Raw genomic sequence first — 127,509 nt, forward strand, 5'->3', positions numbered from 1 at the left:
CCAGACACTCACCGAACACATTGAGCCTCGCGGTGGCCTCGGCAGTGCCCGCTGCCCCCGCCCTCACCAAGCACACGTAGTCCCGCTCGTCGCCCACCTGGGCCTCGGCCAGCACCAGACGCCCCCGGGAGTCCAGCTGGTATGGTGGGCTGCGGCCCCGGGAGTCCTGCACCTTGTCCTGGAGCTCAGTGCCGTGCAGCTCGGCTGAGGCCAGGCGGTGGCGGACCCCAGAGCGGTCGGCCTGTGGGCAGAGGAGCGCCTCAGCTGGGAGCTGCCTGGCCAGCCTGGCCCTCCCTCCTCGATGTCCCTTTCTTTCTGCTGCTCCGTGGATCTCTTTGCCTCACGTTCTCTCTCTCTGGTCCCTCTGTCCCTCTCTCCACCCCTCCCACCCCTGCTCCCTGTCTGTTGTCACATTTTCCTCTCTCTGGCTCCCTCTTTCTCCATCTCACTCTGTTCCCACCTGTCTCCCTCTCCCTCCCTGTCTCTCCCCCTTCTTTCCTTTTTCTCTTTAGTCCCACCCCCCAGCCTCTTGCTTTCTGGGTGTCTGCCTCTAAATGTCCTCTCTCAAGAGCCAGCGCTCTGAGGGGCACTTCTTCATTCTAGCCTCGGCTGTGCCCGGACACCAGGGGACCCTGGAGAGGGCTTCCCCCTTGCTGCGCCTCCATTTCCCCATCTGTAAAATGGAAAAGCAGCTTGGTGGAGCTTCTAGGGGCCTTTGGGCCGATGAGGGAATGAACGTCTGCAGCCCCACTGCGCCCCGACTCTCAGGCACCCCTCTGGCATCCCCTGGCCCCCAGCCAGCAGCACTCACCAGGAACCATTCCAGCACGAAATGGTCATGGGCCCCCAAAGGGGTGCAGTCCAGAGTGACAGGCTCCCCCCTCATCACCTCCACCAGAGGGGGCACAGACAGGCGCACCTCAGCCTTGGCACCTGCGGGAGGGCGACTGAGCTCTCTCCCACCACCACCAGTAGGTAGTCTTCCAGACACAGCCCCTCCTCCCCCAGGACCCAGGAGTCCAGGCCCCCAGCACCTCCTCCCTCAGACCCAGGATCCAGGCCCCCGGCCCCTCCTCCCCCAGACCTAGGATCCAGGCCCCCAACCCCTCCTCCCCCAGACCCAGGATCCAGACCCCCAGCCCCTCCTCCTTCAGACCCAGGATCCAGGCCCCTGGCCCCTCCTCCCCCAGGACCCAGGAGTCCAGGCCCCCGGCCCCTCCCCCAGGACCCAGCTCCTCTCTCCCTTCATCTGTCATCGCTGTGCCTCTGAGCTTCAGATTCCATCAGCATTTCTCTCCATCTCGCCCTTCACCTGCAGAACTAAGCGCTCCTCCCCTGGGCCACCCAGGGCCCCGGTGGCCTCCATTCAATCCTCTTGGGCTCAAATCATGTCTGTCCTTGCTTTCCTCACTGACCAAAGGCCCCTCAAGCGCAGGGCTGGGTGGGCTCATCCCTTTGCCTCCAGCACTTTGCATAGGGCCTGGCACAGCGCTGTGGGATAACCGTCTCTCTCTCATCTTAGTCGCTCCCCCTGGGTCTCCATCTCTTAGTTTCCCGGTGTCTGCGTCTCTCTCAGTCTCCATGCGGCCCGGCCCTGTCCCTGGCCCTTTCCCTCAGGAGTGGGAGGCTGGGGCTGGGGCTGGGCCGGAGCTGAGGCAGGGTGGGTGTGTGGGTGCGGTGAGGGGGACAGGGCTGGGCAGGTTTCAGGAATGTGGGAGGGACAGGCTGGCTCAGACCTGCCTGAGCCCCCTGCCCGCTCCTTGGCCCCTCTGACTCTTTGATTGAGCGGTGTGTCACCTCAGAACAGTATAGGGTTGAGGCCCCGGACCCTGGGTCCCAAGGGAGAAGGGAGCTGAGGGCCAGCACTCCTGTCCCAGGATCCTGGCAGATAGAGCTGCTTGCATCGGGAAAGCAGGCTCTTTCACTCTCTGGGCTGGCATCCTGGCCTGAGCTCTCAATTCTTAGAACCTCCGGTCCCTTCCCCGCCCAGCCTGGCCCAGCTCTGCCCCTGGGGACCCACTACTTGCCGTGCTTGTGCCAGGGGCCTGGATTCCCAGGCACCCACCTGTGGCTCAGGCCTGCCCCCTGGGAGGGAGGTGGGACCAAGCTGGTACCCTGGGCTGGGTCTGAGCCGCAGACAGCAAGGGCAGACGAAGAGATCTCTCCCTTCCCCAGTTCTCTCATCTCTCTGTCCCTCTGCTGCCAGTGCCTCAGGGCCTCCTCCCCTCCTCCCACCACCATGCAGGTGTGTGGATTTATTATCTGGGGCCTCCGGGAAGGGGGCACCGTCACTTGGAAACACTTGGTTCCGCTGTCAGGGCTGGTGCCCCAGCCCTTTCCCGTGGAGGTGGAGGTGGGGCAGGCGGGTCCTTTCGAGTCTGGGCTCTGAAGCTACATGGGGGAGAACCCTCAAATGCACGTAACTTGTTGGTTTCTAGACACAGCGTCCCTGACCCTCTTAAAACTTGACAACTTTTGAGCGGGGAGATCTGTTTTGGTCTCTTCTGTGCCGGGGAAAGCTCCAGCCACTGAAAGCCTGGACCTCTGGGGGCAGATCCCAGGGTCTGAGTAGGGGTGGGAGAGGAGAGCCCGCGCTCTTGGGTCCCGCGACTTCTCAGGTCGCCTCTAATCCACTGTAGTAGATCCCCAGCCCCTCTGCCTGGCTGTCCCCATGTCTCTCACTGGGAGGGGCACCCCATGCTCCCATATCCCTCCTCCCTGGGGTCCCCAGGTTAGGCTTCCTGGGTTGAAAGGCCCTCCCCTCTTCCCTTCCCGGGGTCCCCCAGGGGCCGCCCCTGAGTCGCGCCCTGCTCTCAGCCCGAGCCATACCTCGGTGCGCCCCCAGCAGAAGCGCGAACACCAGCAGCCGCGGGACCCTGCGCGCCCCGGCCCGGGCGTCCGGGGGCTCCATGTTCAAGGTGGCGGGCGGCGGCGGCGGGTGCAGCGGCAGCGGAGGAAACAACTGAACCCGGGCTGGGGCTCGGCGGCCGCAGGGCTGGAGAGAGGAGGCCCCGCCCCAGGTAGCCCCGCCCCGCCCCGCCCGGCGCCCCTCGTCCCTCCCAAACCCGGGCGCGGGGCCAGGACCTCCCACTGCCCGGAGACGACCTCCCAGCGCTCAGCCGGGAGCGGGGCTCCCTCCGCCCCCAGCCCGCGGGGTGTCAGGCTCAGGCTGCCCAGCGCCCGCGGCGGGTGGCCTGACCGACCAGTCCAGCCGGTGTCCCGAGCGGGGACCTCAATGGACAACCGCGGACCCTCTCTCTTCCCCTCAGTCTGACCGGGGGACTCGTTGTCACCATGGCCGGTGGCCTGGGCTCGCCTCATCGTTTTAAAACAGCTGGTCCCGGTCCAACGAGTGGCCTGCACTGGCCTCCCCAGTCCAACCAGCAATCCCCGGCCTGACGAGAGGCCTAGAACGGCTTCTCCCAGTATGCCCTGTGAAGCCTCCCCAGTGGCCAGTGCGCAGGCTGCTTTCCTGTCTGACCAGTGGCCTGGAACCCACCAGTTCAATCTCTTGTATCGCATGGTCTTCAAATCCCAGGCCTGCCCAGGCCTCTGGGATAGATACTGGGGCCGTGGGGTGCGCTTTCCTCCGCTCTCCTCCGTAGGGCCTCCCTCTCTTCCCCCCATCCAGGGAATCCCAGGAATGCCACCCCCCCCTTCCTCTCTCTTCCCTTCACTCCCTCCCAACTTTGGGGGGAGGGGAAGAGAATCCGGCTGGCAGGAGCAGGTGAGTGGGGGAGGGGAGGAGGCCAGGGTACCTGAGGGAAGGGAGGAGCCCCTGCCATGGGTCAGAAGGAAGGGTCACAGGTCAGACTTGGGATCACAGATCAGACTGTGCACAGCTCCTCACAAACCAGGCCTGACTGGGACAAAATCCCTAGACGCTGGCTGGGGATGGGGGTGAGATTTCACTGGTTACCTGGGAGAAGCTAGCCCTCAACACTGGTCAGAATAGGGGGCAGCTGGTCATGCTGGGAGAGGTTCCCCGGGCCTCTGATCAGCTGGGGGTGGGGTGGTCACCGGTCAGACAACAGGGAAGTCTTAGATTACAGGTCAGCCTCTGAGTTATTGGTTAGGCTGGTCAAGGCTACCTTGTCCATACAGGAGAGCAATTGTTATATTGGGAGAGGTGACCTTTTAGTATTAGCCGCACCAGCCCCTCCTCCAGGAAGCCCTCTCTGCTCCCCTAGGCTGAGTCAGGCGCCTCCTCTGGGCTCCCCCACCCCAGCCCTGCACATTCTGGGTCATCTCTGTCTGGGGACAAGTCTGTCTCCCCCACTGGACCGGGAGCCGGTTAGGGGAGGGCCAGGGCTGTTTCGGTCACTGTTGTGTCCCCAACACTGCCCTGCAAAGGCCAGACTCGGAGCAGGCACTCAGGGAAGGTTTGCAAGGCTCAAACGCAGAAGCACACAGGCTCACGTGCAAACCCCACCTGCACTAGATCATCGCAGGACGCACGTGGAAACTCGCGCGTAGACAAAAGTGCTCCCTGGGACAAGCTTACACACAGTGACCCCAGGCACCCACTCCCCTGTTGCTCTGGCCCTGGCTCATGTACCTACTGCTTGGGATGCCAGGCGCCCTCGCATCAGCACCCTGCCTTCCACCTTCCTCAAGAGTCCAAGCAACTGAGATTCTAGGTGAGGATTCTATGGAGTGTGGATGAAGGAGGGAAGTCATAAATACCAGCACGGTTCCTCGCAGACTTGCAGAAACTAGTACTGAAATATCATCTGCCTTTGTCCCCTACAATTTATTTCCACAAAACAGCCGGAGGGATCCCATTAAAATGCGAGTGAGCTGCTGTCACTCTTCTGCTCAGCACCCTTCCACGGCTCCTGTCACTCTGAGTAAAAGCTGAAGTCCTCTCCGTGGCGCACAGGGTCCTAGATCTGGTCCTCTACTTCCGTGACCCCATCTGCCCCTCTCTTCCCCCTCGCTAGCTCTGTTCCTGCCACAGTGGTCTCTTTGCTTCCATGCTGTTCTCCCAACGCCAGGAGTGTTCCGGCCTCAGGGCCTTTGCACTTGCTCTTTCCTCTCCTGGGACATTCTTTCCTGCCATAGCTCCCTCCCTGACTTGCTTCAAATCTCTACTCTATCACCTTATCACAGAACTTCCCTCGACCATCCTATCTCATTTAGCAACTCCTGCTATCCCAGCCCTTTATCTCACTACATTTTTCCTTTGTGGCACTTATCACCACTACATATTTATTTTTTGCTGTCTTGCACAGAAGCTCCAAGAGAACAGGAACTTTTTTTGGTTCACCACTATATCTCCAGTGCCTAGAACAGTGCTTGGCATGAGAAGAAGCTGAGAAAGTATTTGTGGAATCAATGAATTTTCCAATTCCATCCATGCTGTCCCACGTGTAGATACTTGTACATTTTAATTTGGAGGGGCAATGTCTATTTCCCAATGATTCCAGACTTGCACTGGAAAATGTAACTACTGAAAGTTTGTGTTGATAAAAATATACATATCTTGTTCCCGGGAAGGTTCAGGGTCCCAGAAAGTTTCCGGGTTTGTCAAAGCATCAAAAATATGAAATGAGGGAATTCTCTGGTGGTCCAGTGGTTAGGACTCCGAGGTTTCACTCCTGAGGGCCCAGGTTCAATCCTTGGTTGGGGAACTAAGATCCCACAAGCCATGCAGCATTGTCAAAAGAAAGAAAGAAAGAAAGAAAGAAAGAAATGATAGTGATGATTCACGGGTTCGAGCCCTGGTCCAGGAAGATCCCACATGCTGCAGAGCAACTAAGCCCGTGCGCCACAACTACTGAAGCCCGCGAGCCTAGAGCCCGCGCTCCGCAACAAAGAGAAGCCACCACAGTGAGAAGCCCACGCACTGCGACGGAGAGTAGCCCCCGCTCACCGCAACTAGAGAAAGCCCGCGTGCAGAACAAAGAGCCAACGCAGCCAAAAATTTAAAAAAATTAAAAAAAAAGAGAACTTTTGGGGGAAGAGAATGTAAGTGTAGAGCAAAGGATACATACTGATGTTGAGTGCTCAAAGGGGTGGATGGTCATGGGCTTTTTGGAGGGAGGGTTGACTAGCATGTGCATCCCCTTCCCACATTCAAAAGAATCCCTGCCATCCGAAAGCCTGTTACCCTCTGTTGAAACCAGTAAGGACAAATGTTTCTTTCCTCCGTTTGCCTCCGTTGTAGCTCAGGTGACCTAAGTTTGGCGAATCCCGCTATACTTTGGAATCATGTGCTACAATGCCAAATAAACAAAGCCTGGCTAATCTATTACTGCTGTGGCAGCTGGGGCAGACTCTACTTTCCAAAGATGGCCGTGACAATAGCTCTCATCCCACACACTCTTTTTTTTTTTTTTTAAATTAATTAATTATTTTTAGTTTTGGCTGCGTTGGGTCTTTGTTGCTGCGTGCGGGCTTTTCTCTAGCTGCGGGGAGCGGGCTTCTCACTGCTGTGGCTTCTCTTTGTCGCGGAGCACGGGCTCTAGGCGCGCGGGCTTCAGTAGTTGTGGCACGCAGACTCAGTAGTTGTGGCTCGCGGGCTCTAGAGCTCAGGCTCAGTAGTTGTGGCGCACGGGCTTTGTTGCTCCGCAGCATGTGGGATCTTCCCGGACCAGGGCTTGAACCTGTGTCCCCTGCAATGGCAGGCGGATTCCCAACCGTTGCGCCACCAGGGACGCCCCCCACACACTTGTGTACAACCTGATCTTGACACTCTTTCCACTGAGAGATGGGGGTCTACGTCCCCTCCTCTTAAATCTGTGCAGTTTTGTGACTTGCATGTAACCATTAGAATGCGGCACGAAGTGACGCTCCATGACTCCCGAGGTTGGGTAGAAAAAGCCATGTGGCTTCTGCCTGCATCACTGGAATACTTTCTGTGAAGGCTTCCGCCACCATATAAGCAGTCTGACTACCCTGAGGCAGCCATGCTGTGGGGAAGCGCAAACTAGCAAGCGTGGAGACCACGTGGAGAGAGGTCTGAGACTGCTGAGGGATGCCTGTCCAGCCCCCAGCTGCCCTGCTGCAAGCGCCACTTGATTGCACCCTGAGCCAGAACCCCCCCAAATCCTGAGCCCTTCCCCCAATCAGTGCAACCATGATTACTGTTCACCAGTAAGTTTCAGTGTGATTTGTTCCACGTAACAGCTAGCAGACACAGTCTGTTTCTGGGGCAGCAGAGGCAGAGAGATGACCAAGGTCCAGTGGTCACTGGGGCACCAGTGTATCCTCATCAGACGGGTTCTGTGGTGTGATCGTGGCTGGGCTCTGGTTGGAGGCCAGCTGCTCGTCGTGTTCTTGATCACTTTCCAATCCTGGCTCTCTAATCACTCCTGGGAATCTGAGTGATCCCGAGTCCTCTCAAATCAATTCCCTCCCTGCCCCAGAGGTTTCTGTTGCTTGGAACTAAATCCATGACGCATGCGTCCATGCTCTGTTGACACTGAAATACCTTTTTCTCATCTTTTTCAGACTCAGCTTAGACATTCCCTCTTCCCGGAAGCCCTCCCTGACCTCCCAGGCTGGGTCAGCTGTCTGCTCCAGGCTCCTGCAGCCCCCGGGGCTGCCCTCGTCCCAGCTTTGCCCACTCTGTGTCACCACGGTCTGGGGACAGTTCTGTCTCCCCCACCAGACTGTGAGCCCCAGGAGGGCTGTGATTACTGCCACATGCCCAGCATTGCCCGGCCTGGGACTGGGCACAGGGCAGGGGCTCAGGGGATGCCAGATGGTTCAAACTTAGGCAGAGGGATGCTTGGGTCCCTTCAGGAGACACTTCCACTGCTCCTCCGGAAGAAGTTTCCCAAGTGGTATGGAGGAAAGAGAGAGGGATGAGAATGAATTGTGGGAAGACCGGGTGTATAAATAACTCTCAAGGAAATGTGGGGTCTTTTTGCCTTGGATAACTGGGTTTGGGTCCGGGAATTTGTTTTTTTCCATGCTGGGGAAAGGGAGTTGAATGCCTGATTCTCTGAGAACTTGGGACTCTGGACTCCTAAGTCCTGAGGGCAGGACTCCTGGGTCTGAGAGGGGAGGGGTCTGGGAGTCTAGACTCCTGGATCCGGAGGAGCTGGGTTTCCCACTCTCAGCTCTGGGAACCCCAGACACTAGGGTTAAGCAGGTGGGGCTCAGACCCCAGGGACTGCCGTTCCCGACACCAAGCCGCCCCCTGGTGGCCCCTACGCTCCTTCTCCACAAACCAGAGGACAGACCCGGCTTGGCAGTTTATTTCCACTTCCCAAACCCCTTCCAGCCCCTGGGACTCCCTTTCGCAGCACATCTTGGTGCCCTGTGAGGTGGAAAGAGCGGTGGGTTAGGTAGTATCACATCCAGGTTGGGTGGGGCAGGCAGGGTCAGGCTGAGGGAGGGAACCTGGACGATGCGGGGCCCTCACCTGGCATCCAGGCCTTCGTGGGTCCCTCAGGGGCAGATGGAGGGGAGACTTTCCCTTTAGGAGTTTCTGCAATAGGGAGAATTTAAGGGGGGAATGTCAATTTCCTAGGACCAGTGTTTCCCTTCCTCCCCCACCTTCTCCTCCCTCAGACCCAGGAGTCCTGGACCCCAGCTGCCCTCTCCACTTACCCTCTGGTGCCCTCCCTGGCCTGGGGGCTGGAGGTGATTTCCAATGAGGCTGAGGCCTCAGTCCAAAATCTTGGCAAGGTTAGAGGGGCTCGAAGTCTGGGGAGCGCCAGAGGTGCCTGGAGGGGAGGAGATTAAGAAATTTTGTGGATGAGCTGCAGCTGTCAGGCCCGGACAGGGATAACCCAGTGATGGCGGGGATGGGGGGTGGGAGGGGGGGCGGGCAGTATGGCAGGGTCTTGCCCTAGTCCATGCTGTTTTTTCCCCCCCAACACCTCTGGCTTGCTTAGAACAAACTTTTGTTTGTCTATCCATCCATTCATCCACCCATTTGTCCACCCATCTGACCAACCATTCGACCATCCATCCATCCATGTACCCATCCATCCACCCATTCATTCCCTCTTCTATCCCCCCCCATCCATCCATCTGTCCGTCTGTCCATCCATCCATCCACCCATTCATTCATTCATTCATTCATTCCTCCCACAAATTTCCCGAGCAGCTACAGTGTGTCCGGCACTGTTCTGGGCTCTGAAGAGCCAGCCAGGAACCAGACAGACTAAAGTCTCTGTCCTCATGGAGCCAACAGTCTACTAAGCAAGAGGCTTAACGTGAGTCATCGGTGCATGAACAAGGAAGCATCCCCGAGTGTTAGGTGTCCTTCAGAGAACTGAAATAGCGGAGGGGGAGAGTGCGGGCTGATCAGACATGAGGGTGGCTGGGGAAGGCCTCCTGGAGGAGGGGAAAATTGAACAGAAGCCTCAGTGCAAGAAAGATGTGGGCAGAAGCGCTGCAGTGGGTGGTGGGCTTGCTGGCTCCTTAGAAGAACAGCAGGGGGTCCATTGTTGCTGGAAAGGAGTTAAAGGGGCGGTAGGAGGTCAGATCCCCGGGCCTTATGGGCTGATGGAGAGGATGTTGGCTTTAATTCTTGGAGTCCTGGGGTCTTGGGGGCTTCCAAGAGGTGAGGGAGGGGATCTGATTCAGGTTACAAATGCCCAATCTTGCCGATTTCATCACAACTCCCGGGGCCCATGCCACGCTTGTCCTTATTCTCCACATGGAGACACTGAGGATGGGAGAGGTCCCCCGTGGCCACAGCGAGGTGCCTGGGTCCCCTTGAATGACGGTGTCAACCCCTAGAGGGGGATTTCTCTGCTGGAGAACAGCACCGTGAGGGAGCATGTCTAGCTGGGGTATTCATCCGGTGATGAATGGATGAATCCCCTCATGGCAGGGACTGGCATCACGCTCATTTCACAGACAAGGAAATTAAGGATGAATTCTGGAGTCTGGAGCCAGGGGCCTGGGTTCCAGTCCTGCCTGACTCTCGCCTTTGAGCTGGGTGACCTTCAGCTCTTGGAGCCTCAGTGTACCCCTCTGTATAATAGGGATCATGATAGCATCTACCTTGCCAGGTTGTCATGGCAACAAAATATAGCAGGAGTTACACACGCGTGTTAGCTCTTCTCATTATGACAGTCACCTTGCTGGGAAGTAGCACACCCGAGGCTCTCTTCCGCCTCGTTTTGAAAAATGACGGAATTGGAGTTGACTGGAATTTGAATCAGGCCGGGTTTGGGAAAGAGGAAAAGGTCTGCCAGGCGGAGGGCACAGCCTCGGCATAGGTGTGACCCTCTGGCCAGAGGTGCCTGTCATCCTCCGTCCCCCTTCATTGTCCTCAGAGGCCGAGTGCCTCTGAATGTTTCCATTTGTTTCTGGCTGCAGGTTGGGATCTGTTTTTAGCTTCCCTGGCTGGTGTCACCGCCCCTGCCCGCCCTCCCAGCTGGCTCTCTTGTTTGCTGTGGTCGAATAATGTTCCCAGACTTCCTGAGCTGTTTGTTTGAAGACTGCCCAGTATCGATTGGATCTGGTGTGTACTCAGCCTGAGATGTTAACAGAGACCTCCCCGCCCCCTGCACCGCAGGAAGCCAGGGGCTCGGAAGCCAGGGGGATGGGGGGAAGAAAAAAAGCAAGGCCAGGGCTCACTTAGAAAATAAGCAGATGATTTTGGGGGTTTTTAAGGTTTCTCCTCTTTCAGGCTGTGTGTTTGGGCAGGTGCAGTCACCTCTCTGAGCTTTTTTCTTCTGGAAAATGAGGAGAGGAACATTTTTGACTTCAAAGGGTTGTTGGGAAGACTCATTCCATTGATTCATTCAACACCTATTTATTGAGCACCTACTATGTGTCAGGCACGATTCACATAACAGAGAATAAGGCAAAGTCCTAACCTTCAGGAAGGTGACAACCTGCTAACGGTGACAGAAAACAATAGACCATACACTCTGCCAGCCAGTGCAAAGGACTGAGAGAATGCAGCTGGGCAGGGGCTTGGAGGGACAGGGGCGCTGTTTTCAATAGGGTGGTCAGTGAAGGCCTCCCTGAGAGGATGAGATGAGAAAGTGAGCCTGCGGAAAAGAGATACAGGCAGAGAGAACAGCTCGTGCAAAGACCCTGGGGTAGGGCACACCTGGGATGCTGGAAGGAGAGCCAGAAAGCCAACGAGGGGGGATGAATAAGGGAGAGAAGAGAAGAAGCCATAGAGGTGTGGATGCCAGATGGCACCTCGTAAATGGGTGCAGAGAACAAGTGCCTGGCCCGTACCCCTGAGCACCTGGTCAGACTGGGGACCCCAGCGATGAATGGGACCCAAGTTGCCCACCTCAGACCAGTGCCTGACTCACCACCTTCAGCTGGTATTTGCTTCTCGGACTCTCGGGGGGCAGATCCAGGCGAGGGGGCAGGGGAAGAGTTGAGGGGGTCACCTAAGGGAGACAGAGGGTGGGGAGGGGGTTATGAGCTACCATTTTCTTCTCACCTACATGTCCCCCTGCCTGGAGGCCCACCACTCGGGCACTTTCTAGGCTTTGGAGGTAGAATGGAGAATGAGACAAAAGTTCTACCCTCAAGAGGGTTATACTAGAGAAAGCCATAGTCCCAGACCCTAAGGGATGCAAAAGTCCATGCCCCTGGGACCCCCGAATCCTGTCACCAGCCCCCTCCTCCCTCAGACCCTAGGGATTCCAGCTCCAGCTCCCGCCTGGCCCTACCTACCTGCTGCAGCCCCCCTTCGTTGCCATTGCTGTCCTCTGAGTCCTCAGCAGCGGCGCTGGCTTTGAGCTCATGGATAATCACAGCCTCTTGGCCCTTGATCTTGCAGCGGCAGAAGGGGCAGGTCTGGCTGTCTGAGCGCTGGGGGAGTGGGGAGGGAAAGGATCAGGGTCTCCCTGTTCCCCACCAGGTCCCCTGGGACTACTGGGGCCTTTATCCCCAACAGAGTGATGTGGGGAGGACAGACAGAGGGAGGGAGATGGAGACAGAGAGGAGAAATTATGAAGAGAGAAAAATGGAGAGACATGCAGGGCAGAAAGGAGGGGCTGGACCAGAGCCCGAGAGAGCCGCGGTGCTGTGTAGGTCTCAGCTGTACAATAGTGATGCTATGGGCTAGGAATGCCCGAGACACTCAGCTGGGCCATATGTATTCACTGTGGGAGTCCCACAGACACCCCCCCGTCACCACCACTGGGGCCAGTGTTATGGCTGGGCCAGCCCTTTGGTTCTTTTTTTTTGCGGTACTCGGGCCTCTCACTGTTGTGGCCTCTCCCGTTGCGGAGCACAGGCTCCGGACGCGCAGGCTCAGCGGCCGTGGCTCATGGGGCCCAGCCGCTCCACGGCGTGTGGGATCCTCCCGGACCGGGGCACGAACCCGCGTCCCCTGCATCGGCAGGCGGACTCTCAACCACTGCGCCACCAGGGAAGCCCGCCCTTCAGTTCTTATTATGACTGCAGGGCGCATCTCAGCATCAACCATCAGGGGACTTTGAAGAACAAGATTTATTACTCACAGGTCCTGGAGGGTACGGGAGGTTGCAGGTAGAGGGAAGGGAGAGAGGCAGGGAGGGAGGCGGACCTGGAGCTCTGCTTTTATTAGGGGCCAAATGGGGTGCCTAGGGTTTCTGGGGTTCATTATTTGTTGGCAAATTTAAAGCAGAAGAGCGAGAATCAGGGTATGGGAAGAGAGAAGCAGGACCACTCCAGTGCTCAGTTACTTAGGGCTTTCTTTCTAAAGGGAAACTTCAAGGGTCGGGGTGGCTAGTTCCTTATCTAGTTGTTTTGTTAGTCCCTGTGTCAGGGAGATGGATGTCTTTGTTATGATAAGCTCCGCAATCAAAAGCTTAAGGTCTAACACTTACATCACAATGGAAAACTTAGTATCAGGCACCCATACTCCACAGGGGTTCCCTTTACCCAGGGGCCTGGATCCTCCCTTGGGAGGTCACTACCACCAGCCCCATTCCCCTGAGAAGGCAGCTAAGGCTCAGAGAGGTAAAGCCACTGACCCCAGATCACCCAGAGAGGGAATGCTACGGGCTAGGAATGCCTTGGCCATATTTATTGTGGTCAGTCCCACAGACACGTCCCTCCCACATCAGGGCCAGTGTAGCATCTTCCACTAATAATGTAACTGGAGAAGGAGAAGCAGAGGTGACAGATGCAGTAAGTGAGACAGAGGCATAAATGGAGCAAGTTTCTCCTCTCCCTGGGCCTCAGTTTCCCCATGTGATCGACGAGGCATGTGGGCGATCCTCTAGGGTCTTTTACTATAGGGAGGCGGGGACCGGGCGGGAAGGCAGGGCAGGGTCGGACCCACCTGCCAGGCAGCCAGGCAGCGGCTACAGAGCAGGTGCCCGCACGGCTCCACCTTCACGTCCTTGTTGCTCTCGGCACAGATTTTGCAGAGCTCAAACGTGGAGTCCATGGCCCAGTACAGCTGCAGCTGCTCCTGGCGGGCAAGATGGGGATGACGACGACGAGTGGTGATATCAGCCATGGAGATGCAAGTCAGACACCAGGAAATAAGTCCCAAACCTCTGCACCAGCCCTGAAGCCTCCCCTAAGTTCAAGGCCGCGTGTCCCAGTGCCTCCTACATGTGCTTTTGTTATGGGACTTGTTCTCTGGGGGTGGTCTACGCTCAGGGCTGCCAGATTCAGCCAATAAACATACAGGATGCCCCGTTAAACTTGATTTTCAGATAAACAATGAATACATTTTGAGGTCTAAGTGCGTCCCGAATATTGCACGGGATACGCTTATACTCAAACTTTTGTTTGTCATGTCTCCCCTCACCCATGGGATGGCTGGAAGACTAAAATCTGACACAGGGGCTGCCTCTAGTGAGTGCGCAAAGTGCGTTAGCTGCTCTGATGATCTCAGCGGTATCATTTCCTGGTTTTATTCCCATGAAAAGCCCCGGGGAAGAGGCAGGGGGAGCTGCGTTTTCCAGAGGAGGAACAGACAGGCTCAGAGAGGCCAAGTGATGTACCCCAGCTCACGCGGCCTCCAAGCCAGTGCAAAACCCCAAGCCCTCTGCGAGTCCAGGGCCTGACTCATGGGAGGGGATCCCTGAGCCATGGCGCAGTGGATGGAGGCGATGGGCGGTGAGCCGGGGAGGGAGGCCGGGCTTGAGCCTCACCTCCGACACGTGGACATGCTGATGGGGTTTCATCTGGCAGAGTTCGGTCAGGTCCGGGTTGTGGTTCTTCCCATCTGGGTAGAGGTAGCTGGGGGAAGGGAAGAGGGGGTACCGAGGGGCCCTCCAGCACCCCTCACCCCGCCCTGGAACATCTGCCCCAAATACATAGCTGGCCTGGGGATATTTTCCCTCCCTTCTCCTGAAATTGGGATTTTGTAGGGCAAGCTGTGCCCTCTCAGGCCCCCAGGGTAGGGCTGTGTCCCCTCAGACCCCCATAGAAGGACAGACTAAGTGACTCCAGCTCTGGAAACTCCAGATGCATGAGAACTAGGAAACATCAAACCTCAGGCCCAGACCTCCCAGAACTTTACCCGTCCTACAGTCTTCAGGTCCCAGCATAATAGCATCTTAGTCACAGATTGCGGGAGTGACCAGATCCTAGAGTCTTCGGCCCACAGGGCTGGGAGGACCCCCCCTAGTCCGTCTACACTATTCTCACTTCACAGAGGGTGACCGGGGCTCAGCGTGGGACAGGCAATGCCCGAGGCCACAGGGTGAGGCCTGGAGGGATGCAGAACCAGGGTTGTGGGCCAGGTCTGAGAGCCTGGCTCCAGGTCAGCCCACAAGAAGGCTCTGCACACCATGGGTCTCCCGTCCAGGTCATAACTGCAGCCCCAGATCAACTCGGGGCCACAGGTTCCCCAAGGCCGGTGGCTCTGCCTGGCCAGCCAGGTAGAGCAGTGCAGGCACCCCGGCCTGGGCCCTGGTGCGGCTTCCCACAAACACACTGCGTGACCTGAGCTGGGCAACTCTACCTCTCTGGCCTCAGTTTTCTCTTCTGTGAAATGGACATAATTGTGCCTAAGGCAAAGATGGGTGGCAAGGATTAAGTAAGACAGTGCTCAGAAAACAAGCAGGACTTGCCCCCACACATAAGTACCCAGTGAGAGGGGAAGTGCTAGGATCAATGTGAGACCCAGAAAACTGTCTTGCTGTGTGGTAGAAAGAGCTTGGGGTCGCCTGCCCCCTCTCTCTTGATTTTCCCGTCTCTAAAATTGTGTGTGTGTGTGTGTGTGTGTGTGCGCGTGTGTGTGTGTGTGTGTACATAGGGTAGGGGGGTTAAACCAGACGGTATTCACACTTGTTTTAACTCTGGGAATCCTCCACTGAAATCTGACCTGGAACTTAGTACTTTCTTTATTCGTCAGGTATGAGCTCTGAGCCTGGCTGCCTGGCTTCAAATCCCAGTTCATTAGCTCAGAAGCTAATGTGTGACCTGGACAAGTGTCTCTGTCTCTCTGTGCCACAGTGTCCTCAGTTATCAGATAGAGATATGATAGTATATGTCTGGGTATATGTACACATATATATACGTACACACACACACACACACACACAATGGATTTTCATTACTCGCAGACTCTGTAATTTGCAGACTTGCCTACTTGCTAAAATGTATATGGAACCTCAAAATCAATACTCCCTGCGGCACTTTCACAGTCATTCATGACCAGGCCCGCTCCCAGCTGAGGATGAACAAAGCAGCATTTGGCCTTTTCCTTTCATTTCTCATACTGTAAACGTGTCCTTTTTACAGTCTATTTGGTGCCCCATTTTCCGCATTTTAATGCTTTTTCTCCGTGACTTGGCTGGCTTAAATGCCCCCCAAGCAGAGTGCTGAAGTGCTGTCTCATGTCCTAAGCACAGGAAGGCCGTGATGTACATTAGGGAGAAAATACGTGTGGGAGATGAGCTTTGTTCAGGTGAGTTACTGTGCTGCGGGCCGTGAGTTCAATGTGAACGTATCGATGATATATCAATGTATTAAATTAGGTGTCCTTAAACAGAAATACACATAAAGGTTATTATGTAGTGACTGGTTGACAAAAATGTGACCAGAATCTTGCAGGAACCTACAGCTGTATTTCCCCTAGGAGCAACGGCTCAGGAGTCACTAATTCAGTGTTGGCTGCGATTTTGTAGAACAGAACTACCACAAATAATGAGAAATAATGAGAATCAACTGCATATCTGTCTGTCTGTCTGTCCGTCCGTCCGTCCATCCATCCATCTACCTAGCTACCTAACTACCTACCTATCTAATGTATGTATCCATCCATTCTTTCTTTCTCTCTCTCTCTCTCTATCTACCTACCTATCTATCTATCTGTCTATCATCATCCATGTATCTATCCATCATCTATCTCATAGTGTAACATATAGATATGACCGCTAGCTAAGGAGGCTCTGGTTAAATGTCCAGGGTGAGACTTGGGAACCTCACCTACCAATTTTTCCCCTCCCGTCCTACCCAAGGCAGATTCCGAAAGAGGGGCCCTGGGGCAGCCAAGATTACAGATTGAAAACCCCAGTCTAGCTTTTTGCCCAGTTCTCCTTCTGCTCTAACAGTCTAAATTCTAGAATAGGATACGGATATCTAGAAGCAAAAGCCCTTGAGTGCAAGTCCAAGGAAGGGGACCACTGGGATTGTGCCCAACTCCCACACACTCCTCGGAGAGCTGCTACTAGCCCAACAGGGCAGCTTTGTGGGAACTAGAAAAGGTGCCCTTTCCTCTGGACCCTTGTCTGCCACCTGCTGGCACACTGTAGTACTGCAAATTTATGTTGTCTACTCTGTGAACCCTGTGCCCTCAGGCGTGGTGATCTTGGGCAGTGCTCTACATGCATGACCTTTCGAAGCGCATTCTGTTGACACCCTCCGCCTGCTAGGATGGTGACTCACAAGCCTTCCTTTTGTCCTTCCAGGAGTGCCTGGAACAGAGGTTTGTTGAGAGGGATGGTCTGCAGGATGTTGCCATCTGAGCTCACGAATCCGATGGCCCACTGCCCCGGGCGAGTGCAGCTGGGCCGGAAGACGTAGCTGGAGGAAGAGGTAGGAAGGGATGGGGTGAGGGAGCGGTCACTGCTGTCCTTTCTAGAACTCGCCGGCCCTTCACCCTATCGGGGATCCAGGTCTCTAAGTCCTTGCTCCCTTATAAACTTCTAGGCAGTGAGGTGCTAGACCCTTGGCTGCCACTATAGGGAATGTCTGCTGTGTTCACCTGCTTGGCTCCTCCTCCACCTTCACTGGGGTTTAGACAAAGCTGATTCTGGCTTGGCCAACCAGTCCTTTTCAGGACCCTGGCCAGAGTGATGGGAGTCAGCCTTGGGACTTTTGCTGGAAGTATTAGGAGTAAGGCACTCCATTTCTATAGGGTTGATAAGCTGGTAGGGTGTAAAGCTGGGGCTTCTACAAACCATTTGCCACCATGAGGAAAGACTGTGGTTGAGAATGAGGCTAACAAAGAGGAAAGCAGGGGGAGAACAGGAACTGATTTCTGACAATAGCACTTGAGCACCTGGATCCAGCTGTGCCTGAAACCCAAACCTGGTCTTTTCAGTTATGGGCATTAATCCATTTCTTTTTCTTTCCCTTTACACCAGTTTGAAGTACAACTGGAAGAGTGCTAATACATACCATCTTGGGGGTCCTGCACCTCAGCCCTGCAAAGACGTAAGGATCTGACACCCGATTCCCTTAACTTCCAGGGAGCTCAGTCCCTCAATTTTTAGCCCTCTAGAGGGATCCAACAGCTCAGAACTCCTGGCCTGAAATACTTTAAGGACTCAGGTGTCTGGTTTCCCAGAAGGTGGGAGGTCATATTTAAAATATTTAACAGATGGTACTGCATAGGCTCTAACCTATCAGAAACAAATCTTATCCTGGGGCAGGGTCTTCAGGCCCCCTTGCCAGACCAGGTATTGTCCCTTTAGCTGCTGGATCTTGGGCAGGTCTAGGTGGTCCCGGGAGAACCTAGGTCGTAGGGGGCACTCAGCATCCTATCTCTGAGTTCTCGACTCTCTGGGGTCCCATGTACTGCGGCCCTTCGGTTCTTACTTTCTGCAGGATGTCTAGGCCATCCAGACACCCCAGCCTAGGACCCAGACCCCTGCACCCTTGGCAGCCTTCTCCTCGAGTCCTGGCCCTTTTACCTGCCTGGCTTGTCTCTGTAGGTCTGCAGACGTGCTCGGACCTCATCGTAAGTGAGGAAGGCCATGTAGCCTGGGTGGTTGACGGCCAGGAGCTGCCAGTTCTTGAGGAGCGTTGGCCATGGCTAAGGTGGGGCAGTGCTTGGGTCAGGGAGTGTCCGCTGAGGAAGCAGCCCACACCCCTAGTGTCTCCCAGAGTCCAAGAACCCAGACGCCTCCCTCACTCCCGAAGATACTCCCTCAGGAATATATTTGACACAGAAGATTCCAGACCCTTCCTTCTCCAGAACCCAGGAATCCGGCCCCCATCCGCCTCCTCCCTCAGACCCACAAGCCCAAGTCCCCAGCCCCTCCTCCCCCAGGACCCAAGCGTCTGGGCTTCAGGCACTGGCCTTGCCTGACCTGGAAGAGCCTGGTGAAGATGTCAAACTCGAACATGGACACGTGGCCGCTGCAGGTGAGGTCGATAGTGGAGCGCAAGGCCAGGGTGGTGCAGCCAGGCTCCACGGGGTGGCAGAGGCACAGAAGCGGCTCAAACTCAGCCCAGGGCAGCACACACCTAGGTGCAAGGGCGTGGGGGGAGGGGACTGTAGGCGGAGCCTCTGGGAAGCTAGAATGGGAGCACTTCTGGGAAGGAGGCAACAAGGGGCCTGGGTCCTGGGTCTGAGGGGGGAGGGGCCGGGGGCCTGGATCCTGGGTCTGAGGGGGTTGGGGCTGGGGGCCTGGATCCTGGGTCTGAGGGAGGAGGGACGGGGGCCTGGATCCTGGGTCTGAGGGAGGAGGGACCGGGGGCCTGGATCCTGGGTCTGAGGGGGGAGGGACCGGGGGCCTGGATCCTGGGTCTGAGGGGGGAGGGACCGGGGGCCTGGATCCTGGGTCTGAGGGGAGAGGGGGGTCTGGATCCTGGGTCTGAGGGGAGAGGTGGGCCTGGATCCTGGGTCTGAGGGAGGAGGGACCGGGGGCCTGGATCCTGGGTCTGAGGGGAGAGGGGGGTCTGGATCCTGGGTCTGAGGGGAGAGGTGGGCCTGGATCCTGGGTCTGAGGGGGGAGGGGGGCCTGGACTCTTGGGTCTGAGGGGGGAGGGGCCGGGGGCCTGGACTCCTGGGTCTGAGGGGGGAGGGGCCGGGGGCCTGGACACCTGGGTCCGTGGGCGGGGGCAGGATGGGGTCCCAGGGGCGGGTGCTCACTCACCGGGCTCCGCAATGGTCTCTCCAGAAAGTGTGGGCCGGGACCTCGGTGAGCTGGTACGTGTGTCCACAGTATTTGCCCTCAGGGAAGAGTGCGCCCAGCTCCGCGCACATGTGGCTGAAGATGAGGGTCAGCTTGGCCAGCTGTCGCCTGCGAGGTTGGGCTCTGAGGACCTGGACTTGACCTTGGGGCCCCCACGGACACCTCCACCCTCTGGCCAGAACACGCACAGGGGTGAGGCCCCCAGAATCTGTCTAAGGTGTCAGTGCAGGATAAAAGTAGATTCCAAGACCGGCTGTTGCAGTGCTGATGCCTCCCCACTCAGAACCTCAGTGTCCCTGTCTGTGAAGGAAAGGGAGGTACCACCTAATATCCAAGGCATCCTCCGGCAAATAAATCCCAGCCTCTGCCTGAAGCCTTGCCTAGCTGGACGTGGGGACCACTAGGGCTGGGGCCATTTAGGGCGGCCTGAGTTCGGAGACTCCCTGTTGTTTTTAGCAGCACTGGGTGGTGGACCCCTGTGCTTCCTCCTGCTGGCTGCCTCCCTGAGGGGCCGTTCAGGACGTGGCGAGCAGTAGAGGGTAGCTCCGACACGTAGTTGTGTGATTTTTGGCAAGTTCCTTTTTCCCTCCCCTGCTAAGCCTCAGTTTCCTCAACTGTGAAATGGGCATAAATACTGGGTAAGTACAGCCTCTGCTTCACAGGGGGAGCTATGAGGATTCTTACCCATCTTACGAGCACCTAAAATGTCAAGCACAGCCTAGTATACAGTCGGCACTCAGGGCATGTTAATTACTATTACTGTTCTTATTATTTTATATAAATAACCTCCAGGTCTGTAGGATTCCTGATGCCTTATTTTTTTGGCTGCATCGGGTCTTGGTTGTGGCACACGGGATCTTCATCGCAGCGCGCAGACTTCTCTCTAGCTGTGGCGCGCGAGCTCCAGAGCACGTGGGCTTAGTTGCAACATGGCATGTGGGATTCCTAGTCCCCTGACCAGGGATCAAACCCGTGTCCCCTGCATTGGAAGGTGGATTCTTAACCACTGTACCGCCAGGGAAGTACCCCTGATGCCTTTTATAGGGCCACCCTTGACAGTTTCTAAGCACCCTCCCTTCCCAGAGTCTGTAATATAGTCACTATTCACATGTGACTGGTCCAAGTTGAGATGTACTCTAAATGTGAAATACACACTACATTTCAGAAACTTAGCGCAAAAGGAAAAAAATAAAAAAGAATGTGAACGATCTCATTAATCATCACCTTATATTGATCATAAGTTGAGATATATTGGATATAGTGAGTTAAAGAAAATGTTACTAAAATTTATTTCACCTGTCTAAAAAAACTTTTTGTAATATGTCTACTAGAAAATGAAAAATTACATATGTGGCTTGTATTAGATTTTAGTGGAAAGTCCTGGTCTAGAATCTCCGTCAAAGAGTTGCTAGGACCCTCAACTCTAGAAAATCCACTGAGATACTCACTGAGCCAAGCTTCCCAGTTTCCAGAACCTACTGCATCTAGAACAGTGGTTCTCAGTGGAGTTATACCACCATTCTAAGGAGCTTCTAGACATTTACTTGAGGCTGGATTGTGGGGACAATCCCCTCCAGTTAGATTTACCCACACCCCACTCAATTTTCCAATGTCCCATCAGACATCTGTGAAGGTGGAAAATCCGTTTATAATGATCTGACCTTAGAACCCAGTTCAGTTTCACATAAGCATTTTTTATGGCCACGCCCCGCAGCTTGTGGGATCTTAGTTCTCAGACCAGGGATTGAACCTGCCCTCCTTGCAGTGAAAGCTTGGAGTCCTAACCACTGGACCGCCAGGGTATTCCCTACATAAGCATTTTTTGCACTTTGAAAATTGATTTTGAATTTTACAGAAATTCTCTATCCTATGTATCCAGGGAAGTCTGTTTGATTCAGCAACAGTGATTCTTCCCTCCAAGTGCAAGTGTCTGACTCGTCAATTCTACCTTCCAGAATAATTGTAACTATGCCTTGGCATTTTCATTTGAAATATAGATAATTTCATTATGAAGAACATTCCTTTTATCTCCTCCTTATAATACATTTTGGGCATTATAGTGGGTTATTTTAAAGAATTATGAATAGGTAGGTTATTTACCCTATGTATTTCATTTCAGGATGGATTTAAAGAAACACTACAAAATATATGCTCTAAAAAAGGGGCGTGGGGGCCTGTTGGGACTGAGAACCGCTGTTCCAAACCTTGTTCTGGGCTCTAGGCCTCAAACCTCTGCCCCTGTCACTCAGCAGTCCTTTCCCCAGAATTCAGAACTGGAGCCGCCAACCTGCAGACAAGCAGGTCCTGAGCTAGCTCTTCCTCAGGAACTAAAGAGGCTCTGGGAGTCCCCCAGGCGGGGGCGGTGATGGGCGCTTAAAGAGTACTTTGTCTAGCGATCCGCATGCAGGAAGCTCCCTGGGGTCTCCACATTCCAGGATGTGTGTCTAAATCCTCTGGGAGAGCAGCCCGCTTCTTAGCCAAGAAAGAGGGGGAAATGCGGAGCTCAGTGCCCAGGTGCCCAAGGAAGGAAAAGCCTGGGTGGCCCAGTTTTCCATGTTCCTTCAGGGAGAAGGGCTTGGGACCGGGACCCCTGGGTCCGAGGGAGGAGGGAACTGGGAGCATGACCTGGGACCCACTCGCGAGCTCACCTTTGTCCTGGCGCAAGGGCTCACCTGAGTCTGGAGCCCTCCCGGAAGAGCTCGTCGTTGGCAGTCTTCCGGCCCCGGGGTGGCAGCAGTGCCGCCACCTGCCTGCTCTTGGCCTCCAGGTTAGCGAGATAGACCACGAGAAAGTCCATCGCACCACCGGGACCCTCGGGGCCGCCTCCGCCGCCCGCCTGCCGGGCGTGCGCCACCTCGCGCAGCAGCTGCGCGGTGCGGGGCAGCAGGTCCCGCAGCGAGGGGGGACTCGAGGCGAGCCGGGGGTCCCCGCATTGCTCTTCCAGGCGCTGCAGCAGCCTCACCGCCCGACCGAACGCTCTAGATTCTCTCCACTGCCGTCCCCGCAGGGCCGCCGCAGCCATGAGTTCCTCCGATGCCGGAGGAGGTGAGCGAGTGGCTGGGAGAGGCGCGGCCCCGCCCAGCCCGAGGTGGGGGCGGGACGGGGCGGGCCAGGAGAACCCGGGAGGGGACTGCAGGTACCTGTGTGTCCAAAGGGGGCGGGGGCTGGGGACTCTGGCAACTGGGTTCCTTAGAGATGGGGTTCAAACGTCTGATCCCCAAAGAAAAGCCGGATGGGGTGGCTTTGGTGGGTGGCGATAGGACTTCCTGAATGGGTGGGAATCGCAGGTAAGATGCCTGGGCCCCTTCTGGGAAGGGCTGAGGACTGGGTCCCAAGACAGCAGTGGAGGAGGGGTTGGGGGAAACCTAGGACTTTTGTTGGGGGCGAGAGTGGGGCTGGGAGTTTAGCTACCCAGACCCTGAAGGGGATGGGGTTGGAACGTGGCTTTCCTGGGTCGTGGCTCAAAGTTTGGGTCATGGGTCGTGGCATGGGATTAAAGGTCAGAGAGCTGAACTTTCTAGGAGGAAATGTTAGGGAAATATTGTGATCCTTCTGTCCCTGAAAAGGAACACAGCGTGCCCAGACCCGTGGGTCCCCTAAGAGCAGGAGTTGGGAGAAGGATGTCTGAGGGAGCAGGAATTTGGTGACATAATTCCTGGGTCCCCACAGCAGGGGCCTGCGAAAAATCGGGCTGGAGTTGAGACACCCAGATTTCCAAAGGAGGTGGGGGCTTCTGGGTCCTCAGGGGATGAGGCGGGAAAATGGGGTTCATGAATGCTGAGGCCCAGGCGCGGCTGCTCAGCGCAGGGCTGGAGAGACGTGGTTCTCTCCCCAACCTGCGCCACCTGTAGCATCTCCCCAGCCAGGGCTGTGCGTTGGGCGGCCACGGCGCGGGGGCGTTGTGGGCCGGACCGTCCCTCCGCCCCCAAGGCATCCAGGCCACGCCCCTGGGCGTCCTGGCCACGCCCCGGCCAGGAGACTGGCCAAGTTCTGATTACAAATATGCACATACCTAGAGAATTTCCAATCAGAGAATAATAGTAATAGCTAACTTTTATTAAACATTCACTCTCTGTCGGTCCTTGTGCGTCAGGCTTTACATTTTCTCACTGAATTCTCAAAAACTCTTTGAGGTAGGAGGGGGAGAGGGATGAGGATGAGAGATGAGGCTCCCATTGCACCCCACCCTCCTCCTCAGCCCCCATCCCCCATCTCTCAGAACCCGAGAATCCTTAACTTGTGGAATCTTCAAATTTACGTCTCAGACGAAGCGAAGACCCGGGCTTTGCCGTCAGGATGGAGGGGTCTGCCTCCCAGCTCCTTGCCTTCCTGCATCCTCTGAGCCTCAGTTTCCACCTCCGCGAAACAGGATGAAAACCCACTGGCCTGGCAAAAATTCAAAGTTTTGATTATACCAAGTGTTGACCAGGAGCTGATGGAAGTGTAAACGGACAAATTAGGTCGGAGAATAATAACTTGACTGGATCCATCAAAGCCTTGGCAGGGCAAGGCCATTGCCAGCTACCTCCTTCAGAGCCGTGGCTTGTAAACACTTTTGCTCACACTGGGACGTTATACACCTGAAACAAACAAGTTTCACAGGGCAATCCTTACCCCGACTATGTGCATGCGCTCTCGTATCTTCTATTCAATTTAATTTAATTTCATCAAAGGGAAAATTGTGTTTGCAACCCACGAAATTGATTTCACAACCCACTAATGGATCTTGTTGGGCAGGTTGTAAAATACTGCCCTAAGAAACTCCAAGAGACGTGTTCAGGGATGTTAATTGCAGCCTTGTCGGAAATGGAGAAAACTGGAAACAGGGCAAGTGTCCATCATCAGAAGCAATGAATACATTGTGGTATCCGTTCACAAAGGACTCCCACAGAGCAGTTCAAGTGAATGAACTGGACACACATTCTAACAACCTGACTCGTAAAAACGTAATGATGAGTGTACTGTGTTGAACCGTACCCCTCCCCCACTTGTGTCCACTGGAACCTATGAATGTGACCTTACTTGGAAATAGTTTTTTTTTAATTTTTTAAAAAATTAATTTATTTTTGGCTGTGTTGGGTCTCCGTTGCTGTGAGCAGGCTTTCTCTAGGTGTGGCAAGCGAAGCTACTCTTCCTTGAAGTGCGTAGGCTTTTCACTGCTGTGGCTTCTCTTGTTGCAGAGCACCGGCTTCTCATTGTGGTGGCTTTTGTTTGTTGCGGAGCACCGGCTCTAGGCGCGCGGGCTTCAGTAGTTTTGGCACGCGGGCTCAGCAGTTGTGGCTCGGGGGCTCTAGAGCGCAGGCTCAGTAGTTGTGGCGTACGGGATTTGTTGCCCCGCAGCATGTGGGATCTTCCCCGACCAGGGCTCGAACCCGTGTCCCCTACATTGGCAGGAGGATTCTTAACCACTGCGCCACCAGGGAAGCCCAGAAATAGCGTTTTTGTAGGTGTAACCGAGTTAAGATGAGGTCATACTGAATTAGGGTGGTCCCTAAATCCAATATGACTGGAAATTTGGACACAGACACAAGTACACCCACAGGGAGAAAGCCATGTGACGACAGAGGCAGAGATTGGAGTGATGCATTTATAAGCCAAGGATTGCTGGGAAACACCAGAAGCTAGGAAGCGGCGAGGAAGTACCCTCCCCTGGAGCCTTCAGAGAGAGCATAGCCCAGCCAGCACATTGGTTTGGGGCTCCTAGTCCCCAGAATTTTGAAAGAATAAATTTGTTGTTGTTGTTTTTTTGGCGGTACGCGGGCCTTTCACTGCTGTGGTCTCTCCTGTTGCAGAGCACAGGCTCCGGACGCGCAGGCTCAGCGGCCATGGCTCACAGGCCCAGCTGCTCCGCGGCATGTGGGATCTTCCCGGACCGGGGCACGAACCCGTGTCCCCTGCATCGGCAGGCGGACTCCCAACCACTGCGCCACCAGGGAAGCCCAAATTTGTTGTTTTAAGCCGCTGAGTTTGTGGTCCTTTGTTACAGCAGCAACAGGAAATTAATACAATAAGTTAAAAAAAAAAAAAAAAAAAGCAAGTGCAGAAGGATTAGTACAACACAATGTTGTTTATACCAGGTAAGGAAACCTGCAAAGGGAATTCCCTAGCGGTCCAGTGGTTAGGACTCCGTGTGCTCACTGCCGAGGACCCGGGTTCAATCCCTGGTCAGGGAACTAAGCTCCCACAAGCTGCACGGCGTGGCCAAAAAATAAAGCAAAGAAAAGAAAACCTGCAAAACCAATGCTCTATATTATTGGGGGGTGCATCGTATGTGATAATAGTATGAAACCATGAGTGGTAATGTTGAGCATTAAATGCAGGACATGTCGAAGGAAAAAGATGGACTCTGAGGATACAATGGGACTACGATATCGTTAACGCTTTAATTAAAAAAAACTGTGCCAAATATGGCAAACTGGTTAAGAGTTCATATAGTTGCAAAGTGGATACAAAAGCAGTGGATGAAGGCTTCCCTGGAGGCGCAGTGGTTAAGAATCCGCCTGCCAGTGCAGGGGACACGGGTTCGAGCCCTGGTCCGGGAAGATCCCACATGCCGCGGAGCAGCTAAGCCCGTGCGCCACAACTACTGAGCCTGCGCTCCAGAACCCACGCTCTGCAAGAAGAGAAGCCACCGCAATGAGAAGCCCGCGCACCGCAAAGAAGAGTAGCCCGCGCTCGCTGCAACTAGAGAAAGCCCGCCCGCAGCAAAGAAGACCCAACACAGCCAAAAATAAGTAAATAAAATAAATAAATTTATTTTAAAAAATCAGTGGATGATAAGAAAAGATACTGAAAAATCACTATCAGTTAGGGAAATGAAAATCCAAACCACAAGGACATCCCACTTCACACCTGCCAGGAAGGCTATAATCAAAGACAGACAATAATAAGTACTGGAGAGGCTGTGGAGAAACTGGAACTCTCAGACAGTGCTGGTGGGGATGTAAAATGGTGCAGCTGCTTTGGAAAACGGTTTGGTAGTTCCTCAAAATGTTAAACATAGAGTCATTGTATGATCCTGGAATTCCATGCCTATGTATATATATCACAGAGAACTAAAAACATATATCCACACAAAGATTTGTGGAAACCACTTAAATGCCCGTCAAATGACAATGGATAAATGGGTAAATTAAACGCAGTATTCCCATATAATGGAATATTATTTGGCCATTAAAAGGAGTGAAATATTGATACAGGCTACAACGTGGATGAACCTCAAAAGCTTTATGCTAAAGTAAAAGAAGCCAGTCACGAAAGACCACATATTGTACGACTCAATTTATATAAAATGTCCAGAAGAGGCAAACCTATAGAGACAGGAAGAATATTAGGGATTGCCTAGAGCTGAAGGAAGGGGGTTAGGGGGAAATAGGGAGTGACTACTAACGGGCAGGGGGTTTCTTTTGGGGATGAAGAAATGTTTTAAAATTGATTGTGGTGACGATTTCACAACTCTCTGAATTCACCAAAACCACTGAATTGTACACTTTAAATAGTTGAATTGTAGGCTATATACATTATGTTTAGTAAAACTGTTTCTAAAAAGTGGAGGCCGGACCCCAGGGTAGCCACAAGAGGGCGCACTAAGCACAGATTTACCTCCTCCCTTGGGAACTGAGTTTCTCAGGCCCTGCCCACACCTTTGAGAATCTGGCCACGCCCCAAGGTTCTGACCACACCCCAGGATATGGCCTGTCATTCATCCAGGCCACGCCTCTGAAACTTTGCCCACACCCCCAAGACCCTGGCCACACCCCAAAGCCCATGTCATACCCCAAAGCAGAGTCTGAAGCAGCGAATTCACACTCCCAACTCCCCAAGCTCTGACCACAGATGCATGCACAGACTTAAATCCTCTTAGAAACACAGAGCCTTAAAACAATGACTTTCAATTTGCAAGCGTTCTTTTCTTTCTTGAAATCATTTTAAACTTACAGAAAAGTTGCAAGAATAGGACAAAGGTTTCTTGTATACCCTTTGCCCAGACTCATCAATTGTTAACAATTTGTCAATTTGCTTTATTATTTGCTCTCCCCCTCCCTCGAACCATTTGAGTTAAGTTTCAGGCATTCTACCTCTTTGCTCCTAAACACTCCGATGTGTATCTCCACGTACAAGAACATTCTCTTACACAGTTACAGTACGGTTATCAAAAGCAGGACAGTTAACAGTGATACAATACTAGCATGTAACACTGCAGCCTATATTCAAATCGCCACTTGTCCCCAAATTATCCTCATAGCAAACCATTTTTTCCAGTCCAGGATCCAATCTGAGATCATGTGTTGCATTTGGGTTGTTTTTTTTTTTTTTTAATTTCGTTTATTTATTTTTGGCTACGTTGGGTCTTCGTTGCTGAGCGCGGGCTTCTCTTTGTGGTAGCTTCTCTTGTTTCAGAGCACGGGCTCTAGGCGCGTGGGCTTCAGCAGTTGTGGCTCTCGGGCTCTAGAGCGCAGGCTCAGTAGTTGTGGCGCACGGGCTTAGTTGCTCCGTGGCATGTGGGATCTTCCCGGACCAGGGCTCAAACCCGTGTTCCCTGCACTGGCAGGCAGATTCTTAGGCACTGAGCCACCAGGGAAGTCCTGCATTTAGTTTTGATGTCTTTATACTGTCCTTCAGTCTGGTACAACCGCTCAGCCTATCTTTGTGTTTGACGTTTTCGATAAATCACAGGCCACTTCTTAGCTCTTTGGTAAGGTGTCTAGATTTGGGTTTGTCTGACATTTCCTTGTGATCAGATTCTGGTGGCAGGAATATTATAAAAGTGATGCTGTGTCCTTCTCAGTGCATGGTATCAGAAGGTACACGATGTTTGTCATCCCATTCTTGGTGATGAATTCCTTCGCTTGGTGAAGGTGAATTGTGGAATCCCGGACTCACCGACCCACCAGGTCAGTGTCTCCCCTTTCTGGGCCTCAGTTTCCCTTTCTGTAAAATGGAGGTGTGGCTGACTTGAGGGTCTGCTCACACACCGAACCAGCAGATGTGTTCTGTTTAGTTCGTATGCTTTTAAAAGCATTTTGGGGGGACAGCACCCACATTTAAGATTTGGCAGATTTCATGCAAGCGCTTGAAAGAGATATTCTCTGACTGAGCATCTGGGTTTACTCAGGGTGGTGATAACAAGTGAAACTTTGCAACAGAGGCTGGGCCTCTGGAGCAATGCATTGAAAGCATGACTTCTGGCTCTAGAATGCAAGGACTTTCACAGATGAGAACAGTTCTTGGTGGTGGTGGTTAAGGGGGGTGTTTAATTCTGGGAGGGCTGGGGGGGTACTGGAGACCCTCTATATAGCCCTTCTCCCCTCTCCTTCGAGTCTTTCTTCAGGGGAAGGGGGCCGGGTGTGGAAGGACACGTGCCCAGTCCCAAGGTCAGGAAGCTGAGAGGGGGTTTCCATGTGTGGAGAGGCCAGATCCTTTGTTTTAGAGAAGTAAGTTACCAAGGTCAGGGCCGGGTTCAGCTTTTGAACCGGGGGATAGTTTCTCACACACAAAGAGGCACATCACCTACAGCTTGGACCCACAGATACAAGGAGATCTTGACACACACTCCAGGCTGGTGATGGGGCTGGCACCTACACTCTCATCAAATCCTCATCACCCCATCAGCCCTCAGACGTGGGCATTATTCCCATTTTACAGATGCGGAAACGGAGGCTCGGGGCCTGAAGTCGCCGGATCAAGGTCACACGGCTAGGGAATGGAAGGGCTGGACTCGAACTCAGTTCTAACTCCGGGGCCTGTGCTCTCAACGACACATCACCTGTTATCTTGCAGCCTTTCCACACACACATGCGTGTGCACACACAGAATAATAGGCACAACCACATACAACCTTCCTGTGAGTCAAGAGGGCCCAGCGACTATGAGCGTGGGTCTAGGAGGCAGGAGACCTGGCCTTGGATGGGCAACTTGCTCTCTCTGAGTCTCAGTTTTCTCATCTGGAATATGGGTGCCATCATGGTCAATACATGGCTGCTAATATTTGCTCCCAAACTGGTCACACAGTGTGACAGGGGACCAGACACAGCCACAAAGAATCGCAGACACCATAATGCAATGGGGAGTGGGTGAGGCTCACTCATTCTACCGTCACTTCTCAGGGGTCTGCTCCGTGCCAGGCAGTGTGCTGGCTGCTGTGGGTAGGGCAGCAGGAGGAAACTGTCCTCCCAGGGCTCACGGTCTGCTGGAGAGACAGTCATTGCACATGACCTTGCTCATGTGGTGGGATTATCATGTGGGAAGTTCTCACACACAGCTGCTTGCAGGGCCCAACAGTCACCCTCTGTAGTGGGTTGAGCGGTGGCCTCCCACAAAGATATGTCCCCATCCTTACCCCCCAAAACCTTTAAATGTGACCTTATTTGGAAAAAGGGTCTTTGCAGATGCACTTAAGGTTAGGATCTCAAGATGAGATCATCCTGGATTACCTGGGTGGGTTTAGGGCTAAACCCAGTGACAATTGTCCTTATAAGAGCCAGAAGAGAAGACACAGACACACAGCAGAGGAAGCCATGTGAAGATGGAGGCAGAGATTGGAGAGATGCAGCCACAAGCCAAGGAATGCCAGCAGCCACCTAGGATCCTCCCCTAGAGCCTTTGGAGGGAGTGTGGCCCTGCTGACACCTTCATTTTGAACTTCTGGCTTCCAGAACTGTGAGAGAATAGATTCATTTTGAGCCATCTAGTTTGTGGCCATTTGTTACAGCAGCCCTAGGAAACCAACATGTCTTCCAAATCAGGCAGCTCTAGGGACACCATAGCCCAGAGGCAGCATCAAAAGCACTGGTACATGGCTTCCCTGGTGGCTCAGTGGTTGAGAGTCTGCCTGCTGATGCAGGGGACGCGGGTTCGTGCCCCAGTCCGGGAAGATCCCACATGCCGCGGAGCGGCTGGGCCTGTGAGCCATGGCCGCTGAGCCTGCGCGTCCGGAGCCTGTGCTCCGCAACGGGAGAGGCCACAGCGGTGAGAGGCCCGCGTACAGAAGAAAAAAAAAAAAAAATTGGGCTACCCAGTCAGAGCTGCCCCAGAAGTGCGTGTACATGGATGTGTGTGCGTGTGTGTACACACACACACCCCTAGCCTAGACGCAACAGTGTCTCCTAGGAAGACGTTAAGGCGGTGGGCCCCACAGATACAGCATGTTGTGGAGTCACCGCAGCAGAAATGTTCACAATCACCAAGACATACAAAGACCCAGAGGCCCAAGGAGGGCCCGCCAGACTGAAAAACCCACACTCAGCATCACTCGGAGACACAAACACATGGTCACTGAAGAAGACCAATAGAATGGGACCAAGGTTGCCAGCTTCTCCCAAAGGACACCACTTTCTCCAAGGCTGGAGGCACTGGGGGCTGACATGGGGTCCAGCCCTTTCTTGGGGGTTCCAGCTTGTCCTTGCCCCCCCCCATTGTACATCCATCTTCCCTTCCCAACGGGCAAATCTCTGTAACAAATCACTTATCCATATACCCACCGCTTAGTGATGTCGCTTCTCTGATCGAATAGAGACTCCGATGATATTTACATCCTAACCCCTGGAACTCTGTGAATGTTACTTCATATGGCAAAAGGGATTTGGCAGATGTGAGGAAGTTAAGGGTCTTGAGATGGGGGAGATTATCCTGGATTGTCTGTGGGCACCTGGGGGAATCACAGGGTCCTCCTAAGAGGGAAACGGGAGATCAGATCAGAGTAGATGTACAGATAGAAGCAAGAAGGTGCTGTGATACAAGGAAGGGGCCATGAGCTAAGGAATGCAGGCGGCCTCTGGGAGCTGGATAGTGCAAGGGACCAGATTCTCCTCTAGAGCTTCCAGGAGGAACCAGCTCTGCTGACACTTTGACTTTGGTCCAGTCAAGTTGATTTTGGACTTCTGACCTCCAGAACTATAAGAGGATGAATCTGTGCTGTTTTAAGCTGCTGAATCTGTGGTGCTTTGTTACTGTGGTAACGGGAAATGAATGCAAACCCTGACTGATACGTAAGAGACGCGTCCAGACGGTCAAAAATATATATGTACATCAGGGGGGCCCTGGAGCCACTGAATCAAAATGTGACACAGCAAGCGAGGCAGTCACATAGAAACAATCACATGATGACCGCAGGTCTCAATGTTAGGAACACTCACAAATGCTACACGCACGGAGACCCAGAGGCAACTGGCATCAACAGTTTACCACAGGTACACAATTGGGGGGAACCAGCTGTGGTACACAGGGACCCACAAACCGCAGAATCCTTCAGAAGCACACATACACACACATGTACTATGGAATCCAACGGGGTCCTCTGGAAAGATGTCACACTTCACGTCGTCCCCAGAAACAATGGCACAGTGACACAATGACGGAACATTTACAACACACCGTAAGTCCTAGAGTCGCCCACACATGTCACTGTCAGTCTGAGACTCACACAGAGTCAGCTGGATACAGCACCCAGGTGGGCACACACACAAACACACTCTCTCCAGACCTCCTCATGAAAGAGGCCTAGCAAAGCCAGGGATATGGTACAAAAATAGTTTATTACAAAAGAAATTCAACCAAAAAGCCTAATAATTTACATTGATATCAGTGCCTGGCTACAGCCCATCTCTCCCTCCTTACTGAACTGGGTAAAGGCCAGAGGGGAGGGCTGTTCCTTGGTTCCACCAGCTCTGGGAGAGGAGAAGGAAATGAATGATTGGGTGAAGTTCCAGATGGGAGACCGGTGCCTGAGAATAATAGGGTAAGAGTCCCGGGCTGGGGGTGGGGACGAGATGGGGGAATATCCATGCTGAGAAGAGGGGGGCGGTTATGGGTAAATATATGTGCCTCTGTGCAAATCCTGGTCCAGAAGATTGGGGGGGGGGCAGAGTGAGATCTTCACAGTTTCCAGGAGGGCTGACCCCATAGGGCAGCGAGGTCCCTCCTCATGAGTCCGAGATCTGCCCCCCCATCCCTCTCAGCTACCTCCTGGAGCTGGGGAGGGGGGCACCGGCCGGCCAGGGGCTCGGAGGACCCCGGCATAGGGCAGGAAGGTCGGTGGAGATGAGGCAGGAAGGAAAAAATTGGGGGGAACCATGGGGAATCCAGGGGGGTCCTTGGGGGGAGACTGGGAGGGCGAGGAGGGTGGTGATGCTGACAGAAGACCTGTGGGAAGAGAAGAGAGAGGAGGGGTGAGGGCAGCGAAAGGCTGGATCCAGGGAGAAGGGGGCTGGGGACCCCCCCTCCTGGGTTCTGAGGGAGGGCGGAGCTGGGCTGCTGCAAGTTGGGAGCCGGTTTCTCACCATTGGAGCTGAGGCGGCTGCTGCTCTCAGGGGAGGTGGTGGCACTCCGGTCAGGGGAGGGCTCTGGCTGGCATGCAGGAGCAGCCCGTGTGGCCTTCCCTCTCAGGATGTCGATGACCTGTGGGGCGATGCGGGGGTGGTGTCATCACCAGGCCACCCCTGCCCACACAGCCCTGCTTCTCTCCATCTCTCCTAGCTCACGGGGTCTCCTAGCTCAGGGAGCACCGCCTCTTTCTCAGTACGTGCAGGGGGGCAAGTCACTTCCTTTCTTTGTGCCTCAGTCACTCCTTTGTCTAGAACTCACACCCACGCCCTCAGGCTCACCGGCTCGCCTCCACGCCCTGGCACAGACGCGCACACGCCCACCGCCGCATCCCCTGCACGCACGTGCCCACTCACCTGTCACATCCGCGAGGACCGGCGCTCGGGCACAGACACCCCTGAAACCCCTGTAACCCCCGCCGCCACCAGCGCGCACACTCACTCACCCGGCGGCTGCGCGCCACCATGAGCGGCGTGTCGTTGTGGCAGTTCTTGAGGCCGCTGTCTGCGCCGCTGCGGACCAGCGTGCGCACGAGCGGGAGGAGCCCGCGGCCTGACGCCGAGTGCAGCGCCGAGCTGCCCGAGTACATTTGCGCGTTCACGTTGGCGCCGTGCTGCGGGCGGGTGGGCGCGGGTCAGGACCACCGCCAGGTCCCGGTGGAGGGCGTGGGGGGCGGAACCCAGGGGGCGGGGCTACAGTGAGGGGCGGGGCCGGGCGTGAGGGTGGGAATCACAACCTGGGGCGGGGCCAGATCGGGGTTGGGTGATAGAAGGGTAGAAGTTGGAAACAAAGGCGGGACAGAGCGGGATTGGAGGGGCGGCGCCGAATCAACCGGAGCTGGACTCGGCAGCCCCGGCCAAAGCAGGGGCGGAGTCAGAGAAGGGAAGGGTCCAGAGTCTGGGCCTGATCCTGGACGGAGTCGGGGAGGAAGGACAGCGCGGGGACAGGGCCACAGCCGGAAGGCAGGGTCAGCAAGACTCTAGGTGGTTGGGGCCTGGGACGTTTTGGGGCCGGAGGAGGGATGGGAGAAGACCCGGGACTAGTTCGTAGCCTGGAGGGGTGAAGTCCTAGGGTTGACAGAACGAGGCCTAGAAAGAAAGGTCGGGGCTGGAAGCGCAGCAAGAGCAAGAGCCAGAACTGGAAGGCGGCGTCGGTGGCAGGGATGGGGCGACAGCCGGGTGGTGTCAGAGGAAAGGGTGGGCGAGAGGCCACGGGCAGGGGCCTCACCCACCTGTAGCAGCAGCTGCACCATGCTAAGGCTGTTGTTTTCCACGGCGTGGATGAGTGGGGAGCGGCCGCTCTTAATGTCCTGCGGCAGGGCGGGAAGGTTTTAAGCGTCTCCTAGCACTGCCCAAACAGCCGGCGGCCCGCATCCTAACCGCTGGGTCCAGCATCTCAATCCCCTTAGATTCTTCAAGCCCCACCCCACCCATTCGGGCTCTCTCCCACCCAAGCCCCGCCCCGTTGGCCCCGCCCCCCTGCTCCTCTTGGCCCCTCCCCCGGCCCAATCGCGCTCACCACCGCGTCGATGTCCGCGCCGTGCTCCAGCAAGAGCAGCACCGCTTCTTGGCACTCGGTGTTCACGGCCACGTGCAGGGCGGTGAGCCCTGAAGGAGGGGGAGGCTCAGTTAAACCTGGACCTGGGGCTTTGCAGCCTCAGGACTCCAGGTCCTGCCGGACAACCCCACCCCGCGCCCGGGTAGATGCTCACCGTCGTAATTGCGGGCCTCCAGGTCCATGGTGCCCCCGGCCGCGCTGTCCAGCAGGGCCCGCAGGCAGGCCGGGCTGCGGTGCTCGCAAGCTAGGTGCGCTGCCGTCTGGCCGTGGCGGTCCAGTGCCATGGGGCTGGCACCGGCCATCACCAGGAGCCGGACCACAGACGGCAAAGTGGTGATCACAGCCAGGTGTAGCGGTGTCTGGGGAACAGAGACTGTGAGGGACCCGTTCCCTGCCCTGCGTCCCAGTCCTGCCTTCCTCAGAATTCCTGAGTCCTGACCCCCAGCTGTAAGTCTTAGGCAGCAACCAGAGATCTGGAGCACCTCGTCCCTCAGATTCAAGAGTCAGGGCCCCCAGCTCTTCTTCCCGTAGGAAACAGAAGTCCGGGTTCCCAGACCCCTTTCCCATTAGATCCAGGCCCCCAGGCCCCCAGCCTCACCTGCCGGAGGTTGTTGTAGATATCCAGCTCCCGGCCGCCATGCTGGAAGAGGTTGACTAGCCGATGCACAGCTGGTAGATTGCCCTGCACCACCGCAATGTGGAGTGGCCTGGGGGTGGAGGATCACAGGCGTTAGAGGCTGGTCACCTCTCACCCCCATACTCTCAGCAGTGCTAATTCCAAAATGCGCAGGATACTTTAGAAGCGTCTCTAGAATCCAACCACTGCTCCCCACCCCCACTCCCTCCATCCTGTCAGGCACCACCATCTCCCCTCCTGGACTGTCCCCTCCTCGCTGGCCTCCCTGCTTCCATCCTGCTCTACTGTCTGTCCCTCACATAGCAGCTAGAGGGACCCTTTTAGACCCTAAGTCAGGTCATGCCCCTTTTCTGCACAGAATCCTCAGAGTAAAGTCCTCAGCGTGGCCCACAGGCCCTGTGTGATCTTGTTTCCTGCTCTTCAATTCCTTTTGATATCATCTCCGTCCACTCTCCTCAGCCCACTCTGGCCACTAGCCTCCTTGGTGTTCCTCAAACATACCAAGCATGCTTGCCTCCTAGGCCTTTGCACTGGCTGTTCCCTCTGCTGGGAAGAGTCTTCCCCCCATACCTGCAGGACTAGCTCCCCTCATTTGGGCCTCTGCTAAAATGGTACAGCAGTGGCTCCCTCCCCCACCCCCGGCTTTATTTTCCTCCAGTTCATCACCTGATGTGGTACACTTTACTCGTTTCCTGTCTGAATCTCCCCCCATAGAATGTCAACTCCACCAGGGTAGAGCGTTTGGTGTGCTTCCATCACTGCCCAGTGCCTAGGACAGCGGCTGGTGCTGAGCAGCTGCTCCACAAACACGCTCTGAATAGGTGAGTCCCGCTCAATGATCCCCGGCCATCCTTGAAGCTGATAACCACATTCCCACCCCGCTCAAGGCCACAGTTTTCTCTTGTGGAATGGGTGGGGATGAACTCGATACCACCAGCAAGGTCTCCATCAGCGGTGACTGGAGATCACGGTCAGCCTCCATCCCAAGAGTATGTATGTGGAGGAAGTTTTGCCCAGAAGGGAGGTGGGACAAACTAGTCACTGTTTGGGAAGCTGGACTGCGCAACCCAGGTCCGCCCCGCCCCCCACTTCTGGACTGAAGGACTCATTCCCTCAGCTTCTGGGAAAGTTGTCAGCTCTCGGCTCTCTCTGGGAATTACCCTCCGCTGAAAAGAGCTGCTTGCCCAGGTCATGGGGGTGAGGTGGGTAGATGCCACCCAATGACATCCAGTGACTGGTCCGTGTGGGTGTCGAAGGCCTGGGCTTCTGGCCCCAACTCTGAAGGCCACTCCAGCTGCAACATTCCCTGTGCGATAACTGAGGCCCTGATGAAACTACGTAGCAGCTCAAATTCTCCCTGTGCGCAGTCCTGCTTCCTCCATCTCTGTAGGCACTGATCTGGATAACACTTTTCAATAAACTTCCTGCCCCTTCCCAGGGCCCCGAACCTGGAAGAGCCATTTAGAGCTGAGAGCAACCTGGGACGACTGTATGGGGTGGGGGACATTAGCGCTGAGGGCACAAGGCTGACTGGAGGTACACAGTCCCTACAACCTTTCTTTAAAGGCCATTTTCTAGAGCAACTTCTTTCTCACCCACCACTGCTTGCTGACAAACCAGAGCGTGGCTAAGAGAGGTGAACAGCGGGTCTCCCAATTGTGGAACCTGCATCCAGAATCCAGCTCCCTAGGTACTGGAGGCAGAGAAATCCTGCAGCCCTGGGGGCTTTGCCGGGGCTGAGTGGGCCGGGGCTGCAAATTGCGTTACAAGTCTCTCTAGCTGTGCGGCTAGGTGGCCCTTTACAGCCTCGGGTTTCTCCTCTGTAAAGTATAGCCTACAAGAACGCCCATCTCCCAGTAGGAGATTGTGCAGGTGTAACGCTGAACCTGGATCCTGAACCGAGAAAGCCAAATTTAAAAAGAAATCTTGGGGGAGGGGTCGGAGCTGGGCCAGGGCCCCCTTGGGAAGGGCTCCCTCCCCTCCCTGCATCTCCCAGGACGCCCGGCCTGGGTCCCCTTCGGGGCGGGAGGGGTTAAGTGAGGGCAGAGGGAGAAAATTATTTCAGAGAAACCGTCCAGGCCTGAGTTCCCATAAACGCGCGGGCCGCAGCGGGTGGGGCGGGGCTGGAGGAAGTGGGGACGGGAGGGGCGGCCCAGCCCTCGGACTTCCAGTAACAGGTCTGCTGGGCGGGGCTCCGCTTCCTGCTCCCGGGGGAGGGAAACCTGTCCCGTCGGGGATCTACCCCGGCCACCCGGCCACCCCAACTTCCATCCTCGAATAGGGCGGAGAGGGGAGCCTAATCCAAAGCGATCTAGTTACGCTGGGGGTAAGGGCCCCAACTTCTCCAGCCAGAGGACCCCTCTGGAACTCCACCCTCCAGGGCTCCGACTCCAGCTGGCTCCCTAACCCCCACATCTTGGCATCCATCCCCAAGATCTCTTGGGACCCGGGAATACGGTGCCCTAACTCATTGCGGATACGAACTTTCCCCTTCCCTCCGAGTTCTAGATCCCCAAGCTGCCCTGCCCTCTGCTCCTTACCCGCTCAGGGGTCACGGAAGGCAGTCCCCCAACCTCTGCTCTCTGGGACTCAGGACGCGTTCCCCCCTCTCTTGGAGACCCAGACTTCCATCTTCCCAGTGCCTCCTGACTTCTTGGTGGCGGGGGGTGGGGGTGGGGGGTGGGGAGGTTGTCCGAATGCCCTGAGATCTTACTCCCTTGAATCCCTAGAAGTTCAGCCTCCCAACCATAGCTTTGCCATTCTGGGGACCCAGACCTAGCGTGTCCCTCCTACCCCGCCCCCGCCTGGCCTGTGCCTGCTGCCCATTCCGGTAAAGTCTCGGCCCCAGCGGAAGGGGTTAAGGTTAGAGGGAGCGCCAGGAGGGGGAGGCTGTGAGTGAGTGACGGGTGCTGACGTGGGGGAGGCAGAGCAGCTGGGCTGCGGTCAGGTTCCGCGGGAAGGGATTTCCCCCAACAGGCAGCTGAGGCAGAAGTGTTTGCTTTGGGGGAGAGCGGGGAGGGCGGGGAAGGCGGCTGGGGTGTGGGGCTGGAGACTGGTGTGCCAGGTCGCCTCTGCACCCTGCTTTCACAGGTTGCAAACAAATCACCCCTGGGGACAGATACAAATTAAATCTATTTCACTGATGACCCCAGACGTACCCAGAGTGGGCGGGAACTAGCTTTACCGAGCCCTGTATATGTATATCTCAGGTACTGTCTCCTGCTTGGGTTCACAAGGATAAGTCCACGACAACCCTGGGAGCTCTGTTCAACCAACCAAAAGCCACTCCCATGTACTGAGCACCTACTGTGTGCACCCCCCTCCGTTCTATGCACTGTTTGTATGTACATCACTGCACTGAATCCTAATTGTGATTATGAGCCCGGATTTCCAAATAGGGAAACTGAGGCTCGGGGATGTGAAGTCACCCAGGAGCCAGTGGTGGAGGCGCCCCCCTTTCCTTGTAGAAATAGGCTTGTCCATCCCATCTCCACCTGTGGTTTCCAGTCCCCAAACCCCAGTCCCAGACAATCGCTTTATAGAAATCATTTCATTTCTGCCTCACAGAGACCCTCATCTTATGCTTCCTGTCTTTACAGGGGGAAACTGAGGTAGAGAGGGGTGAGAAAGTGGCCGGCTGAGATTCAAACCGAGGTCGATAGGATAACAATAACCATGGCGGTCAAGTTTATCGAGTGCTTACTATGTGCTAGGCCCTCCCATGCAGGATTTTTCAGCAGCTTTGTGCTGCTCAGAAGCATGGACCCTCAAACGGCAGATGATAAAACCATGAGATTTGGGAAGTCAACTTAAGGGGTCGTCAAGTTAATTTAGTGGGCTATGGCCAGGAAACAATGACATAAGACGAGAATAGAAAATCCCAAAGTAGATCCCAAGTCGGAAGGGTGAGTGTTGTTTTGTTCTGTGCAATTTTTATTTCAAGTTTATATGTGCGTGTATGTGCTGGGTTTAGTAAAAAGCAATAACGATAATAATACCAGTAATTAATACATATTGAACAGGCAATCTGCGAGGCTCAGTGCTAGGAGTTTAACATGTATAGTTCGTATAATACATTGGTCAGTGAGATGTCTTCCTCATTTTGGGATTTTGATAAAACATTTGAAGCCCACTGCTCCAAAAACATTCCTGGGAGGTAAGTGCTCTCAGGGTGCCCAATTTTTCAGAAGAGGAAACTGAGGTCCAGAGAGGGAAAGGGGCTTGCTCAGAGTCACACAGCGGTGGAGACAGGGTTCTAACTCTGGTGCAGGTAACTTGAAAGCCCACGCTGAGTGCCCCTGTGCTGTGGTGGGTGGGTGAGGTGGGTGGAAGGTTGGTCTCCCCACTCCCTACTGCCCTCCATGAATGGGGGACTGTCACTCACGTGTCTCCGTCCTCGTCCGCATGGGTGGCCATGGCGATGTCAGCTGACAGGGGGTGTTCCATGGAGCACATCATGGGGTACAGGGGTGTAGGCAGGTTCAGCAGAGGAAAGGGGGAGCCCATTGTTGGGGTGGGGTACAGGGACAGTAAAGGTCCTGGGCAGAGAAAGGACATGTGTGAGACCAAGCCCACAGATCCTCAACCCATCCTCCACCTCCCGGCCTTCGCTACTGCGTGTCACCTGCCCTTTTTCCCAGGTCCCTTTTGCATCTCCTACTGAGTCCTCAAGGTGCAAGACAAACTCCTCTACCGCATCCCTCCTCTGGGCTCCCATAGCTTCCGCCAGCCCACCCCCCGCCCCAGCCCAGGACACTCTCACTGTCACATCTTTACTTGTGTCTGATGCCCCATCTCCCACTAGGCAGAGAGTCCCTTAAGGACTGAACCCCCATCATCACTCAGCAGGGGGACCTCAGGGCCTGTTTGCTGAGTGAATTTGTGGCTGAGGGAGGTAAGGATGGATGAAGCACTGGATGTAGGGTGTGGGGTGAATGTGTACAGAGTTTGGGGAGAGGGAATGGTGCCAGAAACATGTTCAGATCAAAGTGTTGGAAGGGACCATGGTAGCAGGCAAATCCATATCCACCCATCACACAGATGGGGAAAACTGAGGCCCAGGTTCTCATCGGGGGAATAGGAAAAAAGGAGAAGGCTGTGACCGGCCTCCTGATGCACAGCTTGAAGCTGTACTCTGACGGGGTGGAAGGTGCAGAAACTGGGCAAAGGTCTGGAGGCACTAGGCATGTGGTCTCTGCAGCTCTGAGGGTCACTCCGAGATCGTGAGGTGGGCACAGCTGTGGGAGGGGCCACCCCCTCCTGGAGGTCAGGGATGAAGACAGGATCCAGAAAATGGATTTTGGCCTTCTCTGTCTTCTCCTGGTCCTTGGGGGTTTCCATTCCTGAACCCCCAAGTTTCCTGGTCCTTGCATGTCCAATACCAGGTCTTGACACCCCGAGGCCTTCTGCCCAGAGACCCCTGAATCCTTCTTCCTGGCTCTAAATCCTTGAGTCCCAGAACTCCCCAGTCCTGCCCCCAATTCTTAGACTGAGCCCAAGCCCCCTAAGGCCACCTGAACTTGTGACCCCAGCGAACACACTGGTCACTTGCAAGCACACAGAACTGGGTGCTCAGAACCCCAGATCTCTGGCCTGCTGGCTCCTTAAGGACCCTTGGTATCTGGATCGGTTTCCTTGGGTCCTTGTGATCCCAGATATTGGGGTGCTCAGAACTCCAACGTCGTTCTCCTAATTCCCATCGTCTCCCGACATCTTGGTTCCCGAGATTTTGACATCCGGGGATCCTTAATATCTGTCTCCTTAGAACCCCACTCTCTGTTCCTCTGACTTCCTTTGACCCCACATATAGTTCGGGATGCCAGGACCCCAGTTTCTTGGGTCCAAGTGCTGATTCCTTATAACCCTAGATATCTGGGTTCTGAAGAGTTCCCGGGGCTTGATTCCCTGAGAACCCAATTCTGTACTGCTGGGCACTGTCTCCTAGCTCCCTATATGTGGCACTCGGACCCTGGGCTCTATCCCTCAGGGCCCCCTGACACCCAGCCTTCCTACAACCCCGATACCTGTGTTCCAAGGCACTGCTCCCTGAAGCTCCCATATCTGCACCCCTGGGACCTCAGGCTGTGCGCCCAGCTCCCCAGGAACCCCATATCTGTGCCCTTGGGACCTTGGCTTCTGTCCCTCAGCTGCCCGAGGCCCCGTATATTACGTCGGAGCTCTGCCCCTGGCTCCGGTAGTGACCCTCTGCACTGCCTGGCCCCCACCCGGCCATGACCCGCGGAAGCCACTCACCCTGGTAGTAAATTGCTTCTGGCCGGGCCAGGCCGTGGGGGGGCGCAGGCACCGCTGGCGTGTCTAAGCCACCGCGGAGGGGATCCGGGGGGACGATGGGGCCCGCAGCGCCGCGGGGGGCGGCGGGCTCCGGGGAGGGCGCACGCAGAGGGCGCTTGCGGAGCGGCAGCGCGGCGCCTGGGGGTCCGGAGGCCTTGGGCCGGGTACGCAGGTCCACAGGCCCCTCGTCCATGGTCCCCGCGGGGCATCGGGGCATGGGGCCGCCGGGGACGGCGGCCGAGCGGGCGGCCGGAGTGCGGCTGGGTTGGCGGCACGGGAGGGTGGCTGCGCCGAGCGCCGGGACTTCCCCTGCTGCCGGCTGAACTGAAGGGACTTTTGTCGGCCCGGGCGGTGCCGACAGCCTGCCTCCCCGCCCCCGGCCCCCCCGGGGCCACCCGTCCGCCCCAGGGGTTTCCTGGACCCGCCGCCGCTCCCGCCGTCCCGCGGTGCAGCCTGCAGAGCGCCCCGCCCGCGCCGCGCCCCGCGCCCGCCCCCTCCCAGCCCCGCGGCGCCCGGAGCGGCCGGGTCTTGGCGTGGGGCGGGGGGTGGGTGGGAAGAAGGCGGGGTCGCGGGTTGCGGGGTCCCCACCCCTGCGGCTGCGGGCGTCAGGCTCTGTCTGCGCTTTTTTGTCTTTCTGGCTATAGGCCTCTGTATCTCTCAGTCTGGCTTTCGGGTCTGGATAGATGTCTCTCTATCTCTGTGTCTCTGTTCTCAGTGTCTCTGTCTCTATCGTCTCTTTGCTTCCCTCACCATCTCTCTGTCACTCGAGTGCTGTCTGCTCTCAGCCTCTCCTCCAGGGAGGCAATTCCCTGAGGCCCTGGGGTCGCTAAGACGCGGGTTCGATTCCCTACTCCTACTTCCTCGCTGGGTGACCTTGACCAGGCACTTCCCTTCTGTGAGCCGTTTCCTCCTTTGTGGGAGCGAAAAGACGCACCCGGGGCAGGCGCCCAGGCACTATCCCTCAGCCTGCCCTGCCCCCATCTCTGCCTCCTCCTGTGCCTCCTCAGCTTTGGGTCTGAACTTCGTTGGGGGTGGTGTTCGGTGGGTAGTGCGCAGGGAAACAGTGAACGTGTTTCTTCCCGGCGGGGTCCCTGCACCCAGCCGGAGCCGCTGGGCACAGGGTGGGTGCTCCGGGAATCCTCGATGCACAGGGAAAGAAAGAGACGTGGCGAAAGGGGCATGGAGGTCGTGAGAGACTAAGGAGGAGGGAGACGGGGACATAGCAAGAGCCGCAGGGCCGCAAGACCAGAGTCACAGCGACCAAAGCCCGGGCCCAGGAGGCGGGGGCCGTCTGGCTCCCCTTCTGCCCCGCGTCCCGCTCCCATCCCGGGCGGGGTTGGTGGGTGGGGAACAGGCCCGGCTGGTTGGGGGCATGACTCAGAGGCAGGCAGGAGCTGCGGGCTGCTGGGCGGGGTGGTGTAAGCGGGGGGAGGGAAGGGCAGAGGCGGGCTTCTCCCGTGTCCCCTCCCCGGCCTCCCTTCTCCCCGCCCCGGGGAGGGGCCCCAGTCGCGCGGGGCTTTCCCGGATTTCCCTGGAGGCGGGGCCGTCGCTGGGGTTGAGTGCCGGTCACGGAGTTACCGGAGGCGGAGCGGAAGGCTTTGGGGACCTAAGGGGGCGAGGGAATGGGTGCTGCACCTCGGGTCTGTCCAGGCGGCTCGCAGGGTCTCCCTGGTTCTGTGTGTCTCCCCATGTCTTTGCATCTCCATCCCTGGCCTCCCTCTGTCTCCAGCCCCGTCCCACATTTTTGTCTCCCGATCTCTGGCTGCGCCTCGTCTCCCCTTCCTGGGACCCTGAAAATGGGTGTGGGCCCCCGGTTCTCAGAAAGGGACTTTGCCCAAGACTGGGGCCCCACCCCAGTGGATCGTTAACCGGGCTGACAGAAGCCTCACCCTTTTCCCCCTTCTCTCCTTTCTGCCTCTCTGGATCTCCCCCTCGGCCGCCTGTAATGGGAGAGCATCTGGGGGCAAGACCTGGGTTCAAGTCCCACTTCCACCCCTTGTTGACAGTGGACCCTAGACAGGTCATTTCTCTTGAGACTCAGTTTGTTCTTCTGGAAAATGGGGCTGATGTCACCCCCCGCCCGCAGAGTTGTGGCTACAAGGGAAAAGGCGAGGGAATTAGGGTGGAAAGTCTGGGGTCCCCGCCTACCCAGCCCTCACCTCCCGGGACTCTCAAACACAGGGGAGGGCTGGGATGTAGAGCACTACCCTGCTGTACAGAGGGCAGCTGAGGCTCGGAGCAGCGGGGCTTGTCAAGGTGATGGCCCTAGGAAGTAGTGCTGGACGGCTGCCCAAGGGCCTCCCACTCCCGGGCTCCCTTGCGGCCGGTGGAGAAATGGCTGTGGGCCCAGATAGGGGGAAGGGGGTGTCTGCGCTCGGCCCACAGGGGCTTGGAGGGGCTGAGAAAGAGGGCGCTGGGGGTTCTGAGTCTGAGGATGGAGGAGGGATAAAAGAGTCTGAGGGAGGAGGTGAGGGTCTGAGGGAGAAGGAGAAGGTCTGAGAAGGACCAAGTGAGGACGGTGGCTCTGAGGGAAGAGGAGAGAGTGGGGGCGGCGGTTGGAGGATGAAAGATCTGAGGGAAGAGGAGGTTTGAAGAGGGTCTGAGGGTGGCGGGGGGAGGAGAAGGGAGGCCTGGAGTCAGCACCGCCCCGCAGCTGTCTCTGATTTCCCAGAATCTTTTGCTGCTCAGGAAAGTCCCAGCTCCCACAGCTGCCTCCCTCCAGTGTCGGGAACGGAGGATGAGGAACCAGGATGGCTCCCCCCTCCTTTCTCCCCTTGCCCCCTGTGCCCTCGGTGGGAAGGACCAGGGTCTCCCCTCTCTGGGCCTTGAGCTCTGGAGGTCCCCCACCGGTAGGGGCGGCCCCTGGATGAGTCCCAGAAACTTCCCAGAGGAGGCCCGGAAGTCCTGCCTGGTGTCTAACCCCTTTCCCTCACACAGGCCACCCTTTGTACCTGTTCAGATCTCCTGCCTCCTACTGCTTCTTCTCCCCTTGTCCTTCCCCAAACGTCCCTGGGGGAGGAAGGGCCACGATTATACCTGTTCAAGGTCCCAAGAGGGAAATGAAGTCCTAGCTAGAAGGCTGTGATCCTGGAACAGCTTTCTTGCTCTTGGTGGGGTTGGGGGGAGAGCTCAGTTTCTCCTGAGAGGAGAAGATTGGGCTGGTCAGACCCTAAGTTCCTGTTGGCTTCATTCCTGGGCCTTCTCTTTGCTTCTGACTGAGGCCTGGGTATAAGTCCTGTCTCGGGCTTTCATTAGCTTTGTCACTTGCAGCAGTTATCTAACCTTACGGAGTCCCAGCTTCCTCATTTATAAAACAGACCAAACCAAGAAGATACGCTTCCATTCTGTACGTCCTGAATTATAAAGTACTCAATACAACGTAGCGGCGATTGTCATTCTTCCTGTGATAACCATTCTTCCTGTTATAACTTGGCATAGGAATAAAAACAATGATTATTATTATTATCGATTAACCCAAATTTTCAACGGCAGGACCCATTTCATTGAGGAAATTAGGATTCAACATGCTGGGCTTAGAGACATGGGTTGGAGCCCTGGCTCTGCCATGTGCTGGCTGTGTGACCTTGGGTAGGTAGCTTTCCCTCTCTGTGCCTTTGTCGTGACTTTATGGTTGGGGGTGATAACAGCTTCTGCCTCTCAGGACTGCTGAGCAGATTGAGACCAGGTGTGCAGAATGAATGGCTGAATGAATGAATGATATCTGTTCTCGTCTCCACGTTGCCTGCCTTCACCCACCAGGCCAGGTCTTTCTTGTCACCATTTTCCACCCAGAGATGACACAAGATGGACATATTCAGTCTAGCTGAGCTCCCACTAGGAATTGACCCACTTCATTCTCTTGACACCTTGTGAGGAAAAGTCAACAAAAATCCCTATTTTACAGAGAAAGAAACAGGCACAAAGGAGCGAAGTCACTGCCTAGGGAAATGTGAGAGACAGGGGGAGTCATGTCTTTAAACCAGGTCTCTGTGACCCCAGCATCCTGGTTGCTGCACCACTTACCTGGGAGGGGTGGTCATTAGCCTTCCCTCTCGGCTCTAATGCTAGACACTTCCTGGGAAGAAATGGTTTAGATGGGGAAACTCAGGCACAGGGGAGGCAAGGTCACGTGCCCTAGGGTCTACACTCTCCCTACAGTGCTCTTCTGCAGGCCAGGGAGGGTTGAGCCAATGGAGAGAAGGTCACATCGCAGCAGGAGGGAATCAAGTTAGCTTTAAGAGAGGCTTGGGGAGAGCAAATGAATTTTGCAGACAGAGGAAAACAGAGACGGTGATCAGGATGGGAAGGGACTTGCCCAAGGTCACACAGCCTCCCGTCTGGGCTCTGGGCTGCAAGTCCACCCTGGGTTGGCAGGCAGCTCTGTTCTCCGAGGCTCCACCCCACCCCCAGGGGTGAGTGCAGGCCAGCTTCCTGGAGCATGCCCTGCACCTCCTGGTTCCTCCCCACCCTGGGGCCTTGGAGGCTACTGGAATCCCTGGCACTAGGCAGGATCAGCCCATCTGGGGCTTGGGCCAAGACTTAATCTTCCCTTTTCTCCCTCTTGCTGGGTCTGCACGCACTTTGCTGAGTCAGAGGATTGCAACATCCTCTCCAGGCGGGCTTTGAGACTGGACACCCTCCCTGGCATTCACTGCCTTGATCAGACAGGGGCGATGCGGCGGGAGAGGTTTGCGGATATCAGCATCTGCCCTGGGCGGGGGTAGGGGGAGTGGTGTTCTGGGAAGGTCAGGTGTAGGGCAGAGGGGTCCCAGTGAGCTGAATGAGGACAGTGTCCTCATCTGTAAATGAGGCTCACTCTTTAATTGTGTGGGTTCAAACCCCAGCTCTGCCACTTAGCAGCTCTGTGACCCTCGGCAAGTGACTTACCTTCTCTGAGCCTCAGTTTCCTCATCTATAAAATGGGGTAAAACCAGCACACGTCTCAAAGGATTGTTGTGAGGGTCAAATGAATTAACACACGTTGGCACAGGCTGGCGTGGAGTAAGTTGTCAGTAAATGGAAGCTGTTATTTTCAAATAATTGCTGTTATTAATATAGGGTATGGGAGGGCTGCCACAGAGGCATGCTGCTTGGATCCTCTTTTAAGAAAGGACTTGTGGCCCAGCTGCCAGGTGTGCAGATGGCTAACAGTTGGCTCCCTCAACTTGGTCTGCCTCAGCTTGCCACCTGGGGACATGGTCTCCCGGGCAACCTCTGGCCATTAACAGAGCCGGGCAGGGTCGGAGGGTCTGACCATTTCCACCCACTGTGGGATTCCTCTCATGGGCAGTCTTTGCTTCAGGGGCTCCCCCTGGGGCTGGCATCACGGCCTGATGGTCCCCCTCCCCAATTCTTCTTCCCCTACCCCCTTTTCTCATAAACATTTTGCCTTCCTAATTGTGTCTGCTTTCTGGGGGACCCCATCCACGACAATCGGTTTTGGAGTCAGACAACCTGAGTGTGAGTATCAGCTCTGCCTGAGTGGCTTTGGAGTGGCGTCTGATCTCTCTTGGCCTCAGTTTCGCCCTCTGAGTCATGGGGATGATAACATGATGGCTGAGAGGATCCAGTGAGTTAGCAATAGCCCCTTCAGCGCTGTTGTCTCCGTCATCCTCATCTGTAAGGAGTGAGACGAATCGAATCTGGGTCTACCTTCCACTCTGCCAGTTTCCAGCCCTGTGGCCCTTGCCAAGTGCTTTGCCCTCTGAGCCTGGTCTGGCCCTCTGGGTCCTGCCTCTTCCATCAGACTAGCTCACTGAGTGGTGTAGCTTGAATCGGCCATCTTACTAGGAGCACTTAATGAGATTAAGTCTCGTCCCCAGTATTAAAGGGCAAGCTATGAATTACCCAGGAGGAAGCTGGTGTCTGCGTCACCCATCAGCCTAGCCACTCCCTGAGATGGATGACCCTCCCTGGATGAACCCCCTCCTTCCCAAGCCCACCTTCCCAGGGCAGAGCACAGAGCCCATCTCTGAGGAAGGGACAGCACCTTCCCTGAAAAGCTGGCCTTTTCCCTGGAAGTCGGTGCCTCCCCAGCCCGAGGCCACAACCTCCCCTGCAGCCACCACAGCTTAAAAACACAGATGCGAAAGTTCCCCAGGCTCCTGGAAAAGCAGGTCACGCCAGGCCCTTCCTCATTTGAGCAGGGGCCCTGGTGGACTCACCTTCCCTGGCCCCAACCGCTGTCCCAGTCTGGGCCACCCCTGCCCTGTAGCACTTTCCCACAAGAGTGAGGATGGGGCAGGCGTGTCTCCACTACCCCTCCTGCCCCGTGGAATCAGGTTGCAGGCTGGGAGCGAGCAAATCACTGCACTGAAGCCTCCCAGCTGCTCAACCCTGGGTAGGCTCGGTTTCTACATCTGAAAGACTGGGGCTGGTCACCTGGAGCCCTGGGTCTGGGCTGGCTGGTGACAGCTGGGGTACACGAGACCTCTGACTGTCAGGCTTACTGTGGGAGGTGGGAGTGAGGGTTGGCTTGTGGCATCTCCTTTGGACATTACCCACCTCTGAACTTGTCACTTTGGCCTCCTGTGATCACACGGTCACAGGACATTCGCTTGCTTCTGGGAAAATTGTATCGTGTGTTTCAGATCCCAAATTCTCTTCTGTGGCTTCTCACCGCACCCTCCTGCCCCAGCCTCAGGAATTTTGCCCCCTGGAGAACCAAGTCATCTGAGGAACGGAGAGGTGTGGAATCGTGGGATGAAAAAGAATATATATTTTAAAATTATGGACCATAATGTGGAGAATTGCATGACATAGAATGTTCCATTTTGTGAACAGTTAGGCTCAGAAATGGTTCTGCCATTTCCTCAGAAGCCTCTTCAGGCCTCTTCCAAATCAGAACTCACTTGCCTCTCCCTCCTCTCAAGGTAACTCATTCTTTTTTTTTTTTTTAGATTTTTAAAATTTTACTTATTTATTTTTGGCTGCGTTGGGTCTTTGTCGAGGCTCTCAGGTTCCCTCTAGTTGTGGCGAGCAGGGGCTACTCTTCACTGCAGTGCGTGGGCTTCCCACTGTGGTGGCTTCCCTTGTTGCGGAGCATGGGCTCTAGGTGCACGGACTTCAGTAGTTGTGGCTTGCGGGCTCAGTAGTTGTGGCACATGTGCTTTGTTGCTCTGCCGCACGTGGGATCTTCCCGGACCAGGGCTCGAACCTGTATCCCCTGTATTGGCAGGCGGATTCTTAACCACTGCGCCCCGGGGAAGCCCAAGGTAACTCATTCTTTTATGCTTCTATTGCTTTCCTTTTACTACCTGTGAATACACACTTGACCACTACAGTTTTGAATTCATTTATTTATTTATTTTGCAGGACTGAAACTGTCTTTATTCACATAAGACATGGTTGTGTACATAGAAAATCCCATATCTATGAAAAGCCACCATAATAATTCAGCAAGTCTTAGAATATTAGGTCAATTTACAAACGTCAACTGTATTTCTTTTCTTTAATTTATTTTTTTATTATTTAAATTTTTTTTAATTAAAAAAAATTTTTATTTTATATTGGAGTAGAGTTGATTTACAATGTTGTGTTAGTTTCAGGTGTACAGCAAAGTGATTCAGATAGATATATATATATATTCTTTTTCAGATTCTTTTCCCTTATTGGTTATTACAAAATATTGAGTATAGTTCCCTGTGCTATACAGTAGGTCCTTGTTGGTTATCTATTTTATATATAGTAGTGTGTATACGTTAATCCCCAACTCCTGATTTATCCCACCCCTACCCCCATCCCCACAGTTTTGAACCTTAGGTCTGGCTTCCTGTACTCAATCTTATTATGTCTGTGACGTTCACTCATATTCTTACGTCTGTTGGATTGCCTTCATTTCCATGACAGTGTATCTCTCTCTTGCATGGAAAACCACAGTTTGTGTATCCATTCTCCTGTTGATGGGTATATGAGTGGTCTCCAGATTCTGCCTCTTTTGACAATGCTGTGTGCGTCTCCTGGCACCCATGAGTACACGCATTTTCCCCCAGAATCCAAGAGTGGAATTGTTGGGGCATAGGGTGTGCAGATGTCCAGCTGTGGAAGATACAGTCAGACAGTTTTGCACCAAGTTTCACTCCCATCTCCAATGTCTGCTGTGAGTTCTCCTTGCCCCACATCCTTGTCAGCACTGGATCTGGCCAGACTTTGAAAATACGAGTCATCCCGTTATTCGTGCCTGTGTGCGAATCTCGTAGTGGTTATAATTTGCAATTCCTCACCCCTTAATGAGGTTGAGTCCACTGTCCACTTGAATCCAAGCACACAGAATCTTTAGGACAAAAAAACTCTAGCTCCTTAGATAAACCATAATGGAAAAGAATCTGGAAAAGAATATATATATGTATGTATAACCGAATCACTTTGCTGTACGGAAGAAATTAACACAACATTGGAAATCAACTATACTTCAATTAAAAAAAAAACAACAACAGCTCTGGGGCCTTAGAATCTCAGGGGCAAAGAATTCTAGAGTCCCAGACTTTTAGGAACAAGGCATTCCAGAATCCTCCTTTGAGTAATGGGGATTGGTCATGTCTTTAACTCATAAGGTTGGGGACAGGATGAAAGTGCATAGTGAACGCTCAGGAAGTGTGGTTTCCCCAAGGCAGGAATTTCATCCATTTTATTCTTTTCTGTGTTTGTCACCTCACACAGGATAGAGGCTCAATAAATATTTACTGAATGGATGAATCTGAGACTCCAAGGATCCAAGATACTTGCCATGGTGGAACTTTAGGAGCAAAGACGAACAGAATTTAAATAATAAAGAATGATCAGGTCAGAGAGTCTTAGGAACTAAAGAATGATCAAAAAGCATCTTTGACAAACCTAAGACTCACTGCTTTAATGCTTTAGAAACGAGGAAGCTCCATTGGCAGAGGCCTCCTAGCTCTTGGAAGGGTCTCAGGTGGGACCTAAAAGACAAGGCCTCTGCCTTCTCATCCTACTTGTACCTGCTTCTCCATGTGGCTCTGACAGCCACCCGATTCCCAGCGCTTCCACTCACCCTTCCGGCCTCTTCCCGCCTCGTCCTCCCTGCACACATGGATGGATTTTGAGAGAGCTATTCCTGCCTGGGGCGTGAGTGGGAGAAAGTCCAGGCTCCTGCCCCAGAGGCCCTGAACCAGGCACCACCTCCCTCCTGCCTTATCTCCCACTGCTCTGCCCTCACCCACACCCCAGCTTTCAGCAGCGGCCTTTCCCCCCACCCTCCTGCCCACACACGCCCCTTTCACTTCAGCCTCAAAAATCCATCTCTCGCACAGAGATCCAAACCAGGGCACACAGCAGATGTTCAATCAACATATCAGGGCTCAGCTCTGGCAGCCTGTCCTCCAGGAAGCCCTCCCTGATTTCTCTCCATAGGTTGGGTCGTGCCCCCCTCTGGATTCCACAGCCGAAGTCCCAGCCATTCCGGGATGTCACTGTCTCGGGGCAGATCAATCTCCCCTACGTGTGAGACTGTGAGGGCAGGCAAGGGGCTGTACATACCCAAACTCTTTCCCGAACAGCTGAGACTGAAGGGAACTGATCTGTCAGCTCCATCTGACTATTGAAAAAGACTTTCTTACAATGCTCTGAATTGTGCACCCCTGATGCCATCCCTCTGGGACCCAGGGATGGCTATCCTCGCTTTTCTAGGTCAACAAGGAGTGCCCAGTGGTTCAAAGGGACTCAGGTAAGGCCTGACAGTGCTCAGCCCAGGACCTGCCCTCCTGAGACACAGGAGCCATTGTCAGCGGCTCAGCTGTCTGCCCCCAGTTTCACCCTAAAGCCTTATAAAGCCCTTCTGTTTTGTTTGTAAACATTTCTTGCGTGTGCTTGTGTACCTGTGTACCCACGGTGAGACCGGAGACCTCAGCACCCACCTCCTCCCCGAATCCCTCTTCCTTCACCGGAGGCACAGAGAGGTTAGGGGCTTTGCCTAAGGTCCCACAGCCAGGGAAGGGCAGTGGGAGATAGGATTTTTAAAACCTTATCGAGGGGACTTCCCTGGTGGCGCAGTGGTTAAAAATCTGCCTGCCAGTGCAGGGGACACGGGTTCGAGCCCTGGTCCGGGAAGATCCCACATGCCATGGAGCAACTAAGCCCGTGCGCCACAACTACTGAGCCCACGTGCCACAACTACTGAAGCCCGCATGCCTAGGGCCCGTGCTCCACAACAAGAGAAGCCACTGCAATGAGAAGCCAGCGCACCACAACAAAGAGTAGCCCCCGCTCACCGCAACTAGAGAAAGCCCGTGCACAGCAACGAAGACCCAATGCAGCCAAAAATAAGTAAATAAACAAAAACCCCAAACTTTATTGAGGTGTAATTTACAATACAATAGATACAATAGAATGCACTCATTTTAAGTGTGTACCAAGGACGGGTTCTGATAAAAGTTTATAGTCGTATTATCGCATCACAAGCAAGATATAGGAGAATTCCATCGCCCCAAAACTACCCCTATTCCCCTTTGCAGTCAAACCCTCCTTTCATCCCCAAACCCTGGCAGCCACCAGTCTGTTTTTTTTTATTCCTATAGTTTTGCTTTTCTAGAATGTCATATAAATGGGATCATACATTATGTACCCTTTTAGAAAAACTCGTGAAAGAATTTGCATACAGTAAAATTCACTCTTTTCTCTCTACTGTTCTATAAGCTTTGTGACACGCATGCAGTAGTCACCGCCAGAATCAAAATGCAGATGGTTTCCATTACCCCCAAAATCCCCTTCTGCTGGCCCTCTGTGGTCACACCCTTCCCCCACCCCACCCTCACAACCGTAGATCTGCTTTCTGTCACTATTCAGAATGTCTTGTAAATGAAATGATAGAGACTTCTGCGTCTCCCTTCTCTGGCTCAGTTTAATGCATCTGCGATTCACTCAGGTTGGCATATCAGAAGCGTGTTGGATTTTATTGCCACGTGTGGATAGATCACAGTTTGCTTCTCCATCTACCAGCTGAAGAACCTCTAGGCTGTTTCCAGCTGTTGGCTGATTCTGAAGAGAGCTGCTAGAAACATGCGCGTATAGGTTTTTTGTGTGTGTGTCCAGAGGTTTTTATTTCTCTTGGGTAAGTACCCAGGAATGAAATTGCTGGGTCACATGAGAAGTGTATACTTAACCTCTGGGGAGATTGGCAAACTGTCTTCCAAAGTGGCTACTCCGGTTTGCATGCCCAACAGCAGGGCGTGAGAGATCTGATTGCAGAACCACGATGTGAGTCCGGCTCTGAGACGGATCTGAGGGCTTGGCCACCAAGCCACACCGCTCCTGGAAAACAATGATTGCAACAAAAGCTCTTTCCCCCTTGGTCACCATGCATGCAGTTGCTTAAAAAGAAAAAGAATGAGGAAGCGATTCTGGACTGATGTGGTGTGCTCCCCTTGATGTGTTGCTAGGAGGAAAGTGCAGAACAGGATAAGAGTGTGTGCCGTTTGTGGAAAGAGGGGAGGGGGAGGACATATATCTACATATTTTCTTGTCCGTGCGTAGACTATCTCTGGGATAAAACACAAGAAACTGGGAGATGGGAACAACACTGGGGAGGGGAGGGGCAGGGGTCACTACCATTTTGTGCTTTTTGGATTTTGAAACTTGTGAATGTCTTACAGGTTCAAAATAGATGCATGCAATCCATTTATTCCACCAACAGGTATTTCAGGCCTTGCCCTGGTGGTGAACAAATAAGGTCTGGTGCTTGGGGAGTCAGAGTCTAGTTCTCAAGACAGATTGTCAGTATGACAAGGAAAATATAAACAATGTCAAGTATTTGCTGTGGAGAAAAAAAGCTGTCAAGGGACTGGGTTGGTGGGGGAGAGATGGGCAGTGGTTTGAAGTGTTTTTTAAATCCAGAGGCCCATATAAGGAGTGACATTTGGGAGGGGAGAGAAGGAGCCATATGGGCATCTGGGGGAAGAATGTGCCAGGCTGAGGGAACAGAAAGTGCAAAGGCCCTGAGGTGGATTGTGCTGACTGAGGCCAGTGTGGCTGCAGTTCAGTGAGCAGAGGGGAGAGTGGAAGTGAGACTGGGGAGATGAGGGCAGGAGGAGGGTTGAACAGATCATTTGGGTCTTGTGATTCACTACAGGGACTTTGGCTTTTATTCAGAGGGACCTGGGAGCCATGGGAGGGTCCCGAGCAGGGGATGGACGTGATCCGACTGAGGATTTAACAGGGTCCCTCTGGCTGCATGAGGGCGGGGGGCAAGGACAGAGGCAGGGAGCCCAGTGAGGAGAAGACTGCAATGGTCCAGGCCATAGGCGATGTGATGGTGGCTGGGCCAGGATGCAGGCAGTGGTGATGGGGAGAAGTGAATTAATTCAGAGGCTACTTTGAAGGTGGACACCCCAATACATCTTATTTCTACCTGTGATAGGGGCTGTGTGGAGAGGTACAGGGAACCAGGAGAGGGAGGAATGAGAGGACCAGGCCTGGTTTGTGGAGATCGGGGAAGACATCCTTGGGGCCTTGATGTTTCAGCTGAGACCTAAAGCAGCTGGGGAAGCGCTTGAAAGAGGAGAACACCAGGATCTTTCAGAAAAATAGAAAGGAGGGTAGAGACAAGCAGTGGTCAGGCCACACAGTGCCCAGGAGGCCTGGAGCTGAGGTGCAGCCCATGGGCTTTCTCTCGAGAGTACTGGGGAGCCATAGCAGGTTCTAAGCAGGGGTCAGGGTTGAATTTTGTTTGGTTGTATGTTTTTTTTTTTTGCCAAACTTCGAGTGGCTTGTGGGATCTCAGTTCCCTGACCCGGGATTGAATCTGTGCCCCCTGCAGCGGAAGCGTGGAGCGCTAACCACTGGACCAAAGGGAATTCCCAAGGACTGAGTTTTGGAAAGACCCCTCTGGCCGTGCAGGGGGACTGGCTGTACCTCAAGACAGCGGGTGGCTTGGGTTGGGAGGGTATGTGAAGGAGGAGTGAAGAGGATCAATTCCAGAGATTTAGGAGGCAACCTCCTGGGGAAGGCAGATGGTGGGGTCCAGGCTGACTTCCGGGGTCACCATGCCACTGTCCCAAGGGTTTCTCACGTACGAACTCAGAGAGTCTTCACAACACCCACAGAAGCATCCCCTTTTCACAGCTGGGGAAACAGGCTTGGAGAGGCTGCAAAGTTCCCAGTCCAAGGCCACACAGTTGGGAAAGGGTGGGGAGAATTGAACCCTTTCCCTCCACGAGGCCAGGATGAGGCCCTGCCCATCCCCCACCCACCCTGCTGCCCTCCAGGGGCGTCCTCTGGCGGGGTTAAGCCACCACCTCTCACTCCCTCCGTAGCCAGAGCCCCAAGCCCAGCTCTGGACTTTATCCCCAGCCGCCTGCCCGCGCCAATAAAAGGCGGGCAAGCGGAGCCAGGGCCTGTGGGCAAAATTCCCCTACTCCCAGTGCCAGGGGAGTTACCCAGGGCGCGGAGGGAGGGCAAAGGGTAGGTGCGAAGAAGGGAGCAAAGGGGGAAGGCGAGCGTCTGCAGCTCGACCAGGCTGTGCTGCCTTGCTGCTCGGTACCTCAGTTTACCTCTTGGTAAAATGGGCATGGCTCCTTCGATGGACGGAAGAAGGACTTGCAACAACAGAGGAATCTTCCCTTCTGGTCTAACTGGGAGCCAAAGTTTCCCAAGTCTGACGGCGACGACAAGGAGCTCCAGCCTGCTGGGGACGATAAAGCACCCCCATCAAGTCTGATGAGAGAGACAGGATCTCCCAAATAAGATAGAGAAGATAAGCCCCATTTCCCTGGATGGAGAACAGGTGTCTAGTCTGGTTTTCCCGTCTGTTGGGGGAAGGTAAGGAGGACCCATTCTGATGTGTGAGATGATGAGTTTCTAATCTGAGGGAGGAGACAGGTAGCCCCAGTCTGATGGGGGAGGTAAGAATCCCCCCACCCCTCCATGACCCCGAAGTGGGAAACAAGAGGCTCCAGTCTGAGCTTCCAACGTGAGGAGAGATAAAGGATGCCTGCTGCGGCTCAGCCAGCTCTTTCCTGAGTCCCTGGGTTCCAAGCAGCACCTGAATGCTTGAAATGCCACCATTAGCAAGCCCCAGCTCTGGAGGGGGCAGGACCAAGGGACACAGAGGCAAAGGGCACGTGGGATTTGCTTCTTGGACCCAGAGGCTGTTCTGCTGGGCTCTGGGCCTGACCCCACTATGTGAGCTCAGACTTGGCTGGTGGGATCCTGGCGCCACCTAGTGGTTGCTTCAGACCAGGCCTCGCATTCAGAGCTGGAGGAGAGCCCCCAGGTGGTCAGGATCCCCTCCTTCAGACCTCCTCCACACCCCCGGAAAAAAGAAACCCGTCTGTGATTTTGAGGCTTCATCGTGTTCATCCTCCAGGTGGCTGGGGGGCAGTGTCTTTCTGACATAAGTTTATTCCTGTCTCTCTTCTGCTCACAAATTTTCCGTGGCTCCCCAGTGCCTTGGAGGGAAGCCCACACAAGTGCTGCGAGGCTGGCCTCTCTAGCCTCTCCCAAAGCATTCTGTGCTTCAGCAGAACGTGAGTAGTTTTGGGAGCATGTCCTACTCAGAACTCCCCTTCAGGCCTTCACACAGGCTGTTCCCTCTGCCTGGAACACCCTTCCCTGCCTCTTAGCATCTCTTATTCTCCTCCTTCAGGTCTTGGAGGAGAGGCCTCCTCCTCCAGGAGCCCCTCCCTGACACCCCGAGTCAGGGTCACAGTCCCATGGGGAGGGCTATGTCCCCAAAGGGCTTGACACTAGCTACAAACTCCAGGAAATGTTTGTTTGAATGAGTGAGTGAGTGAATGAATGAATGAATGCCAGGCTAAAGAGTTTGCCAGAGCAGCCATAGGAGAGTTTAATCAGAGGGGGACAAGGTCAGACTTAGAAGTCCCCGGGTTCCCTCTTTCTTTTTTAAAATTTATTTTATTTTTATATTTATTTATTTTTGGCTGTGTTGGGTCTTCGTTGCTGTGCATAGGCTTTCTCTAGTTGTGGCGAGCGGGGGCTACTCTTCATTGTGGTGCATGGGCTTCTCATTGCAGTGGCTTCTCTTGTTGCGGAGCACGGGCTCTAGGCACGCGGGCTTCAGTAGTTGTGGCACATGGGCTCAGTAGTTGTGGCACGCGGGCTCTAGAGCACAGGCTCAGTAGTTGTGGTGCACGGGCTTAGTTGCTCCGTGGCATGTAGGATCTTCCTGGACCAGGGCTCGAACCCATGTCCCCTGCATTGGCAGGCGGATTCTTAACCACTGTGCCACCAGGGAAGCCCCCCAGGTTCCCTCTTAATCCTGGGCCTTTGCGTATGCTGTTCCGTCTGTCTGGAACATTTGCATTTATCACCTCCCTTTCATCCTCTAGGTCTCAGTGAGCCATCCCCTCCTCCAGGAGGTCCTCCCTGACCCCCCGGCTGGGTCAGGCATCCCCCAACCCAGACTCCTGGGCTCCCTCATCTCAGCCCTGACAAATGCTGGGTTGTCACTGTCTGTGACAGGTCTGTCTCCCCTACCGGGTCCTGGGAGGACGGGACTGGGTTCTTTTCACCCATTGCCCTCTCCTCGGAACTTACAACAGAGGCATCCTTCGGTCAGGACCTGGGTTTCAATCCCGACTTCCCCATTCGTGGAGAGTCTCGGGTGAGCGTGGGCCTCTCCTGGAGCCCCAGTTTTCTCGTGAGAAATGTGAAAAGAATGGTCGGTTCCTCCCCCAGCCTTCCAGGGCTGTGGTGGGACATGGAGAAGACGAGACCCTGGGTCCTGAGCTGACCGCGTGCCGGGTGACTGTGGGTGACCCACTTCCCCTTTTGGGGCCCATCTGGCTGGATGAATGGGTGGCAGGGGCCCCATCCTGTCGGGACAGTTTAGGAGGCCAGCGCGGGGCTTCCCAAGGCAGGAGGGTTAGGGACAGGCAGAGGGAAGAGGTGTCTGCTGGGTTAGGGGAAAACCAGCCTTCCCCATCATAGAACGGATGATGGGAGGGAAACTAACAAAGCCGGCTCCACCCGGGTGTGAAGGGAAGTTGGGGGAGAGGATAAGGGGCCCCGGGAGGTGGGTGAAAACCACAGTCCACAACTTGTGCCAACTTCCCTCCCGGAGCCTGTATGCCTTGGGTTCCAGGCCGTCTGCCTGATCACTGGCCTCTGAAATGTCACACGTCTTCATTCCAACCTCAGATCCCACTCTGCCTGCAGCCTTCCAGTCTCATGCATGGCAGCCCCATCCTGTGTCTGCTCAGGGAAAATCTTAGAGATCCCTTCAACTCCTCTTTTCCCTCCCACCAAGTGCAGCCCATCGGCGAATGCAGCTGGCTCCACCTGCAAAATCTATCCCCACCCCCACAGCCACCACCCTGGTCCAGCTGCCATCACCTACTGTCACCACTGCTGTTGCCTCCTCAGTGGGTTCCCTGCCCTTGTCTGCTTGCAACAGTCTCTTCCAAGAGGCGGCCAGAGGGATCCTATTAGGACCTGAGTCAGAGCCCATCCAGCCTCTGCTCGGAGCCCTCCTGGGGCTCCCACCTCACTCGAGGTGACGGCCAAGGCCCTCACCGCAGGCTGCAAGGCCCTGCACAATCCCTGTTCCCCTCTGCCCTCACCTCCTCCACTTTTCCCACATTTACTCCACTCCTGCCACACTGGCTTGACTCTGCTTTCCTGCCTCCTGGCCTTTGCCCATCCTGTGCCCTTCGTTTGAAATGCTTTCCCTGCCAACTTTCCACCCAGCTCCTCTGACCTTTCAGGTCTCACCTTGTGATAGGTTGAGTAATGCCCCCCAAAGAGATCCAGGTCTGAATCCCTGGAACCTGGAAATGTTACCTGCAAATAGATGACCAAAGGGACTGGGTAGATGGAGAGATTATCCTGCATTAGCTGGGTGGGCCCTCAATGTAATCACAAGTGTCTTTTAAGAAGGAGGGAGAGAGAGACTTGACTGCAGAAGAGATGGTGATATGACAAGAAGAGCAGAGGTGGGAGGGATGCAGCCACAGCTGAGGAATGCTGGCAGCCACTAGAAGCTGGAAGAGGCAAGGAACGGATTTTTTCCTGGAGGCTCCAGAAGGATCCAGCCCTGTGGACACCTTGATGTGAGCCCTGTAAGACTGACTCCTTTCGGACTTCAGACCTCGAGAACTGTAAGAGGATACATTTCTGCTGTTTTAAGTCACCAAGTCTGCAACAATTTGTTACAGCAGCCGCAGGAAACTGATACACACTTTATATATCATCCCAGGGAGGCTGCTTTGGAGCCTCCACCTAAATTACAGGGTCCGGTGTTTCTCTCTCAGAATCCACCCTTTTCCATCAGAGCCTCCTGACCCTTTGTAATGACCTTTTAACACCTGTCCCCCGCTCTGGGTTATGAACTCTGTGTGAGGCCAGGATCCCACCTGTCTTGGTCAGTATGAGCTCCCGTGACCTTGCACGGGACCTGCTGAGGGTACGCACTCAACAGATATTGGTCAGATTCATCCATCTATTATACTTATCAAGTATTTATTGAGTACCAAGTGTTTGCCTGGCACTGTTCTTGGAAGTGGGGGGTGCAGACAGTGATTCTGCCCTTGTGTCACTCCTTATTATGAACTGAATGTTTGTGTCCTCTCCCAAATTCATATGTGGAAGCCCTAACCCCCAATGTGCGTGTATTTGGGAGTGGAGCCTATAAGGAAGTAATTAAGGATGGGGTCCTGAGCTGATAGGATTAGTGTCCTTATAAGAGGAGACCCCAGAGAGCTTGCCCTCTCTCTGTTCCCATGAGAGCACATGGTGAGATGGACCCACCTGCAAGACGCAAGAAGAGGACTCACACTAAAACCTACCTTGCTGGCACCTTGATCTTGGACTTCCCAGCCTCTTGAACTGTGAGAAATAAATGTTTGTTATTTAAGCCACCCTGTCTGTGGTAGTTTGTTACTGCAGCCTGAGCTGACTCAGATACCCTTCAGCACGTATTGTCTCTCCATTGTTCTTTTTCCTCATTCCACACTGCTTTACGTATTACGACTATGGTGGTTTAAAAATACTCCATCGAAAGGTGGAGACTAATACCCCTCCTCTTGAATGTGGCTGGATGTAGTGACTTGCTTCTAGTTGGTAGAATATGGCGGAGGTGATGGTGTGTGGCTTCTGAGACCAAGTCATGAAGGCACTGTGGCTTCCTCCTTGTTCGCCCATGGGACAACTCACTCTGGGAGAATTCAGCTGCCTTGTCATGAGACTTCTACGGAGAGGTCTATGTGGCAAGGAACTGAGGCCTCCTGCCAACAGCCATGTGAACGAGCCAGGAGGCAGATCCTCCAGTCCCAGCCAAGCCTTCAGATGACTGTAACCCTGCCAACCTCTTTTTTTTTTTTTTTTTTTCCAACCTCTTAACTGTACCCTCACCAGAGACCTTGAGTAAGAACTATCCAGCCAAGGGACTTCCCTGGCAGACCAGTGGTTAAGACTCTGTGCTACAGGGGGCATGAGTTTTTGATCCCTCGTTGGGGAACTAAGATCCCACATGCCACAAGGCATGGCCAAAAACAAAAACAAACTATCCAGCCAAGCCACTCTCGGATTCTTGACTCACAGAAACCTTGAGATAATAAGGTGCTGAGTGTTGGGGTAATTTGTTATGCAGTAGTAGATAGCTGATACAATAATAGCTCTACAGTGTGTTTGTTATCTGGTAGGGCAAGTCTCCTTATCATTATTACTGCTATTTATTGAACACATATTGTGTGCCAAGCACTGATTTAAGGTGATAGACAAAAGAAGGAAAATTCCTGCCTCATGGAGCTCATAGTCTGGTGGAAAAGACAGATAATGAACAAGTGAAGAAGAAATATACAATATGCCGTTCCCTGATGGTCTAGTGGTTAGGATTCGGCACTTTCACTGTAGAGGCCTGGGTCAATCCCTGGTCAGGGAACTGAGATCCCACAAGCCATGCGCCTGGCCAAAAACAAAAAAAAAAAAGAAAAGAAAAGAAATATATAATATGAAGTGGAACATGTGTGTGTCATAAATGATCTGAAGAACAGAGCTAGACAACGTTGGGTGTTGGGGGGTTTGAGCATAGACCTTAATGGAGTGATTCAGGCATCCACAGTGAGAACATTCCTGGCAGAGGGAAAGGCCAGTGCAAAGGCCCTGAGGCAGGAGTTGTGTGGTTTCTTCAAACAATAGCCAGGAGGCCAGTGTGGCCAGAGTGGAGTGAGAGGAAAGGAGAGGAGGAGGGGAAGGACTGTGATCCATAGGGGAGGTGATTCCAGAAAGGTGACCTTACCTCTGGGGGCACCTGACACCTGCTTCTGAAGGCCACTGTGGGAACTCAGGGAGCTTCTGCCTGTGGTTAGTGGAACGGGTGAGGCTCTTTGGCTGCCCTGGTCCTGTGCAACCTCGAGGGGCTGGGATGACCTCTCTGGACTCTGCAGTGTGTGTCAGGCTGGACTGGAGTTGACCAGACTCCCTGCTTGGTTCCCAAAGTCCAGCCTTGGCACCCTGGTGCCAGGCACCCCCTCTTCCCTCCTCCTCTTCCTTCTTCTCACCATCCTCCTCCTCCCTCACCTCCTCCTTCCTATTCTATCCTCATCCCTCCTTCCTCTTTCTCACCTCCTCCCTCTCTCTCTCCATCCTGAATCAACATTCCAGCCCAGGGGAGAAAAACAGGGCAGGCTTCCTTCCTCTTCCTGGCGGGGCTCCAGAGACTGACTGGGCCATTGTGTGTTTTGGCCTCAAGGTCAACCCTAAACCCCACCCCTGCCCTCCCCATTGCAGAAAGGTTACTTGAGAAAAGGCACCTTGGGTGAGGGGGAGGGATGGGGGAGAGAGAGGCACAGACGGCTCTGGAAGTCTGGCCTGGCTCCCACCTGTGGCTAGTGGAATCTGAGGGCCCCAAGAGGACCCCAAGCACCCTCTGGGCTTTGTGGGGGAGGGAGATGGGGAGCCGCTATGAGCCCCTTGGGGCAGAAGAGAGTCCCAGTCTTCAGCTTCAGTCTGAAACCTGTGAGTGATCCTGGGCCAAACCCTGGCCCTGCCCCTTCCTGGCTGAGTGACTTTGGGTAAGTTACCTCCCTCTCTTTGTGCCTTACTTTCCTTTTTTTTGTCCAACCGTCCCCCGCATCTGGTTCCCCCGACTTGCCAGCTGACAAAAATCACCCAGGCTATTTATTTTAAGAAATCCAGTTTCCAGGTCCCTTCCCTGGAGACACAGATTTCCTGGGCCCAGGCAGAGACCCTGGGAGGTGTATTTTTAATAAACAGCTAGGAGACTGGGAAAGGGGGCCCCAGTTCAAAGGGAGGCTGTGAGAAGCAAGTCAGGGAATCTGTGTGCTGAGGCCACGTTTCCTCGGGATTCTCTTTTTTGGCTGCACCATGAGGCTTTCAGGATCTTAATTCCTGATCAGGGATGGAACCCCACCCCAGGCAGTGAAGCGCCAAGTCCTAACCACTGGACCTCCAGAAATTCCTCATTATTTTTTATTTTTAAATCAAAAAAACGTTCAGCATCAGGATTCTGAAAGCTTATACACGGGTATTACTTTTCTTGTAAGCCATTTTCAGGTGATTACAATTGCCCATAAATTGTATTTCCATCCTGTATTCCATAAAATGAGGGAAACCTGTACCGCAGGGTAATTAAGTCCCCCAGGAAGAAGGTATTATAGAAAAAGGGTTATATTTGGCTTTTCCATCAGCCTGTTGCCCAAACCTAACACCCGAGTGAGTTAAAAAGCATTTATCAAGCATTTATGTAACTAGATTCTTTCCTCGTATTGACTCATTTAATTTTTTCAAACAGTCCTAGGAGGTGGGTACTATTACTATCTCTGTTTTACAGCGAGGAAAAGCCACATTGCCTGGAGTCCCTCAGCTCAGGTGGCCACCTCAGCTCCATCTGGGCTCTGAGCCTGCACCCCTGCCTGGCCGGCCCTGCTGAGGAGTGATGGGGACTCCTCAGCTATAGCCTTCCTCCCAGCAGCTGTGGGAATTATGGAACATGAGTGGGGTTTGGCTCTCTGGGCCTCAGTTTCCTCACCTGTTAAAATGGAGGAACTGCCAGTGATACTCATGAGGGTTCTTGCAGGAATTCACTGAGATAGAGATACAAAGGAACCAAATCAAAGAGGGGGATTGGACTGCCTGGAGGATTCAGTTCAGAAGCCCAGAGAGGCCTAGTGGGACAGGAGACTTGGTCCTGGGGACATCTGAGCCTCCACACCCTGAGGAAATGGGATCTGGCTTGACCTAGAAAACTGAAGCTGCTACCCCTCTCCCCTCCTTTGGCCCCTCCCGCTGGCCTCATTCTGCCTTGCACAAAGCAAGCCCCCGCTGGAACACAACCCCAGTCTTTCCCCAAATCCTGGTTACTGTGTCTGGGGCTATTTCGCTTTGGGCTTAGGTGAGAAAGGCGATTTTGTTCAGCTTGGAAGGTAGGAGTTCCAAGGTGTGTCATGGCAGAGCCTACCAGCTGCCCACTGGGATCCACCCTTCCTGTCTTCCTTGAGAGCAGGACCTTGAAGTTCTTTGGAGCAGCAATATACCCAGGGAAAGGACTACATGTCCCAGCCTCCCTTGCAGCTAGGGTGGCCACATGACTAAGAGCTGGTCAATCAGATGTAAGTGGAAGTTGTAGGGTGGGGAAAGTTCCTTAAAAGGGGCACAGTCCATAATGGGGCATGGGGCTTCTTTACCCTTTGTCCCCCTCTTTCTGCTTCCTGCATGGAACATGGATGAGGCAGCTGTGACTCCAGCAGCCATCTTGGACCATGAGGTGATCAAGAGAATAGAAGCCCCAAGCTAAGAATGATAGAGCAAAAAGACAGAACGAGCTGTGTCCCTAATTGACACTGTGGACAATCTGCTTGATTACCCTTTTATGTGAGAGAGAAATAATCTTCTATCCATGTAAGCTACTCTTACATGTACCAGTTTCTCTTTTATCTTATATATTAATGTCCTCTCTCTTTGTTATTTGTGTTATTTCCAGTCTCTCTTACTAGCCACTGAAGAAAAATTCTAACTGATATATATGTTACTGACTCTCTTGTGAATATGGAGGGGTGGGGAGAATATGGACACTATTTCCCATTTTGGGGCTGTTCCTGTTGTTGGAGTTGAGTATGGGCTTAAATCTATCCTCACTTCCTAGCTGTGCCATTGCCTGGAAACCTCATATTGGAGAACACTGATTTAGCTAATAACTTTCAAACTCCATGGAGCTCCCTTAGTGCCCACTCAGGTGGGGCAGAGTCAGTGGACAGAACTTTTAGCTCTCTCCTTCCTTCGTTGGCCAGAATTGGTCACAGGGCGACCAATAGCTGCAAAGCAGTTGGGGAAAGTGAGTACCTGACATTTTCAGCTTCTTTTATGGGAGGCAGTGCCTGCCATCATGAAAGAGGAGAGGCGAGTGGCTGTTGGGGAACTATTCTCTTCCCTCAATATATATATTTATTGAGCATCTAACCTGCTCTACTTCAATCAGAACAGTTTCTCTTTTATTTTATATATTAGTCTCCTCTGTCTCTTGTCATACTTGCAAAAAGTTTGTCTATTTCATTGGTATTTTCAAAGAACCAGCTTTAGGCTTTATTGACTAACTCTATGTTTTATTTTAGACTTCATCCATTTCTGCTTTTACTTTTCTTAATTCCTTACCTTTTAACTTTGGTTTATTTCATGGACTTTTTCTAGTTTCTTGAGTGGCAACCTTATTTTGCTCAATTTCAAAATCTTTTCTTTTTAGTACTCTCAATGCCTTTAAGCATTTAAGGTTATCATTCCCCCTCCAAGTGCAGCTTTGGCCATATCCCACAGTTTTTCTCTCTCTCTCTCTCTCTCTCTCTCTCTCTCTCTCTCTCTCTCTATATATATATATATATATATATATATAATGTTTTCACTGGCAATTGATTCTGGTTGGTATTTTGCATTTTAATTGCTTCTAATCTAAGTATTATTTAAATTTAAGGATATTTTTCAAAAATGTGTAGAAATTAGGTGAGAGAGAGGACTATAGCTTTTGAATTGATATCTACTTTTATTGCATTGCTATTTTAAATAATATATTGACCTACCACGTAAGTTCACATTTGAAGAAAGGGCTCTGAGGGTAATAAAATGGTTTGGAAAACTCTAGTCTATCCTAAGTCCACACATTTTTGCTGATGGACAAATTGAGAGTCTAGTGAATCCATAGCAAATGCAGGATTCTAACCCAGATTTTTTTTTTTTTTTTTTTTTTTTGCGGTATGCCGGCCTCTCACTGTTGTGGCCTCTCCCGTTGCGGAGCACAGGCTCCAGACGCGCAGGCTCAGCGGCCATGGCTCACGGGCCCAGCCGCTCCGCGGCATGTGGGATCCTCCCAGACCGGGGCACGAACCTGTGTCCCCTGCATCAGCAGGCGGACTCTCAACCACTGCGCCACCAGGGAAGCCCTAACCCAGATTTTATAACCCTCATTCTGGGAGCCTTTCACCACTCACCATCTCAGCTCAACGTGGCCATCCCCAGAAAGGATCTGTCTTGAAAGTTTCTGGGAAATCTCTCTACTAGGCCTTTCCATCCTTGCCCAAATCTCTCTTTCTACCCCAAGCCTGGAGTCTGCTGTTACCACTTCTGACTAACACCAAGAGTCTCCCCATAGTAGGTCATCCTGGCTGGGTTAGGCTTGCGGCTCATACCCTACTAGTGAGAGGAGTTAGAAGACACACTCCTTCTGGTTCCCGCTCCCTTGCTCTCCACCCCTCAACCCCACCCCTTCCCCATTTGCATTCATTTATTCATAGGGGCTTTTTTGTGTGTTTAGAGGAGGAGGGAGATATTTTTAGGACTGTGCAAGTGATGTTTGAGATACATGGCGTGGGGGGTGGGGGAATCCCAGGACAATGGGGGACACAAAAGGGCATCTTTGGTTAAATGGATGAGGGCCAGAAGATGCTGGAACGCTTCTTGAGAAATTTGGTCATTCTTTGTCCTGTGCACAAATCAGTCCCTGGGTTATGGTGTGAGGCGCAGTGTAGGGGAGGGCCGTGTTCAAACAGGGCAGCTGTTTTGTACCACAGGAGAGGCACTCTTTGGGTCACTGGGAAGCAGGACCCTCAGATATAACCTGGGAGATGTGGGAAGGGCCTAAGGTCCTGACATCAAGCAGTGGGGGCTGGGAGCCCTGTGCTTTGGGCACCCCTTTGCATGCATGCAACCAGACTGAGAAGAATCCTGGGTGGGAAAAGAAGCGAGTGTGATGACCGGGAATGGCAGGGCTGGGAGTGGTGGAAGGAGAGGCTGACACAGGCGTGTGTTAACCAGGATGTTTATAGCCTCTGTGGCTCTCCGACAGCTCAGTGAAGGAGTAGGGCCCTGTTGGCTCTAACTCTAGGGTGGAAGCAGGAGAACCGTGAACCATGGTCCTGCATCCTTGCTGGAAGCAAGTGGTCCTCCACTCAGGGGGAGGAAACAAGGAGGGTGGCACGAAGAGCTGGTCTCTCTGGAGGTCTCCAGGGCCATGGTGCTACTCCAGGGCTGTGGGGGAGGATGGGGCACAGGGGTGGAGGAGGCCGTCAGGGAGGTAGGGGACCAGGTCCCCAGTGCCCCCATTCCTTCTGCTCCCCTGCCCAACCCTGGCCTCCCAGCGGCCCCACCCGCCCCATGCTCAGCCTGTGCCAGGTTCAGGTTCAGGAAGGTGGCGTTGGTCCTTGTGCGAGGAAGGGAGGTTGACTGTGAGAAGAGAGACAGAGTGAAAAGGAATTCCGAGGCTTCATCGGGGGTGGCCTGCTGTCATTGACCAGCCTTCTCCCCCCAACGCTGACCCAGGAAACTAGGGTTTGATGAGTGAATGGGGAGGGTGCTAGGGTGTCTGTCAGTGATTGGGTCCCTGATCCTGGAAGCTTCAAGTCTGAGGGAGGGGGGTCACTGTCTTTAACTCAGGGACATGGCTTCTGAGACTTCCTGGTCTGATGGGAGAGGCAAGGCTCCAGGGACATGACATCTCAGACCTCTGGGGATGCTCAGTCTGGTGGGAAGACACGGTTCCCAACATCTGGGATCTCCCAGTCTGATGGAGGAGACACGGTCCCCAACATCTGGGAGCTCCCAGTCTGATGGGGGAGACATTGTTCCTGACTTTTGGGAGCTCCCAGTCTGATGGGGAGACACGGTCCCCAGCATCTGGGAGCTCCCAGTCTGATGGAGGAGACATTGTTCCTGACTTTTGGGAGCTCCCAGTCTGATGGAGGAGACACGGTCCCCAACATCTGGGAGCTCCCAGTCTGATGGGGGAGACATTGTCCCTGACTTTTGGGAGCTCCCAGTCTGATGGGGAGACACGGTCCCCAGCATCTGGGAGCTCCCATTCTGATGGAGGAGACATTGTTCCTGACTTTTGGGAGCTCCCAGTCTGATGGGGAGACACGGTCCCCAGCATCTGGGAGCTCCCAGTCTGATGGGGGAGACATTGTTCCTGACTTTTGGGAGCTCCCAGTCTGATGGAGGAGACATTGTTCCTGCACACAGGGAATTTCCAGTCTGAAGAGGGAACACAATTCCCACCACCTAGAAATCTCCATCCTGATGGAGGAGATCGTCCCTATTTCAGTTTGAGAGATTCATTTACCTTCTGAGGGTAGGAATTCTGTTCTCACTCTTATTGTAACGCAAAGCATGAAACATGATCCCCGTTGTCTAGGATGAGAGTTTGAAGAGGGAGGCATGCTCCACCCTCTATACCTCTAGTCTGATGGGAGAGGTAAACGACCATCATTAGCTTATTCCTCCAGTATGGTGGTAGAGGCAATATCTCCTGTGTTTTATGGTCCAGGAAAAAGGATGCCTTACCCTCAGACTACACACTGTATTTTAAAACCTTTGGTCTGGTGTGCCTCTTACAGAAGAGAGAAGGCATGGAAGCCCCGTTTAGTGTCCCCAGTCTGATGGAGGAAGCCTATCAACTCCTGGTCCAGGTCATCAGTTTGACAGAAGAGGCAAGAGCTCCATTTGGGAAGTCCCAAGTCAGATGGAGAAAGCGGAGCCCCTCTTCTGGGAGCCCTTGTCTGAAAAGAGGCCCCCCTCTCCCCGTCCCCTCCCACACACTCACGGGCCACCTGCAGCTCCACTTCCAGCATCTCAGTCTTGCCCTGCAGCGTGACGGTCTTGAGTGTGTAGCGGCCGGCGTCGGTGAGGTTCAGCTTCTGCACCAGCAGTGAGCAGTTGGCGAAGCCCACCTCCCGGCCTGTGTGCGCGGGGCCTGCGATCCAGTTCCCCGACGGCAGCTGGCTGAGCAGCCGATTGGGCTCAGAGGCAGGCCCACGGTACCAGGCATAGACCAGCAGATCCTTGGGGTAGCCGTGTACGGTCAGTGTCACGTCCTGGCCCTCCATCGGCCTGGTCGGCACCGGCACGATTGTCATGGCGACCACGGCCGCTGGGGAGAGAGCGAGGGGGGCTGGGTCACCTGGGCCTTGGTGGGGCAGAGCATCCGCCGCCCACCCCCCCAACCAGCTCACCTATGCATCCCCCGGCTGGCACTCCCCATGCGGGTTGGCGGGAGGGAGACAGAGGAAGGAGGTGACTTGTGTGGTATGGAGGTGGATTTTGTGTCTCAGCGATGCCTGCCTGCCAGGGAGCTGTCTTCACCCGTCAGATTGAGAAACCCCAATGGGGGCTGTCTCTTCCCCCATTAGACTAGGAATTTCCAGCCTTTGGGGGAATATCTCTCCCATTAAACTGGAAGACCCTAGAGGGTTGAGTCATGTCTCCTCCATCAGATTGGAAATTCTCAGAATATGGGGGCCGTGTCTCCCCCATCAGATAGCTGGGAGCTGTGTACTCCAGGTGTTGTCTCTTCTGTCAGCTCAAGAGACCTCAGAATATGGGGGCTATAGTTCCCCATCAGATTGAAAGATTCCAGAGGGTGGGAGGCCATGTCTCCTCCATCAGATTGGAAATTCCAGATTATTGTCAGGCTGGGGACCCCAGAACTTGAATGGGGGCATGTCTATCCCATCAGACTGGAAATTCCTAGAAAGTGGGGGGCTCGTACTCCCCCATCAGATTGGGAGTATCCCAAAGGTGGGAACTGTGTCTCCCCCATCAGACTAGGAATTCTCAAAAAAAAAAAAAAAAAAAAGCCATGTCTCCTCAAGACCATGTCTCCCCCATCAGATTACAAAATCTCCTCAAGTGTCTCCTGTGTCTCCTCCATCTGATTGGAAGCTCACTGAGGGTGGCTGTTATGTCTCCTTCATCACTGCTAGAATGGAGTATGAGGCGTTGCCTCTTCTCCCTAACTGGCAGCTCTTGAATAGGGAGGCTATGCTTCCCTGTTTCAAGGCCATCTCTGCAAGGGCAGAGACCATGTCTCCTCCATCAGATCAGTCTCCCCCAGGTGGAAGAAGGGTGGCGTCTCCCTTTCCTCTGTCTCTCCCCTGGCACCTGCCGCAGGGGTGCTGACAGTTTAGGAGGCCGTTGGGGACACTCTACCCACTCCCTGCACATACCTGCACACCTTGGACACCCCCCATCTTGACCTGCACAGACAGGGCTCTGGACAGCGCCTGAGGTCATCTGGTCCACCCCCCTGTCTCCTGCCAAGACCAGCTGCTAAAGCCCCAGTAGGGTGGGGCAGGAGGTACACTTACCTCTGGGAATGCCATTTCTGCTTTGGGTGAAAGAGTATTATCCACCCTTTGGATGAGGCCCAGCCTGTTAGTAAGAGGGAGGGAGGAGGGAGGGAAGGACCGTTCCCACTGTCCCTGGGAGATGGCGGCCACTTGGGAAGGAACCAAGGCAGAATGAATGAGGCCCTAACGTTCAAAGCCACCATCCCCAGGGGATAAGAAAACGTCCCCTGAGGATCCTGATATCTCTGAGAAAACCAGCTGTGTCTGCACTACCCCCACCGCCAGGTTGTTTAAGGACAGAGGCAAGACAGCGCCTCTCTCGCTGTGTTTTTCCATTTGCCAGCGACTGGCTGTGATTTTCCAGGAGTGCATGCGCACACCGGCATCTGGGCCAGATAACTGGGTTATCGAGTTGGATGTGCTGAGGTTCAGCTGTCTGTTTGGCAGGGAGTGGGTCCAGCCTGCAGCAGCTGTGACAGACTGAATTTAGAACATGGGCACCCGTAGGAAGGGACATCCGAATGTTTTCCCACTCTTCAGCTGCGCGGTTTGGGACATACGGCCCATTTCTCACTTTGCCAACCCTCAAGGAAGAGAGCCTGATTCGTCAGTTGTTTTCTGGGCGACAAGGCACAGACTTCCTCTTTTTGTCACCTGGATGAAGAGGGTCCACCTGATATGCCACTTTGTCACTGGGCCAACGCATGGGTTGAGAATCTCTCACTCTCCAATCATCTCTTGGGCAAATGGTGGCCTAATGGCGGGTAGAGCAGCCAAAGCTTGAGTCCAACTGGGCCTCCATGGAGGGGGGGGGGGGTTGGTCAGGCTGGGGACGACTCACCAGACAGTTTGACCACCACTGAGGCAGATCCAGAAAGCAGGGTCTTGGGGTTCTTAGCAATACACGTGTACGTGCCCTCCTGGGCTGCCGTCATGCTACTGATGTTGAGGTGGTCTTGGCCATTCTTTAAGGCCCGCCCGTTGAAGGCCCACATGTACTCAGGCTCCGGGCAGGACTGGGACACGCACCACAGCGTGAAGGATGTGTTGAAGTCGACTTTGATGGTGCAGCCCGTGCGGGCGGTGGAATCCTGGAGGATGGCCACGCGTTCTGGGCCAACTGTGCGGGGGGGGAGGGAGAGAAATGGGGCAGTGGAGGGAGAGGGTGGTCGAGGTGGGCACCCCCCTGGCTTTCTTTCCACCAGGATGGGCCCCTGGGAATATCTGGAGGGAAAAAGAGCTCTGGCCTTTTCGAATCCCACATGGATCTCTAACTCGCTCTGAGATCTTGACAATCACCTTCCCTCTCAGGGGAATCTCAGTTTTCTCTTCTGTAAAAAGAGGGTGTTGGGCCAGACAACATTTCAAGATATTTTTGAAATCTATGGTTCCATTAAAAAAAAAAAAAGTCTAAATGGTTTCTGATAAGCCATTCTAAGAGTCTAGAATTCTAGGGTTCCAAGAGCAGATATTTCTATGTTCTAGGATTCTAAGATTCTAGAAATCTATGTTTCTAAGATTCTAGGGTTGGGTGGCTCTAAGGTTTTAGAATTAGATTCTAAGATTCTAAGAACCTCTGCTTCTAGAGTTTCTAGGATTCTCAGAGTCTAGAATCCAGCGCTTCTTAGATCCAGAATGCCCTGGTTGTAGGATTCTAGGTTCTAAGTTTCTCTACATTGCCGGCCCTCGTGTACCTGAGTGACTTCCTTTCTCTGGATGGCACACTGCATATCTGCTGCCCCTGGGAATGACTCCATGCTTTGGTTATGTTTTTAATTTTATTTCCCCTCCCATTCTACCACTCACGCCGTCCCCCCTCCCTTTCAAAACCAGCCAGTCCTGGAGGTATTGATTCAAAGGGAAGGATTATTCAATTTCAAAGGTGGTCTTTCATCCTTAGGAGATGGGTCAAGTGCATTTTATGGGGAATCCCTGGTTTCTAACCCCAGCTGGCCTACTGACTCACTGCATGCCCTTGGGCACTCTCTCCTGGCCTCAGTTTCCCCATCTATGGGGTTGGGGCACTGGGTATCTCTGCAGGGGCTGGGCCAGGAGGACTCACAGTACACGGTCAGGTTGATGGGCTCGCTGCGGCTGACACTGACCGGGTTCCAGACCTCACACTGGTAGGCTCCGGCCTCCTCCCTGCGGATGCCGTGCCGGGTCAGCACCCGGCCATCAGGGGACAGGCCGAGGCGGACGGCGATGGGCAGGGTGTCGCCGTTGAAGAACCAGCGGACCTCGGCGGGGCTGGGGCTGCTGCATATCAGGCGCAGGGTGTCCCGGCGCTCCACCAACGCCGTGCTGTTGGTCATGACCACAGGCTGGGCCAGGATCTCTGTGGGGCAACAGACAGAGGGGGAGGGGGCCGGGCACTGCCTGCTTCCAGGGCCTCCCCCTCCCCAGGCAGGGGGCATGGCTGGATCCCGGTGGTGCCCCTGAACCCCCAGCCAGAGGGGCAAAGAACAGGATGAGAGGCAGGTTTAATCCCAGAAGCCATCTGGGAGGAGGTGAGCATTTTCATGTTATTTTAGGTCAGTTTTTTTTTTTTTTTGATGGTTTTAATATTTTTTAGAGTTTCTTTTTTGTTGTTGTTGTTTTTTTTAAAAGAAGGAGTGGGAAGGAGATGGGAAAGCCGAGCTGGGGAAAAGGGGGCTCTGGGGGGTGTCTCACCATAGACCTGCAAGTGTCCGTAGCCCACCTCCGTCTGAAATTGCCTGTTGAGAGTCTGCAGGATGTAGGTGCCCGAGTGCCCGGGCAGGGCGCCCTGGATGTTCAGGCTGCCGTCGGGGCGCACAGCCTCCCGCCCCGTGTGGGCCGGGCCAGGGGTCTCATCGCCTGTGCTTACGATGTAGCTGGCCACCAGGTAAGACAGACTGAGCGTGGGCCCCGCATACCAGTTGTAGGCAAGCAGCTCCCCTGAAAGCCCTTGGACAGCCAGTGTGACGTTGTCGCCCTCGGCTGGCTGGGCAGGCTCGGAGGTGATAGTGATCTCGGCCCCCGCGCTCAGGAAAGCGGCTGAGGAAAAGGAGCCAGAGGGGTGGGATGAGGTGGACTTGACCGCTCCCCACGTTTGATGGAGGAGGAGACGTGGCTCCTGGCACATGTGTTCCTACCACAAGTAAGTGCTCAGTAACTGTCAGCCAGGTGTGGAGTCTCAGTCCTGGGGAGGGGGCTGTGATCTGAGGATTGGATTTGATGGGCTGTGCTAAGGATCTAGCCTAAGGCTTTGCTCATAGCAAGCTCATAGCACACTCTCAGCCTGCAGGACCTTGGATACCACCCAGAGGGTTCCCCCCACCCCACCCCACCGCTGTGAGAGTCACTAGTCCTCCACTTACGAGATCAGGCTGCCTCGTGTAGCCCCTGGGCCCCGACTCCCGGTCCAGCGCCCTTCCTCTGCCTCTCCAGAGGCAGAAAGTAGGGCCGTGATTAATACACTCCACCCCTTCTGTTCTCAACCCGACAGATAAGCCCCAAACCTGACTAGCTGGTTGGGGCTGCCTGGGTTTGAATTGTGTGTGGTTGCCTGGATTGAGAAGCCGCGGCGGTTCTCACGTAAGAAGTGCTTACATGCTTGGCTTGGTTTCTGGTACTTTCCGTGTCAATAAAGGCTGACTATGAGTGAGGCCTCTGCGTCTAGCACTCAGCCCTGCCGCTTTCCGGCTGTGTGACCCCGACCGGTGCCTTGAGCTCTCTGAGCCTCAGGCTTCTGGTCTATGGAGTAGGGGGTCATGGGTGGGCCTTCTTCATAGGGTGGTTACGAATACGTGGAAAGCATTTAGAACAGCACCCAGCAAGCACTAGTAAACGCTGCTTGGAATGACCTTCAAACGACCCCAGGAGTTAGGCCCATTTCATAGATGAGGAAACTGAGGCTGAGAGGAGGAAGGCAATTTCCCAAACCACAGCCTGAGGGAGGGGCAGAGTGGCTGGTTACAACTTGCTGTAGTTAAGGCTTCCAGAGCTCAGTAAGAGTTTGCCACGTGAATGAAGGCATAGCAGTGGCTCCCTTGCCCTAGCGTACACCCCGCTCTTAGAAATCTCCAAAGTCCACCCTGAAAACCTCTCTGGATGACGGTCCCCGGCCTGCCCCACACTGGTGACTCTTAGTGGAGCAAATTGTGCCTGTGTGAAGCAGAGCTGTCCTCCCGACGTGCTGGATTTCTGGCTGACACCTTCCCTCCCCAGGCCGGGGATCCCCTCCCTTCCCCGAGGCCGTGGGGGCTGAGGTTCTGGGGGCGCCATTCTCGCTCACCACTGAGGAGGAGCCAGCCGCATCTGGTCAGCACCATCTTTCACCCCAAACCCAGCTCTTGGAGACAGCGGCGTTGGCGGCCCGATGCTCCGAGACCCTTCCTGGTTGGGGTTTGGCTCCGTCTGGCGCCGGACGTGGGAGGGTTCGGTGATTTGGAGCCGGGGGAGATCACCTGAATTTGGAGGGATCGAGTCACCGAGGATCTGGGGCCCCGTTTGGGTACCAGAGCAGGTGTGGCAGGCACGGGCCAGGGGCCACGACCTGGCCAGGCCTCCTGGGGCGCTGCCTAAACTTCTTTGTGCCGAGGGCCCAGGTTTGGTACCAGGAGAAGAACCAGGTCATCGGGGAGGAGGAAGGAGGGGCAGGGGAAGATTTTAAGGCAGTTCTTACCCACGGCCCAGTCCCTGGTCTCCCTGGTGAACTTGGGGGTCACCAAGGGATAAAACCCATCTGTTGTGACTGCCGTTTTCCCAGCCCCAAAGCTGTGGGTGACCTTTAGGTGTCATCTCGGTGGTTGCCCTGTGACGTGAGCACTGTCAGAAGCCCCACTGGCAGATGGGGAAACTGAGGCACCAGGTAAGGGCTCTGACTTACCCAAGTTCTTACAGGCGGGGAGGCCTGTGTGGCTCTATTTCCAAAGCCACACAGAAGGGAAGGCTGATGGCTGCACACTTCCTTTGGGGCTCTGCTTCTTGGCCTCCTGCGTGGGGCTGAGAAATCCACATCCTCTCTCTTCTCCTCCTGAGGCCTTGTCCTTTCTATATGTCAAATGGGTGTATGTGGAGACTTTGGGGCTAGAGAGAGTCCAGTTTTGACCTTGGCTCTGCGCTTACTGGAAGTGGGGCTGGGAGCAGCCCTTTCCTGAGTCTCCATTGACTGCTCTGAAAAAGAGGGATGGTGTGGCCCCTACTCAGGGTTGTTGAGAGCAGATGCTACATGTCAGGAAGTTAGCCAGCACCAGGCAGAGTCGGGTCCCAAACATGAGGTGTGGTTGACGTTACTGGACCTCGCTCCACTGTTCCTAGCTTCCATGACCCAGGGCAAGTTATGGAGCCCACTGGGCCTCAGTTTCCTCATCTGTAAAATGGGAGTCGTGATAGTACACTCCTCGTGAACTGTTGTGAAGAATGAAGTGTGAAATACTTACCACGATGCCTGGCCCTGAGCAAGCCTCAAGAAATCACTCATTCATTTATCCTACAAATATTTAGTGAGCTTAGGTTGTCTGCCAGGCACTGTCCTAGAGGCTGGTAGGTAAAATCCCTGCCCTCACGGGGCTGACATTTGCAGGGTAAACAAATAAACAAAGTCTATTTCACATTGGATGGAGGTAAGTGCTTCTGGGGGGGGGGAAAATAAAGCCAGGAAGGGACTTTCCTGGTGGTCCAGTGATTAAGACTCCGTGCCCCCAATGCAGGGGCCTGGGTTCAATCCCTGGTGGGGGAACTAAGATCCCGCATGCCACTCAGTAGGGCCAAAAAAGAAAAAGAAAGAAAGAAAAAAAGCCAGGAAGGGGGCTGGGGATTTTGGAGTGGGGGGCAGAGTGGGGTCGGTCAGGGAGGATGTCTCTGGGAAGATGATGCTGGGCAGAGGCCATGGAGGAATCTGGGGGAAGAGCATTCTTGACAAACGTGCTATTATCGGTACCTTAATAGCTTCTGGGTCCTGGTTTCTCCAAGGCCCGAGCATCCTGCCTCTGGGCAGTGGGCCATACCTGTGGCTCACCTGTCCTGGTTTGCTCCTCCAGCACCTCGTCCTGAGCTGCCCTGGCAGGGAGGGGCTCTGACGCGGGGGTAGTGTGAGGTGAGAGGGGTGGGTGCGGCCAGGTGACTTGTGGGTGACCTGGCGCCTCCTACTGCCTCCACCCCTCCTGTGACCTCAACTCACCCTTCTCTGTCCTGGCCCAGCCCTCTCCCCTGAGCCCGGGACCTCGTCCTAAGTGTCATTCAGGATGCCTCCCCCCCTCCCTCGATGTCCCTGGGCACCTCTCCCTCACCCTGTCCCAAACTGACCTCGACAACATCTTCCCCCAGACCCGGTCCCCCTCCCGTCCTCTTATCAGGGATTGGCGCCACCATCCACCGTCACTGGGACCGAGAGACTGGGCCTTGTCCCTGAAGTCCAATCCCCCTCTGCCCACCGCATACCATGCCCTATCACGCCTGCCTCTTAAATGCCCTGTGTGCCTTTGTCTTCCTCCCCATGGCCCCTGCCCTGGTCCAGGTCTCCCACCCACCTTGTCTGGCTTCCCCTCCCCAACTCCTCCCTGGTCTCTGGCCCTGGTTTGGCCCCCTCGTGGTGCCCAGAACCTGCTATGGCTCCCCAGTACCCTCAGGAGAAAGCCCAGCTCCTCACCGTGGCCCTGCATGGCCTGGCCCCTGCCTGCCTGACCAGCCTCACGGAACGTCCCTTCCTTCTGGGAACTCTCTGCTCCAGTTATTCTGCCTCACTGGCGCTTTCTCTACCCAGCACACCCCTGCTTCCCTCTGCTCTATTCCATTGCCTATTCAAACTCCTCCTCTTCCAGGAAGCCCTCCTTGACTCTCAGACTGGGTTAGGTGCACCCCTCAACCCCAGTCCCAGCCCTGACCACCCTGGGTCCTTACTGTCAGGGGGTTGGTCTGTTTCTTCAAATGGACTGTGAATCGTGGGAGGGCAAGACCAGGGCTGTTGTGGTCACCACCGTGTCCCCAGCACTGCCCAGCACAGGATCGGATACAGAGCAGAGGCTGAGAGAGTGTTTGTGGAACTGGACACCAGGGGTAGGTGGCACAGAGAGAGGAGTCTCCAGGGAGGTCCAGATTTCTGGTGATTTGCCATCTGGCTGAGGAGCGAGAAGAGTTGTGGCTATTAGAGACTTGGGGGCAGATCCCGGCTTTTGTCCAGACTCCACCATGGCTCTGTACCACCCACAGCATCACACTGACCCTTCTCTGCTGTCCTTGCCCTTCCCGATCTGCTCCCAGCCTTCACCTCCCCAGCCCTTCCTCAGGTGCTCCCGGACACGAGCCCAGATATTTGATCCAATTGAGCCCTGCAGTTTCTTGAACACCTACTATGTGCCAGGCCCAGCGGGCAGAAAGTAAACCTGGCTACCCTGGGCAGGGGTCATTGCCTGTCTGGGAGGTGGGTGGTGGGTGATCATGACACTGACCTCCCTGGGATTCCTCTGAGAGTGAGGGACAGCAGGCGTGTGGAAGGCTCAATGCTGTGCCTGCCCCAAAGTGGGCACCGGGTACGTGGGGGCCATTGTTCACTCATCTTTTAACAAACGTTTACTGAGCATCTACCAGGTGCCGGGCACTGTGCTAGGCACTGGGTTATAGCCACGAATAGGACAGACAAAAATCCCTGCCCCATAGCACTGACCTTTTGTTTGGGGAGATACTCAACTGACAAACATAAACAGGTATAATATATCAGGTGGAGATAATGCTATGGAGAAGAAGAAAGCAGGGGAGGGGATGGAGGTGTCTAGGACACTGTTTCATGTAGGGCCGAGAGAAGATGTTTTAGGAGGCGACACTGGAGTAGAGACTCCATGGGGGAGCTGTGCTGAATCTGGGGGAAAGAATTCCAGGCGAAGGGAAGAGCAAGTGCAAAGGCCCTGAGGCAGGAGTGTTTTGGTGAGTGTGAGGCTGGTGTGGCTGGAGCAGAGTGAGTGAGGGCAGAGAGGGAACAGGGGCGGATCCTGCAGGGCTCTGTGGGCTGCAGGAGGACTTCGGCTTTTACTCTGAGATGGGAGCCCTGGGAGGGATGTGAGCAGCAGAAGGATAGGAGCTGACTTAGGTGTCAATAGGATCTTCTGGTTGAGTGTGGGGAACAGACTGTGGGAGGTGAGGGCAGATGCTGGGAGGCAGTGGGGTGACTGCAATAGTCTAGCCGTGCTGTCCAGTATGGTAGCCACTACCATTAGCTTATCCGAGTTTAGATGAGCTGTGAGTGAAAAGTACATACCAAAGTGGTGAATATTTTGTAATGTATAGGCGTATTGAATCACTTTGCTGTGTACCTGAAACTAACATGGTGGTGCAGGTCAATTTCACTTCGACTGAAAGAAGAGAAAGGACACGTAATCACAGTTTCCTAATAGGTTCTGCAACGAACAACATTTACATTGTTATACCGGTGATATAATTAAAAGTATGATAAAATTTTGGGGAGAGGATGAGAGGAGAGGTGGAGGTATTAAAACTTCATCTCATAACATCTACAGATTAAAATTTTTTTCTCTTCTTCTTATTGTATCTATAGGAGATGATAGATTTAACTAAGCCTATCGTGATAATCATTTCATAATATATGTAAATCAAATCATCATGCTGTACGCTTTAAACTTATACAGCGATATATGTCCATTTTTTCTTTCTTTTTTCCTTTTGGCCGTGCTGTGTGGCTTCTGGGATCTTAGTTCCCCGACCAGGGATTGAAACCAGGCCCTCCGCAGTGAGAGCAAGGAGTCCTAACCACTGGACTGCCAGGGAACTCCCTAGGTCAACTTTTCTTAATAAAACTGGAGAAAAAAGATTCTGAAGGTGAAAAAAAAAAAGACAACCCACCGAATATTGAAGACTTGTTGCAGACACACACACACAAAGAATGCAAAATAGATTGTTCACTTTTTATATTGAGTCCATGTTGAAATGATAACATTTTGCCTAGGTTGGGTAAAATAAATTCATTTCACCTGTTTCTTTTTACTTTTCTCCACGTGATACTAGGACATCTTAAAGTGTATATGTGGCTCACATCGTATCTACTGCGTGGCCCGGGACCAAACAAGAGGTGGTGGACCAGAGAGAAGAGAAGTGGCCAGATTGTTGGTATATCTTACTAATGATACATTATCCACGTTGACATTGCTGGCTTTCCCTGTTAGCCAGCATCACCCTCCCTCCCTGAGAACCCATTTTGCAGACAAGGAAACTGAGGCTCAGGCCTTAGCTTCAGGAGGTTAGAGTGGGTAAGTCGTTATCTTCTCCGCAGCCGGGGACAAGTTTCTCTGACCTTGTTTTGTCAGCTCTGTCCCCCAACCCCGGCTCTCTTTTCTCACCAGCCACATCATTAATGCCCTAGGGAGTGGGAGGTGACCTGGGACGCCTCATTCTGTCTCCCTGCTGAGACCCCGCCCACTACTGACTTAATATTTGTAAGATGGCCTGGGCTCCCGTGGCAGGACCTTTGTCCTGTCCTCCTGGGCGAAGCTGAAGCGGGTTTCTGGACCCCCCTTTTCTGTTCCCCTTATCTCTTCAGAGGGAGGCTGAGGGAGATGCAATATTTACTCATGGATCTGACTTCAGGGTGTGGCTTCCTGTGCCGGCCTGGCAAGGTCTGGCCTTGGTCCTGGGGAGGCTGTTATGTCCCCTTAATTCCTCACCCTCGAAAGAACACCCAGGCTACTGTACCAGAGGGAACAGTGGATTGGAGGGGCAAGCCTCAGACCTTCCGCACGGGCTGTTCCTTTTGGCTGGATACCCGGCCCTTCCCCCACTCCTTGTCCCCATTCTCACCTCATTCACCTGGGTTTTTCCAAGTCATTCAATCATTTAACAAATATTTATTGAACACTGACTATCTGCCACGCTGTGCTGGGCAGACAGGCAACAACCCTTTCCTTGTGGGGCTAAATCCTATTGGAGGGAGACGGGCCATAATCAAGAAACTGATAGAGTGTATCATGTCAGGTGGAGATAAGTGCTATAAAAATATGAAATAGGGCAAGAGGATTGGGAGTGGCAGGGATTGCTCTTTTCGTAGGGAGGGGTCAGGGAGGGCCTTTCTGAGGAGGTGATGTTTGAGCTGAGACCTGAAGGAGGTGACCGAGGGGGAATGTGACGATCTGGGGGAAGAGCGTTTTGGCAGAAGTCTCGGCAAGTGCAAAGGCCCTGAGGCAGGAAGGTCTTGGACGAGTGTGAGGATGGCAAGAGGCCGGTGTGGCTGGAGCTGAGTGAGGGAGGGGGATAGTGGGAGGAGCTGGTTATAGAAGGAGCAGGAAACCCAGAACAGGGCGCTTTGGACGCCACGAGGTGGCCCATTATAGATGAGTCAGGTGATGGTAAGGTCCAGCTTGTGGTATGAGAGCCAATGAGGGACAGAAGGGAAGGGTCTAAGTGTGGGGTGAGGGGCTGCAGGGGGAGAGGTTGGTACATGTGAGGGCCTGGGCTTTTCAGGAAGGTGGTCGAGGGCAGGAAGTGAAGGGCAGAATTAGGGAGGTGGAGGGGAGCAGAGAGAGTGCCACGGTTCTCTGGGGACCCCCAAAGGGCCAGAAGGACCTGGGAGGGGTGACCTGGCTAGGTATCCTTCCTCTCTGGGCCTCATTTTTCCCATCAAGAGTATGGGATGGGTTGGACTTGGGTTTAGAGTTATGGTTAAAAGCAATTTAAAAGCCATATTTTATTCTGGAAAACTTCCAAAGTTTACACACTCATCAAGGGCAGAGCAATGGCCTTCCCCCCACATCCATCACCCAGCTTGAGCCCATCTTATTTCCTCTCCCCTACCCATGATCCTTTCTCATTTATTTGAAAGCAAATTCCAGCCATGGTATCCTTTTATTCAGAGATACTTCAGCCTGTATCTCTAAAAGATAAGGACTCACAAAAAACAAAACAAAACAAAAACCAACCCTCACAATGTCATTATTTTGCCTAAAATGTGAAAACAAAATCAACAATGAACAATTCCTTAGTATCTTCAATACCCAGTCAGTGACCAAATTTCCAGTCATCTCCTAAATGTCATAATCGCTTTACCAGCTTCACTGAGGCATACTTTTCATCCCATAATATTCACCTTGCACAGCCATTCCCCAAATCTAGTTTTAGAACCCTTTCATCACCCCCAAGGGTTTCCTGGTGCCGAGATCCAAAAATGGTGCAATATTTTGAAATGTTTGCTTCATCCGTGCAACGCTTTCCTCAAGCGAAATCCTCCATGGAGCCCCAGTGTGTCCAGCAGATAAAAATACCTCGGTCTCAACACAGCCCACTCCCCCAGATACAGAGACAAGCCTGCACTCTCATTAAAGGTGTGAAGGGTGGTGAGGGGGCGTTTGCACCTCTGAAGCCAAGCTACCCACACCATGTGACCCCGGCAGACTCTTTCAGAGTGCAATGTCCTTTTGCACACAAAGGGGTTGAATTTGGGAGAGAAGGGTTTTCCCCATGAATCATAATCACCCTTGGTCATGGCCCAGTCCACTTCCTTCCCCACGCAGTCACTTCCTCGTTTGTAAAACAAGGAGCCACAGCCCTGAGAATCTAGACATGCCGATGGACTCACGGGAAGTAGGTAGTGGTGGGCAGTGACCCCTGGTGGGTAGAGATGGGGTGGAGAGAGTCAAGGAGCCTGGGAGCTCCCAGTCCCAGCCAAGGACATTGGTCTCTTCCTAATTGGGCCAAACACTGAACCCACCATCAGCGATACCTCCTTTGGGTTAAGCATTGCCCTGTCCTTGGTGCCCTTTGCTTGGCCACACAGATCCCAACTAAATTTTAGTGGGTGTGGGTTACATCTTGGTCCCTCTTCCTTTCAGACTGGAAACGTGCACAGGATAAAGCTTGGATGCTAGCAAGATTTTGGTTCCATTCCCAGTTTGTCCCTTGACAGCCTGTGTGACCTGACTTCTTTTTTTTTTTTTTTTTTCTCCCTGGCTGTGTGTGGCATGTGGGACCTTAATTCCTGGACCAGGGATCGAACCCGTGCCCCCCGTGGTGGAAGCACAGAGTCCTTAGCACTGGACCGCCAGGGAAGTCCCTTATCTGACCTTTCTTAGCCTCAGTTTCTGCATCTGTAAAATAGGGATAATCATGGTACTTGCCTTATGAAACTGTTTTGCGGATAAAATAAATAAGTAAAGCACTTAACACAGTGCATGACGTTTGGTAAATGCTCAAGAAACGCTTATTATTAATTATTATTACATTGGCTTCCATATTGCCTCCCCCACTAGACTCTGAGCTCCCTGAGAGTGGGGGCTGGTCTGGTGCCCAGTTGAGTTCATTTGATAGAGCTTGGTGTATAGTAGTTGCTCAATAAACATTTGCCAATGAATGAATGGAGATGCTGGGCACAGGAAGGGAAGGATATAGGTAATGAGAATCCACACATGTTCACTTATTCCACACGCATTCCTGGAGCCCCTGCCCTGTGCTGAGTGGTGCTGGGACCCATTGGGTGACTGAGGCAGCCCCCTCTGGGGGCTCACAGTCCAGTGGGGAGATAAGCCCATCTCCAGACAGTGACGACCCAGAGTGGGCAGGGCTGGGGTGGATATAAACTCAGAGGTGGGGATCTGACCCAGCTTGGAGTGAGGGAGGACTTCCTGGAGGAAGAGGCATCTGAGCTGAGACTGGAGGATGAATACGGACCTGGGGCAGGTAGAGTGAAGTGATGTGGCTCCGGGCATGGAAGGGAATATGCGAGATTCTCGAAGAAGTTCAGTCCCTCAGATCACAGTCCACAGGGTGGAGGTGAGGGACAGGGGTCTGAGAGGTAAGGCTGAGAGGCCCCCCAGGAGCCAGACCTGGCAATCAGTTGAAGACTGTGGTGAGGAGCCTGGACTTTAAGGGCACTGGGGAGCCACGGACGGTTCTGAGCAGAGAGGGGCAGCGTCGGGTTTGGGCTTTAGAAAGATCCCTTGGGCTGTCTTGTGTTGGGAGGATTGGAGAGGGCAGGAGACCAGGTAGGAGGCTGGGGAGGCAAAGGGAGAAAAAACGGCAGCCTGGCCCAGGGCTGGGCTGTAGAGAGGAGGGGGGAAGGTCCAGCTCAGGCGACTAGTGGGCAGGGTCCAGTGCCTGCCCCAGTGAGACCGAGGGAGGGATGCGCCCATGTTTCGGGGCCTGGGCAGCTGTATGGACTCTCTGGGAGCCCCGAAGGGTAAAGAAAGGGGCAGAGGCTGGAGGCAGGTGAATGCGGGACACCACGCGGCCAGGCCCTGGTCCGTGGGTCTGCGTGGCTCTCTGCTGCCCCCTGCTGGCTCCGCCTTGAGTTGTGTCTTGCCTGCAAGTCTGGCAACCAGGACGGATCCAGCAAAGCCCAAACCCAACCAGTGACAAAAGAAGACATTTCCTGGGCGACCATACTGCAGGATGCACTCACGTTCACTGTCCCCAGTCCTACATCCCGGGTCTCCAGCTGCCTTCCCCTGCTGACACACTGAACTGAATTCAAGACTGTCCTCCCAAACCCTTCCCTTTTCTTTCTTTCTTTTCTTTTTTTTAAACAGTGTTATTGAGATGTAATTCACATACCATACAATTCACCCATTTCAGGTGCACAGCTGAATGTTTTTAGTATGTTCCTAGGGTTGTGCAACCATCACCACAATCTTAGAACGTTTCCATCACCCCCAAAAGAAACCTTGTCCCTGTTAGCAGTCACTCCCCATGCCCCCTCCCTCCCAGGCCCTGGCAAACATTAACTGGCTTTCTGCTTCAATGGATTTGCCTATTTTGGACATTTCATATGAGTGGAATCATACACTACGTGTTTTTTTGCGTCTGGCTTCTTTCACTTAGCATAATATTCTCGAGGTTCATCCACGTTGTAGCACGGATCAGTGTTTCATTCCTTTTTATGGCTGAGTAATATTTCACAGTATGGATAGACCACTTTTGCTTATCCATTCATCTGCTGATGGACAGTTGGGTTGTTTTCAATTTTCAGCTATTATGAATAAGGCTTCTATGAACATCTGTGGACAAGTTTTCGTGTGGACGTATGTCTTCATTTCTTGCAAACCTGGTCCTCTTGCAGTTTGAACGCCACCACTGTCTCCTACCCCTCACTGGCAAACCAGGCACCTGGGGGTTCCTCTGCTCTAGTACCCCAGCTTCCTCAGCACCTGTGGCATTCTTCCTCATAGCATCATTCCCCACTGGACGTTACATTCGATGCTGTTTGTTGTCAAATATCTGGGGGTAGGGATCTCTGTGTGTGTTGTTCATGGCTATCTCCTCAGAGCCTAAAACAGCTGCACACAGCAGGTGGTCAATAAATATTGAATTGATGAAGGAACACATTATTTTATTTTATTATTATTATTATTATTTGCGGTACGCGGGCCTCTCACTGCCGTGGCCTCTCCCATTGCGGAGCACAGGCTCCGGACGCGCAGGCTCAGCGGCCATGGCTCACGGGCCCAGGCGCTCCGCGGCATGTGGGACCCTCCCAGACCGGGGCACAAACCCGTGTCCCCTGCATCGGCAGACGGACTCTCAACCACTGCGCCACCAGGGAAGCCCCAGGAACACATTATTGACAACACCCTTCTCCCTCATCCCGCACATCTAATCCAGGACAAAATTCTATCAGTGTTTCATTCTAAATATCTTTCAGCTCTGTGCACTTCTTCCCCAGCCAACCTCACCACTCTGGTCCAGCACTTGCTGAATGAATGAATGAGCCATTGAAGGAATAGATGGGGGAGGGCAGGCCTGCCTGGAAATTTCTCTCAGGAAAGCATAGTGGTTGAGTGTGGGCTCCGGTGTGAATCCTGATGGTGTATTGACTGGGCTGTTCATACAAATTTTGGTTCTCCCTATTCTGGGAACGTGGTTGAATTGTACCTGCCCAGCCCTCTTGACATTAGATTGTGCCATGTGACTTTCTTTGGCCAATGAAATGCGAGTAGGAGTGTCACTTCTGGGTGGAAGCCTTTAAAAACCAGTGCATGCTTTGCCAGGTTCCCTCCCGTTCCCTGCATAGTAGGGACAGTCCCTCTGTCAGCCTGGTTCCTGAATGAGGAGATGTGACACAGAGCTCTCCTGACCCTTGTCACGCCTGCCTACCTGACATGAACACGTGGAATGAGCCTTTTGATGTTCTAAGCCATGGAGAGTGTGGGGCTGCTTGTTACTGCAGCATAACCCAGCTCATCCTGACTGCAACGCTGGCATTTCCTATACTTGGTGTGTGATCTTGAGGCAGTCACTTCACCTCTCTGAGTCTCGATTTCTCCATCTGCAAAATGGGAAGATAATAGTCCCGCCTCCCAAGGCTATTCGGAGAACTTAAGAAATTCAGACATGGACAGGTATAAAGGCCAGGCCCTCTTCACTGTAGCTGTTATCATTATATTTAAATCTGGTTTTGTCGTGGTGAAGGAAGAAGGAATGGTAGCCATTTCCTAGGCTGTAGTAAGATCCTATATTAGTCTGCTAGAGTGGCCTTGACAAAATACCACAGACTTGATGGCTTAAACAACAGTTATTTTCTCACGGTTCTGGAGACTGAAAGTGCAAACTCAAGGTGTTAGCAGGCTTGGTTTCTCCTGAGGTCTCTCTCCTCAGCTTGCAAAGGACTGCCTCCTTGTTATGACTTCACCTGTTTTTTTCTCCACACATATGCATCCCTAGTGTCTCTTCGTCCTCTTCTTTAATGGTATTTTTAATTTTTATATTATTTATTTTTTGGCTGCACCACGTGGCTTGTGGGATTATAGTTCCCTGACCAGAGATCGAACCCGGGCCCCCTGTAGTGATAGCACTGAGTCCAAACCACTGGACCACCAGGGAGTTCCCTCCTTCTCTTCTTATAAGGCCACTAGTCATACTGGATTAGGTTCCCACCCTATGACCTCATTTAAATTTAATTACCTCTTTAAAGGCCCTACCTCCAAATAGAGTCACATTGGGGGTTAGGGCTTCAACATGAATTTGGGGGGACACAATTTATTGTATAACAAAGCTGGTACCAAGTGAGCTAGAAGCGATGCAGTCAGAGCTCAAAGAGCTTACTCTTGAAAGTATTGCCATCTTGGAAGTGAGGGTTGACTGATTTTAACAGGATCTCTCTGGCTGCTGAATGGGAAACAGACCATGGGGGCAGGAGTGGAAGCAGAGAGACCAGGCGGAAGCTGTTACATTGTGAATGAAAACAAAACTGTACAGGGCTTCCCTGGTGGCGCAGTGGTTGAGACGTCTGCCTGCCGATGCAGGGCACACGGGTTCGTGTCCTGGTCCGAGAAAGATCCCACATGCCGCGGAGCGGCTGGGCCCGTGAGCCATGGCCGCTGAGCCTGCGCATCCGGAGCCTGTGCTCCGCAATGGGAGAGGCCGCAGCAGTGAGAGGCCTGCATACTGCAAAAAACAAAACAAAAAAACTGTACAGCCCAAGGTAAGTTGAAAGTGGGAAAATAAAGTGAAACAGTGGTTTAGACTTGTAGCTCTATATGGTCGCTGGATTTTCTCTTTGTAAAAGTTAGCAAGTATTAGAAAGGCATTAAAGGCCGACTAGAATCTGATCGAGACTTTCATTTGCCACTATCAGAATCATGCCAAAAGAGTAGAAAAAGGAATTCTTTTCACCATGTGATTCAAAGCCTTTAAAAATATCATAACTTTAGGGACTTCCCTGGTGATCCAGTGGTTAAGACTTCACCTTCCAATGCAGGGAATGAGGGTTCGATCCCTGGTCAGGGAGCTAAGATCCCACATGCCTTGTGCCCCAAAAGACCAAAAAACATAAAACAAAAGCAATATTGTAACAAATTCAATAAAAGACTTTTAAAATGGTCCACAACAATGAAAAAAATCTTTAGGGCTTCCCTGGTGGTGCAGTGGTTAAGAACCCACCTGCCAATGCAGGGGACACAGGTTCGAGCCCTGGTCCGGGAAGATCCCACATGCCGTGGAGCAGCTAAGCCCATGCACCACAACTACTTGAGCCTGTGCTCTAGAGCCCGTGCTCTAGAGCCTGCGCGAGCCACAACTACTGAGCCCACATGCTACAACTACTGAAGCCCTCGTGCCTAGAGCCCGTGCTCCACAACAAGAGAAGACACACAATGAGAAGCCCACACACCGGCAACGAAGAGTAGCCCCCACTCAACGCAACTAAAGAAAGCCCGTGTGCAGCAACGAAGACCCAGCACAGCCAAAAATAAATAAATAAAAAAGAAAAATCTCTAAAAATATTATACTTTAAAAAAACATCAAAATTAACAATTTTTTAATTTGGAAATATTTCAGACTTATAGAGAATCATTGGCTTTATTGGAAAGAAAAGCTGGTCAGAGGCTCAGGATACGTGGTTGTCTAGTTTTTGTTCTGGAGATTACAAGATATTCAGGTAGGCTTCCTATCGTGGGAACTTTTCACCATTCACGGCCCAGTTCTATGCCATTTTTGCAGTCTCTAAGGCTTAGTTTGCTCTAGAGACTATGGCAAACTGTGGCCTGTGGGCCAACTCTGTCCCATCACCTCTTTTTGAATCACCTGAGCTAAGAAAGATGTCTAGCAGGGATGGCTTATGTGCCTCCACTACCTTTGATATGACTGTGGCAGACATTGTTAATCAATCACAGTATCCTTTCCCACTGAACTTAGATGTGACCCCCACCTCCTCTCCCACCAAGTTCTCTAGTGCCTAGAGCAGTGCCTGGCCCATAGCGGGCCCTCAACATATATGTGTCGATTTACTGATCGGAACTGGGCTGGGAGGTGAAAGCTGTCTGTCTCTCCCCACCCACCCAAATTAGATTGTATTCGGAGAAAGACAAATAGAATCGTGAAGGTCAAGAAACTAACACACAAGGAAGAGTTGAGGGAGGAGACAAGATTGCTGCTTTCATTTTCTGGGGATTACCGAGTGGCAGTGAAATTAGACATTTTACCTGCAACCAGCTCAGAATCAAGGTCAGGAGACAAAGTTCTGAAGAGACTGATCTCATGAGGAAGGAATTTTTCATGAATAGACTGTCCCCTGGGGAAACAGTCCCCCTCCCCCTTTCCTTCCCGCCTACCCCCCTCCCCCAAAGGTAGGTACCATCTGATGCCTTTGCCTGCCCACCACCCACTCCCATTCTTTAGCAATTACGTCTGGTTTTCCCTTGGGGAACCCCTCCCCTCTCTCAATCCATTTGATCATGTGGAGCTGGGTCTGTCTCTGGCTCCAAGGCTACACAAATAGCCCAAGTTTGGCCCATCAGAGCATTCTAACACTTGGCCATGGTGATGGGTTCATGTAAGAACACGTGATTTAAGTTAAGACAATGAGAGGCAGCCCTGGGGCTTTTGTTGGAACTATCAGGAACAAGGTACTATTTTCCTCTGGGGTGGCTGAGCTGGTGGCGTATAAGCCTGGAGCCACTGGGAGCTATCTTGTCACACCATAGGGGGAGAGCCTAATGAGCGCTGCACGTGGATTTTGAAAGCGGTGCCTGTGTCCTGAGAGCCCTTGAATGGTGGGAATCAGCTATTTCAGGCTCTGTGTGAGTAGTGAAGACTGTTATTTCTAAATGGACTACAGTCTCTCTCTCTCTCTCTCTCTCTCTCTATATATATATATATACATATATATGTATATATATTATAGTGTAATCACATTAATAAATATTTTAACTCGACCTTTGCCTATTTCACCCATCTCCCTAAAAGTTTTCCTGTTCAAAGTGTCCAAGCCCACTTTGAAATTTAATCTTGTCATTAGGAGGAAGGCGATAGCCTATATCCAAACTTGTCTGATACTTGGGCATATTTGATAGCTGTCTCCACGGCCCAGGGAGGTGGCTAAATTAGGCCCATTTTGCAGAGGTGCAAAGCAAGGCCAAGAGAGGCTGCATCTGGGCAGAGGATAGAAGGCTGTCCCTCTTCCAGACACTGTGCTAGCAACTTCTGCACCTTCTGCGTTATTGAATGCCCACAGGAGCAAGTGGAAATTCAGTGGCTTCTGTGAGTGACTCAGGAGGAGGGGCAAGGCGGAGGCTGTGTCTGTGGATGCAGGGAGCCTCCCAGTCCCTTTCCGCCCCCTTCCCCCATTGCCCAGGCTTCTTGCAACATCCGGAGCCCCTTCTCCCCGAATCTGCTTGCTCTGACAACCCCAGGCCAAGGAGACTCCTGATACACTTCTTCTTCATAGCTTACTAACTTAATTATGTGGTTAGTTGATTAATGTCGGTAGAGTGGACACGTGGGTGTCTCCCTAGCGCCGGCCACTGCTCCGCCAGTGGGAGGCCTCCAGGGGTTTAGGCGGGATTGAGCCCACTCCCAGCTCTGTGTGGGCTTCTCATTAGCTATTCCCATTGTATAGTCCCACCCCTCGTCACCGTGATTGGATCAGGGATGGGCAGCCTTCCAGACCTAAACCAATCAGAGTGCCGCATTCCTTTGGCCTTAGGGATTGGTTCAGATTGGTCCAATCAGAGTGACGTGAAGGACGGTGGTTCAGAGTTATGGAAGAAGGGATCCCTTGTTCTGGAAGCAACCAAGGAGGCTCCCTGAATCAGCAGACACAGCCTGGCCTTGCTTTCTCTCGAGGAGTTGTGAACATGGAGACTGGAGTCATTTGGTACCATGAAGGCACTATCCATGTCTCCTTCTTCCTTGGAAAGAATCCTGAACTTTAGCTGGGCAGAAGCCTGCCCAAGATAAAGACATTTTCCAGCCTCCTCTGCAGCCTCCTTTTGCACAGCTCATTGGAACATGCCTTAAAAGCACTGTATTGACCAAACAAGATGCGATATTGCTGTGATGTTCCAACCCGGGGCAATTTCAACATACAAAATTCTGTCTCCAAATTTCCCCATTTGATAGGGACACCAGTCATATTGTATTAGGGCCCACCCTAGTGACCTCATTTGAACTTAACTACCTTGGTAAAGACGCTATTTCCAAATAAGGTCCCATTCTGAAGTACTGGGGGTTAGGACTCAGCATCTCTTTTTGAGGGGACATAATTCAACATACAACACCTCCCAAGCCTGGTTCCCTGCCATCCTGGAGACTCTTTGAACAGCTCAGGATCCTTTAATTTGTTCCTTTTCTGCTTAAATCAGCCAGAAGCAGTTGCTGCCGCAGAAACCTTGCCTGATTCACGTGATTTTTGCAGCTTGTTATATTTTCTGCTTTTTATCATAGACCGTGAACTTGTAAAGAGGGAGCCTGTGAGTCACTGTATTTTCCAAAGTTGATTACAACTGAATGCTCTTCTGTGATAGGATTTTGCTGTTTTCCCTATCCAGCAGAAGGTCTAATTCCCCCTCCCTTGAATCTGGGCCAACCTTAGTGGTTCACTTGTAATCAAAAGAATGCAGTGTAGGTGACAGTGTGTGACTTCCAAGGCTAGGTCAGAATAAGCCATAGAGTTTCTGCCTTGGTCTTTTGGAACACTTGCTCTCCACATGCTTTCCCTCCGTGAACCCAGAACCTGGCCACCATGCTGTGAGGAAGCCCAAGCAGTCACATTGGCAAGGACGTGTGGTGATGATCTGGTTGATAGCCCCAGCTGAGCTCCCAGCTGACAGTGAGTGAGTAAAGGACACCTCTGGTGATTCTAGCCTCCAGCATTTGAGCCAAGCTCAGCCTTTTGAATCTTTTCATCTGAGGCTTGATATCACGAAGCTGTCTGTATTCCTGATCCCAGAAATCGTGAACATAATAAAATGGTTGTTGTTTTATACCACTGAGTTTGTTCCACAGTAAGAAGTAACTGGAACAGAGCCCTGCATTCTGTTTCTTCTTCCAGGACTGAAAATTTTCTTTTGGCTTTTCCCTTTACTGGTCTCTGGGACAATCTATTTTCAGTTCTACTAACAAAGAATCATATGGGTCTTCCGTGGAGCAGATTTATCCATGCTGATCTCTCTCTCTCTTTTTTTAAATATTTATTTATTTATTGGCTGCGTCGGGTCTCAGTTGCTGCACGTGGGATCTTCGTTGTGGTGCGTGGGCTTCTCTCTAGTTGTGGCATGCAGGCTCCAGAGTGCGCGGGCTCAGTAGCTGTGGCACCTAGGCTTAGTTGCCCTGTGGCATGTGGGATCTTAGTTCCCCGATCAGGGATCAAACCAGCGTCCCCTGCATTGCAAGATGGATTCTCAACCACTGGACCACCAGGGAAGTCCCCCATGTTGATCTTTGATTAGATACAATCACATCTAAAAAGTGCTTTGAGAGACCAGTATACAAACTGAAAATTGTGAGACCATCTATAAAAATAGAATTCTGACTCACGAGGTGCAGCAAGCTGCCTAGGAAACCAACCCTCTTAAAAACAGCCCAGGAAGCCAGCTTGCTTTAATTCGGACTTAACAGGAAGCCAGATTACTATCTCTAGTGACAATGCAGGAAGCTAAACAATAACTTCTGTAACAATCAGCTCCTAATGGCCAGGGCTTTATCAACAACAGCCTCCCTAATTTTTGTCCCTTCTTCTAATTTAGGACCAGCCAGAGAAAGCCAGCTATGCGCCCTCATCAGTCACCTAGGACGTCCTGCTTCTAATAAGCCCGCCTTCTGCTTTTCTGTGCCAACGGCCTCCAGCAAGGGCACACTCGTAGCCTTTCCTGTTTTCCATTATAAAGCTTTCACACCTCTCTGCCTGCCTTTGAGTCTCTGCCAAATGCAAGTGATACTGCCGGACTCCCTTGCTATAGCAAGCTCTGAAGTAACAGCCTTTGCTTTTCTCCTTTGGTTGTTCTTTGTTTATTACCACAGCTTCAAAGGCAGCAGCTTTCCATGGATTTGCCAAGCCAGTCCTCCAAAGGATCCTGTTGTGGGTGGTGCTGTCATTGCCCCTCTTTTACAGATATAAAAATAGAGGCTCTGAGAGGTTTGGCCATTTGACTAAAGCTCGTATTGTCACCCATGCTATGCAGCCCAGGTCCCGGTTGCAGAAACTCTTTTTTGTTTTTTAGCCATACAGGCTAGTTGTGTTTTACCAATAGGATACCACAAATGCCCAAGAGAAAACCAGACTGAACCGGCTAGATCCAAGATGGCCGGCTTTCCTTGCCTCGATTTAGCTCTGTGTTTGTTTCAAGAGCACCCGGTATTTGACAGAGATGCTGTGCTGCTGTGCTTTAAGAGATACACAATGGTCACCCGCCCCGAACGGGCTCTGACTTGACCACAGGAATATGCCTCCGCAGATGAGACCTGGAGGTGCCCCAGAGTTACCTCTGCTTCCTTCCACGATAAGATCTCTGCGCAAAGAGGGCATTTGTACCTTGCTAGAAAGAATTCGAGCTGCGTGGAAAGGAGCGTGCGTGACTGTGCGGAAAGGAGCGTGGAGACTACGCATGCCCACGGCTGCCCTAAAATCTCCGCCCCTTTCCTAGAGCCCGGATGACCTGTCTGCTTCCTAACCCTTAAAATCCTCTTACTTTCCTCCCTTCGGGGCGCAGATGCTGTTAGCGCAGAAGCTCCCCTTTTCCATTCTCTAAACACTCTCAAGCCTGTCTTGCTTGCACCAAATTCAGTTTTATTATTGGCAGCTAGAACCTGAGCCTGAGCGGGAAAGAGCTCCCTGACGGAGCCACGGGAGGCGTCGGTTCAGCTAGGGCCCCAAGGGCGGGCCTTGCGTCTAATTCAGTAACAGCATTGCTGGTAAGTATTGATACTAAACCCTTGGCATCATATAGTTAGTTGTTGTTGTTGTTGTTGTTTTTTTGCGGTACGCGGGCCTCTCACTGTTGTGTCCTCTCCTGTTGCGGAGCACAGGCTCCGGATGCGCAGGCTCAGCGGCCATGGCTCACGGGCCCAGCCGCTCCGCGGCATGTGGGATCTTCCCAGACCGGTGCACGAAACTGTGTCCCCTGCATCGGCAGGCGGACTCTCAACCACTGCGCCACCAGGGAAGCCCCCACTGCGCCACCAGGGAAGACCCCATATAGTTAGTTTTTGATGGTGGCTGTTAACGCTGAGGCAGAACCAAGTCCTAGGTAAGAGTGTGGACTCTGGAGCCAACCAGCCTGGGTTCCAGCCCTGCATCTGCTGCTCCCTGCATGGGTGACCTGGACAAGTCACTTAAGCTGTGTCTCACTTTTCCCATCTGTGTAATGGGGATCATCACGCCATGGCTGGGAGGGCACAGAGGATAAATGTGTGAGAAACGCTCTGCACATGGTCAGTTGGGGGAGTCAGTCTCTGCAGTTAACAGCCACGGGTGTCAGAGGGCCCAGAGGCTTTGAGGAGCCTGTGCAGGGGTTGCTCGAAGGTCCCAAATCCTCATGACTAGATTATGGAACAACAGACTCCAGATGTAAATGACTGTGACTCCCCTCTGTGCTTTTTTATATTTTTATACGGTACGCGGGCCTCTCACTGCTGTGGCCTCTCCCGTTGCGGAGCACAGGCTCTGGATGCGCAGGCCCAGCGGCCATGGCTCACGGGCCCAGCCGCTCCGCGGCACGTGGGATCCTCCCGGACCGGGGCACAAACCCGCGTCCCCTGCTTCGGCAGGCGGACTCCCAACCGCTGCGCCACTAGGGAAGCCCCCCTCTGTTGCTTTTGAGCCCAGTTTCTGCTGCTGATGGGCTGTGTGACCTTGGGCAACTGACATCCCCTCTCTGAGCCTTGGTGTTGTCATCTGTAAACTGGGGACCACCGTAGTAGCTACACGTCCTGTGCCTTTTGTTATGTTTCTGCGAACCATCCACCTCAGGAGTCCTGCCAGAGACTTGCTTTCTTAGGCTCCTTTTCTGTTGGCACTGTCATGTGACCCAGGCTCCCTGATCAGATGCAACCATGTGAGGCTTGGATGCAGAAGCCAGAGATGCAGGCACCACATAGAGCCTTTGATGGTGAGGACAGAGCCGGCACCTCCACCAACATATAAACTCCACAAGGGCAGCGATCTTTGTACTTTCCGTCTGTAAACTCCGTGCCTGGCACACAGTAGGTGCTCAATGGATGTTTGTTGAATGGACGCACGAATGAATGCAGCCTTCCAGGGCCCCTCAGGCAGGGGTTCTGGGGCCAAGGCTGATGTTGTGGACAATGGTTACTCTGGCAGGAGCAGTTCCACCAAGTCATTTATACCTTGTTCCTGGTCGCCAGCCTCGTGGAGGTCCCGTGAGCCGCCTTACCTTTTCTTTTTTTTTTAATTTATTTTTTATAGTTTAAAAAAATTTTAAACTATAATTAATTTACAATATTGGGTTAGTTTCAGGTGTGTGGCTTCAGATTCTTTTATAAGTTATTACAAGATATTGAATATAGTTCCTTGTGCTCTGCAGTAAATCCTTGATGTTTATCTGTTTTACGTATAGTGGTGTGTATCCTATACTCCTAATTTATCCCTCCTCCTGCCTTTCCCCTTTGGTAACCATAGTTTGTTTTCTGTGTCTGTGAGTCTGTTTCTGTTTTGTAAACAAGTTGATTTGTATTGTTTTAAAAGACGTGTTACCCTTTATAAGCAATTAAAAATTTTTTTTTTCTTTTTTTAAAATTTATTTATTTTTTGGCTGCGTTGGGTCTTCGTTGCTGTGAGTGGGCCTTCTCTAGTTGTGGCGAACGGGGGCTACTCTTCATTGAGGTGCGCGGGCTTCTCATTGCGGTGGCTTCTTTTGTTAAGGAGCACGGGCGCTAGGCATGTGGGCTTCAGTAGTTGTGGCACGCGGGCTCTAGAGCGCAGGCTCAGTAGTTGTGGCACACGGGCTTAGTTCCTTCGCGGCATGTGGGATATTCCCGGACCGGGGCTCGAACCCGTGTCCCCTGCACTGGCAGGCGGATTCTTAACCACTGCACCACCAGGGAAGTCCTTGGAAGGTTTTGAGGTGGTGTTCCTGGGGTTAGAATCCTTCCAGGATCTACCCTTAGTCCTTTTTGCTGCAGGTTTGCGATTTCCCGTCTGTCTGCCTCAGACGGGTCGTTGCAAACCCTGCCGTTATTTCCAAGTGTAGCCGCCGCAGTCTTGGGCCGCAACCAGATTGCCCAAACTGGTCTTATTCTGGTAGGAGTTTGGTGTGCAGCCAAACTCCAGAAGTGGAGTTTAGGGGCCAAAGGGATTCTGATGAATTATCACTGTTAAACCTCAGGAGCAAAGGTTCTGTGAGCATCGAGAGGCAGGGCATAAAGCAAAGCCAGTTATTCTAGATTTTCCAGTTCCTGAAGCTTCTCTCTCTCTCTCTCTCTCTCCTCTCTCCTTCCCTCCTTCCTTCCCACCTCCCTCTCACATAATGATTTTGATTTCTCTTAAAATAACTAAAAGTCAAAGTTTATTATAGAAAATTTAGACAGAATGAACTCAAAAGGAAGAGAGTAAAATTCAGCCATCTTCCAACTGCCCAGAGAGAGCCACTGTTAATACCACGTGTTAATTCCATCCTGTGACCTGCAGCCTTCATCTTGGTTTCTCCCCAGCCCCAGCAAGCAGATCCTGGTTGGTCCAAGCCTCCCCCATTCTTCTGGCCAGGGATTGGTTGAGCCATGGGTAGTGCTGGCCAATCAGAGCTGAGGGGAGGGTCCTGGGGAAGCTCCCCCAGAATGGGGTGGGTTTCTTCTCCAGCTAGGTGTTTGGCTGCGATGCCCGGAATGCAGCAGCCATCTTGGCACCAGCTTGAGCATGACAGCCAATTTGTGGAGGAAAACCGAGTAAACAGCAGAGAAGCAGAGCTGATCCCTACATGTAGTACCTGGAGTCCAACTAGACAATCCAGTTGTTTGCTTTTAATCCCAGCCTGGGGAGTCCGGGGCGGGGGGAGGAAGGGGGCTCTCTGCTATTGGCACCTGAAGCATCCACACTGTTGCATTTTCAAATACTGACAAAGATTCTCTCATTGACTGAGCTCTGCTCGGGCTCTCCTGAACTTTTTTCCAACTAGGGTTGACTTTTGACTTCTATGTTCATCTCTGCCTTGTCCAATTTTAGCAAGAATCCTTCTAAGTTAATTTAACTGGAACTGCCCACCCTTGATATCTGATCACCTTTGATATCTGTTTGGGTCCCCCGCCCCCCCCCAGCAAGAATCCCGTTAGGTCAGTGTAGCCAGAATCCTTCTTACCCTTAAGGCTACTGAAGCTGAATCCAGCCTCTGTACCCTGACACCGAATTAAATCTTGGAGACAGAGTTTTGGGTGAAGTAGAAAAGAATAGCTTTATTGCTTTGCCAGGCAAAGGGGGCCATGGTGGGCTAATGCCCTCAAAACTGTGTGTCCCAACCTGGAGGGGGCTGTGAGTTTTATAGTAGTGGTTCAAAGAGGGCGTGGTCAGCTCACGGCCATTCTTCTGATTGTTTGGTGGTGAGATAATTGGGAGTCGGCATCGTCAACCTTATGGTTCCAGCCAGTCTGGAGTCTCCGTGCTTGTGGGCAGCATACCGTTAACTTCTCCCACCTGGTGGGGGCTTCAGCAAAACAGCTCAAAGATCTTGTTATGTGTATCCCTTGAGGGGGAACCAGGACGTTGCCCCAAGGCTGCACTATTGTTTCTTTTGATTGTTCCTCCCTCGTCTCTGCATCCCCTCCCTTCCCTAATCAGCAACTGTTTGAACCTGCTGTTGGAACTCAGGGAAGGTCATGGAGGCTGAATGAAGCGGATTTCCTGTAATCAAGAAACAGGGGGGCGCAGAAAGGCTCCTGTGTCTAGGAGCCGCGCAGGGTCCTGCTCTGTATCACTACCTCTTAGTTGTTTTTCATGCACTGACTCCCAGCCTGCTCCTTGGCTATAAGTCCCCACGTGCACATGCTGTATTTGGAGTTGGGTCCAATCTCTTTTCCCTATGGCAGATGCTCCCTACACCTATGGCGATGACCCCTTCCCCTTGAATAAAGTCTGCCTTTTGCTTTAACTGGTGTCATTAAGTAGTTTTTTCCTTTAACAGTTAGAATATTATTTTTTTCCTTCACGATTCGCCTATCCTTCGTGAATTTAATTGGTTCCTAAAAATTCTGCCAGCAAGCGCTGGGAAATGAAAAAAATGTTTCTATCAAAATTAATTTTTTTTATTGTGATAAAACCCACATACAACTTACCGTTTTAAAGTGTACAATTCAGCGACATTTAGTACGTTCACGATGTTGTGCAATCATCGCCGCTGTTTCTAGAACATCTTTATCGTGCTAAAGGAAACTTTGAACCCATTAAGCAGTCACTCCCCATTGTCCCAGGCCCTGGCAAACACTAATGTCTTTTCTGTCTCTATGGATTTTTTTTTGTTTGTTTTATTGAAATATAGTTGATTTACAATGTTGTGTCAGTTTCTGTTGTACAGTAAGGTGATTAGATATATGTATATACATATATATGTATATATATATACATTCTTTTTTCTTTTTTAACATCTTTATTGGAGTGTCATTGCTTTCCAATGGTGTGTTAGTTTCTGCTTTATAACAAAGGGAATCAGTTATACATATACATATGTTCCCATATCTCTTTGTCTCTATGGATTTGCCTGTATTGGCTGTTTCATATAAACTGAATCATGCACGATGTAACCACTTGTGCCTGGCTTCTTTCATTTAGCTTCATGTTTCCGAGTTTGTAGTGTGGATCAGTCCTCCATTCCTTTTCATGGCTGGATAATATTCTCTTGCATGGATAGATTTTGTTGATCCATTCGTCTGTTGATGGACATTTTCGTTGTCTCCACGATTAGCTATTGTGAACAGTGCTGCCATGAGCATTCGTGTACACATGTGTTTAAGTACCTGTTTTCAGTTCTTTTGGGTATCTGCCTAGGAGTGGAATTCCTGGGTCATTTCATCATTTTTTTTTTTTTTTTTTTTTTTTTTTGCTGTACGCGGGCCTCTCCGGTTGTGGAACACAGGCTCCAGACGCGCAGGCTCAGCGGCCATGGCTCACGGGCCCAGCCGCTTCGCGGCATGTGGGATCTTCCCGGACCGGGGCTCGAACCCGTGTCCCCTGCACTGGCAGGCGGATTCTTAACCACTGCGCCACCAGGGAAGTCCTCATCATTTTTTAATAAGTTAGATGTCAGTAGCGCAGGCATTCTCACCCTGAGAAATCTGCAGTCCAGAGGTTTCTGGGGATCTCGCAGTAACTCAAAGCAGGATGGTATTGGTTTGGTTTGAGCCCCCGCTCCACTTAACTCTGTGCAGAAGCAGCTGGGGATGGGGAGGGTTTGGGGCTCTCTAAGCCTCTCCAACGATCTTCATCAGACCCTCTCCTCCCCATTCTCCAACGTGGATAAGTGTGGTTTTCTCAGTCTAATGTGAAGTTTACACAACGTCTATGCCAAAATTCTGGGTCCACTCTTGACTCTTGGCTCTGTGAAATCCACACATCTTCCCCCCCAGACAGGCTGTCATGTCCATCACTGGTAGGAACAGAGACCCATGACTTCTATGGGGGACCATTTGTCAGTGTCTGTCACAACGACAGGGGCTCCGCTCTTTGATGCGGCAATTCCACCTCCAGGGTGTGTCCCAATACACATGCAAGGTCGTGCACTGCAACATGGTACTAATAGTAAAAGGGTGGAAACAACACAAATACCCATCCCTAGAGGCCTGGTTGAAAAACTCCTGGACATTCCCCTGTGGAGGAGGGCTGTGTGGCTATAGAAAGGCTGAAGATGCTCTCTCTGAATTTCCAGAAGACTTCAGTAATGAAAGCAAGGTCAGAGCAGTGTGTATGGGATGTTACCTATCGTGGGGAAGAGAATATATATGTATATGTTTGTGCATCAATAAACTTACCAGGAAGTAGTTCCACGGTTATCTGAGATGGAGCAGGGGCCCAGGGTAGAAGGCAGATAGAATAATGAGTCCCCAGAGATATCCAGATCCTAATCCCTGGAACCTGTGAATATGTCCCCTTACATGGCAAAAGGGACTGTGCAGATGTGATTAAGTTAGGGACCTTGAGATGGGGAGTTAATCTTGAATTGTCCAGGTGGGCCCTAAATGTCATCACAAGGGTCCTCATAGGGGAAAGAGGGAGGCAGGAAGGTCGAAGAAGGAAGAGGGCAATGTGATGATGTAGCAGCGAGAGAAATAGTGATGTGATGCAGGGCCGTAAGCCAGGGAAGGCTGGCTGCCTCTAGAAGCTGGAAAGGCAAGGAAAGGGCCTCTCCCCTGGAGCCTCCAGAAGGAACCGGCCCTGCCGACACCTTGATCTTAGCCCCCTGAAACTCACTTCAGAATTGTGGCCTCCAGAACTGTAAACAAATAATTTTGTGTTTTTTCAAGCCACCAAGTTTGTGGTAATACAATTCCCCTGCCTAAAGCATACAGTTCAATGGTTTTTGGGTATATTACGTTATTAATTTTTAAAAGTTGGGGTAACATAGAGATGACAACACGATCTTTGGTGTTACTGTTGCAAAAAGATTACGACTTATTGAAGGCTCAGATGGTGGTTAGCGTTTTTTAGCCGTAAAGCATTTTAAAACTGAGGTGTGTGCATTGCTTTTAGACATGCTATTGCACTTAAGAGACTACAGTAGAGTGCAAACATAACTTTTTTTTTTTTTTTCTGTTTAGCTGTGCCGCATGGCTTGTGGGATCTCAGTTCCCTGACCAGGGATTGAACCCGGGCCATGGCAGTGAAAGCGCTGAATCCTAACCGCTAGACCGTCAGGGAATTTCCATCATAACTTTTATATGCACAGGGAAACCAAAAAATCCGCGTGACTTGCTTTATCGCGATAGTCTGGAACTGACCCCGCGATATCTCCGAGGTATGCCTGTATTTTGTAGTTAAAAGAATTGAAAAAAGAGAGAGAGAGAGGGAAGTAAGACACGCTCTCCCCCTGGTGTCTGAGAACCCTGGGGATTCGTGTCCTTGTGGTCCTCTTGATCCAAGGTCTTCGCTCCATGCCTTTGGTTCTGTCTCACATGGTGACGGTCCATGCAAAACTCTGTCCCTCCTCAATTCCCACAAAAGATCCCCTTGCACACAGCCACTTGAGGTGTAATAAATAAACTTTAATGAGGTGTTCGGGGGCTGGGGATGGACAAGGGGTTTATGTGGCAGCAAGGCAACCAGTATCCCTTTGTGTCCCTGACGCCGTGGAGCCCCACTGGCCTTGTCACCCCCTTACCACTCCCATGCTGCTGGGTCGCATCTCTTTCCCGTCCTTCTCTGTTCTGCCTTCTCCCATCTGCCTAGAGAGAAGCCCCAATCCTTCTCACTTTCTCTTGCAGAGTGGCTCATGCCCTGCATTCTGCCCCAAGGTCTCTATCTCCCTAAGGTATTTTCTCCAACAGACAGTTCGAACTCTCTGTCACACTTGCAGTGTAGTAAACCGTAACCGTGTGTAAACAGCTTTCCTGAGTTCTGTGACTCTTTACACTGAGTGACTCAACCTGAGGGTTGGTCTTGAGGACCCCTGGACTGTGTTACGAGGCAGAGGGGACACTCTTGAGGTCTGGCACGGGAAGGGTGGCTGGTCTCTTTGGAGGGAGACGTCATCCATTGAGGTGGGGTGGGTGTCCAGCTGCGAGGCCCACTTCCTCACCAGCTCCAGTGAGGACTCTCTCTGTTCAGTCCCGATGCTGTCACCTCGTGCCCTCTGTCACCTCGTGCCCTCTGTCGGTGGATCCTGCGGAGAGCTGGCATTACAGCCAACAGCTGAATAGATGACATTCTGGAAGGGGGAATACACAAACTTTAGCCTCAGGCCCTTCCAAAACAATGCTTCCTGCTGAAGCCCAGCGTGCAAAGAGCTGCAGGCCTGCCCCTCTCCCCGCCCCTGGAAGCCAGGGCAGCACTTCTCCAGGTGTGGTCGTGAGTAGGGAGGGGAGGGACGGGGTGCCTATGAAAATTCAGGTCCCCGGGCGCCAGCACAGACCCACCAGACCACTCTCAGCGGGTGGAGCCCAGGAACCTGCACGATGTATGTATGTATGCACGATGTATGTATGTATGCACGATGTATGTATGTATGTATTCACGCATGCGTGCGTGCCAGCCACACCGTGTGGCCTGTGGGATCTTAGTTCCCCGACCAGGGATTGAACCCGGGCCCTCGGCAATGAGAGCGTGGAGTCCTAACCACTGGACCGCCAGGGAGTTCCTGGAACCTGCGTTTCAGCAAACCTTACGGGGGATTCTGCCCAGCAGGAAGGGTTTGGGAACTGATGCTCGAGGCCTTTGAAGAAAAGATCCAGGACCTGACTCCTGAGGCCATGCTGGCTTTTGGTTAGGTGCTGCAGGTGCCCGGAGAGGCCTGGCCCCTCCTTGGGAAAGCCCACAGTGATTAATCTGTGGTTCATGCAGAATTCCCCCATACCCTTCTCAGCTCCATCACCACACCTACCCCATTAGCAGACGAGCTGTGCTGGTTCCAACCTGAGGAGACAGGAGGAGAAGTGGTCAGAAGTGAATGACAATGCTGGAAGGTATGGGAAGAAGGCACGTGTGGGTGACCAGGCCCCCTGAACTCTAAGTCCTGGCTCTGCTACTGATGTGGGGGAATCACTTCCCCGAATGGTTTCTACGTGTATAAAACACAACCGGGGTATAGGCTTCATCTAGTTATTCGTTCAGTTATTAAGTATACATAAATATTTACTGAGCGCAGGCTCTGGAACCAGATGGAAGGGTTCAAATCCCAGCTCTGTCCTTTAGCAGCTGTGTGACCATGGGTAATTGACTTAACCTCTCTGTGCCTCAGTTTCCTCAACCATCAAACAGGGATTTATTCAGCAAATAGACAATGTCTACTTTGTGCCAGGTGCATTCTAGGTGCCGGGGATATGGATGTGGTGAGCAAAATAGACAAAAATCCCTCTTCTCATGGTGCCTATGGTAATAACAATAGGCGTATTAGTAATAGTGATAATAATCATAGCTTATATATACACCCACTGTGTGGCTTACAGGGTGCCAAATGCTGCACTAAGTACTGTACCTATATTATAAGGTACAGTCACTCCCATTTCACAGAGGAGGAAACTGAGTCATAGAGAGTAAGGCATTTGCCCATGGTGACGCAATGAAGTGGTAGAGTGTGGGCTCAGATACAGGTAGTCTGGCTCTGGACGTCATACGTTCAGCAAACACTTACTCAAATGCCTCTTTTGTGCCCGACCCTGTGGTAGGTGGTGCTGAGGACATAGCCATGACCATGACACTTCTAGCTCTGCCCTCCTGGGGCTCCCAGTCCACTGGAGAGACAGACAAGTCCCCACACAGTGATGTCCCTGAGTGGGTAAGGCTGGGGTGAGGGAGCCCAGAGCAGGTACTTGGCTCATTTCAGGAAAGATCAGGAAGGGCTTCCTGGAGGAGGGGGCCTCCCGCTGGGATGTGAGGAGGCCATTTTGTTTAGTGGTTGAAGGAACAAAGCTTTGTAGCTTTGCCTTCTACTCTTGACTTTCCAGCTGTGTGCCAGCTGGCAGGTGACATCACCTCTCTGAGCAAACATTTCCTCATCTGTAAAATGGGCTCATAGCGGGACTCTCTTTGCAGGGTGGTTGTGAGCATTCAAGGGGGTTGTGCGCAGACAGTGCCTGGCATGGAGAAAGTGCTCAGCAAAATGTAGCTCTTTTGATTACAGAATTAGCTGCAGGGCTTTGCCAGAGGGAGCTGTGGGGATGCTGCTCCAGGCAGCACAACAGGCTTGCAGAGCCGTTGAGGTGAGAGAACATCAGATCCTTTTAGAGCTCGGGATCGGGGCACCAGTTCCTGCCACCCCCCTCCTTTCCGTGAGAGCAGGGAGGGAGCCAGTCGTGAGCAAGACAGAGGGAAGAAAGCTGGGGTGGGGGTTAAATGTTATTCCACCCTCCATCCATCCGGCAGGAGCTCCTGCGTCACCTGGATTAAAAGCCAAATCCTTACTGTGGCCTTCGAGGACCTACGGGCGCTGCTCCCACTGTATAAAATGAATCACTGATCCAATGAATCAAACTGCCTGGTCTCAGTGTCCTCGTCTGTCAAATGAGAGAACCTCATGGTATTGGGGTGAGGATTCAGTGAGAGGCTGCCACGTGGAAGGCTTAGTGCAGAGCCTGGCACATAGTAGATGCTCAATTATGTTGGCTGTGGTGATGTTCATTTACGGCAGACAGGCGGGGGATGTTGCAAAAAAAAGGGGACTCACGGAAGTTTCTGGATTTCCAGAAATAAATCAGGAGCCCCAGCAGTAGACCAACCAGGGTGATAGTGAAAGCCAGGATGATAATGATCCCAGAGGACGCGCCTGAATGTGACGGCTCCCTGGGAAGTCCTGCAGGAAGAGAAGGAAGGAGAGATATAAGATGAGAGGCTTTGGGCTTTTTACCTGCCCCCAAAATATTACCCTTCGTTTTTTAAGGAAGCTACCACTCTGCTTCCCTCAGTCTATATGGTTTAGGTGGACTTGACCCCACCCTCTGGTTCCTAGGATGGGACTTTGACCTGGGCCTGGCCAATCAGAGCATTCCATTCTCCCTGGCTACTGTGATTGGTTCATGGGGGTGGGGGTGTTCTGTGACTTAAGTTGAGCCAGTGAGAGCCAGCCCTGGGATTTTGGCTAGATTATTGAAAGTGGTGTATTCTTTCCCTTGGGATTTCTAAACTGGTGGGCTGTGAGCCTATAGCTGCTGAGGACCATCTTACCTTCCTGAGGGGAAAGGCTGTCAGGGAATAAAGCCAGCATAGAGAAAAGCAGAGACAAGAGAGGTCGAGAAAAGCAGAGACAAGAGAGGTCAAGAAAAGTTCCTGGGTTACATAGTTGGAGCACCTGGATCTAACCATACCTGAAGGTGTTTTTCCAATAACGTCCCATTTTTGCTTGGACTATTTTGAGTTGTGCTTCTATCAACTGCAAATGATAGAGTTCAGTCCAATACACTTGAAAAGGCCTTCCTGAGTCCATTGGGAAAAGGCATCACGCAACTACCCCAGCCTGGGTTTGCAGAGGGGCTGTGTCCAGGTGGCTATACAGTGGTTCCAATGGTACAGATGTTGAATTAACAGGGTAAAGCTGATCCTGTTGAACCTTCCATGAGGGGGCTTAGGGGAAGGATGGGAGCTAGAGAGCATTCTTGTGGCTGAGGGACTCGTTTAACCAGGGACCACCTCTAAACTCCTCCTTCAGAGGGAATCCTACCGCGATTTCCTCCTTTGATCTTTTTGTTCTCCCCACGCAGGGGGCTTCTTACCTGTGACCAGGACGGTCACTTCTGCCTGGCCAGTCCCTAGGGCGTTGGTGACAAGGCAGATGAAAGTCGTGTTGATGGACTCGTCCACGGTATGGATCAGGAGCTGGGCGCCCTGGGCCACAACAGAGGGTGGCAGGGGTCCCATGGTCCTAGGAGAGACAGATGCGTGAGGAAGTGGCCTCAGTTGGAGGCCTAGAATAACAGGTGATGGGGCACTCGCTGTATGCCGGGAATACAGAAACCCTCACGCCATCTACAGTACAAGTTGAGAGCAAGCCTGGAGTTCCCCCAGCTCTGCCTCTCACACTCCCATCCAGCCAATCGGCAGATCCTGTCTGCCCCACCTTCAGAATCTAGCCTGAGTCTGACGACTCCTCAGGGCCTGAGCAGAGGCCCGAATGAGGTGAGGGTGAGCCGTGTGGGTACCGATGGGAAGAGCATTCCAGGCATAGGGAACAGCATATGTGAAGACCCTGAGGTGAGAGCATAACTGTAGTGTTTGAGGATCTACAAGGAGACCACTGTGGATATAGAGGCGAGAGCAAAGGACCACGGCCACCACCCTGGTCTGTTCCCCCTACTCCTGGGGGAACCTTCTCACTGGGCTCCCTATTTCCACCCCCACTCCCACCCCGCTCTGTCCCCCACTCAGCATCTGAGAGACCTTGTTAGAACTAAGTCAGCTCGGGGACTTCCCTGGTGGCGCAGTGGTTAAGAATCTGCCTGCCAGTGCAAGGGACACGGGTTCGAAGAAGCCCGAGCACCGCAACTAAGAGCAACCCCCGCTCGCCGCAACTAGAGAAAGCCTGCGTGCACCAACGGAGACCCAATGCAGCCAAAACTAAATAAAATAAAATAAATTATATATGTAAAAAAAGAACTAAGTCAGCCCAAGTCCCTCCTCTGTTCAGAGCCCTCCAGTAAAGGAAAATTCTTTAGCACGGGCACAGGTCCCACACAAGCTGGCTCCCTGATGCCACTGACCCCTTTGCTCTCGCCTCTATATACATGGTAGCCTATTTGTTGATCATCGAACACTCCAGTTATGTTCCCATCTCAGGGTCTTCGCATATGCTGTTCCCTATGCCTGGAATGCCCTTCCCATCGGTACCCATACCGCCCACCCTCACCTCCTTCAGGCCTCTGTTCAGACGTCACCTTTGTAACGCCTTCCTTGGCCACCCTCTTTCAACTGCAGTGACCCCCTTCTCACCCTCCTCCTCTGCTTTGTCTTTTCCATGGCATTTATCACCACCTGACACACTCTGTTCTTGACAACGTTATCTTGTTTGCTTTTTAAAGTTAAAAAAATATATTTTATTTTGGCCACGCCCTGAGGCTTGTGGGGTCTTAGTCCCCCGACCAGGGATTGAACCCCGGGCCCCTGCAGTGAAAGCGCAGAATCCAAACCACTAGACCACCAGGGAATTCCCATGTTATCTTGTTTAATTGTTTCTCTCCCCCATCAGAATGGGAGCTCTGAGAGGGGAGGGAATTTGGTCTATTTTATTTACCAAGGTTTGTGGGTCAACAGCATCTGGCACATAGTAAGCAGTCAAAAAACACTGGTTTAATGGATGGAGGAGACGCAGGCATGGATTTGGGCTGCAGAGCTGGCACGGAAACCTGGCTGTGTGGCTCGTGAGCCTGAATCATGGCGCTTTGGGGCAGGAAGGTTAACGGCCAGCCATCAATACCAATTGAAAACCTTCGACCGGCAGTTCCTCTGGCCAACCGTTGAGACACGACTGTGGCTGCCCACAGAGATGGACAGACGGGGATGCTCACCACCGTGGCATTTGCATAGTTGAAAACAGTAGAGCACCTCCGTATCCCCATTTGGGATTGGTTAAATCATTGAAGGGCTCATCTATGATGGAATTTCAGCACCATGAAGAAGGGGGCTGTGGGTATTTTGAAATGCATAAAAGATAAGGACTGTTGGCTAGATGGAGACAGAAATGGACTGATGGGCAGGAATGTGCTAAAGAAGTACATGAAAATATCAGAGGGAGAATCCATGTGGTAGGGGTTTTGAGTGTTCACTGGAAAATTCTTACAACTTTTCTGTATGTGTGAAAATTTTCCTCATAAAGTGTTGGGGGAAAATAGATCTATGTGCCTTGACATGGAGAGGTGTTCATGAGATAGAGGAAAAATTTTTTTTTTTTTTTTTTTTTTTTTTTGGGGTACGCGGGCCTCTCACTGTTGTGGCCTCTCCCGTTGCGGAGCACAGGCTCCAGACGCGCAGGCTCAGCGGCCATGGCTCACGGGCCCAGCCGCTCCGCGGTATGTGGGATCTTCGCGGACCGGGGCACGAACCCGTGTCCCCTGCATCGGCAGGTGGACTCTCAACCACTGCGCCACCAGGGAAACCCGAGGAAAAAATTTTAAATTGTACATACAGCACAGTTTTTGTTTAGAAATATTGGAAAAAAAGACGGGAAGGATATATAACAAAGGGTAACAGTGGAGGTGTTCTGGAGGTGACTGGGTACATGACTACAGGTGCTATTTTCTCCTTTTTACTCATAACCATATTGTCTAAAGTTTCTACAATGCTAAGTTATTTTTGAAATAAGAAAAAAAGGCCCAATAAAAATTACATAAAACATGGGACTTCCTTGGTGGTGCATTGGATAAGACTCTGCACTCCCAGCGCAGGGGGTTTCGATCCGTGGTTGGGGAACTAGATCCCACATGCCACAACTAAGGAGCCCGCGTGCCGCAACTAAGACCTGGAGCAAGCAAATAAATAAGTTTAAAAAAATTACATAAAACAATTTACCCCTTTGCCTTTATCTTCCCCCACTTGCAACCCCGGCCTCGGTATGAATTTGAGGAGATTTTCTCATTGCTCTGCCCCTCAGTCAAGAGAACGGGGGCGGGACAGTATTTGTTCTGTGAGAGGTGACTGGGCAGGTAACACGTGATGGCTGGGGAGGCGGCACAGCCCAGAGGTTGGGAGTGAGACGCCGATGGGAGGCTCACCTCTGTGCCCCACGGCTGTGTGCCCGGGCAGATGATGGCTGCTCCTGCAGCCGAGCTAATCTTTAATCCAGGCCTGGCCATAGCGCAGACTGTGCCTGGGGTGTGGGGATCACGTGACTTCAAGCTAAGTACAGCAGGCATGCCGCAAAGGGCAGGGGTTTCAGCACACCTGGACTAAAGCGCCTCATAAACTCTGCACATGCAAGACAGACATTTTCCTGGGGGCCTCCAGTTAACTGCTTGCTCTCTTTTTATTTTCCTGCCTACACCCTTCCTCCCTCAGACCCAGGAGTCGAGGTCCCCAGCCCCCTCATCTCTCAGGACCCAGGTAGCTGGGTTCCCAGCCCCTCCTCCCTCTGACCCAGGAACTCACGTGTTCCAGTTATAACGTGTGGGCTCTGGTTTGCTGCGGACGTCACAGTGCAGGGAGGCCTCACTACGGCCGATGTACCAGTTGCCATCATAGCCGGATATGGAGACCTCGGGGGGGTCTGGGGGAAACAGATACACAGGCTCAGAGACAGAGAGCCTTCAGAGGGGCCTAAAGATAATGGGATTCATGTCACAACAGGAAAAGGGCCTTGGTGGGTTTTGGGGAACAGCTCAAGGTGGAGAGGCCTCCGAGGGGTCTGGGGAAATGGGTTCTACCCCCCCGCTCCGAGAATAGAAGTCTGGGAGTCCTCAGCAGGGTGCCAGGAGGTGGGGCACAGAGAGGGCTTCTCAGGACCTGCTTCTCTCTACTGGTTTTCCTGGGTAAAGCCAGATCCTGGTGTGCCTGGGCTGTCCTGTGAGAAGAGGCCTCCTCGGCGCTCATAATACACAGGAGTATATTCAAGGCTCTGAGAAGTCCTGCAGGGAAGAATCCTGGATGACCCTGTTTCAGCCTGCTGCTTATTCAACTCAAAGGTGATCGACAGGGGAGATTTTCAAAGTCCCCAGAGGGAAGGCCAATGAGACAGGGTGTTTGTGTGTGTGTGAGGTGGGGGTGTGCTGAGGGAATCAGTACAGCACCTACTGGGGAGGGAGTATTCGGTATAGACAGTGATGGGAGGACACAGCCCATAGACGAGCCAGTGTAGACAACAGTGGGCTAGAGAGAAGTATAGACTACACTGGAGCCAGTGTAGACCTCTCTCCAGGGGATCCATTGTAGACAATGTTGTGGGTCGGTGTGAGAGAGTGCCTGGGAGAACCCGTGTAGAAAATGCAGGGTTTCGGTGCAGCAGTGGTTACGGGCACCTCTCTAGACAACACAGGGAACAGTGCCAACTCCCCACAGCTGGTGGCCTACATGACTGGTGTAGACAGTGAGGGCAGCGCTGTCTGGGGCCCAGAGGAGCCAGTGTAGATGGCTGGTAAGGCAGGGTAGAAACGGACAAGGGAGCCAGTGTAGATGGTGGGGAATTGGTGTAGCAGTGTGCACCGGGTCAGTGTGGACAGCTGCCCAGGGAAGCAGGTGTAGGCACTGTGTGTAGATTGGCCTCAGAGGAGCCCATATGGGGCGTCAGTGTAGGCAGTGGCCAGGGTAGGCAATCGGGGAGCAGTGTGGACTGTGGCCTAAGAAGCTGGTATAGGCCTTTCCTGGCAGTCCAGTGGTTAAGGCTCTGTGCTTCCACTGTAGGGGGCACGGGTTCAATCCCTGGTTGGGGAACTAAGGTCCCGCATGCCACGTGGTGCAGCCAAAAGAAAAGAAATAAGAAGCTGGTATAGACAATGAAGGACAGTGCCGTTTATGGCCCAGGGGAGCCGGTGTAGACGATGTGCGAACGGGGGTAGGCAGTAATCAGGGAAGCCGGTGAGGATGATGGGGGTGATGTTGGAAGTGGCCTGGGTGGGGTGGGGGGTCAGTGTAGACAATGGTGGGGGAGGGTAGAGACAGCCCGGCAGACCCTCCTGTCATTGCTCACACTTGGGTCCACTCACAGGGCACGCTGAGGGTCATGGGCAGTACCACCCGCTCCTCGAAGCTCTCGTGCTCCACTCTGCAAGTGACATTCTTGCCATCCACATGGCTGGAAGGTATTAAGGTTAAGAGACTGATGACGGTGACAGTGCCGGGCAGGGGCCCTGGCACCTGGCTTGTATTGGCCATCTTGTCGAGGGGCGGGGACCAGGAGATGCGGGCGGGTGGGCGACCCCCCGTGGAGATGCAGTGGGCGACGGGCACAGGCTCCAGGCTGAGCTGGCTGCGCGGGACCTCCCGGGTCTCAGCCTTGTTCTGGGGCTGGGCTGGGGGGAAGAAGCAAAAGGGACGGGTCACTCCTCACCTGCAGTCATTCAACAAACATCTCAGCAGCAGAGGAGGGCAGCTCATTGAGGGGACAGGTTGCGGCCAGGTTCAAATCCCAGCTCTGCCCCTGAGCAGTAGGGTGGCCTTGGGCAAGTCCATGCCTCAGTTTCCTTGTCTGTCAACTGGGTGTAATGAGAGGATCACCGGTGATAAGAATTTGCAGGTAAAGCTCTTAAAATGGTACTTGGCGTGTAGTAAGTGCTCAATATATGTTATTATTATTGGTAATTGGACACATTGCCTGGCTCTGTGATGGGCAGTGTTGAGGACCCAGCAATGACCGAGACAACCCCACCCCTGCCTTCATGGGGTGGACTTTCCAAGGGGAAGACAGACGTCCCGAGGCAGTGAGGACTCAGAGTGGGCAAGGCTGGGATGGGGGAGCCCAGAAGGGGTGCCTGAATCTGGGGGGCGGGGTTACGGAGGGCTTCATGGAGGAGAGGGAGGGATGAGCCGTGCCCTGGAGGTTCAGAGGGAAAGTGACTGGCTCAAGGTTACACGGGTGTCAGCGACAGAGCTGGACCTCCCCACAAGGTCTGTCTGACTCCAAAACTACCTTGACCATTTTTTTTTTTTTTTTTTTGTGGTACGCAGGCCTCTCAATGCTGTGGCCTCTCCCGTTGCGGAGCACAGGCTCCGGACGCGCAGGCTCAGCGGCCATGGCTTACGGACCCAGCCGCTCCGCGGCATGTGGGATCTTCGCGGACCGGGGCACGAACCCGTGTCCCTTGTATCGGCAGGCGGACTCTCAACCACTGCGCCACCAGGGAAGCCCCTACCTTGACCATTTCTTCATCATTCTGGTGATTCCAAGACCTGGGGTTTCACTTGGTTCCTTTCGCCTCAGTACCTGTGTTCTTGTTACTGAAGATTTCTCTTTGACTCATTGGTTCTGTTTTACCCTCATCCTAAATCATAAGACCTGAAGTCCCAAGTTTTCTGAAATGACGACAGTTGCCTTTGGTTGGGTACTGTGTGCCAGGCACTGTTCCAAGCACTTAATCTTTCCTGAGTCATTCATGCAAGGCCTGGGACAGTTCCTGGCACATAAGCAGAAAAGAAACGTCAGCTCTTATTCATCCTCATAGCGGATCTCCATTTCACAGAGGAGGAAACGAGCCACGGAGACTTTGTACTGAGCTGCCAAGAGGAGGGCCTGTCATGTTTTCCCTGGTGCTCATAAAAATGAACACATGGGGGGCTTCCCTGGTGGCGCAGTGGTTGAGAGTCTGCCTGCCGATGCGGGGAACACGGGTTCATGACCCGGTTCGGGAGGATCCCACATGCCGCCAAACGGCTGGGCCCGTAAGCCATGGCCGCTGAGCCTGCACATCCGGAGCCCGTGCTCCACAGCGGGAGAGGCCACAACAGTGAGAGGCCCGCGTACCGCAAAAAAAAAAAAAAAAAAAAAAAAAAAAAAAATGAACACATGGTTCCATGACAATGCCAAGGGTGTCCCCCCTGCCGCCCCGCCCCCCGCCCCACTGGGTGTGAGAATCCCCTCCTCCCAGTCTGTCTATTTCAACTCTCCCTTCCTCACCAAAGGAAGTAACAATAACTGACCCCCTATCACCAGCTCACAGAGGTCTCTGCCCTAAGCAGTTCACCTGGATAAACTCCCGGGACCCTCAGGACAGCTTTCTGAAGGCACTGTTGTTACTAAGCCTATTTTACAGATGAGGAAAGGAGGTTCCCAAGCGGCATTTCCGCTTTCCAGGGCCCTTCCTGTCCCCACCCCTTTCTCGCACCAGCCACTCCCCCCCCTCCCCGCTCCCCAGCACCCCCAGCCCCTCCAGCCCCTCCATCCCCTCCATCCGCTCCATCCCCTCGGCCCTCAATCTCCAAGATCTTACTTCCCAGCATCTCTAGTACTCCCTTTTGGTCCTCCAGCCCCTCCCCTCTCTAATCTCCCCTTCTGCATCCCCGCCCCACCATTGCCCGACCTCCTTCTTTTGTCCCCGCGGAATCTGCTTGGGAGGGACTCTCCCTCCCTCCCGGGCCCTTCCCTCTCTTTGCTTACCTCCCTACCCCGCCCCACACCCCTCCCTTTCGGCCCCCCTCCAACCGGCTCACCGAGCACCCGGAGCCAGGTTCGGGCGCTCCTGTCGCCGTTGGGGAACGTGGCGAACTGGCAGGAGTAATTGCCTTCATCTTCGGCGCGCAACCCCCGCACGGCCAGCGATGCGTCTCGCAGCTCCTCGCCTGGCCTGGCGGCCACGAACTCCAACCGGCCGGGCTCCGGGAAGCTGGGGCCCTGGGTGGGGTGGAAGACCGCCACGCTGCGGGAGGCCTCCTTCAGCTTCTGCCGAGTCCAGGTCACCTGCGTCACCGTCACGTTGTGCCCCAGAGGCTGCAGTTTGCACGGCAGCTCTGTGGTGTCGCCCAGGAAGCCGCGCACCTGGGCTGGGGCCAGCACTCCGATTGTCTCGGTGCCTGCGGGGAAACGGCGGGGCGAGTCACACCCGGGTGTCCCTGACCTGGATGGGGAGAAGCGCCTGGGAGGTCGCTCACCTGGGCCTTGGAGCCCCTTGGTTGGGAGTGTTTGTGGGGAGGAGGAGGGAGGTGGGGAGGGTCAGTCCGGATCCAGGGATGAGGGTGAGGGCGGCTGGACTGGGTCTGCAACCTGGTCGCTCCCGTTCAGTCGGGCTGTTATTACCGTATTTCCTCTATCTCAGCATTATCACTTTTTAAAATTGTGGTCAATATTGTGGTCAAAAAATTAAAACTGCCACTTAAACCATTTTAAAGTGTACAATTCAGTGGCAAGAAGTACATTCACGGTGTTGTGCCACCACCACAAACTTTTTCATCACCCCTGAGTCATCAATCTTAAGATGTCATTTACAGCACGACCCGTCCTCAGTGGTTAGAGCATCCTGGATTTAGAGGTGTGGAAAGGGGAAGAAACTCTAGGTCTCAGAGTACATGAAATAAAGTATTACTGCTGTTACTCTGTGCGGACTCAGGTTGGGAAAATGTTTGTAGGGGATCCTAGCACAAGAAGGGAGGTGATCATAGCCCCAGCATTTTGGATCCCCTCAGATCTCTGCTGTGAGGCTTCCGGCAGTTTCCTTAACCTCTCTGATCCTTTTTCCTAGTTTGTAAAATGGGACTAAGAACAGTTAACATTCATGGGTTGCTTACAAAGATGGGGGCTGTTCTGAGCACTTTACACATCTCCCAGCATTCAGGCCTTAAACAGCTCCTTGAGGTAAGCGCTACCGTCAGCCCCACTTTAGAGGGAAAGCGAGGCACAGAGTCTTGTGCTCCAGGTCACACAGAGCACCAGTGGCAGAGGTGGATTTGAACCTGGGCCATCTACAATTAAGACCCCTGATCTCTCATCCACCAGGCTCCAGATGAAAATCTTTCTGCCCAGGGCCCCCTGCACACAGTAGGTCCTCAATATGTGTTGGCTTTTATCGATATCAAGAAACACAATGCTGTGCGTCCTTATTAATAATAATAGGGATAAGAACAAGGTGAGAAGGAGTTAAGTGCCTTGACTCTCAGTCCTGCTACTCACTAGCTGTGGCCTCTGTGCTGCTGGTTTCACTCCTCTGGGCCTCAGTCTCCTCATCTGTAAAATGGGGGTGGTTATGGCTTAAGAGGGTGTTGGGAGGACTAAATGAGGAAATTTATGTAAAGGGATTAGATATGCCAAGCACCCTATACAGGGGAATATTATAATTATTGTTATGAGGAAGAGGAGGCTGGGAGGTAGTGGACTGGGGTGCTTGGAGCGTGCTGTGTTGAGGGAGGGCACGGTCTGGACACGAGGGGATTGTGGAGCGGTGAGCGTGCTAGTCTGGTTTCGAATGCCGGGTCCACCGTGGACATGCTGTGCAGCTCTGGGCAAGTGAGTCTCCTTCTCTGATGAGTCTCCTGGGAACCCCCTTGTTTATGAGCTGCCGACTTAGGCTTCATGGGTGAAAAGAAAACACCCAGGCTTTCAGCAAATTGTCTCTCTGAGAATGACATGTCACCCTTCCAGAAAGCCTTCCACTCTGCCTTCTGTCTGCCTCCTCCATGCCCTGGGTCCAAAGTCCTGGCTCTAGCAATGACATCCTGATGTGGCTCACCTCTTTTCTTTGGTTTTTCTCCCTCCATGAGGCAAGACCGCTCTGGGCAAGTGAGTCTCCTTCTCCTCTTGATGGCAAGACTGCTATGAGGATGAAACTGGATGAAGTGGCCTTTCTCTGGCTTTGTACTCTGAGTAGTAGCTAGGCCCGAGCTCCACTGTGTGCCAGGCACTGGGCTGCTCCCTTAGGTGAGGCCTCCTCCAACCCTCTCCAAGGGCCCATGAGATCCACACTGGGAGCACCAGTAGTTTCATCCCCATTGGTCAGAGGGGGCACGAGAGCCTTGCAGGTTCAAGCTACTTGCCTAAGCTAACCAGCAAGTGAGGGGCAGAGCCGGGCTTGAGACCTTTTGGGACAGACTCTGGTTTCCCCAAGCCTGCATTCAGTGCTATTACTGTTGACGTGTGAATTCCACCCCCTGCCCCGTCCCCAACACACATTTTATGGAAACAGAGAGCTCAGGTCACTTTCCTGAGCTCACACATGTATTAAACGCCGAAAGCTATTTTGAGCCCTCCGCCGTCTGACATCAGTGCCGTATCCCCAGTAACTTGGAAGGCTGCCCACAGTAGGAACTCTATAATAAACGTGTGTGAGATGAATGCATGCATGAAGGAACGGCCGTGTCCTTAGAGTCAGACATGTGGGGTCCAACGGCAACGGGGTTATGTGCCGCTGCTCCCTCCCCCCGCATCGAGCATCCTCTGTCGTTGTCAGCGGGTTACTGGGGGCTGGGGAGAACGGTCCGCTTGGAGCGAGCGGGGTCGAGAGGTGTGGTGCCCGGGCGTGCGTGAGTCGCCTTCCACCTTATTTTTTCCCCCGGAGGCTGGCCCGCCCTGCCCTTCAGAAATCTCCCAAGGTCCGGTGGCTTTCCGGGAAGCTGTGAGGAGAGTCCGCCCCGGCCCGGCGTTTCTCCATCCCTGGGGCGGAGGGGAGCACAAAGCGAAGGGCAGGGCGCTCTGCCTTGGGGAGCCCAGGGGGCCGGGCCCAGGCGGGTGGGGAGGGAGAGGGGGAGCAGGGGCCGCTCGACCGCGTGGGGTCACTCACCGGCTCCCGAGGGCGCCCAGAACAGCCACAGCAGGGACAGCAGCAGCAGCGGCGGCCGAACTAAGGAAGCGGCTCGGGTCATGCTGGGCGCGCCGCCGCCTCCTCCGCTCGCCCTGCCAGTCGGGCGGCCGCCGCACGTCCTGGCCAGGAATTCTGGCGTCACTCAGCCGCCGAAGCCTAGGGGAGGGAAGGGGAAGTTCTACCCCTTCCCTCCTCAGACTTGCAGCGGGGAAGAAGTAGAGAAGAAGTAGAACTGGGCTCCCGGGTCCCCGCCCGCTCCCGGGGCTCCCGCCGAGGCTCCGGTAAGGCCCCTCCCTCCGCGCCTGCGCCGACACTTGTCACTAGGGCAACATCACTAGGAGGTGGGTTCTGATTCGAGGAAGCTTCGATATAAGGATCCCCATTTGACAGGCGAGGAGACTGAGGCACGCAGAGAGGTTCAGCGACTTTCTAAAGTTCAAGATTGGCGAGGGACAGAGCAGAGATTCGAGTCTATAATCAGGACAGATCCTGAGTTCCTAAGCTCGAAAGCTTAAATCCCCTGGGTTCATGTTGGGCAAGTTGCTTCTCCTCCTGAGGCCTGAGTTTTCTCATCTGAAAAATGGACAGGATAACAGCACTCACCTCACGGGAGGGTTTGTAAGACTTAAGCAACTGCTTAGCCCAATTCCTGGCATATTGTTTGTACTCAATAAACAGCTATCACAATGACAACAACTGTTGCTTTACAGTTAGCATCAAATAATAGTGCTGGTGAGAATGAGGGCTCATTCATTTTTCATTCCATAGATATTTTATTGAACCAGGCAGCATTCCAGGCACAGGGGAGGCAACAGAAAATAAAACAGACAAAAATCCCTGCCTTCATGAAGCCCACCTTCTATCGGAGGGAAACAGACCATTAACAGACCGATACACAGACAGCATCATGTCTAGAGGTGATGATGGTTAGGGAGCAACATATAGAAGAGAGAGAGATGAGAGACACCAAGACAGAGACAGAGGAATGAGAGAGGAACGGAGATAAACACACTCAGAGATGGCCACTGGGAGATGGGGAGAGGGAAAGAGAAAGGACACAAAGATAGAGACACAAGACAGATAGTGAGACGGGAGAGAATCGAGAGGCGACAGAGAGACCCAGAGAGCCCTATGCTGATATGGAGCTTGGGAGACTTGCTGGTCCCCAGCGCTGTTCATCCCAGTCATGATCCCCACCTGGCCAGCTAGCAGCTCTGACCCTTGTTCTGTGACATCCCCATATCTTTCTAGAAAATTCCCCCTTTGGACTTTGGCCAGTTTGGAGGGTTCTGTTCCCTGCTGCCCTCTCTGACTTGGCCCCAGAGCCCACTCCTGACACACAGCTGTGGGTGGGTGGCTCTGATGCATGGTGTCTCTCACTCTGCATGTATGTAGGTGAACTTCTGAATGGAAATGTGGGAGCTGGTCTCTGGGAAATCTCTGAATTTTCTGGCACTCTTGTTCTGGGCCTCTGAGTTATTTCCAAATTGGGAAATTGTGGCTGCTGCTATGTTTCTCCCCTGGACCATGATGTCACCTCTGGGGTTCCCCCTCCTCCCAGGGCTCCCAGCTACGCTTACTGTGGTTGCAGCAGCCTCCTCTCTGGCTCTGGATGGTCAGAGGCTTCCCTCTTTCCACCCTGCCAATGTTTGGACTTCAGATTTGGGGCCCACCTCACCCCATATTCTGCCTCTTCCCCACTGGACATCTGACTTCTCGGTGACAGGAGTGGGGCCTCTGTCTGAAATCCAATCATTAGAGCCTTGGTCCTGAACAATCCCACGCCATGTAGATGATACAGCCTCCGTTACTGAAGCTCAAAATTGGGGGCGGGGCTGAGGTCAGGGATGCGGTGAAGGTTAGGGATGAGGTGAAGGTTAGGGATGAACTCAAAGAGGGGGTCAAGAAAAGGGAGGTTCTCAGGGATAGGGTTAAGATGTGGTGAGTGTCAGTAGGAGGGGGAGGGCCTTTGGTGACTGGTATTCCTGGGGAAAAACCTTTGAGTCAATAAATACTTGGGAAGGCCAAAAGGTCCAGGCTGTCAAAATTGCTGAATTAAATAAAAAGTCTTGTTGCAGGTCTGGGTGAGGCTGGGTGAGGACATGATGGAGGGAGATTGGTGCCAGCTGGAATGGGTGGGTTGAGTTAAGGAGTTGTCTGGTTCCCCTGACAGCCCCTCTGCTGGCTCCTTTCCACCTCTGAGCCCTGAGGGGTGGTCTGGGGTCTCATGGAAACCACCCTCCTCTGGTTCCCACAGCTGCCTGGGCTCCGCCACCATGGCCCTTTGCTCTTTGTATTCATTCAATGAATACATGTTTATTGAGCACCTACTATTGTGCTCGGCCCTGTCCTAAGTGCTGAAGATACAGTAGTGAGCAAGAGACAAAGTTCCTGTCTTCCTGGAGGTACCATGCTGGATGGGAGTTGGGAAGAGAAAGATAATAAAAAAGTAGACAGGTACTCTATATACCAGGGGATGATAAAAGCTATGAAGGAAAATAAGACACGGTAAGGAGACAAGGAAGAATTTCTCCAATATTCCTCCTTTGTGGCTGCCCAACACTTTTGACTCTACTCCCTCCAGCTTCCCCTGCATGTCCCTCCTTCCCAAGGCAGAAACAAACAAACAAACCAAAAAACCCTCACAGCTTTAGTGTTTCTTTCAGCAGGTACAAGCCTGTGAACTAGGTGTCACCAATTGACTTGCATTTGGAGGGGACAACACAAGCCAGTTCTGAGCAGATGTTTTAAAGTTATGGCCTGGCTCATCCATTGTTCTTCTTCTTTGGTTCCCATAACTACCTGTCCCAGATGGGGCTGCTCCTTCAGCCATGGTCCCAGGACAAAGAAGATGTGTGAAGAAGAGCCACAGCTGACCTGCTGTCAATGTGTAACATGAGTGAGAAATTGATGAGCAAATCCTCAAGATTTAGGGGTTGTTTGTTATTGCAGCAAAATCCAGAGAAAGCTGACTGATAGAAAAATCATCTCTGAGATGGGGTGTTGAAACCTAAATGAAGTCAGCTCCATGATTTCCTGGGGATAAAGTATTTCAGACACAGGAAGAAGCAAGTGCAAAGGCCCTGAGGCACAAACCTGCTTGCTGACTTGACAAAGGGGCTGGTGTGGCTGGAGTAGGAAGAGTAATGGGAAGTATGAGGAACAGTTCAGAGAGGTAGGAAGAGGTCAGATGTTATGAGACTTAGTGGGCCATGGTAAGATGTTGATATTTTATGGAGGTGGGAAGACCTTGGAGGGTTTTGAGCTGATTTGATCACACTTGTGTTTTATCTTCCCGGACTGGGCTGGAACCCGCGTCCCCTGCATTGGCAGGCAGATTCTTAACCACTGCGCCACCAGGGAAGTCCCCAGGCTTGTGTTTTAACAGGATCCCTCTGGCTGCCCTGTGGGGAACAGGCTGTAGTGGGTGGCAGGTTGAAGCCAGTGGGGAAGTGACTGCAATGGTCCAGGTGGGAGGTGATGGAGGATCATTGCTGGGTGGTGGAAGGGGAGGTGAGACGAAGCGGTTGGATTTGAATGTAATTTGAAGGTAGAGACCCAGGGATTTGCTGACAGATTGGATGTGGGGCATGAAAGAAACCTCTCTTTCCCACCGAGGACCCCACGGTCCTGGCCTGAGGGAAGGAGGAAGTGCTTTTGACTGAAACGGGGACAATGGCTGGAGCAGCAGGTTTGGAAGGAAAAGCAAATTTGGTTTCAGACTTGCTTCTTTGTGTCTTCCTGTCAAGACTCTAAATTCCTTGAGGGCTGGGACCAGTTCTAGACATTTTTTTGTCCTCAAGTGCCAAAATATCTATTGAAAGAATAAATAAGTGAATGGAGAGGGCAGACAGCAGAAGCAAGAAGAACTACAATCCTGCAGCCTGTGGAACAAAAACCACATTCACAGAAAGACAGACAAGATGAAAAGGCAGAGGGCTACGTACCAGATGAAGGAACAAGATAAAACCCCAGAAAAACAACTAAATGAAGTAGAGATAGGCAACCTTCCAGAAAAAGAATTCAGAATAATGATAGTGAAGATGATCCAGGACCTCGGAAAAAGAATGGAGGCAAAGATAGAGGAGATGCAAGAAATGTTTAACAAAGATCTAGAACAATTAAAGAACAAACAAACAACACTATAACTGAAATGAAAACTACACTAGAAGGAATCAATAGCAGAATAACGGAGGCAGAAGAATGGATAAGTGACCTTGAAGACAGAATGGTGGAATTCACTGCTGTGGAACAGAATAAAGAAAAAAGAATGAAAAGAAATGAAGACAGCCTAAGAGACCTCTGGGACAACATTAAACGCAACGACATTCACATTGTACGGGTCCCAGAAGGAAAAGAGAGAGAGAAAGGACCCGAGAAAATATTTGAAGAGATTATAGTCGAAATCTTCCCTAACGTGGGAAAGGAAATAGCCACCCAAGTCCAGGAAGCACAGAGTCCCATACAGGATAAACCCAAGGAGAAACACGCCGAAACACATAGTAATCAAACTGGTAAAAATTAAAGACAAAGAAAAATTATTGAAAGCAGCAAGGGAAAAACGACAAATAACATACAAGGGAATTCCCATAAGGTTAACAGCTGATTTCTCAGCAGAAACTCTACAAGCCAGAAGGGAGTGGCATGACATATTTAAAGTGATGAAAGGGCAGAACCTGCAACCAAGATTACTCTACCCGGCAAGGATCTCATTCAGATTCGATGGAGAAATCAAAAGCTTTACAGACAAGTAAAAGCTAAGAGAATTCAGCACCACCAAACCGGCTCTACAACAAATGCTAAAGGAGCTTCTCTAAGTGGGAAACACAAGAGAAGAAAAGGATCTGTAAAAACAAACCCAAAACAATTAAGAAAAATGGTAATAGGAACATACATATCGATAATTACCTTAAACGTGAATGGATTAAATGCTCCAACCAAAAGACACAAGCTCACTGAATGGATACAAAAACAAGACCCATATATATGCTGTCTACAAGAGTCCCACTTCAGACCTAGGACACATACAGACTGAAAGTGAGCGGGTGGAAAAAGATATTCTATGCAAATGGAAATCCAAAGAAAGCTGGAGTAGCAATACTCATATCAGATAAAATAGACTTTAAAATAAAGACTGTTACAAGGGACAAGGAAGGACACTACATAATGATCAAGGGATCAATCCAAGAAGAAGATGGAACAATTATATATGCACCCGACATAGGAGCACCTCAATACATAAGGCAACTGCTAACAGCTATAAAAGAGGAAATCGACAGTAACACAATAATAGTGGGGGACTTTAACACCTCACTTACACCAATGGACAGATCATCCAAACAGAAAATTAATAAGGAAACACAAGCTTTAAATGACACAACAGACCAGATAGATTTAATTTATATTTATAGGACATTCCATCCCAAAACAGCAAATTACACTTTCTTCTCAGGTGTGCATGGAGCATTCTCCAGGATTGATCACATCTTGCATCACAAATCAAGCCTCAGTAAATTTAAGAAAATTGAAATCATATCAAGCACCTTTTCTGACCACAACGCTATGAGATTAGAAATCAATTACAGGGAAGAAACCGTAAAGAAACACAAACACATGGAGGCTAAACAATACGTTACTAAATAACCAAGAGATCACTGAAGGAATCAAAGAGGAAATCAAACAATACCTCGAGACAAATGACAATGAAAACACGACGATCCAAAACCTATGGGATGCAGCAAAAGCAGTTCTAAGAGGGAAGTTTATAGCAATACAAGAAACAACAAACATCTCAAATAAACAATCTAACCTTACACCTAAAAGAACTAGAGAAAGAAGAGCAAACAAAACCCAAAGTTAGCAGAAGGAAAGAAATCATAAAGATCAGAGCAGAAATAAATGAAATAGAAACAAAGGAAACACTAGCAAAGATCAATAAAACTAAAAGCTGGTTCTTTGAGAAGATAAACAAAATTGATAAACCATTAGCCAGACTCATCAAGAAAAAGAGGGAGAGGACTCAAATCATTAAAATTAGAAATGAAAAAGGAGAAGTTACAACAGACACCAGAGAAATGCAAAGCATCCTAAGAGACTACTACAAGCAACTCTATGCCAATAAAATGGACAACCCGGAAGAAATGGACAAATTCTTAGAAAGGTATAACCTTCCAAGACTGAACCAGGAAGAAACAGAAAATATGAACAGACCAATCACAAGTAATGACATTGAAACTGTGATTAATTTCCGCACCCAAAAGAATCACCTGGAAGCTTGTATAATCAAGCAAATATGAATATATTTCTTTAGTCTTCCCACATAGAAAAGAAATAACTAGCATTGTTCTGCCTCCTCCAGCTTTTTACCTACTTTTACGTCTTTCTACACAAGGACATAGCAAGCTGACTCATTCATTTATTCATTCATTGGTTTATTTGTTCATTCATTCACAGCTGTACAGCGTTCCATTTTATGAACACGCCATAAACTTTGAACCTGTCCTCAGTGGATGGGCCTTTCGGGTGTTTCCAACTCTTTTCATTTGCAAGCTATCCTGCCCGGAGTAACCGTGTCCACGCCATTGCCCATGCGTGTGACTGTATCAGTTCCATAGGTTCCTAGAAGCTGATTTGCTGGGTCAGAGGGCGTGTGCACTTGTGGTTTTGGAGGATATTGACAAATTGTCATCCCCTGCTCTTGCCAGCCAGTGTTTCCTACCCATGGATGCACACGGTAGTGAACTGAAGCTTTTAAAATTTCAGATGTGGGGACTTCCCTGGTGGCCTAGTGGTTAAGAATCCGCCTGCCAAGCCGGGGACGTGGGTTCGATCCCTGGGCTGGGAGGATCCCACATGCCGCGGAGCAGCTAAGCCCGGGCGACACAGCTACTGAGCCTGCGCTCTAGGGCCTGCGTGCCGCAACTACGGAAGCCCATGCTCCGCAAGAGAAGCCACTGCGATGAGAAGCCCGTGCGCCACAACAAAGAGTAGACCCCGCTCGCCACAACTAGAGAAAGCCCGCACGCAGCAACGAAGACCCAATGCAGCCAAAAATAAAAAAAAAAATTTCAGGTGTGAAGTTTTGCCCCAAAGGATTTGATGTAGGAACCTGGAGGCTGGCTGGGAGGGTGGGAAGAGAAAGAGAGGGAGGGTGGGCAGGAGGCAGAATGGGGCAGGGAGAAAGGCAGGGGTGGGAGGGAGGGGGTGGAGGGAGAGAGATGGAGGCTAGGGACAGTGGGGTAGGGGTTGGGGCTCCTGAGTGTGACTCCCTTGGTTCCAATTCCATCTTCACCAACTAATAGCTGGTGATGCCAAGCAACCTATATTGATTCTCTTGCCTCCTTTTTCTCATCTGGAAAATAGGGGATCATAAAAACCTGTGGTGATGGTTAACTAGGTTATTTAGAAATAAGTTTTATGGCTAGAAAGGTTATTTGTTTTGCTGCTCGACAAATGGTAGCTGTTATTACTGGCGTCCCGGGGCTTGGGAGACCGCCCTGTATTACCTCGCCGCGCACCCTGGTTAGGAACAGCTGCCATGCACAGCAGAGAGTCATCGAGTTTTATGCATGGCGAGGACCTCATGCCAGAAAAATCTCATGTTCCCCACGTGGAAAACAGCGATGACAAGCCCTGTTGTCCTGCCCTCTTTGCGGTGTGGGACAGGGGATGGGGTGGTGGGGTTGGAGAGGGCAGAACTTTCATCTTCTATACTCTGAGGCTAGGCAGGAAAAAGCCGGCAAAGAAACCCCCAAATAACAAGCACCTTCCTGTCCTCCCCCGAGAGCTACCAGAGCAGCCACGTCCCCCCTCTCACTTCCCACCAGCCCCCCGAGCCTCACATCCATTTGGGACGTACTGGTGCCTCTCAGTGGTTGTTCCCCTCCATTCTCCCCTTCCAGTTCCAGCAGTTCTCTCACTGCCCGTGGAAGGAAATGAGACCTGCCTGCCCCCTCCCAGCTTACTTCTACCCACTGATGACCCATCAGAGCCACACCCTTTGAGGCAGAGTCCAGGTTCTAGAGCCTAGTTTACTAGTTCCTGCATGACCTGGCCCCTGACGGAAGTCTCTTCCTCTCCCCCTTTAAACGTCAGCCAGACGGAAACCCTTGTAATCCTTCTAAACAAACCATGTTTGCTCACCTTCGGGCCAGAACACTTTCCCTCTGTTCTTCACTAGCTAATGGCTCCCACTTCAGGTCACAGGTCAGCCATCCCCTCTTCCAGGAAGCCTTCCCACACTCCCCAGCCTGGGCAATCCCTCCTCAAGTCTCCCCGAGCCCACTGAGCTCTGCTGTCCGAGGCCTGCCCACTCTGAGTTGTCACTTTAGGGATACATCTGTCACCCACCGGGCTGTACGTTCCACGGAGGCAGAACCCAGGGCTGTGCAACTCACAGCTAGGCAGTGACAGTTCGACTTGCTCATCTGTAAAATGGAGCTAATAATAGCATCTACTTTCCAGAGTTTGGGGAAATAAATGGAAATGATGCGTTAAAGCCCTTTAGTACAATGTCTGATAAATATCACCTTCACATATATGGCTGCTCTTGTTGTTAATTATCTTAATGTCTTCTCCAGTACAGCTGACCCCTCCCACAGAATGACCTCTTGGACCCCCAGGCTGGATCAGAAGCCCTCTCAGGGCTCCCCTGTCCCAGCCCTGACTACTCCGGGTTGTCACTATCTGGGGATGGTTCTGTCTCCCCCACTGCTCTGTGAGCCCTGGGAGGGCAGGGGTGTGGCTGTGATGGTCCCCTCTGGGTCCCCAGTACTGCCCAGCACAGGACTCCACACAGACCAGCTGCTGGAGGAAGGCGTGTTGAACGAATGAATGACTTTGGTGATTATTTGATCTCTGATTGTTATATGTCCTTTATTCCTCTTTCCTGCTCTAGTATATACCATTATGTTTCCTGTAAATACTGGAATTTAGAGAAAACTTACTCATTAGCTTGTGTGTGTGTGTGTGTGTGTGTGTGTGTGTGTGTGTGTGTGTGTGTTTATAAGAGAGCGATATGAAGATAGAGATAGAGAGATAGAGTGAGCCTGAGAGAGCTTGAGGAAGAGCCTTTCAGTATGTTTGAAAGAGGAAACTGCTTTTGACTGTGCCGTGGGTGGGTGGGAAGGGGTGTGGAGGGCTGAGGACGTGGGCGAGGAATGGGCTGGAGTTTGGAGATCAAATCTGTAAACCGTGAAGGCAGATACCAAGCCTGTCTTGTTCTTGGCAGTGCTGCCGGCATCTAGCATGAGCCTGCCACGTAGAAGTTGCTCAATACATATTTTCTGAATGAGTGAACGAGGCATTCATTCACTGTTAAAATAGCCTAGGAATCTTGCTGTACCTCTGTAATTGTGAAGCACAGTATACTTTGAGCAGGCCTAAAATTCTTTAGATCCCTAGCGGGGAGTAGAGAGATCGTGACACCTGGCTGATGAGCCGGGGAAGCAAATATGGGGGTGCTGACACCACCCTCTTGTCCAAGTTCTCAGCACACATCAACAATTGATGTAGGCACTCCTTCCTGGGGAGCATGCCAGCAATCTATACAGGCACTTTTTCCTGGGGAGAATGGGTAGGTTCCCAGAATTCTTTTTTTTTTTTTTTTTGCGGTACGCGGGCCTCTCACTGTTGTGGCCTCTCCCGTTGCGGAGCACAGGCTCCGGACGCGCAGGCTCAGCGGCCATGACCCACGGGCCCAGCCGCTCCACGGCACGTGGGATCTTCCCGGACCGGGGCACGAACCCGCGTCCTCTGCATCGGCAGGCGGACTCTCAACCACTGCGCCCAGGGGAGCCCCAGAATTCTTAATACCGAACTTTGACGACCCACTGCCAGTCTATCAAAAATGGTAGTTGAGAAGAAATGTTTTTGTCACCGCTGGCAAAATGGATGTGAAAAGTAAGAGTTGGGGAGAGAAATTACGGCCAGAGGTTACAGCTAGAAATCCCTTGTGCATCTGGCTTTGTTTATTCACCTTGCCTTAGATCCTGGAGGCCTTGGCTCACCCCATGAGGACAGAAGAGAGCTAGGTTAGTGCTTTACTCGACGCCGCAGAACTTTTGGGGCTCAAAAAGTATTTAACTTTCTTCTATTCGTTCAGTTATTCATTTAGCAAGTGTTTAGTGAGTGCCCATCATGGACTGGCATTATTGTAGGTTCAGAGGATAAGATGTTGAACAAAGGGAGATACAGTTCCTGCCCTTTGGGACTCAATCTTGACTGGGGAGACATACTGTCAAAATATCACCTAAATACTTATAAATTGGCAATTTTTTTTTTTTTTTTTTGGCCGCACCACATGGCATGCGGGATCTTAGTTCCCTGACCAGGGATCAAACCTGCACCCCCTGCAGTGGAAGGGCAGAGTCTTAACCACTGGGCCACCAGGGAAGTCCCTACATTGGCAACTTTTGATGGCTATTGAGGAGAGGTTTCCTGGGTGTGTGCAGCTAGGGTGGGGGGTGAAATCCAGGCAGGTGGTGACTGAGTTGGGATTTTTAAATGACTAGGAATTAACTGGGTAATGAGAGGAGAGTAAAGTATTCCAGGCAGAGGAAACAGCATGTGCAAATGGCCTGGGGCAGGAGAGAACTGCAGTAAGTACCAAAGAGGGAGGGAGACTGGCTAGCTGTTCCCTCAGCTCATTTCCTCTTATTTCTAGGAACTCAGTGAGATTACATTTATTAGAAGCTCTCATATTACTGTGGTCACACCACCCAGAGCAGGGCCAAGACACAGGCTAGAAGGAGCGTGGGTCCTTGAATGACTGCATGGTGAGGAGTCTCCCCAGTGACCTGCACTGGCCTACGACATGAGTGAGTAAAACACTTTTACTGGGTCAAACCACTGACATTTTGGAGATATTTTTTACAGCAGTTAGCCAACCCTGACTAAAGTCAGTGCAGCTGGAGAGGGGGAGCACGGAGCAAGGCGAGACTAGAGATGTGAGCAGGTAATAAACCATGCAGGGCTTCGTGGGGTCACATGACCAAGTTCTGACTGCTGGAATGTGAGCAGAAGTGATGTGAGAAACTTCTGGGTCACGCCTTCAGAGGAAGGCAGTGAGATTGTCTCCATCATTGCCACTCCCTGCTGGCTGGAATGGGGACTTGGTGGTGCACCATCTTGACCGTGTAACGCTCTAAGGATGGCAAGACCACAGGGTAAAGAAGCCTGGCTCCCTAGATGACCTCACCAAGCACAACCTCTGTACCATTCCTGGACTGCTTCCGCTGGGACTGTTACATAAGAGAGAAACCAACTTCTATCTTGTTTAAGCCTCTGTGATTTTGGGTCCCTACCAAGCTTATCTTCCATTAAGATGGGGGAATACCTGGGAGAGGGCCAGGTTGAGAGGATGCGCTTTGAGTTTGGGACACATCTTGGAGATCATCTTGTCTCATCAGCATCCTCTCCTTCCTGAGTCTCCCCTAATCTGAAGACAGTTCAGCTTTCTCTCCGCCCTCTCCTTCTACCCCATGTCGGGACTATTCTTCCTTCTCTGCTTCTCCCTGTGGTCCGTGAGCACATCATGGCAGATATGGTTGCCTGGGAGGGAGAGAATGCCTGCGCAGAGAAGGAAAGTTCCAGTTTTTCTTTCATCTGGATACAAAACATGTGATGTCTACATAGTCACAGAATAATGAGAACAGCTGTGGGATTCTCAGTTCTTTCATGTTTCTGATAGCTGCATCCCTACCCCCCTGCCCCCACTGTGGGACGCTGGCATATTATTTTCCTTGTTACTCACGCTTTCACTGTGGCCCAATTCATTCAAGACTGTATGTGGTCACAGGCTCCCTCCTGGCCATTCAACCTTTGTTTTGCCAAGTGGCATTTAAATCTTTGACTTGATGGCTTAAATTTCAGGGTTAGATATATCCATTAGGAGTCAACTGGGTTGTAAGGAACAATGGAACTAAGACAAGAGTGGCTTCAGCAAATAGACGTGTGTTTCTTCTTTCATGTAATAGGAATTCCAGAGGTATTTAAGACAGGGCTAGCTGGATGGCTTCACAGAATCTCCAGGCATCCATTTTTCAGTGGTGTGTTGGTAAATCAGCTCTCTGAAAAAAAAAAAAAAATCCAATTTGTAGTATTTTCCAATTTCCTCGGTGTAAACACCACCACCACAATTGATTTCAGGCTACCAATGTGTCATCATTGACTTGGCGTTAGGAAGAGGTGTACACAATGAGCTCTCGTGAGCTGGCACAAGCTGGGCTCAGCACACCCCTCACTTGCCACCTGTCCTCCTCCACAGGAGACGGTCGCCTCATGATCCAACATGTCTGCTGGGTTCCAGCCATCACGTTCCCATTCCTGCCAATAGGAAAGGATGCTCCCTCACCTTAAGGACACGTTCTGCACGTCACACATAACGCTTCTCACAGTTTACTGCCAATGTAGTTTTTCTTTCCCCTTGGACGTCGTGTGCCCAGTTAAAATTGAGGATTCCGTTATTATGGAGGGAGGAGAGTGTGGGTCTCTGAGGGTAATCTTTACCATAGTCGCCGACGAGATTGGGCTATTCTGCTGCAGCCAGATGATCATTTACCCTCCACGTCGGGTTAGGGAAGGGGCCTCAGGATGCCCGACCCTGTTTTTCTGACACACAGAGAGAATGAGAGGTGTGTGAGTCAGGTTATTCCTGTTAAACTCCGGCGTGGGGGAGTGCTTGGGACTCACATCGATGCTTTCATTTCTGAGCCTTTGAGTTTTCCTAGTGGTGTGGTTTTAGCCTCTCACTCATTCATTCATTCATTCAACAAACACTCATTGAGCACATACTGTGTAACAGATACAGGTCTGGCCACCACGGAGCTGACAGTCTAATAGATGAGATAAATGTTAAATAATCACACCAATAAATATTTAATGACACAACGTGCTAAGTACTAGAAAGCAGAACAGTGCTACGGGCAAATTCAACCAGGGGACTGAATTTATAACAGGGGTGGTCAGGAGATCTGTTTGAGAAAATGTGCACAGTTTATTTTTAGTGGGGGAGGGACATCATAATGACGCTCAGCTATTCCAAAGGGCAAGGGGAATTGCTGCAGCCTTGACCAGAGGACAGATGGACTCTAGCTGGTGGCCAAGTGGTGGCTACAGTGTCATCTCTGAGACCCAGATAGACTAGAAGCCGCAGGAACGAGCTCCCTCCATCACCACCCAGGCAGGAAATGAGTAACCTCTCATTTCCTGCCTGGGTGGGAGGAGGGAAGTGGTAGGGCAGGATGCCTCAGGTGGGAAAGGAGCTGGTTCCATATAAGGGGCTTCTGAGCAAATCTGGACCCTTGGATAGACCAGGGCAAGGACCCCAGAACTACCACAGAGTCAGTAATGTACACATATGGATGCTGGGGGATTTGTTATTTTTTTTTTAACAATTAGGGGTTTGAGTTGCACTGTCCGGTATAATGGCCACTAGCCACAGGTGGGTATATAAATTAAAATTGATTAAAAGTAAAGAAAATAAAAATTCAGTTCCTCAGTTACACTATCTCCATTTCAAGGGCTCAATAGCCACTTTTGTTGAATAATATTGTAGTGGACATTGCAGATATAGACATTTCCATCACCATAGAGAGTTCTCTTGGACAGCGCTGGTCTAAGGCACAGGCTTTGGAATTGGGCAGACTTGAGTTGGCATCAAATGTGGCTGTGTGACCTTGGGCAAGTCACTTGCCCTCTCTGTGCCTCATTTTTATCTTATGTACATGAGCACAAAGACACCTCCCTGACATAGGACGTGAGGGGGCCCATGAGAGAATGGGAATGGGGCTCCAGCTCTAGGGAGGGAGCAACGGGGCAGTGGAATGACTGGAAACAGGGATTTCAGAGCCAGGGAACCTGGCTTGGAGACCAGCCCCACCATGGTATGACCCTGGGGCAAGTCACTTAGCCTCTCTGAGACTCACCTTCTTTGTCTGTAAAGTGGGGGTAGTTCTCCTTTCCTCAGTGGGTGCAGTGAGGATGATATAACATATGAATCACATAAGGAATCTAGTGTAGTGGCTGGCACGTGGACAGCCCTCAACAGACAAGATTTGAACTCAGGTCTGCTACTATTATTGCAAATCGTAATGATATGGTAGGTGCCTTTATGTTGACATGGTAGTGTGTCGCAGAAGCACTGAATGTTCCTCAAATGTTAGACATATCTGCACATGAGTTTCATTCATACTCGTTTCAAGCAGGTGAGTCTCAGAGCGGGTAAGTGACTTGCGTAGGGTCAGTGAGTACCCTCTGCCCGCCACCTGTCAGGATTCTCCAGTGAAAGAAAGTGTTTGATCTCATTTACAAATGTACCATGGATTTCTGGGGGTTGAGACCACTTCCCCCCACTTCTCTGCATTTGGAAGGTTTTTTCTCTTTGAAAAGGAGCAAAAATAAGCTGCATGTGTAGAAGACATATTTTGGGGTGTCTGCCCAGCTTACAAGGCAAAACCTC

The 127,509-nt window shown here is 52.5% G+C and overlaps 5 protein-coding genes across 9 annotated transcripts in view; all 5 read right to left on the reverse strand.

Annotated features, from left to right (window-relative positions):
* The window catches only part of BCAM (basal cell adhesion molecule (Lutheran blood group)), a 10,846-nt gene extending 7,243 nt beyond the window's left edge, over positions 1-3,603 (reverse strand). Inside the window, exons 1-3 of one of the 2 annotated variants that reach the window (XM_032614052.1) lie at positions 3,500-3,603; positions 812-933; positions 13-241 (exon numbers count right to left, since the gene is read on the reverse strand). In XM_032614052.1, the coding sequence (XP_032469943.1) occupies positions 13-241; positions 812-886 (304 nt within the window). In that variant the 5' untranslated portion in view covers positions 887-933; positions 3,500-3,603. Of the gene's footprint in view, positions 1-12; positions 242-811; positions 934-2,829; positions 3,021-3,499 lie in introns of those variants that run through there. The other variant, XM_032614051.1, reaches the window with a different exon arrangement.
* Positions 3,604-8,191: 4,588 nt separating this feature from the next.
* Positions 8,192-22,287, reverse strand: CBLC (Cbl proto-oncogene C). The gene is made up of 12 exons (XM_032613607.1): positions 21,926-22,287; positions 19,215-19,361; positions 18,426-18,582; positions 18,027-18,148; positions 16,777-16,914; positions 14,034-14,121; positions 13,211-13,342; positions 11,614-11,751; positions 11,244-11,324; positions 8,563-8,678; positions 8,375-8,440; positions 8,192-8,269 (listed from the first exon to the last, which is right to left on the reverse strand). The coding sequence occupies exons 1-11, from the start codon at positions 22,273-22,275 to the stop codon at positions 8,431-8,433; spliced, it is 1,479 nt and encodes a 492-aa protein (XP_032469498.1). The 5' UTR covers positions 22,276-22,287; the 3' UTR covers positions 8,192-8,269; positions 8,375-8,430.
* Positions 22,288-31,767: 9,480 nt separating this feature from the next.
* Positions 31,768-41,495, reverse strand: BCL3 (BCL3 transcription coactivator). The gene is made up of 9 exons (XM_032614049.1): positions 41,020-41,495; positions 39,152-39,305; positions 34,729-34,837; positions 34,285-34,489; positions 34,092-34,180; positions 33,805-33,882; positions 33,019-33,186; positions 32,531-32,648; positions 31,768-32,393 (listed from the first exon to the last, which is right to left on the reverse strand). The coding sequence occupies exons 1-9, from the start codon at positions 41,273-41,275 to the stop codon at positions 32,206-32,208; spliced, it is 1,365 nt and encodes a 454-aa protein (XP_032469940.1). The 5' UTR covers positions 41,276-41,495; the 3' UTR covers positions 31,768-32,205.
* A 23,778-nt stretch (positions 41,496-65,273) lies between these two features.
* CEACAM16 (CEA cell adhesion molecule 16, tectorial membrane component) lies at positions 65,274-72,986 on the reverse strand. Its single transcript, XM_032614050.1, has 6 exons — positions 72,853-72,986; positions 71,268-71,612; positions 70,657-70,932; positions 69,436-69,714; positions 67,070-67,396; positions 65,274-65,499 (listed from the first exon to the last, which is right to left on the reverse strand). Exons 1-6 carry the CDS (start codon positions 72,887-72,889, stop codon positions 65,489-65,491), a joined length of 1,275 nt encoding a protein of 424 aa, XP_032469941.1. The 5' UTR covers positions 72,890-72,986; the 3' UTR covers positions 65,274-65,488.
* Positions 72,987-98,441: 25,455 nt separating this feature from the next.
* On the reverse strand, positions 98,442-117,300 carry PVR (PVR cell adhesion molecule). 4 transcript variants are annotated; one of them, XM_032614299.1, is made up of 9 exons: positions 113,031-117,300; positions 111,984-112,066; positions 109,975-110,334; positions 107,535-107,840; positions 105,985-106,102; positions 102,621-102,769; positions 101,579-101,704; positions 99,797-99,828; positions 98,442-99,124 (listed from the first exon to the last, which is right to left on the reverse strand). In XM_032614299.1, exons 2-9 carry the CDS (start codon positions 112,009-112,011, stop codon positions 99,053-99,055), a joined length of 1,191 nt encoding a protein of 396 aa, XP_032470190.1. In that variant the 5' UTR covers positions 112,012-112,066; positions 113,031-117,300; the 3' UTR covers positions 98,442-99,052. The 4 variants fall into 4 exon arrangements, with proteins under 4 accessions (XP_032470190.1, XP_032470189.1, XP_032470188.1 ...); XM_032614298.1 differs by lacking the exon at positions 111,984-112,066 and having other exon boundaries at positions 98,442-99,089; XM_032614297.1 differs by lacking the exon at positions 111,984-112,066.
* Between the last annotated feature and the right edge of the window lie 10,209 nt (positions 117,301-127,509).

The sequence above is a fragment of the Phocoena sinus genome, chromosome 19 (assembly GCF_008692025.1).
Source record: "Phocoena sinus isolate mPhoSin1 chromosome 19, mPhoSin1.pri, whole genome shotgun sequence".
In the NCBI taxonomy this organism is placed as follows: Eukaryota; Metazoa; Chordata; class Mammalia; order Artiodactyla; family Phocoenidae; genus Phocoena; species Phocoena sinus.

What these genes read in the sequence shown, in the direction of transcription:
- CBLC (XM_032613607.1), bottom strand. Translation starts at nt 22,275, where the DNA reads ATGGCTGCGGCGGCCCTGCGGGGACGGCAGTGGAGAGAATCTAGAGCG. An exon ending in AGCATGTCCACGTGTCGGAG is followed by an intron (nt 13,343 to 14,033) that starts GTGAGGCTCAAG and finishes CTTGCCCGCCAG; the next exon opens with GAGCAGCTGCAGCTGTACTG. An exon ending in ACGAAGGGGGGCTGCAGCAG is followed by an intron (nt 11,325 to 11,613) that starts GTAGGTAGGGCC and finishes TGTCTCCCTTAG; the next exon opens with GTGACCCCCTCAACTCTTCC.
- BCL3 (XM_032614049.1), bottom strand. Translation starts at nt 41,275, where the DNA reads ATGCCCCGATGCCCCGCGGGGACCATGGACGAGGGGCCTGTGGACCTG. An exon ending in GCGCGGACATCGACGCGGTG is followed by an intron (nt 33,883 to 34,091) that starts GTGAGCGCGATT and finishes GCCCTGCCGCAG; the next exon opens with GACATTAAGAGCGGCCGCTC. An exon ending in TGGTGCAGCTGCTGCTACAG is followed by an intron (nt 33,187 to 33,804) that starts GTGGGTGAGGCC and finishes ACCCGCCCGCAG; the next exon opens with CACGGCGCCAACGTGAACGC.
- CEACAM16 (XM_032614050.1), bottom strand. Translation starts at nt 72,889, where the DNA reads ATGGTGCTGACCAGATGCGGCTGGCTCCTCCTCAGTG. An exon ending in CGGACACTTGCAGGTCTATG is followed by an intron (nt 70,933 to 71,267) that starts GTGAGACACCCC and finishes GTTGCCCCACAG; the next exon opens with AGATCCTGGCCCAGCCTGTG. An exon ending in CATCAACCTGACCGTGTACT is followed by an intron (nt 69,715 to 70,656) that starts GTGAGTCCTCCT and finishes CCCCCCGCACAG; the next exon opens with TTGGCCCAGAACGCGTGGCC.
- PVR (XM_032614297.1), bottom strand. Translation starts at nt 113,112, where the DNA reads ATGACCCGAGCCGCTTCCTTAGTTCGGCCGCCGCTGCTGCTGCTGTCC. An exon ending in CATGACCCTCAGCGTGCCCT is followed by an intron (nt 106,103 to 107,534) that starts GTGAGTGGACCC and finishes TGTTTCCCCCAG; the next exon opens with ACCCCCCCGAGGTCTCCATA. An exon ending in ACACGTTATAACTGGAACAC is followed by an intron (nt 102,770 to 105,984) that starts GTGAGTTCCTGG and finishes TGTCTCTCCTAG; the next exon opens with GACCATGGGACCCCTGCCAC.